The sequence below is a fragment of the Marmota monax genome, unplaced genomic scaffold (assembly GCF_021218885.2).
Source record: "Marmota monax isolate L192 unplaced genomic scaffold, Marmota_monax_Labrador192_F-V1.1 WCK01_AAM20220418_F8-fsc00086, whole genome shotgun sequence".
NCBI lineage: Eukaryota > Metazoa > Chordata > Mammalia > Rodentia > Sciuridae > Marmota > Marmota monax.
In genome coordinates, this window is record NW_026693086.1 from 5,943,936 (window position 1) to 6,083,719 (window position 139,784).

The window sequence follows — 139,784 nt, forward strand, 5'->3', positions numbered from 1 at the left end:
TGGGAATGTGACCAATCAGGTCAGACCTTTAGAGAGGACACTTCTGTTGGGTGGCGGAGACAGTTGGGGGCCGTCTTCTCTTCCTCATGGTAGCCTTTTCGGGAGGATGATACCAGCGCAGAGGCAGTTTGCAGAGCCAAGCCGTCAGGACAGGTAATCCAGATGTTCACTGCAGGAGCGTCTCCGTCTTGGCCCTGGAAGAATTCCGGAGCAGAATAAGGAAGGGCACAGAATGGGCCCAAGTTTGGGATCAGCCATGACCCTGCGTTCCAACCCCGAATCTGCTCCTTGCATATCATGTGCAGCATCCAGCAGAATGTTCCCAAGGTTGAGGTCTGATGGACGGTGCCCTTCTGGTGGCAGTGGTACACAGCAGCTGTCACTTGTGTGAACTACCTTTGTCACACTACCTTTGTCACATTTTTAACTACTATAGATTCATATACTTTAGCGTTAAGAGAAGAAACTCTTGTTTTAAAAAAATAAAGAAGAAAAAAATTAAAACATAAGGAAAAATAAGAGAAAAAGTGTGAGTGAGATAAATTCTTTGTCCTTCACATCTCTTTATTTGGGAGGAGGGGATACTGGGATTGAACTCAGGGGCATGCGACCACTGAGCTCCATCCCCAGCCCTATTTTGCATTTTATTTAGAGACAGGGTTCACTGAGTTGCTTAGTGCCTCGCCACCCTTGCTGAGGCTGACTTTGAACTGTGATCCTCCTGCCTCAGCCTTCCCAGTAGCTGGGATGACAGGCCTGTGATTTGTGTGTGTGTGTGTGTGTGTATGTGTGTGTGTGTTTGTGTGTGGTACAGGGGCTCAAACCTAAGGTCTTGTGCATGGGTGGCAAGCACTGTATCAACTAAGCTATATCTCCAACCCACAACACATTCTTAAAGCTATAAAGATCCGTCTTTACAATCCGAGAGGAAGCTTCTGGAAGAATTAAAAGCAGAGCCCCTTAGAAGTGGTTATCTCAGGGGGATGGGAGTGGATGGGGATTTTTTTTTTTAACTCTCTTCATTTTATATGCTGGTAAGTAAATTAACTAACGGGGGAGTGAATTAAACATGTCAGAAAATTTATGATGAACTTTTTTGGGGAATTCTGCTTTAATTCTTATACTCAGAGCATCACCAGATCGTTGACTCATAGATTGTGTAAACAGTTCTTCCAAATGTTCTGTGTTTTCCCCAACAGACTTTTCATCCAATGGAATTAATTAGTCAGGAATAAAATGTGTAAGACTTGATTTGGCCCTTGAAATCTTACATCCAATTTAGGTAATTACTATACCAACAATATAAAAATATATTAACTGTAATCCTTCATCTAAAAAAACTGCAAAGTCTCAGTGAGTTCCCCTTTTGGGCTCATAACAGATTGAAAAACAAAGCAGATTGTACAAAAATTCAAATTAAGTATTGTTTTGGTTTTTAGTGAGATTTACCAGGACTTTATTGCTTATTATTTTTTAAAGCGGGAAGCATGTTTTGTATTCAGCTTTAAAGAAAGGAATATTTTGGATGAGTGTGGTGGAACAGGCCTATAATCCCAGGAACTTGGGAAGCTGAGTCAGGAGGATCACAACTTGAGGCCAGCCTTAGCAGTTTAGCCAGGCCTAAGCAACTTAGCAAGACCCTGTCTCAAAATTTAAAAATAAATAAATAAATAAGGGCTGGGGATATAGCTCAGCTGGTAGACTGCTTGCCTTGCATGCACAAGGCCCTGGGTTCAATCCCCAGCGCCAATAAATAAATAAAAAGGGCTGGGAATGTAGCTTAGTGATCCCTGGGTTCAATCCCCAGTACCAAAAATAAATAGAAAGAAATAAAAGAAAAGAAAGGAAGGAAGGAAGAAAGAACGAACCTTTCTTTTTAAAACTATATCAGTTACTTAGATTCTTGGTAATAAATTTAGAACACCAATTTGTGAGGATAATTCCATTTTTAAAAATATTTATTTTTTAGCTGTAGTTGGATAAAATACCTTTATTTTATTTATTTATTTTTATATGGTGCTGAGGATCAAAACCAGGGCATCACACATGCTAGGTGAGTTCTCTACCGCTGAGCCACAACCCACCCTGATAATTCCATTTTTTAGAGGAAAACGGATCACATGTAGCCCTGGAGCTAAGGAATAACTGGTCAACCTCTGTAATCTTGTGTTTCTCTTTTTTCACATCCAAGATCTCACCTTCCTGGTGTCTGGGCTTCTGCAGCTTCTGCTTCTTGAATTAAGCATCAGAGATGGTTGGGGATTTTCCCATTGCGGATATCAGCTTTTGTGGAGACGGTGATAACAGATTTGTGGTGTGCTCTATGCGAGGAACTCAATTGAGGGACAGAGGTCCGGTCACAAGTAGCAAGCCACTGCTCAAGTGCTTCTGGAAAACTGCTCTCTTCCTCTGTGGCACTCACTGAGGATGAACGAGATGGTGCCGGAGCGATGCTCACACTGAAGGATTTATGCCCAGGCTCCATGACTTTTATTGCCCATCTTTGGTAGGATAGTACCTGGGCATTTTGTGAAGTTTAACCACCCTGGTACCATGGTTTTTGTCACCACCGATTGGTTTTGTGACAGAAGAACCTCCTTCTTTCAATGTTCCATTTAGCAGCTGAGTACTGTATCTTGTATTTCTACCAATTCCTTTAATCAGGACAGGTTTTGGGCTGCACTGGGTCTCCATTTCTTGGGCGCCTTAACCTTAGGATTTCCCTTTTAAACTGTGCCAATGGCATCGGGCTTCTTGGTTCCAGGTTTCTTCTCTTTAGTGTCCGGCTTCTCAGCTTTTTCACCTGTTATTTTGCAAGATGGGAAAAAGAACTGAGTCCCCTGCTTGCTTTTTTCCTTTGGTTAAAAAGTGTCCAAATGGGGTTCCGGGTGTGACTCAGTGGTATGTTCAAAGCTTCCTTCCTAAGCATTGCAAACACCAAAGCAAAAGAGCATCCAAACTGGGCACAGTGGTGCACACCTGTAATCCCAGTGGCTTGGGAGGCTGAGACAGAAGGATCGCAAGTTCAAAGCCAGCCTCAGCAAAAGTGAGGCACTAAGCACTCAGTAAGACCCTGTCTCTAAATAAAATACAAAATAGGGCTGGGGATGTGGCTCAGTGGTTGAGTGTCTCTGAGTTCAATCCCTAGTACCAAACACACACACAAACACACACACACACACACAAACACACACACACCTAGGAGAACACAATTTGCAGGACAGCTCTTTATTGGTTCTGTGTGAGGCTCCTGACTTAGGTGAAGAACTGAAAGAGGAAAGAGATGAAAGAGGTTACCAGGAAGTCACCAAACTAAAGATATGTATGATCTCTTTGCCTCGCTAATTTTCCAGATGTGCTGTGCTGTATTCTAGTCATCAGAAGAGCAATAATTATCTAAAATAAGGAAAGTTCACATATACTGGGGAGAAATCAATAATAGAAGAAGTTATTCATTGCCTGTGGTCAAATGTTTGAGTGTGTGTGTGTGTGTGTGTGTGTTACTGAGGATTGAATCCACAGGTGCTTCACTGCTGAGCCACAATCCCAGTTCTTTTATTTATTTTTCTGAGACAGGGTCTTGCTAAGTTGCCAGTGCTAGCCTGGAAATTCTGATCCTGTCTCAGCCACCTGAATTATGGGGATTACAGGCATGTGCCACTGTGCCCTGTCTGGGGTCAGATTTTCTTAGGTATTTATAGTTTTGTTTCACAATCTTGAGCTACTTAGGGCTTCAGAGAGCTGGCCTTAAATGTTACTGAGTAACTGCCCAAATGATCTATGACTCAGGAAGTCATTGGAACAAAGTATAGAGATGCTGAAACATTTATGGAATTTTACCTACTCTATTGTCTTGGAAGGCTAGCAACAAAGTAATGTATGAGTCCCCAGAATAAAACCACAGTGGAATGTTTTTAATCCAAAATTGAATTATTTTAAGATACAGCTTGGTTTGCTAAGAATGTCTGATTCCACCCTTCATTGGCTGTGGCACACAAAATCTCAAGCCCACTGAGGCAGTCCACTGACAACCTGCTTTGACCTCTTTGACCCTGTAGATTGGGTGGCCTAGCTTTGGGTGTCCATAGCATCAGTTGGTAGTTGGAGAGGGGTGGAAGGAGGAATGGGTAGATGGAAGCATATGGGGTGCTTAGTATATATGGGTAGTCAGGAGGGTAGATGGAACAGCATTTGGTGGATGGGGTGGGTGGTCAGGCAGGTGGGTAGGTGAGAAAGAGGATGGATAGAAGCTGAGTGGGTGGATAGGGGAATCGGATAAGCAATAGATTAATGGAGGGGGTGGGTGTTGATGGGCTGGTGAACTTGAAGTTCACAGGGCTTTGAAAAGTAACTGAGGTGCCTTGGGCAGTCTGATGAGGATCTGATGAAGAAATTCAGCTAGAAAAGTGGATGAAAAACTCCCATTTCAGCTTTCAAGTTGTTCCTCAGCTTTCTTCTTGAACAGATGCTCTACTTGGTATTCATTGCCATCTTGGCTATTGTCTTCCGAATCCAGTGTCAAAAATCAGAGAAGGGAAGGTGGTGTGGTTGCAGTGCCCTCTGGTGGTTACTTGAGGATTTGGCGTTCTATATCTTTTCCTTAAGGATTCTTCATTGTCTGTTCTTCCCCACCTCCACCCCAACCAAACACAAGAATATAATCTCCCTGAGGTCAGATAATTTTATTTTCTTTTACTAATAGTTTCATATTCACCATCTGGAAAAGTTCCTGGCACATAATAGGTGTTCAAGAAACACTTATTAATGATAGATTTTAAATTCTGCCCCATCCACTTTATTGATGGGTGACCTTGAGCAGCTCTCTTAACTTTATAAAGCTTTGATTTCCTTGTCAGTAAAATGAAGATGCTAACACCACCCCCCACAAGCATTAACCAAGGGAAGGGGACATGTACTGGGTCAGGACACTCAGTCATTTCTTGTTTTCTTCCCATCCCCCAGTCCGCACTGGTGCATCATATACTGATGGCAGTATATGATTTTCATTTAGCAAATTGATCTGATGGGCACATTTGCCAAATTAGCTTTACATCTGGGCATGGGGCAACTTGGGGAAATGATCCAGGATTAGTCTGAGACTGGCCAGGCAAAGAGGAAGTGTAGCCAGCTAGACAGGAAGATCCCAAGGAGGTGTGAGATTCCTTTTCTGCCACCCATCCCTCCCTCCCCACCCCCACAGCCACACCCCATCGTTCCTCCATCCTGAACCCAAAGGGCTCCCTCTGTCCCTGAGGCTTTGCTTTGCAGATTCTCCATCTCCTGCCTGCTTTCCTTTCTCTCCAACCCCATGGGCATGACCTGCATTCAAGTCCTCTTGGACAGCCTCCTCCTGACTCTCTGCCTCCACTCTGCCCCCTCAAATGCACCTTCCTGCAGTGGACTGGATCTAAACTACAAATAGGCTTATCTCATTTTCCAGCTTGAATCTGATTGTTCTTGGGACACAGTCCAAATCCTCTGACCTACCACTTTGTGGTCTGGAGCCAGCTCATCTCCTCGCCATCTCATCTTTCTTGATTCCAGTTTCAAATCTTACACCACACAATGCAAGCTATTTCTACCTCTGGGCCTTTGCCCATGCAGTCTCTTCTGCCTGGAAATCCATCCCTCTGCAAGAAAGGGTGTGTGCTGCTTTTGTTCACCCAAAATCCATTTCCTTTTCCTCTGGTAATGGATTCCTGCCCGCCACCCCTCCATCCCCATTCCCCCCTCTAGGTCTCAATTTGGAGATTCCTGTAAGGGCCAATAAAGCGAGGTCCTAAGCAACTCAGCAGAAACCCTGTCTTTAAATAAAATATTAAAAAGGGCTAGGGATGTGGCTCAGTGGTTGGACCCCTGGGTTTAATCCTTGGTACCCCCCCCCAAAAAAAAGTGACCTTAAGATTCAACCTGGCAGATTTCTTTTTTCATTGCAGTGCTGTGGGTGTGACATATCCTCCACAGCTTATCCTCCAGCCACACCCACACCCACACCTCCCTCCTGGCCACAGCCCACTGTCTTCATTTCATCCCAGTTTCACCCATTTAGTTTATCCATTTTGGTCCTGGAGGTGTTTTAGTTTGGGACTCCTGGTTCACACTCTGCTGCTCTCCGGCTGATTCTCCCCTGAATCCTACGTGTTTTGCCTTCCAGTTCCCAGATCACCGCTGAGCCCGAATCTCCTGCTCTGCTGCCCAGGAGTGCCCCTGTTCTAAAGGGGTTCAGTTCTCTCCCTTCAAGCATGAGGAGCAGGGAAAGCCATCTTGCTGATGTATCCTTGCTTCTCTTGAAGGAAAGAGAGGAGGACCCAGGGTGGAAGTGGGAATTAGCGTAGGTACATCGCCCACCTGGCACTTCTGAGCTAAGACCTATGGGAATAACCCTTTTGGCTCAGCGCTTCACCCAAGGCAACATTTAGGTTAGTCCAGCATCTCCATAAATGAATCTGTCTGCCTCGTGCTTTCTAGGTAAATTCTAGGATTGAGAGGAGTGTGATGGCAGCCATGGAGGTGAGCAGGACCTGGCGGTGTGTGCTTGGGAGCTGGCCTGTGTCCTCTGCTTAGATCCCCAGGTCCTGATGTAGTGAGGAAGAAAGCTTAACATTTGGACATGGACCCTCTGCCTGCCTCATCCTCACTCCCTCACTGACCTTTGCTCTGGCCCCAGCAGCTGTGTCCACCATCTTCCCCACCAAGTGTTAGCCCCATAGGGCCAGATCCTAAAAGGCCTTTACCCAAATGGGAGTCTTTCGTTTTGGGAAGGATGCATAATGAGGTGTTGGAGACCCTAGAAGTGAGGAGGGGACAGGTTCTCACTGCCACCAGAGAGCTTCCAGGGAGGTGAGGGGCAAAAATTCCTAATAACTGGTACCAACACAGGCATCGGATGGAATGTTACAACTGAATAGCAGACCCCATGCCACATAATCTTCATATAGAAAAATTATTGATTATAAAACATCTTTTTCTCAAAAGAACACTATCAGTTAAACTATGAGCAACACTTTCTTATTGCTTACAGTTTCTATTTTGTACATATGGAAAGAGCTATTTTAAGTCAGGCAAGATGGCCCGTGACTATAGTGTCAGCTACTAGGGCAGCTAAGGCAGGAGGAGCACTTGAACCCAGGAGTTTGTGTCTAGCCTGGGCAACAGAGTGAGAGAAACCCTGTCTCTAAAAGAAGAAAGTAAAAAAGAAAGCTATCTTGGGCTATTTCAATATGGATTTTCTTTTCCCAGTGCTGGGATCAAACCCAAGAGCTTATGCATGCCAGTCAAGTGCTCTAACATTGCAAGCCCCTTCAATATAGATTTTGTCGGGGGAGTGTACTAGGGATTGAACCCCGGGACACTCTTCCACAGAGTCACATTTCCTATTTATTTAAATTTTGAGACAGGGTCTTGCTAAGTAGCCAGTCCATTCGACACTGGATTTATATTGGGTATCTGTGAGCTTCATGCATAGGCCACAGTGGTTGCATGATGACAGGGGTCTTGCTATAAAACACTGTGGACCATCACTGATTAAAGGGGCACCCTGACGTCTTAGAAGGTAGCATGTGAAAAACAAATGTGCATCTTGGAATAGATGAACTATGGTGGTCTCTAATACTTACTCTAATACTTGCTATGTGATAAGTATCAAACCCATAAGCTTAGGTGTTTATTAGGCTCATTCTACAGATTAGGAAATTGAGGTGAAGTCAGTCCCTGGCAGGTCACAGAAGCAGTAAATGGCAGAGCTGGAGCCAAATCCAGCCTAATGCTGAGTGTATCCTGTTGGCCACTGAACCTAAAGATGTGTAACATAAAGGGTCCCAGCAGGTCATGTTGACACTGCTGTGGTGGTATCCTCTTTGGCTTTAGGAACGGCGGGAATGGGGCACTGGAGTGGCCCCTTCAGCAAACAACTTGAGGGAGAAGTCAAGGGCCGGGGCAGCCTGGGTCAGCATCCCCAAAGAGATGACATCAATGTGGGGCCCACAGAACTGAGAGATGTTGCTCAGTGTGACACCCCCACTGGCTTCCACAGCTACTCTTGGGAACTGGGCCTTCAGTGCCTGGGCTATAGGATGCAGCTCCTGAAAGACACAAGGAAAGGGGAAGTGAGAGGCCCCAAAAGCCCCCTCCCAGGAATCAGAGGCCACCTCACCTCAGGCTTGAAGTTGTCCAGCAGAACCAGGTCGGCCCCAGCCTCGGCTGCACGCACAGCCTCCTGCAGGCTGCTGCACTCCACCTCCACCTTCAGAGCGAAGTCGACTGCCTGCCGGGCGCTCCTGACTGCCTGCCAGGCGGAGGAGAGATGGGGGGAGGATGGGTGGCCTGGCACCAGGCACTAGGGCCCCAGGGAGAAGGCACTGGCATTCAAAACGGCCCAGGTGGATAACGAACCTGGGATTCATGAGGAAACCGATCGGGGAGGTTCTATGAGGTTAAACCACATAAAAGGACCCTGGTTGGGGGTGAAAAAATGGACCTGAGTTCAGCTTGACTCAATATTCAAATTAAAAGGACCGACACTGAGGGTGGCCCTGTGCCACAGCTTGTGAAATAGGCCCAGAGTTCAAGCGATCCACCCAAGGTCCACCGCCTGCCATTGACAGTGCCATTGACAGGCAAGTCTGACTGCCACCTGAGCAGATGGGACAGCTGGGGGTGGAGGAGTTGTTTCCCTGACCCCCGGCCACCAGGCAGTGGTGGGGGCGAGGGTCAGATCGGAACGCGGCAGGGACTCAACAGACACGCACCTTCTCCACACCACCGGCGGCCACCACGTGGTTGTCCTTCACCATCACCATCCCTCCCAGGTCGTAGCGGTGCGACGCAGCCCCGCCCACCAGCAGCCCGTACTTCTCCACCAGCCGGAAGCCTGGCGTGGTCTTCCTGGTGCCCGCCACGTGCCCTGTCCAGCCAGTGCCCCTGGCGATCTTCACAGCCGTGGCGGCGGCGCTGGCAATGCCACTGCAGCGGGCCAGCATGTTAAGGGCCACCCGCTCCCCCAGGAGCAGGCGGTGGGCGGGGCCCCGCACCTCCGCCACCTGGACCACGGGTACCAGCTGCGATCCCTCGGGGAGGAGCCAAGTGACTTGGCAGTTGAGTTGGGCAAAGATGGCATCGAAGAAAGGCCGCCCAGCCAGGACCCCGGGGGATTTGGCCCACAGAGCTGCCTGCGACGGGGCGGCCCCAGTGATCAAGGCGGCGAAGTTGAGGCCTGGGCAGTCTTCCCGGAGCCAGCTGTCTGCCAGGGCTGCCAGGGTGGTTGGGGGCAGCAGCAGAGATAAGCCTGGGAGGGAAAAAGAGAGACAGCTGTGGCGTTGGACTACCTCCCTTGTAGCCAAGGGTGACAGTCAAAATAGTTAACAACTTATCAAATAGGACACTAGCACTCAGGGTGAAGACCAGGATCTCAGGGAAGGGACTGTCACTCAGGGTGGGACTGGTGCGTTTGTACAAGGTTGCCAAATGGAGCAAATAAAAACACATCTAGTTAAACTTCTGATATGCATTAAAGATTTTTTAAAGAGCACATGTGCTCCTTCCTGTCATGACTGAGCTTCCCTTTTTTAAACTTTATTTACTTATTATAGATTTAAAAGGGGAGGGCATGAGATCAACACTCTTAACAAATTTCTTTACTCCTTTCTTTCTTTCTTTTTCGTTTTCTTTTTTGTTTGTTTGTTTGTTTGTTTGTACTGGGGATTGAACCCGGGGCACTTAATCACTGAGCTACACTCCCAGCCCCTTTTCATTTATTTTTTAATTTTTGAAACAGCGTCTCACTACATTGTTGAGGCTAGTCTCAAACTTGCGACGCTCCTGCTTTAGCCTCCTGAGTTGCCACCGTGCCAGGCTCTTTTAACAAATATTTTAGTATTCAATGCCGTCTTGTTAACTGCAAATACACTGTTATATAGTGGATCACTAGAATTTTTTCATTTTGCAAAACTGAAACTCTACTCATCGTATAACAATTCCCCAGTCTGCTAGCAAACTATCCCCCTTCCAGTTTCTGGCAACCACCACTCTACTTTGTCTTTATTATTTTGACTATTTTATTTTAAATTATTTTTTAGTTTTAGGTGGACACAATATCTTTATTTTATTTTTATGTGGTGCTGAGAATCGAACCCAGTGCCTCACGCATGCTAGGAGAGCATGCTACCACTTGAGCCACATCCCCAGCCCAATTTTTTGACTATTTTAGATACTGGATTCTTCCTCCTCCTCCTCCTCCCCCTCCCCTCCCCTCCCCCTCCTCCTCCTCCTCCTCTGTTTTTTGTTTTGTTTTGTTGAGTACTGGGGATTGAACTCAGGGCACTTGACCATTGAGCCACATCCCCAGCCCTATTTTGTATTTTATTTAGAAACAGGGTCTCACTGTGCTTAGCACCTCGCTGTCGCTGAGGCTGGCTTTGAACCTGCCATCTCCTGTCTCAGCCTCCTAAGCCACTGGGATTACAGGCCACACTCAGCTAGATACTGAATTTCTTAGTATACATCCTTGATGACATTTAGAACATATTAAACATTACCTATGGTTTATCTGAAATCCAAATTTAACAGAGTGCTCTGTATTTTATCTGGCAAGCCTAGTGCTGGGTCAACAGCTAATTGCCAACTAGAAGAGGAGCATTTCAATATTTTAGCAACACATACAACCATCCTGTAGGCACCACCTGAAGGTCACCCTGCCTCCATTCTGGTCTGCTTTGCCCAGATTAGTTATTTATAAACTAAGCCCTCCAGCAAAATGGGACCTTGTGTCCCTTTCATCCTAGTACCTCTATAGTAGCAAGCGCTTTAAAGCTGGAAATTCGGAATTTTACTGACGCAAAGGACCACAGGGAAAGGTAAATGGGTGAGGGCACCTTTAAATTGGCCACAGGATCAGAACCAGCCCCTTTGTGGTCATGGCTGGCTGTCCCACCGCATTTGGACATCTCTCTTAAGGCTGAAGCTTCAACAAACTGTGATCTCTCTAGAGATGGAGGCCGCACAAGGAGAGAACTCAGCAAAACTGATTTGAACCCCTGTTCTGAGGGACATCACTTCAAGGACGTGGGCAGAGTCTATAATGTCCTTAACTGCCTGAACCCAGGGGCTATTCTTTCAGGACTGTTGACCTGCGTGACTGCAGAGGCAGAACCCAGACGCAGTACAACATCGCCATCTATCGGCCAGAAAAAGAGCTGCAGCCTCTTGGGCATTTGCCACCTTTGCCATTGGCTTCCCGGGGTCTAGGAAACAATTAGCTTGTGCTTTCACACACGCACGCACTTTGGCTTGCTCTACTCTCAGAAGCAGGCGCTCTCTTGTTTGTCTTTTTCCTAAAGCCAAGCACTCAATCTCCACCCACTCATCGCACCTCTCCTGCACCCGACCCTCCTCCACACTCACATCTGAGCTGTGAGCTGCCTGTGCCTAGGCTGGGTGCTGAGAGCAAACCCCTTGACCCCGTGTACACCCTTCACCATCCCTCGAGGAGAAGGCCTGGGAACAAACGGCAGCCATGCAGAGACCAGCCCACCCCACTTTATTCAAACTAGTGAAACCAAGCATTGAGGATGTTTGGGTGCTTAGCTGGGTTCTGCAACTAACAAAGGAAGGATGTTTTGCGGTCATTGCAGAGAATTTGTAATATGTAACACATAGAGAAAGGATAGTCTTTTCTTTTCTTTTTAAGTTGTTGATGAACCTTTATTTTATTTGTTTATTTATATGTAGTGCTGAGAATCGAACCCAGAGCCTCACACATGCTAGGCAAGTGCTCTACCATTGAGCCACAACCCCAGTCCTGAGAAAGGGCATTCTTGTTCACTACCAGGAGTTTGATGATCAACTGACAGCTCAATAAGAGGGCCTTGGGGCAGCTAGGCCCATCTCTTGCCTGTCTGTTGTATAACATGTGGCTAATGAGTGGCAGGATTAGCCAAAAGAAATAATGATCATTATTTTGAGAATTGCTGAAACTGAAAAACACCTCATGACTAAGTAATCAGGTAGGGTGTGCATCATCCAGGCCTCCTGCTGCAGGAAGGCGCCCACCAGTCTGGGGAACACCCAAAGGCCACCTATATAAAAACCATCTTGGATCAGCTTCCTGGCAAAAAGGGCTCCCCTTTTCTCTTACTGAGCTGGCTTGCCAAATAGTCACCTTCAGAGACACAACACCTGGCCTCTCAATTTAATTGGCTGATCATGGGAGAGGCAGCCAGACAGTAATTCTGGCAACACAAGATGCATTGATTTTTTTTAAGCAAATTTGAATCCTTTATTTAATAGCCAAGGAGCTCAGTATCAGATAAACAAACTGTTGCATCTATACTATGGAATTCAACTCTGCAATAAAAAAGTAACCAACTACTGATATGCACAACAATAGGAAGTTTTTGTTTCAAATATATAATTATTTTAAGCACAAAAAGCAAGATTCAAAAGGGGATGTAGCTCATTGGTGGCACACATGGGCAAGACCCTGGGTTCAATTCCCAGTATATTTAAAAAAAAAAAAAGGCCACTGACTATATAACTCCATTCATATGATGCCCTAGAAAAGCAAAACTATAGCAACAGAACAAACAAATAAACAAATGGGTGGTTGCCGGGGCGTAGGAGGGATTGGCCACAAAGGGGCAGCACCCAAGGGCTGTTTGAGGATAGAACTGTCTTATCTCTTTATCTGTGGTGGTGGCTACGCATCAGATGCATTTGTACCCAGAAAAGATGAATTTTACTATTTGTAATTATACTTCATAAAAGTCATCTTTAAAATGAAACAATATAAAAAGAACATATGAACGGATCACTCAGAGTCTCTCTTTCCAAACCAACTCAGGCTCTCCTGAACTCTTCAATGAGGAGGCCCTCACTTTTGAACTTCTGTGTTTGTTCTGTATTGTCCAATTTTAGCAAGAATCCTGCTAAGAAAGTTTAGCCAGAATTCCCCCACCCTCCTGATCACTCTCAACATCTGATTCAGTTCTTCTGATCTAATTCCTCATCCTGTGTTCAGCAGTTTTTATTTTGAGACAGGGTCTCATCCAGTTGCTTAGGTTCTTGCTAAGTTGCTGAGACTGGCCTCTAACTTGTGATTCTCCTGCCTCAGCCTCCTGAGGAGCTGGGATTACAGTCCGGTAATTCCATTTTTCATTCATTCATTTTTTTCCTTTTAAATATTGGGCATCGAACCCAGGGCAGCTCTACCACTGAGCTTACCACTAGCCCTTTTGTTTGTTTATTTATTTTTGGAGACAGCATCTTGCTAACTCGCCCAGGTTGGCCTCCGACTTATGATCCTCCTGCCTCAGCCTCCTGAATAGCTTGGAGGACAGGTGTGCTCCACCTCACCTTGTTCGTTCATTCTTTTGACCCATCCTTTTTGAGCACCTGCTCTCCGCCAGGTACTAATTGCTGGGCCACAATGGTGACAGACTGGGCAGCTCTTTCAGGGGTGTCTATGCCTGTAAGTGCCTTTGTTACCATCACCCCAATACACCCCCTCCACCTCTCGCTCCTCGGTGGGGGCTTCTCTTAGACATCTTTTATTCAGTGGGCCTCACAGAGCCCTGCACTCAGCTCCCTGTCCTCTCGCCACTGCCATGCTCTGTCACTGTCTTCTCCCTACAGCGGCCTCTGCCTGCTGTTGAGTTTTCTACTGTATTCTAAGTGCCCTGCATGCTGAACTGTACAAATCTGCTGCTTTTTATAGGTTAAAAGAAAAGGTTCAATATTGCCCATTTTGTGTTAATGTTTATTTTTTAGCTGTAGTTGGACACAATATCTTTATTTTTTATTTATTTATTTTTATGTGGTGCTGAGGATCGAACCCAGGGCCTCGCACATGCTAGGCAAGTGCTCTACCACTGAGTCACAACCCCAGCCCTGTGCTGATAGTTTAACAGTAAGTACTCAGTGATACTTATCGACTCAGAGGGGCCACATGTAAAACGACTCAGAACTCAGACTCCAGGACCACACCACCTGGGTTTGAAAGTATTCACTTTTAGCTGTGGCCAGTGACTCAGCCTTTTGGGGGCCTTAGATTCCTCATCTGTAACAGGGACAATAATAATAATGGCCTGATTATGTTATTATTGGGGAAGAGATAAAGGGCTGTTTTATGGATTGCTTAATCCCCAGGCACTATCTCTGAGCCAAGTCTCTGGACCTGGGGTTAGAAAATAGCAAGAGTTAACATTTACAAAGCCCAGGGGCATCGTCTGGCACATAGTAGGTGTGTTTGCAAAATAAATGACTGAAGCATTTCCCAAGTGTGGTGGGGGCACTGGAAGATGAGGTGACTAATTGTCCCTGAGAAGGAATGAGTCATGTTTGCCAGACAGAGGTGTAGAGTGGAGGCAAGACATTGGAGGCTGAAAAAAGAGGTGTTTGGGGCTCAAAGGCAAACAGCAGAGGTAGGGAGAGGGATGAGCAGAGAGTGCACAGGAGAAATGGCGGAGGCGAGGCCTGAGTACAACAGCACTGGCCTATTTAGCTGAGAACTTGGACAAAATCCCAAGCCAGCCGGAGGAGGGGACAGCAGAAGGCAGTAACTGAACAGAAATCCTGTGGTGAGTGGGCACCGTGATTCTTATATGCTGTCTCATCTGAAACTCCCCACCAGGGATTATTCCCATTTTACAAGTACAGAAACCACACCTCAAAGTTCCCGTAGGGTGCCTGGGCAATACAGTCTCTCAGCAGCCCAGCTGGGGAAAGGACCAAGTTTGATTCTGCAGATAATAAGGTTGAGATGCCTGCAAGGGACGTGTATGGCCTTTTCCAGACAGTGGGTAAGAGGATGGGTCTGGACTTCCAAAGAGATGGGGGGTAAGGAATAGAGTTGGGAGCCACCAGTAGCACATGGGTACCATGACTGAGTGTCAGCGGAGGAGATCCCCCAGGACAGGAAGAAGAAGAGGGCTCTGGGGAAGATCAGTAAGACAAAGACAGAGAGGTGTGGCTCTCGCTTTGAGGGGCAGTGCTCGGAGAGAATGTCCAGATGTCTGGGAGGAGAGGGTTCAAGAAGTGGAGTGGGCCCACTTGAGAAAAAAAGACTGAAAATGGGCCACTGGACTTGGCAAGTGGGAGGTTGTGGCCAGAGCAGTTTCAGTGCACAGTGATGAGGCAGAAGCCACATCACCATGGTCAAGAAGTATGTGGGAGGTGAGAAATTAGACAGTGGGTATAAACCACTCCTTTCAGAAGATATAAATAAAGGCCCTCAAATGAATCATTGGAAATCTTTTCAAACTTTCAGATGCTCAGGCCCACTCCAGACCAACTCAATAAGAAGGAGGAGGGTCCCACGCATCGAGGTTCTGGAAGAGTCACCCCCACCCCTCTGTGACTATCAAGCATGAGGGTTAAGAAGCCATGCTGGGGCTGGGGTTTGATAAAGCACATGATTAGCATGCAAGAAGCCCTGTGTTCAACACCCAGCACCCAAGGGGAGAAAAAAAGAACCAAAAAAACAGTGTTCATCTCAGACCACAACATATTTCTGTATGTCCATTGATTTGAAATGCCGGAAAAAGCAAATCAATAGAGACAGGCAGCAAATTAGTGGTTGCCAGGGGCTGAGAATGAATTAAAGAGGAAATGGGGGAAGGGAAGAATAGAAGTTCATTGGATTAGTCAAAGGGGAATGAAGGGGAGGGAGGGGGATGGGACTACAAAAGACAGTGGAATGAATCGGCCGTAACTTTCCTAATACACCACAGTGTAACCCCACATCAGGTACAACCACAAAAATGGGAAGTTATACTCTGACTATGTTTGATATATCAAAATACTATCACATATAACTAAAAAGAACAAATAAAAATATCTTTCAAAAAAAGAGGAATTAGGGTTGTGAGGATATCCTATGGGGATTACTGCATATTAAAATCATTGATTTGCCAGGTGCAGTGGTCCACGCCTGTAATCCGAGCAGCTCAGGAGGCTGAGGTAGGAGGATTGCCAGTTCAAAGCCAGCCTCACCAAAAAAGCGAGGCCCTAAGCAACTCAGTGAGACCCTGTCTCTAAATAAAATACAAAATAGGGCAAGGGATGGGGCTCAGTGGGTTGAGTGCCCCTGAGTTCAATCCCCAAACCCCCCCCCAAAAAAAATCATGGATTTTTACTTTTTCCCCCCACTGCAATACTAGAGATTGAACCCAAGAGAGCTCTACTACTAATTCACATCCCCAGACCTTTTTATTTTATTTTGAGACAGAGCCTCACTAAGTTTCCCAAGCTGGACTTGAACTTGTGATCCTGTCTCAGCTTCCTGGATTACAAACTGTGCTTCTGCACCCAGCCATTGACTGTACACTTAACCGACAGGAACCAATGTTCTGATGCAAGGCATAAACCATTTTGCAGCCCTTAGTGAAGCCAATTGATCCAAATGTGCAACATTGAAGGCCAATATCAAGAATCCAGGAAGCCAGACACTGGGCACCTTCTGATGGAAGAACACACCACCTCTCCCTGTTGGCAATCTCTTGCCAAAACAGCTGGACAGAGTCAGATCAGGCTTCTAGATGCAACCACCCATTTATTAAACAAACAAAAACAAAGGATAGGGAACATGTTAAACTATACTATGGGACTACTACCAGCAAAATTGAGACCACAGCCGGGCACAGTGGCACACGCCTATAAACCCAGCAGCTCAGGAGACTGAGGCAGAAGGATTGTGAGTTCAAAGTTAGCCTCAGCAGCTTGGTGAGGTCCTAAGCAACTCAGAGAGACCTTGTCTCAAAATTTTAAAAAATAATAATAAAATAAAAAGGGCTGGGGATGTGGCTCAGTGGTTAAGCTCCTGGGTTTGCTCCAGTACCAAAAATAAAATAAATTCAGACCACATGTAACTTTACCACAAAATAGACTAATTTCTTCCACAGATAATTGCAAGGAAAACAAAAGATTAAGAGACTCTTAAAACACATACTAACCAATTACAATTTGTACATCTTGGATTCTATTGGGGTTTTTGTTGTTGTTATTGTTGTGGGTTTTTGTTTTCTTTTTCTTTTTTTTTTTTTTTTGGTACTGGGAATTGAACCCAGGAGCACTTTGCCACTGAGATATATCCCAGCCCTTTTAAATTTTATTTTGAGACAGGGAGACAGGGTCTTGATAAATTGCTTAGGGCCTTGATAAATTGCCAAGGCTTGTCTCCAATTTGCAATCCTCCTGCCTTGGCCTCTTCATTGCTGGGATTAGAGGCCTGCAAGAATGTACCCTGCATTTTGGGGATTTTATTTTTTTAGTTGAGGCTTCATCACCTGGGCCTGATGAACTAACTAGTCACTCAATCTCCAGCCCCTCGTCCCTTTCCAGAGCTCAGGCGTGGGAAAGTTAGTGGGTAAATATCACTGACAGTTCCCAGCTTCTAACCATGGCTTGATCTTTCTGGTGATCAGCCCCATCCCATAGCTGCCTCATTAGAGCTGAAATTGTCCCTGTCACCCAGGAAATTTCAAGGGACCAGCAGTTCTGTGTCAGGGAACAAGGTCAAAAACCAAAAATTAGATCCAAAGATTCTTCTGGAAGCCCCATTGCTCAGGAAATTGCAAAAAGATTCTTTTTTGAAGTTTAGAACACCCCAGGCGCTTCCACCTTCAGGGGCTTCCCTCTTGGACGGGTCTCCCAGCAGTTGTTCTGATTGCCTAATGTAGTTCTAGGTGCTCTGTGTCAGGTTCTAGGGATGAAGACCAAAATATATGTTTCTTATTCCAAATCATAATATCAGAATGGGGTGCTGGTTCTGCACCTCAGCTGCACAATGGAATCATGTGGGAAGTTTTACCAAAATGTTGATCCTTGGGCCCCTGAGTCCCACCCCTAGAAGTTCTAGTATAATTGGTCTAGCATGTGGTGACCTATATCCGATTTGTAGGAGAGCCGGCAGCGTCTGAGTACAGGAGAGAGGAAGAACTGCCACACATTGGTGCCTACTGTATGTCAGGCACTTTTCATATCTTATCACAGATCCTGATGTTGGATCGAAAAAAAAAAAAGAAGAAGATAGAAAGGAGACAGGTGCATGCCTGTAATCCCGGCCACTTGGGAGGCTGAGACCAGAGGATCACAAGTTGAAGGCCAGCTTCATTGACTTAGCAAGACCCTGTCTCGAAATAAAATTTCAAAAAATGGCTAGGGATATAGCTCAGTGGTAAAGTGCCCCTGAGTTAAATCCCTAGTCCCAAAGAAAAAGAAAGAAAGGAGACATAAAGGAAGGACAAGGAAATAAAATTGTAAGTCAGAAGTTCCACATACTTCTCCAGGCCTGCAACCTCCTAAACCAGTCTTCTCTCCCAGGCCCAACACTCCCAAATTCCTGGGAAATCTGTAAACCTACCATGTACTCTGTTAATTAACCCAACAAAAATGAATTAAGCAAAGAGAGATACAGCTGGGTGCGGTGGCACACACCTGTAATCCCAGCGAGCAGTTCAGGAGGCGGAGGCAGGAGGATCGCAAATTCAGAGCCAGCCTCAGCAATTTAGTGAGGTATTAAGCAACTCAGTGAGGCCCTGGCTCTAAGAAAATACGAAATAGGGCTGGGGATGTGGCTCAATGGTTGAGTGCACCTGAGTTCAATCCCCAGTATCAAAAACAAAACAAAACAAAAAAACAGTAAGAAATTTATAATTTAGGGAACTATCCAGTATAGATATTGATCAGATAATGAAGACCCTGTCAGCCTAAGTGTTAGGGAACAGACAGGTAAGGACAGTAGGAACACGAGGTTAAGAGAATAGTTATATAAAATGTGCCCACTGTGCTGACCCCTACATGCTTTCTTTTCCAAGACGCAATTTATCTGCAGCCTTGCTTGGACTATGTGGACAGGATTTTATACCCCTTAGCAAACTACCCATTCACTGCAGAAGAAATGCAGGCCCAAAATAATGTTGATAAGAGGAACCCAAGTTACCCTGAAGGAGGAGACTTTTGTGACCAGATCCTGAAACTCTGGGAAATAAGGATAGTTCCTCCTAACCATAAAATCTATAAGCATGTATGGTTGAGAATCCAATTAGATTCAGTCAGCATGGGCCAAGGTGACCAGAGTTACCATGACAGTAGGGATTTGAAAGTCTAAAGTCACCCTGCATCAAAAGTCAAGAGATGGACTGGGCAAGACTCTATGGAAACTTCTCTGGAATTCCCAATAAAACTGGATGCAACTTAGTGAGACCCTGTCTCTAAATAAAATATAAAATAGGGATGGGGATGTGGCTCAGTAGCAAGTGCCCCTGAGTTCAATCCCTGGAACGCCCTCCCCCCCAAAAAAAAAATTGGAGCACAGGAGAGGCACGTTGTCCCTTTCCTCTCAGAGAGAACCTACTCTCTCCCTTAACAGTGTCCCTTTTTCCCCTTTCCTATCTCTACTAATAAACTGATGCCTGCTACTGAGTGACATGTCTGAAATCTTTCTGATTTGACAGCAAGATCAGGGTGTGAAGAGGAGTCTTCACATTGCCTCAGTTTCTTGGAAGGCCCCCAGCTCTGTAACATAAGGATCCTAAGAATGACCAGACCACCAGAAACCATCCTGCAATCACCAGACTGATACCATTCCCTTGGTGAGGGGTGGGTATAAGAAGTATACCCACCCCTCACCAAGTTTCCTTTTAAAGAAGAGCCAGAGGCTGGGGATATGCCTCAGTGGTAGAGTGCTTGCCTGGCTTGTGCAAAGCTCCGGGTTTTGCCAGAGACTCAGGAGGCTGAGGCTGCAGGATTGCAAATTAGAGGCCAGCCTGGGCAGTATAATGAGACCCTGTTTTGAAATTTTTAAAAATTAAAAAGGGCTGGAGATGTAGTTCAGTGCCTCTGGGTACCTGAATAAATAAATAGCTGGGAACCCCCAAAATGCATCTCTCACTTTGAGATGGCCCACATTATCCCAAATGTATATTCCTTGCTTTCCCAAATAAATCTCTGTGTCTCTACCCACACATGCTGAAATTCTTTTCATCATGTGTGTCAAAGGATCCCAATGGGCCTGAGTTTGAGTCCTCTCTCACCCTCCACCACCTGCCCCCCCCACCCCCCACCCCCCCACCCCCCACCCCCGCCGCCCATCCCTGAGAATTCCTAGGGACCCTTTTCCCCAGAAAGTCTCTTCTCCCATACAAGCCTATCTCAGTCTTTCAAGGCAGGGAGCATTCATATTCATACATGGGAATTAAAGACTCATAAATGTAAGGGGGAAATTACCCAAAAGATCAGAGCTAGAAAAATATTAAAACTAGAATTTAATAAACATGGACAGGCCTTCCCCTCTCCACAGCAGGCCACTTTTAGAAAACCCTAGCAGCTGTCCCCTGCAGGGGTTCCCTCTGGCCCACTTATCAGAGATCAGTTGTTTTGATTGCATAATCTAGAGGCACAAAGTTCCACTTGTGAAAAGTAAATAAACACATCTGGTTTTCTTTGGGTCCAACAAAAGGGACTCCTGTGGGTTGCTTTGAATATCCGGGCTCGCTAATTAGCAGCTGTCCCTGAAAGGCACATACTTCAGAAAGAAGCTGCTTGTAGGTGGAAGACAGGCATAGAAAGCTCTAGAGAGGCTTCCTCCAGGGAAGATAGTTGTGCCAGCCCAGTCCTGATTTCTGGCCTTGTAGTTATTGCATGTAAAAGTTCTTCAAGATGCCAGGGCTTCAGAGGTCATCCTTTTATCCTGAGGGATGTAACCTGGATCTCTCAAGGGAATTCTTGCTTTTTTGTGTTTTATTTATTGGTTGCTATTGGGGACTGCACCCAGGGGCCCTTTACCACCGAGTTATACCTCCAGTCTTTAAGTTTTTTTTTTTTAATTTTGAGACAGGATCTCACTAAATAGTGAGTCTAAGTTGCCAAGGTTGGCCTCAAACTTGTGACCGATCCTCCTCCTGCCTCAGGTTTCGGAGACCCTGGGATCATAAACATACGCTACCACTCCAGGTGGAGGTGACAATTTATTAAGTGGTTGTCTGGACAGCAATAAAATAAGTATCTCTCTCTCTGAAGTTTTCCATAGCTTGATATTGTCCACATTCTTCTCTTTATGAACAATGTAAACTGGTCCAAATAACTGAATAGATGAGGATTTTCCCCACCTCTGGCCCTTTAGCCATTGGATTGTGCTGGATCATTGACTGATTTATTGTGTTTCTATGATGTGCCTAACCATAGTTCCCTGCTGGAGGGACAAGGGATGATGTTGGAATCCAACTTCCCATTCCTCCATCTTTCATTCAATCACTTTTACTGGAAATGCAGGAGCCAGTCAAGGCCTAAAGAGAACCAGATGTTCCAGATGTGCCTTTGTCTTGAGGCCTGGCGAAGCTTCCCAGAATGCACACAAAATAAATAGGGCAAGTTTTGCTCTGTGCTTTCAACAAACAGTGGTGTTAGATGAGGTTGCCAAAGTAAAAAGTATTCTGTAGTTAAAACCAAGTTATGGTGAGGTTCTATGAGCCAAACCCAGAGCCCCAGGGTTCTCTGTCCCGGGTGTACCAGGAACAGTCCAGATGGGGGGGGTCAGAAACACCTGGGCCGGAACCATGACTCAACCAACTACTCCCTGGGTGATCTCAGGCAAGTCCTTTGCTCTCTGAGAGTTTTATGGGGATATTATGGGGCTTCCTGCTGTAAGGACAGACTGGTGCAGTTCACAGCAAGTGGCTGAACCAAGTGCCTGTTTTGAAACCCAGGTGTCTGACTCAAAGCTTTGTTCTCATCTATTTATCTGTTGATTTATTCAACAAAACACCAGGTGGAGACAGAGGCTAGGAGGCCTGTGTTTTCTTCTGCAGCACAACAGCCTTCTGAAGAATGTTCTTTCCTTTTTTTCTTGTCTCCCTAGTTAGAAAAATGACTTCCAAATAAAGCCTGGCGTGATCCTCAATCACCCTTATTAAGATGTGGAAGCAAAAAAGAGTCTGGGATAGGTTAGCTCTAGAACCAATTGGAATTTGATGGAGAGGGAGGCTCAGAGCAGAGAATAGAGGCCACAGGCCACTAGGGAGGCCGAGTCTCAGGCACAGAGGGAGAATCAAGAGAGAAGGTGACCTCAGAGGGAGCCAGACTGAGCTGGCCTTGCATGAGAGGCCAGAGTAAGGGTTCTACTCTCGAGGCAACAGGAAATCACTATGGAATTTTGATCAGAAGTCACAGGATCAAAGGACCTAGGAATTAGACCAGAGACTCTGCACCTAACGGAAGAAAAAGTAGGCCCAAATCTTCATCATGTTGGCTTAGAATCTGACTCCGTTAATAAAACTCCTAAAGTACAAGAAATAAAATCAAGAATCAATAAATGGGATGGATTCAAACTAAAAAGCTTCTTGGCAAAAGAGACAATGAGGTGAAGACAGAGCCTACAGAATGGGAACAAATTTTTGCCACACGCCCATCAGATAGAGCACTAATATCCAGGTTATATAAAGAACTCAAAAAACTCAAAAAAAAAAAATGAATAACCCAATCAATAAATGGGCTGAGGAAATGAGCAGACGCTTCACAGACGATATACAATCAATCAACAAATTTATGAAAAATCGTTCAACATCTCTAGCAATTAGAGAAATACCAATCAAAACCACTTGAAGAGGGCTGGGGATGTGGCTCAAGCGGTAGCGCGCTCGCCTGGCATGCGTGCGGCCCGGGTTCTATCCTCAGCACCACATACCAAACAAAGATGTTGTGTCCGCCGAAAACTAAAAAATAAATATTAAAAAAAAAAAAAACACTTGAAGATTTCATCTCACTGAAGCCAGAATTAGACAGTCAGTATAGATAGGTAAATTGAGTCAGGTAAGGAGCCAATTTTGACTGAGTCTGGGGAGTTGGAGATTGTCCCCTGAGGGACTGAAATGTGAATACCTTCAAAGCCCTTCCTCCACCCTTGTCAAGATCCTGCCCCTGCTCCAACCTGTTGCCAAGGTAACCCTTAGCATACCAGCTATGGCCCCTTCTCCCTCCCGGGAGAAGTCCATGTTACCTCTTTCTAAATAAACCCTGCTTTATATGCTTGCCTCGGCTTGCTTCTCTAATGTTCAAACTTCAGCATTTGAGGGAGCAGAACTCACCACTGGTTACCGGCGGTATCATCACTCCAGGCAGAACGTCAATTATCAAGGATTCAAGCAACAGTGAGAGCCAGAGAGGATGAGGGAAAAAGGAACACTGACACATTGCTAATGGGACTGCTAAATGGTGCAACCACTTTGGAAAGCAGTATGGAGATTCCTTAGAAAACTTTGAATGGAACCACCATTTGACCCACTCCTCGGTCTATACCCAAATAACTTAAAATCAGCATACTACAGTGATGCAGCCACCTCAATGCCTGTAACAGCTCAATTCACAATAGCTAAACTGTGGAAGCAACCTAGATGCCCTTCAATAGATGAATGGATAAAAAACTGTGGTATATGTATACAATGGAATATTACTCAGCCTTAAAGAAGAATGAAATCATGGCATTTGCAGGTAAATGGATGGAGCTGGAGTATCATGCTAAGCAAAGTAAGCCAATCCCAAAAAACCAAAGGCCAAATGTTTTCTGTGATAAGTGGATGCTGATCCATAACAGGGGATTGGGGGCAAGGGAAGAAAGAAGGAACTTTGGGTAGAGCAGGGGGGAGGAAGGGGCGATGAGCGGGTATGAGGGTGTAAAGATGGTGGAACGAGATGGACATTATTACCCCTCTGTATGGGTAGGATTGCACCAATGATGTGACTCTACATCATGTACAACCAGATAAATGAAAAGTTGTACTCCATTTGTGTAAAAAAAAAATAAAGTTAATTTAAAAAAAAAAGTCACAGTATCAAAAATGAACTTTAAACATTTAAATTGTGTCTTGGTTGGGGGGACTGTTGGGCCTGGACAAGAAGTAATGAACTGTGATGGAAGGGTGTCCCTGTCTGGGCCGCCTGGATGCTCCCACGGGCCCTGCCATGCTCACAGCTTGGCCCAGCCTGACCACTCAGCCTTGGCCTTGGCCTTGGCCTACCCCTGCCCAGCGGCATCTGGACTAGCCCCTTTCTTTCCTCCACATTCCCAGCCTGTGTCTTTCCACCTTGACTTCTCCGCTCCCTCCTGGCTTAATTCACGTGGGTCAGTGACCAGAGACACAGGAGGAAGACTGGCAGCAGAGAAGACTTTGAGATGAACGTGTCCGGAGATGTCCGGGTGGAAAGGGACAATCTGGGATTCCAAATGAAACTGGAACCTGAGGCGAGATCAGAGGGGAAAGACAGAGACAAGGAGCTACACGTCCAGCCCGCGACCACCAGGTGGTTTCTGTGAGTCAGGTTGTTATTCCTAATCCTATGGAAAGGCAGGATTTTCACCGTGAGGGAACGGTGCACAGTGAGGCTAAGCATCTTGTCTGAGATCACACAGCAAGCAGGTGGCAGGGGTGACACTTGAATGCAAGTTTCTAACTCTAAGGTCATTTCTAAGCTGTGTGGTGGGAGGCTGCAGAGGTGGGTGTATTGTGGATGAGCATCCTTGAGGGTTTTTTTGTTTTGTTTTGTTGCTGGGGATTAAACCCAGAGGCACTTAACCATAGAGTCACATCCCTAGCCCGTTTTACTTTTTTATTTTGAGACAGGGTCTCACTAAGTTGCTTAGGGCCTCACTAAGTTGCTGAGGCTGGCTTTGAACTAGCGATCCTCCTGCCTCAGTCTCCTGAGTCGCTGGGATTACAGATGTGCCCCATCATACCCTGCCCATGCTTGACTTTTTGAGGTTTTCACTACTCTTTAGACTTTGGGTCTGATGAACATTGTAGACTCCCTCTCAGAAAAAAAAAAAATGCATTACTATGTGCACACAAAGGCATGTAATTTCCCATATGTATTTTAGGGTTCTTGAACTCCCCCAAAGCCTATCCATATTTCCTTAGTAAAGAACCCCAGCCCCAAAGGAATCAGGTGAAGATACCTTGAGGAGATCCCACAGCAAAGCCAGAGGGGTGAGGGTGGGGGTCCCTAGGAGCCCTGGATGGGGGAGGGTGGCTGGAGGCTGGGGATGGAGCCCCCAGGGAGACAAAGTGAAAACACAGGGAGATTAAGGGAGGACCTTCTGTGCCTAGGCCCTGGGAGGGCACTTGCCAGATGGCCTGTCCTCTGTCCTCCTGTCAACCTCATGGGCAGGAAACTGTTACTGTCATTTTACAGATGCAAGGAAATGAGTCTCTGAGAAATCAGTGACCTGCCCAATGTCCCACAGCCTGGGCCTGGTGGAGACTGGACTCACACAGGAGCCCTGTGGCTGCAGAGCCTGGCCCTTGTCACTCTGTATACAGGTTCACTCCCATGCAGGGACTCACAGACCCCAGGTCCCTTCCCCCACCGAGCCGCAGACAGGACTTTGCCTCGGTTCCTCCTGAGCCGCCAGCGAGTGGCTATGGAGGGGCAGAGTCCAGAGTGGCTCCCCTTCCCACTACCAGTCCCTGTCTGCCCCCAGGAGACCGGCTTCCTTCAGGGGGCTCCTGCTCTCTAGGACTCCAGGGCCCTGTCTTCTCTGGAGCTCCTTGGGGACCCAACAGGGAAGGAGAAAGTGAGACGAGGCCTCTGGGTTCCCTGAGGTTGAAGGGAGGTGAAGGGCAGAGAGTGGATGGGGAGGCCAGAGAGGGGGAGGGATGGAGAGAAGTTGGGAAGAGAGAGGGGACAGCCAGCAGCGGGGAGAGGGGTGCGGAGACACTGGGGAGAGATGTCCCTTCACCTTCAGTGTCCATGGTGACTTGGAGCGGCCGGGCTAGAGTGTCCACTGCTCAGATCCGGTGTTCCCAGAGGCCCAGGGTGGGGGTGGGGCTGCCAGAGGGAGGGAGGGAGGGAGGGAGGGGCCAGGCTCTGGCGGGTCAGCCCTTCCCAGGGAGGCCTCCCTCCCTGCCTCCAGCCCTCCTCCAAGACCAGAGGCCCTGTTCTCGCCCTGCATCCTACTTGGCCCTACTCCCAACCCCCTGCAGGGCTGGAGGCTGTGAAAGCAGGAATATGGCTCCTGGAGAGGGCCAGAAAGCCTTTTTTATTTATTTATAGTTGTAGTTGGACACAATGCCTTTATTTATTTATCTTTATGTGGTGCTGAGGATTGAACGCAGGACCTCACATGTGCTGGGCAAGCGCCCTACCACTGAGCTACAACCCCAGGCCCCTGGGGAGCCTTTTGGATGGCTTACTGGGAAAACCATGGTTCCATTCCTAATTCCGTTCTCTTTTATCTCCAATGCTTTTTTCTGTGTGTCAGTTTTCTTAGCTATAAAATGAAATAATAGCCGGGCATGGTGGTGCACACCTGTCATCCCAGCGGACTGGGAGGCTGAGTCAAGAGGATCTTTGAGTTCAAAGCCAGCCTCAGCAATGGTGAGGCCCTAAGCAACTCAGTGAGACCCTGTCTCTAAATAAAATACAAAAAAATAGGGCTGGGGATGGGGCTCAGTGGTTGAGTGTCCCTGAGTTCAATTCCTGGTAACCATCCCCCCCTCCAAAAAAAAAGAATAATAATAATGGCTACTGAGCATCAAGTCAAAATAACTGCAGGTGACAGAGTAATGTCTCCTTCCTTTTCCTTCCCCCTTCCTGGGTGATGGCTTGAATTCCAACCTTCCCCACCCCCCAAACTTAACCCACCCCCCAACTTAACCCCCAAATACATACATTTAAGGTATTTGGAGGTGGGGCCCTTGGGAGGTAATTAGACTTAGATGAGGTCATAAGGAACAGGAACAGGGCCCCAAGATGGCATTAGTGGTTTTATAAGAAGGAGAAGAAAAAGAGCCCTGCTTTCTTTTTCTCTTTTTTTTTATACTAGGGATTAAATCGAGGGGTGCTTAACCACTGAACCACATCCCCAGCACTTTTTTAAAAAATATATTTTATTTTAAGACAGGCTCTCTCTGAGTTGCTTAGGGCCTCACTAAATTGCTGAGGCTGGCTGCGATCCTCCTGCCTCAGCCTCTGGAGCAGCAGGGATCACAGGCATGATCCTGTACACGGCTGAGAGCCCTGCGCTTTTTTGCTGTTTGATGTCCTTTACCATGTGACAATGGACTAGGAGGCCCTCAGCAGATGCAGGCAGCTTGATAAGGGACTTCCTTGTCTACAAAATTTTGAGCAATACATTTCTTTTCTTTGTAAATCACCCAGTCTATGCTGGGCTCAGTGGTACACATTTGTAATCCCAGAGATTTGGGAAGCTGAGGTAGGAGGATTGTAAATTCAAGGTCAGCCTCAGCAATTTAGCAAAACTCTGTTTCAAAATAAAGGGTTGGGGATGTAGCTCACTGGAGCACCCTTGGTGGTAAATAAATAAATAAACAGTAAATTACTCAATCTTTGGTATTCTGTCATATCAACAGAAAATTACCTAAGACACCAAGCCATAGTAAAGGCACAGGGGTAACGGTGGTCCCTTCACTTTCTGAACATAACCCTTATTGCTCTAAGGTTTATTTATTTTAAATTTTTTTTCTCCCTTCTCCCCTCTTCCCCTCCTAACAAGATTAGGGAAACAGTGTTATCTTTTCTTCCCCTAGTTAATTGCCCTTGAACACACCCACTATTGGAAGGAGATATCTGCTGATAATCTGGAAAGCGGATATCTCCCAAATTAAGGGTGCCCTGGGACCCCCTACCAGAGCACACCTGGAATGCAACCCTTGAAGAGTTTCTTTAACAAGCCCCCTGTCCATTCTGATTGTTAGAGTCACAACCTTTGGGACAGGAATCCTGGGTTTCTCCTTTGCTAACAAAGCAATAAACCTTCTTTTCCCCTTTTCTCAAAACCATGTCCTCGTTATTAAATTGGTATTGATCCTCATTGGGCACATGGACCAAGCTTTCAGTTACAAAGGCTAATCAGAGCCAGGCTTCTGAGTTAGAAAACTGGGAAACTGTCGATAACCTGTACTGTCTGGGTGCAGTGGCGCAGGCCTGTAATCCCAGCAACTTGGGATCCTGAGGCAGCAGGATGGCAAGTTCAAAGCCGGCCTCAGCAATTTCGTGAAGCCCTGTCTTAAAAGGGCTGGGGATGTTAAGCACCTCTTGGTTCAACTCCAGTACCCATAAACAAACACAGATACAGAAAAACCTGTACTTGGACTTCAGGCAAGTTCCTGTCCAAGAACTTCCAATGTTTCTGTTCTTCAGCAGAAACTGTTCTTGCTGAAGTTGCTCTCAGAGCTGGGTACAGTGGCACATGCCTGTGATCCCAGTGGCTTGGGAGGCTGAGGCAGGAGGATCATGAGTTCAAAGCCAGCCTCAGCAACTTAGTGAGGCCTTAAGCAACTGAGTGAAACCCTGTCTCTGAACAAAATATAAAACGGGTTAGGGAGGTGGCTCAGTGGTTAAGCGCTCCTGGGTTCAATCCCAGGAACCAAATAAATAATAAAATCCCTCACAGGAACCAGTGGTTGCCAAATCCTCTGGCACTTTCCCAGCCCTTTCTCATGTCTCCTCTGGGTCTAGGATGAGGCCAGGAGGCATCTAGAGTGTGAAATTTAAGGAGGCCTCATCCTCATGTTCACTTTTCACCTTAAGCATCTCACTCAAGATCCGGGCCTGCTTCTGAAAGAAGCAGTACCCTTCTCCAACTATTCTTATCCTCCAGCCCCGCAACCAACACCATCCTCTCCTGGTGTGTCTGTCTGTCTGTCTGTCTCTCTTTTCCAGTGCTGGAACTGAACCCAAGACCTTGCCACTGAGCTACATTCCCCAGCCCCAGTTTATCTTTTTTATTTTTTTTTAATATTTATTTTTTAGCTGTAGTTGGACACAATGCCTTTATTTTCTTTATTTTTATGTGGTGCTGAGGATCGAACCCAGGGCCTCGCACGTGCTAGTCAAGCGCTCTACCGCTGACTCACAACCCCAGCCCCAGTTTATCTTTTAATGTTTCTTTTTGGTCTCCTGCAGGCCCTTGTTCCTATATCCAGCTCTCAAATCTTGGTGTTCCCTCACCGTGGTAGAGACTGGTTCTCCTTTCCTCCCGTGCACTCAGCTAAACTACACTCACTAGCCTTCTGTGCACGGAGGCAGCCATGAGGCTGAATTCTGTCCAGTGGAGTGTGGGCAATGTGGCTTCCAGACGTGGTCCATGAGCCTTCACACTTCCTCCTCTCTGTCTCTTCTCATCAGCTAATTGAAAGCAGAGCTACAAAAGTGGAAGGAGATGGGCTGGGGTTGTGGCTTAGCAGTACAGTGCTCGCCTGGCATGTGCAAGGTCCTGGGTTTGATCCTTGGCACCACGTATAAATAAATAAATAGATAAAATAAAGGTATTGTGTCCAACGACAATTAAAAGATAAATATTAAAAAAAAATGGAAGGAGATTGGATCTCTGTATGACCTTTTTGGAAGGTCACCTTCAAATGCCAGGAATGAGACATTCATTACATAAGCAAAGAGAAAATTTCTCTTGAATTAGACCCCTGAGTCTTGGGGGTTGTTTGTTATAGCAGTTAGCCTTCCCTATTACACTAAGCTCCCTCCTCATGTGAATAGTCAATACTAAAATTTATGCATTTATCTACCAGTATCATCAAAATTGTTATTCATAGCTGGGCAGGGTGGTGCACACCTGAAATCCCAGTGGCTAAGGAGGCTGAAGCAGAAGGATTACAAGTTCCAAACCAGCCTCAGCATCTAGCAAGGCTCTAAGCAACTCAGCAAGATCCTGTCTCTAAATAAAATATAAAAAGGGCTGGAGATGTGGCTCAATGGTTAAGCACCCCTGGGTTTAATCCCCGGTATTAATAAAATAAATGTTATTTATGCTAGGCATGGTGGCTCGTGCCTTCAGTCCCAGCTACTTGGGAGGCTGAGACAGGAGAATTACTTGAGCCCAGGAGTTCAAGGCCAGTCTGGGCAGCATAGCAAGACCACTCAAAAAAAAAAACTTTTTTTGCTATTTATAATCATATGACCTTTAAATTCATATCTTCAGTCCTCTATTCCTAACTATCTCCAAATCAAATGGTTCCTCCTAATAGTTCTAAAAATTACGTTGTGTGTTTCCCCACAAACCACTCAATTCCCTGATTTTCATCCACCATTCTTTAACTTCCCCAAACAGAAACCTTGAATCCTAACCTTATTCTTCTCCCACCATTTCAACAGCCAATTCATTCTAAAATCTTTTTTTGAGGGTAGCGGGGTACCAGGAATTGAACTCAGGGGCACTCCACCACTGAATCACACCCCAGCCCTATTTTGTATTTTATTTAGAGAAAGGGTTTCACTGAGTTGCTTAGGGCCTTGCTTTTTAATGAGACTGCCTTTGAACTGGCGATCCTCCTGCCTCAGCCTCCTGAGATGCCGGGATTACAGGTGTGCATCTTATTCTCTGAATAAATCAATTTTAAAGCTGATCTCTTCTTCCATCTTAGACTGTGTCTAAGTTGTGGTAGAATAATGTTATCTTGTGGGGCCTCCTGGAGGACATGGTGAATTCCAAAAGACAGATCTGTTCTTGTTTCAAAAAAGTAGTTTTTTGTCATTCAATAATTCATTCATGCATGCACGCAGTAACCATAGCAGCTACTGAGTGTCAGACACTGGACTCTGGAGCCACAAAGATGACACGTAGCCTTGGAGGGGCTCACACCTTTGCATGCTTATGGCCCTGTTGTTCATGATGTCACAGGAGTAGAGACTGTAGGAGTAGAGACTGAACAGAGGGCAGGGGCGGGGGCCCGCTTCACAGAGGCAGTGACATTTGAGCTGAATCTTGATGGTTGAGGAAGAGTTGGTGACAAGTGGAGCTTGAGGGTGTTGTGGGGACAGCTGGGGGTGGGCTGGCTTCAAGAAGAGCGGGTGTGAATGCAAGGGCAAGCAGGTGGCTGTCTTCACAGCCAACAGTTGGCTCTGCTTGAACTGGGATCTCGGCCAAGTGCAGCCAGGCTGTCCTGACGCCTCAGGGGGCTGAGGGACACAGGCACACACTGCGGCAAGTAGCAATCTCCAAAATACTCAGGGTTTCCACTGTCTGGTGGCCCCTCCCAAATCTCCCCCAAACCCACTGGGAAGTTCCTCAACCCAAGCAACACTTTAGAGTTGAACATTTTCTTCTTTCCTTTGTTTCTGCTTTGAGCAGATTCCTCTCTTGGCTCGTTGACAGTCCTCGTGTGATCTGCCTCCTGGCACCACAGTTCAAGCTTGGCAGCCCAGGACTGAGGTCTGTTTCTCACTCCCTCAGCCCTGGGGCTGAGTTGGCAGGAGTCACTGTGCCCCAGGGAGTGCCTGGTTCCTTCCCTGTCTTTGCCCAGAGCAATTGGACACATACCACGTTTCTGGTCAGAGTCAGAAATGGACATGCAAGGAAAAGTGGTGTAAATATACATTTTCAGCAATGAAATGTCCTTAGCACAGTGTATGGAGTCTCTTTTCCTGTCTGCCTGTCTGCAAAAGTGAACTGCATTGACAGATCTCTCAAGACCTTCCCCATCCAAATCCTTCCTTCTTCATCTGGCATTTTTCCTTTAAATGGTAAAGTCTCATTTATAACCATGATTTTATTTCATTTTTTTTTGTGTGTGTAGCACTGGGGATTGAACCCAGGGGTGCTGTACCACTGGGCTACATCCTTAGCCCTTTATTACAGGGTCTAGTTACTGAGATTGACCTTGAATATTTTTTTTTTGAGAGAGAGAGAGAGAGAATTTTTTAATATTTATTTTTTAGTTTTCGGCGGACACAACATCTTTGTTTGTATGTGGTGCTGAGGATCGAACCTGGGCCGCACGCATGCCAGGCGAGCGCGCTATCGCTTGAGCCACATCCCCAGCCCTTGACCTTGAATTTATAGTGCTCCTACCTCGTCTCTGAATGGCTGGGATTACAAGTGTGTGACACTTTGCCCAGATATAACCATGATCTTTATGTGTACTCTTGAGAGTAAAATAGAAACATACATTTCAAAATATAAGATGAAGTATAATATACTGTAAGTGATGATGTGTTTGTGTGTTTATGTAAGAGAGAGGAAAATTTTGTTATTTAGGAACCTAGAGGGGCTGGGGTGATGGCTCAGTGGTAGAGCGCTCGCCTCGCACGTGCAAGGTCCTGGGTTCGATTCTCAGCACTACATAAAAATAAATAAATAAAATAAAGTTATTGTGTACAACTACAAAAAAATATTTTTTTAAAAAGAAGCACCTGCATAATTAACTTTTGTAAAAGAGGAAAAATTACTAGTTTGATCTCTGAACAAAATAAATATTTTCAATATTTTAAACTATAAACGCTCTTCTCACTCCTCGAAAGAGCACAGGACTTATTCAGGGAGGAACAGGAGTTTGATGAAGCTGGAGAATCTATAATGTTTGGGCAAAAGGCTAGTCAGGCAGGGTGGGCACAGGAGGGGCAGGGCTATCTTAAGAGGGAGGGCTTGTGGATGCAGGAATGATACCTGGACAGCAGCGCCTTTGAGAAGGGTCCTGGTTGATTTGTTATCTTGGCTGTTGTCACTAGTGCTTCAGTAGACATGGGAGTGTAGGTGTCTCTTTGAAATACTTATTTCCTTTGGGAATATACCTAATTATGAAGTTGCTGGGCATATTGTAGATCTATTTTTAACTTTCTGACGAACCTCCATACTGTTTTCCATATGGCTGTACTAACTTACATTCCCACCAACAAGTGTATGAGAGTTCCCTTTTCTCCTCATCCTCCTTAGCATTTATTTTTTGTCTTTCTTGATAGTAGCTATTTTATTTATTTTTGTGGTATGGGGCCTTGTGCATGCTAGGCAAGCACTCTACCATGGAACTACATCTCCAGCCCTTTTTAAATTTTTACTTTGAGATGAGGGTTCATTAATTTGTCAAGACCAGCCTTGAACTTGTGATCCTCTTGCTTGAGCCTCCCGAGTAGCTGGGATTATGGGCATGTGCCACAGAATGAGGCAATAGCCTTGTTAACTGGAGCGAGATGATATCTCTTGGTGGTTTTGATTTGCATTTCCCCTGGTGATTAGTGGTATGAATATTTTTTCATATACCTGTTGAGAAATGTCTATTCAGGTATTTTGCCCATTTTTAAAAACATTTTTTTAGTTGTCGATGGACTTTTATTTTATTTATATGTGGTGCTGAGAATCAAACTCAGGGCCTCACACATGCTAGGCAAGCACTCCACCACTGAACCACAACCCCAGCCCATTTTGCCCGTTTTTTAGTTGGATTATTTGTTTTTGGAGCTGTTGGAATTCCGATTGCCCATCAGTGAAAGAATGGATAAATAAAATGTGGCACATGTACACCATGGAGTACTTACCACTCAGTATTTGGAATAGCATTACTGTAAATGAAATTCTGTCATTGAGGATAACATGAAAGGCATATGTGATGTGAAATACATCACACACAGAAAGATAAATACTGCATGATCTAAAAAATCTAAAAAAGCCAATCTCATAAAAAGTAGAGATTAGAATAATGGTTATAGAGGCTCAGGAGTGGTCAGGAAGCAGGGTGTGAGGTCAATGAGTACAAAGTTACAGTTAGGAGGAATAATTTCTGGTTTCTAGCTGGGAGCCCTGTTCTACACCTGTAATCCCAGCAACTCGGGAGGCTGAGACAGGAAGATCACAAGTTCGAGGCCAGCCTCAGCAACATATCTATCTTGAAATAATAAATGAACAGGACTAGGGTGTAGACCATCCCTGGGTTCAAGCCCCAGTACAAAAAAACAACCCCAAAAGAAATCATAAATCTTCACAAGCTCCCTGTCTCAAAATAAAAAGTAACAATTTTAGGCCCGGCACAGCGGTGCATAACTGTAATCCCAACGGCTCAGGATGCTGAGGCAGGAGGATCTCGAGTTCAAAGTCAGCCTCAGCAATAGCAAGGCACTAAGCAATTCAATGAGATCCTGTCTTTAAATAAAATACAAAAAAAGGGCTGGGGTTGAGTGCCCCTGAGTTCAATACCCAGTAACCCTCCCCCCAAAAAAAGTAAAAGGACTGGGGATAGAGTTCAGTGTTAAAACACTCCTGGGTTCTGGTGTTCTGTTGCACAGTAGGGCGACTACAGTTATTAATATTATTTTTTTGTATTTCAAAATAAGATTTTAAGATATGATATGATATGATATGATAGATACCAGAAAGATATGATAAATGTTCAAGTTGATGGATATGCTAATAACCCTGATTTGATTATTATACATTGTATATGTATATTGAAACATCGCATTGTACCTCATAAATCTGAATAGTTACTGTGTGTCAATTAAAACTATAATAAAACTTAAAAAAAAAAAGAATTAGAAGGGTCTCTGGGCCTTCACAAGCACGGGATGGAAGGAATTAGGATCGGGCAAAGAAGTCTAGACAGGACCCAGTGATGGGTGATGGGGCCTGGAGAGAGGGAAGAAAGAGACCCAAGTGACAGTGGAAGAAGGGTCAGCTTGACTTGGCACCTGGGGAGCAAAAACAGAAGAGATGGTTTGAGGATGTTGCCTAGGCGTGTTGCCTGGGCAACCAGAGAAACAGTGGTACCCATCCCTTGCTGAGGCCCAGAAAGAGGCAGGCGCACACTGCTCTGCTGACTTTGGTGACTCTCTCGCCCTGTCTTTCTGTGTCTGGCCTATCCACCCTCCGCTCCTCCGTGCAGGACACCAACCTGCCCTTCCGGCCTCATCCCCAGCTCTCCTCAAACCAGACGCATCCCCCATGTCGCCCCGTGGAACATCTTTTCTGTCAACATTTTTTCTAAATGTCAAAATCTCAGATGTTTATTGTACAAAATTTGGAAAATACAGAGAGGTATAAACAAAATCAAAATCACACTCATCACTTTATAGACAAGCACAGCAAACATTTGGCAAGATTCCTTTTTCTTTTTTTCTATAAGTATACATATGTCTTTTGAATTTTTATTTATAGTGTTGCAACATCCAAATCATGACAGTTTTTTGGTTCTGCTTTTGTTTTGCCATAGAAATGTGCTCTGCCTTTGGCAACACTCAGTGCCATTAAATAGTGTGTGTGTGTGTGTGTATATATGTGCATATATATATAGTTTAGTTGTAGGTGGACACAATACCTTTATTTTATTTATTTATTTTTATGTGGTGCTGAGGATCGAACCCAGGGCATCACATGTGCAAGGCAAGTACTCTACCGCTGAGCCACAACCCCAGCATGCCCAGCCCTTTTTAAGTGCTGTACCACTGAGCTACAACCCCAGCCCCATATAGCTTTTAAAAACATGGTTTCTAGTGACTATCACAATTATCATGAACTTATAACTATTTTCATAATTGACACATTTGAACCTACCACCACATTTTTATATTTTATTATTTCTCTCAGTCTTTTTTTATTTATCCTCTAGAAAACTGAAAGGCAGCTGGGTACCATGGTGCACACCTGTAATCCCAGTGACTCAGGAGGCTGAGGTAGGAGGATTACAAATTAGAGGCCAGCCTCAGCAACTTAGTGAGATCTGCCTCAAAAGAAAATGGGCTGGGGATGTAGCTCTGTGGTAAAGCACCCCTGGGTTCAATCCTCATTATATAAAAAAAAATTGAAATGCCTCTATGTTTTTGCCTAACATATTTATTGTGCTCTTGCTATCTCCTCTGCCAAAAAACTGTCCTTCCTTTTTCCAGCCTCGCAAATCCTTCCTATCCTTCATAATCTCTGAGGGGTCACCTCTTTCATTCATTCACTGAGGACCTGCTACCTGCCAAGCACAGTAGCCACTAGGAATGTGACAAAGACCCTGGGACAGACTCTCTCTGCAGCCTCCCAACCTTCCCTCAGGAGTGAGCGAGCCATGTGTCATTTTTTCCTTTAATGCGCTCATGAAATGAGCAACTTGCTTGTGTTTGTGCCTCTATTTTAATCCTCAGAACACCTTGAGATTTTCTAGACTGTGAAATTACTGTCGGGTGCTTTCCCACTCTGCCCCTGCTCTCTTCAGGATTTGCCAAGGACCTGAAAACCACAGCTCAGAAGATGACTGTATCTTTCCAATGAGAGGGAGGTGGAGCTGATGACCTCTCCATCTGGTGACAGTGTCTTCTAAATCTGAAATTGGGGCGCTTGGTTTGACAAATCTAAGATAGCAGTTGCTGTACCCCTAAGGGGCTTTGGCAACTCCCTTCTGCCATTCTGGGGCTGCAGTTAGTCCAAACAGCAACCTTGTATAAAATAGGAAAAAGTGCCCAGTGTGTCCCCTGGGTGCCCAGTCTGGCTGCCAAAGAACACATTTCCATGCCAGCTTAGCCCTTCCCCATGGGCCAGGACTAGAAGCAATGGCCCAGCTTAAACAATAGCTAGATGCTGCCACCACTCTTCATTCCCTCTGCCCTCCGACTCCCTCATCCATAGGCCCTCCCCTCCCCTCCCCTCTGGGCCACATGGCGTTCACACTCACATGGCTCCCACATCTCTTTTTTTTAATAGGTCAGTCTGTCTGCTTTCAAACAACTGCACTCTGACTCAACAACTTCCTCTTTGCAAATTTCCTCTTGGCTTTGGGGAAACAGCACAACCACCTTTGGCCCCTTTGGGCTGGGGTGGGGCGGCTCTCAGGGGCAGCACAGCTGTGAGTTTTGTCCCCTCCTGTCTACCCCAGACCCACAGGGGAAGTCCCTGGCACTCCCCTCCCTGGGCATCCCCTCTCCTTATTTGACTCACTCTCACTGATTCCCCTGGGAGAAGGGAAGAAGCTGAGCCCTGGAAGAGGACACGGGGACAGCAAATTAAACAGGCAACAGCAGGGACCAGTCCCCTCACTTCCAGGCAGACTCCTCTCCACAGCCTCTGCGTGTGTGCGTGTGTGTGTGTGTGTGTGTGTGTGTGTTGGAAATGGTGGCCGAGCTGAAGGAACGGACTTGGTGACACATATGGTCCTTTTATCAAGTTGGCAAAATTGGCATTTTTTTTGGGGGGGGGCTACAGAGAGAATCGGATTTTCTGCTGGGTGTACCCCGTCTGAACCAAGACAAGAGCACATATATTCTGAGCAGTCCCTGGGTCCCCCACCCTGGGTTTGGCATCTCCTTAGTCTCTGCCCACTTTCTGTCCCATCCCTCCTACTGCACTTTCTATCACCCTCCGTAAACACCGTGGAATCCTCACCTCTGGCACAAATGGCACCTTGAGTGGACCCCGGCAGTTGTGGGGCCTCTGAGAACTATACGAGGCCAGAAAGTCTTTTCATCTTTGTCCGTGGAAGACGAAATAATGAAGTCACTGGCCGCTTCAGTCCATAAGTCGGGGACAGGGTCATGGCTTGGGCTATGGGCCAGCCCAGAGTCCAGTGCTCTGGGAAATGTCACAGAGGACACAGCTGGATAGCCCTGTCCAGTCCCGGCTCCTGGCTGGTCCAGAGTGAATGCAGGTCCCTGGGCTGGCCCAGTAGGACTGTCCTACCTGAGGGACTTGGGTCATCTACAAAGTTGAATCCTAAGGAATTTGGGGGATTGTCATTTCCTTCTCCAATGTCCTCAAGAGAGATCCTTTGAGAAATCAAGTGAAGGTTGGCATCATGGAGACTCAGCAGCTGGTTCCAAGAACAAAAAGTAATGGGGAAGCGGTGGGGAAAGCGGTGGTCAATGAGAAGGCTGAGTCTTTCCGTTCACAAACATTCTATTCTGCAGGTGCGCCCCGGCCCAGGTGACAGATGTGGCACTGGGTAACAATGCTGGCGGGAGGCTCAGGGTTGAGAAGGTAGGTGCAATTCTGAGTCAAGACGCTGGGCAAGAACCCAGAGGGTGCTGAGTGAGTGTGCTGGGTGAGGAAGGGGTTGGAAGCGATGCTAAGGGAGGAGGTGATGGCAGATGGCAGGGATCCTCAGAATTGCATTATTTAAAAACTTGAACGTGCAACCCTATCCCCCACTTCTGGCCCATTGGAAGTGGGGGCTTCCACCGCCTCATCCTCACTGCCCACCAGTGGCTCCTCTTCCCCCTTTGTGTTGGAACCTGACCCAGACTTTAGTTCCTCCAGCACCAAGGAGCCCTGGCGAGACTTCCGTCTGCTGAAGAAAGTGGTGAGCAAGGGCCGCTGGCCAGACACCTCCGTCTCAAGGACCCTAGAGTCTTTGTTGCCCCCAGCACCTCCCCCTGGAGTGGTTGTGGCCTCCTCATCAGGGACCCTGGCTGGCCCAGCCCAGGCATCCACCACTCCATTGCGCTTTCCACCTGTGTTCAGCATCAGGACCCCGGTTCGCCTCTTCTGTCGCCGGCGCCACAGCAGGAGCAGGGCCAGGAGGACTATGACCACCAGCAGGGCCACAAGCACAGGTACCAGCAGCATGCCATTCGACCCTGATTTTTGCGGGGAGCTAGTGCTTATGCTTATAGAGGACTGGGAGGTAGTAGATGCAGAGGTTTTTATGCTAGACACTGGGGGTCCTTTGGTCACAGTGGAGGTCCCCAGAGAGCTGGTTGTCATGGTGACAGAGTGTCCGTTGGTTTCATTGGAAGGTTCCAGAGAGATAGTTGCCATGGTGACAGGGAGTCCACTGGTCTCATTGGAGGGTTCCAGAGAACTGCTTGTCATGGTGACAGGGGGTCCACTGGTCTCATTGGAAGGTTCCAGAGAGATAGTTGCCATGGTGACAGGGAGTCCACTGGTCTCACTGGAGGGTTCCAGAGAGCTGCTTGTCATGGTGACAAGGGGTCCACTGGTCTCATTGGAAGGTTCCAGAGAGCTAGTTGCTATGGTGACAGGGGGTCTGCTGGTTTCCTTGGAGGTTTCCAGAGAGCTAGTTGCCTTAGTAACAAAGGGTACACTGGTCTTGTTGGAGGTCTCCAGAGAACTAGTTGTCATGACGACAGGGAGCTTATTAGTCACATTGGAGGTGTCCAGAGAGTCAAATGTCGTGTTTTCACTTGTCACAGTGAGGTTTCCCGAAGACTTCACTGCTTCAGTGACAGAAGGGTCACTAGTTGCATTAGAGGTTTGGGGGAGTGCTGATGACTTCTCAGTGGACACTTCCTGGGATGTTGTTGGCTCAGGTACAGGGGGCCCAGTGCTGGCGCCAGTGAAAGTCTGAGGGTGGGTCACGTCACTGGTTGTAAAGGTAGTTGAGGAGGGTGGGTTTGAGACCAGGCTTCCAGTGCTACTGGCCTCCTTAGGGTCACTTGTTATTGGCATGGCGGAGTTATCTGATTTGAAGTTCCCGGTTTCAAAGGTACCTGCGACTGAAGAAGCAGAGGATCTTCCTGTGTTATGCGTCATGTTCACCAGAGACTCTTGGCTCACCACCTGGACCCAGAAGCCCCCAAAGAGAAGGAGAAGCAGCGCCATTTCCAGAGCGACAGGCATGCACAGGAGTTGAGACCTGCGGGTGGGGAAGTTGGAAAAACAGAACACTCAGGGGCTAGGGGAAGGACCTAGCCAAGCCCTCCCCTCTGCCCACTTCCCTGCCAACTGCCTGCCCAACTTGTGGTTTAACGACTTTTCCACCCTCACTTTTACTATTATCAAAAATAACAAGGGAATGTGCTGGCAGCTCCCCTATCACCCCCACCATATGCACCCCGCACCCCAAGCCTTGGCAACTGAGACTCCAGCAGTGACCATGCCCTCCAGGCCTCTCCTTATTCTGTGTAGCCCAATGGCTCCAGATTCTCTCTTCCCATCACCTGTCAGGATCTTTTTAAGCCATATGCACACTGCCAGGTCTTCTGAGGCCTCTGCCTACCCCAGGTCACACACTCTTACCAGTTCAATTTGATAAGGTGCAGGGCTGGCGCCAGCCACTCCAACTCCTCCTAAGGTTCAGGCAGGACTGGGGCAGACTGGGCCCCAAGGGGAAAGGAAGTGGGCTCTGGCTCCACCCACCCCACCCCTGCATCCTGCCCCACCCGCTCCTGCTCCCATCACCACTGGGTACTGGAGGACTTGGGGGCTCAGCAGAGGGAGGAGAGGGTGTGGGTTTTCTGGAATGGGAATTTGGGTCTTAATTGGGGTACAGGATGGCAAAGGGTGAGAGCTGGCATAAGAAGGTGCATCTAGGGGGTGCAGAGGAGGAGATGGGAGGGGAGGGTGGTTTCCTTTACAGCTGTGGTCCCCCAAGCTGTTAGGTCAGGACCCAGGGTGGTGCATTTCCTGTCCCCAAGAGCTCCCAGGAAGTAGCAGGGTCAGGGGAAGCCCCAGACTCTGACTGGGGGCCCTGAAAGCCTTTGCAGGCTGATAAATTCTTGACCACACCAGAAGGAATTAAGGGTCACCACAACAGCCCCCATTAGGACATGCTTAACTAAACCAAGGCCATTACAAAACATTTCGTACACCATGATCTTATTTTTGTATGCTACTAGTAAAGATGTGGGGATCTATATGGAAAATGGTCTGGAAATATATCTACTGAGGGGTTAGCCCAATTGTACTTGGCTGGGTGAGAGTAGGGATTCTCTCCTCCAGCCCACCCAAGGTGCTGGGGATGGAATCCAAGGCCTCGAACATGCTGTGCAGGGGCTTTACCACTGAGCTACACCCCCAGCCCCAAGTAAAGAACTCTGTAAATTTTTTTTTTCCTTTGGACAGTTTGTTTCCTGACTTTCCTCTAATTGAGAAGCTTAAACTTTTTGGTATGTGTCGTTTTGGGGTTTTGCCTTTAAAAACTGATTTTTATATTGTAAAAGCAACACTTGTGCATAATAAATTAGAACAGGTCCCTAGCAGAGTCAGGGAGTATACCCTAGTTACAAGCTGATGAGTTAATCTGACCCAAAGACATGAGACTCTTGGGTCAGAGACTTAGGAATTCATTACTCACAGAATAGCAAGAAAAATGAGCTTTAGGTTTATATCGATGCCGGGAGTCCCCGGGGGGGAGGTGACACAGAAGGGTCCATTTTGTGTGTGTATGTGGGGGGGGGGTGGCGGGGGGATTGAATCCAGGGCTTTGTGCATGCTAGGCAAGCACTCTACCAACTGAGCTATTTCCCCAGCCCAGAAGGGTCCACATTTCCACTGTGTACACAGTAGGCCGACATGGCAGCCAAGGAACCCTGACCTTGAGACAGGGTATTGCCTCTTTTATAGCCCGTGGTAAGCCAACCTACTGCATGTCTTGAAGGGAGACACAGCTTCATCCCTGAGTTGCCCACTACAAACACAATGCTGAAAACGACTTGGGTATGGAATGATCAGGGCTTGCATCTTTGGCATACCAATAAGAATGTGCAGGGATGCTTAGGGGCTGTGGCTGATGGCTTTTCCTACCAGTCAGCAGAGTATCAAATGAAAAGTTTCACACCCACCCCCAGATAAATACTTCTTACAGTGTGTTTACACAAGCATATATTTGTGTATTTTGTTATCTACTGTTCTGAACTTTTTTTGGTTTTGTTATTGAAAAATATTTTGGCAATTTATATATCTCCCATACATACATTTTTAAAAAATGTTTTACAGTGCTAGGGTGTCGAGTTCCTTGTGACTAAGACACTCAGGGTCACTCCAGGGGAACTGGGCTGGCACAAAATAACCACACAAGAGACAGAGATACCTTTTCCTTTGGAATCCTGTGATGGGTCCTCTGACCTTAAGCGTCGAGAGAGAGAGAGAGAGAGAGAGAGAGAGAGAGAGAGAGAGAGAGAGAGAGAGAGCATGTGCTGAACACTTTTATTGGGGAGAAGCCATTCAAATGAGGCAAGGGGTCAAGTTTCAGGGGCTGAGTCTATCTTCCAGATGTCTGCTGTCAGCAGGTTGAATGACATCTTGGAAGGCCACACCCAAAGGCAGAGCAAGAGAAAGGGACACACAAAGTGTTTCCATGGAACATTCTATCCAAAACAGGGCAATGGGGTAATATCACAAAGGAATAGGTGAGCGTAGCTCAATCCATGGGGCAACAGGCCTGTGTCTGAAGATGCGTACTCAAACTTCCAGGACCAGTCAATGTCCAGGTCACTACGAGATGTAGTGACAGTCAAAGCCTCTCTGGCTCAGAGAAGGAGAATGCAAATCATTCAGACTGGCTCCCCACACTAGGGATGGAACCCAGGGCCTCATACAAGCTAGGCAAGTTCTCTACCACTGAGCTATAGTCCCAGCCATATGCATTATTTCAAAAAATACCAATCTATCTATTTATGTTTGCAGTTCCAGGGATTGAACCCAAGTACCATTTTACTACATCCACAGTCCTTTTTCTTATTTCTTTTGAGACAGGGTTTTCTTAAGTAGCCTAGGCAGGCCTTGAATTTGAGACCCTCCTGCCTCATCCTCCCAAGTCACTGGGATTCTTGCTTCCAAATGCATTACATTTGATAGAAAGCACCTCAATTTAAGTATTCCTTATTGATGAACATTTAGATTGTTTTCAATATTTCATCATTATTAACAATACTACAGCTGGGCGCGGTGACACACGCCCTGTAATCCCAGCACCTTGGGAGGCTGAGGTCAGCCTCAGCAACTTAACAAGGCCTTAAGCAACTCAGTGAGACCCTCAGTGAACCACTTAGGATGTGACTCAGTGGTTTACCACCCCTGAAATCAATTGCTGGTAGAAAAAAAAAAACCTGCAATAAATGTTTTTGTTTATTTTTGTGGGATGATCATGTATTAAAACAAAGATTGGGGAAGAAGAGAGACATTGGGAAAGGCAGAGAGGGAAGAAGGAAGGAAAGCAGAAGAAACTTTCCCACTGTTAGACATTTACATTGTTTTGACCATTTGCTATTGCAAATAGAAAAGCAAGAATAGGCCAGGCACAGTGATTCACGCCTGTAATCCCAGCAGCTCAGGAGGCTGAGACAGGAGGATTGCGAGTTCAAAGCCAGCCTCAGTAATATCGAGGCACTAAGCAACTCAGTGAGACCCTGTCTCTAAATAAAATACAAAATAGGTCTGGGGGTGTGGCTCAGTGGTTGAGTGCCCTTGAGTTTAATCTCCATTACCTGCCCCACCACCCTCCAAAAGTCAAGAATACTTAGCTGCAAAACTAGGTGTGGTGGCACATGCCTGCAATACCAGCAGTTCAGGAAGTTGAGGAAAGAGAATCACAAGTTCGAGGCCAGCCTCAACAAACTTGTCTCAAAAAAAAAAATCATAAATAAATAAATGGCTGCAAAGTAATTAGAGGTGAAAAATATTTTAACTGTAGAAAAAGATTTAAAAAAATGATGCAAGACTGCACAAAGACTCTCATCCTTTAAAATAAAACCCACTGAGGCAAAAATCATGTTTGACATGGCCAAAAATAAGAGACCCTAAGGTGGAGGGAGAGATTAAAAACAGGAACTAGGGGTGACCTCAAGGTACCAGAGGAGAGTGAAACTGAGAAAACTGCTGGCAGCAGTGGGGACTGGCACTTGTACCTGGCACTTGCCAGGTACAGTGCCAAAGATTCTCCCTGCCTGATTCCAATTTTTCCTCGCAGCGTGAGGAAGCAGAGGCACTGAGAGGTTGACTAGCTGCCCGAGGAGCTTAGGTGAGCTGGGCTCAGAGCCCTGCATGGTCTATGCACATAGCATTTACTTCTGAAATCACCCTGTGACATCCATGCCGTTAACCCCATTTTACAGGTGAAGAAATTGAGAAACAGGTCTGAAAAACAAAATGATTAAGAGATTTGCAACTCCTTCAACCAGCAAGTGCTAGAGATGAGATTTCAGAGCCAGGCTATTTAAAGGCCAAAGACCAAGGGTAAGGATTGTCATCTGATGTTGCTTATGTATGAATAATCCAATAGAGGCTAGGTAAAAGAAAAAGAAAAAAGGGGCTAGATACAGTCTTAAGGTGTGTCTAGGAAGATTTCAGAGAAGCAATATATTTGAGCTGGATCTTTAAAAAACTAAAGGAAGCCAGAGGCCAGGCCCAGGGATGCACGCCTATAATCCCAGCCGGTCTGGAGGCTGAGATAGAACAGCCAGTTCAAAGCCAGCCTCAACAAAAGCAAAGTGCTAAGCAGGTCAGGGAGACCCTGTCTCTACATAAAACACAAAAAGGGTTGGGGATGTGGCTCAGTGGTCAAGTGCCCCTAAGTTCAATCCCTGGTACCTTCCCACCAAAAAAAAAAAAAAAAGCTAAAGGAAGTAGGGACCCTTCTCCTTCTCTTATGCACACATCCATCCAATCTATCTATAAATGCAGTCATTTCTACCTTCAAAATGAACCCAGCATCTGATAGCCAGATCTTGGCTTCCAAATACACTGTCCCTGTAGGAACCAGGGCTTCTCCAAAAATGACTGATTTCAGGGCTGGAGTAGTCAAAGCATGAGACAAGCCTGGAAAATCTTCTTGTCTCAAATAAGTGCTCAAAGAATAATAAAGACATGTCCAAAGGACAAGGAACCAGCTTGAAGGAGTTACCAAAGCCAAAGCAGGGATACTTTGAGCATCAAAAGAAATAATGGGGGCTGGGGTTGCGGCTCAGTGGTAGAGTGCTTGCCTAGCAAGTGTGAGGCCCTGGGTTCGATTCTCAGCACCGCCTATACATAAATGAAAAAAAAAAAAAAGTCCATCAACATCTAAAACAATATTTAAAAAATAAAAAAGAAAGAAAGAATGGCAAGGCAGGCATGGTGGCGCACATCTGTAATCCCAGAGACTTAGAAAGCTGAGGTAGGAGGATGGCGAATTTGTGGCCAGCCTCAGCAACTTATCGAGGACCTAAGCAGCTTAGCAAGAAATAAGTGCATTAAAGAAGAAAAAAAATTAAAAGGGCTAGATATGGGCTGGGGTTGTAGCTCCATGGTACAGCACTTGCCTAGCATATGTGAGACACCAGATTTGATCCTCAGCACCACATAAAAATAAATAAAATAAAGGTATTATGTCCATTTACAACTAAAAGTGTTTTTTGTTTTTTTTTTAAGGGCTGGGGGTGAAACTCAGTGGTAGAGCATCCCTGGATTCAATCCCCAACGCTGGGGAAAAAAAAAAAAGTTAAAAGGATTATAGAGTTAAAAACTGACCAATTACAACCACCATAATAATAATTGGTTCAGGTAAAATGGATATTAAAATCACTAGATAAAATTGGAGCTGTGTGTGTGTGTGTGTGTGTGTGTGTAGAATATTTATACAGTCTTAAAGTATCTCCCCACGGATTTTACATATATATATATAAATTTCAAAGGGAAAATAGTAACTTTAGAGTAGAGAAATCTAACCGACAACTTTTTTTTTCCCCCAGTGTCAGGAATAAAGGCCTCAGCATCCCACAAGCTATGCAAGAGCTATAACTAAGTCACACCCCAGCCCAAGAGACCTGTCTTAAATAAAGTTACCAGTAAGAGGATACAAATCAACCTTACAGGCCTGATATGATTCAGTGAAAAGAACACAACATCTCCAACAAAAAAATGCACAACCTGAATTTAACCACAAAATGCCGCAGTCTGGCTGGGCACAAATGCCGCAGTCTGGCTGGGCACACAATCACGAGCCACCACACAGCTTGTAGATTCAAACAGCAACTCTTTATTCCCGAACTCACACCAGCCGTCTACAATCACGTTCTGGGGAAATCCACGTTCTCTTCCCAAATCCACCTTCTCTCCCAAATTCACCTCCACTGGGCTTCTATCTCCAAAATATACTGTCTGAATCCCGTGAGAACTCAAGGGGAACTCAGGCAGCAGGATACGCCCTATTCCCAGCAGGAATAATCTTAAACCTTAAACCTGGAACCTAAACTGGGAACGCCCTAAACAAGATTATCTTAAAACCGGGAACACCCTAATCTGCCTTGGTCCTTGAGCAAGGTCACGTACATTCAATGTCACTGCAACATGGGGTACGCTGGCAAGGAAATTGTCATACCTACTTGGCTAATGGCTCCCAGCAACAAAATACTAAGCAAGTTGGGCACAGAGGTGCAGGGTTGTAATCCCAGCCACTTGGGAGGCTGAGACCGGAGGATTATAAATTCAAGGCCAGCCTCAGCAACTTAGTGAGGAGACCCTGTCTTTAAAAAAATAAAAATAAAAAACAAGAGCTGGAGATGTAGCTTAGTGGTAGAGAGCTCCTGGTTCAATCTACCACATGAAAGAAAGGAAGAAAGAAAGAGGAAAGGGTGTCGTTAGAGACACTGTCAGGATAATTAGAAAAATTAGAATGTAGATTGTAGGTAACAGTGTTGAATTAATATTAGCCTTCCTGGATTTGATCAGTCAATTATGGTTGTGAAAGAGAATATCTCTGTTCTTAGGAAATACATGTTGGAAGTATGTAGGAGGGAACAGTCACAGTGCTGGCTGACTTCCTCTTCAATGGTTCCACACAAAAAATAATAGCAGTAAAAATAATAATATAGGAAGCCAGGTATATTTGCCTATAATCCCAGCTACTCAGGGGACAGGAGGATTGCAAAGTCAAGGCCAACCTGGGCAATTTAGCAAGACCCAATCTCAAAATAAAATTTAAAACAAGAGCTAGGGATGTAGCTCAGTGGTAGAGTGTTTGCCTGGGGTGTGGGAGGCCCTGCGTCCAATTCCTGGTATGGCAAACTGAATAAGTAAAATAGTGATAATGCAAGAGATAAAAATATAGCATATGTGGTCAAGTGTTCACAGGTAGTAAAGCCACATGAAGGGTCGATGGGTGTGTCCCATTATTCTTGCAACTGTTCTGTAAATTCGCATTTTTCCAAAACAGACAACATATTAAGAAATATAAACTGGGCATGGTGGCACACATTTGTATTCCCAGCTTCGTGGTAGGCTAAGGCAGGAAGACCGCAAATTTCAGTTCAGCTTGGAGAATTTTTGAGACCCTGCCTCAAAATTTAAAAAGGTCTGGGAGAATGTTTTCTCTAATATAAGGAGACTGACTCATAGCGGGGTAGGGAGGGGGAACATGGGAGGAAAAGATGAATTCTAGATAGGGCAAAGGGGCTGGAGGGAAAGGGAGGGGTCAGGGGATTAGCAAGGATGGTGGAATGTGATGGACATCGTTATCCAAAGTACATGTATGAAGACACGAATTGGGTGTCAACCTATTTTATATACAAACAGAGATATGAAAAATGGTGGTAGATATGTGTAATAAGAATTGCAATGCATTCTGCTGTCGTGTATTTAAAAAAAATAAAATCAATTAAAAAATAAAAATAAAAAGGGCTGGGGATGTAATTCTCAGTGGTAGGGCTCTCCCATGTTCAGTTTCTAGTAGAAGAAGGAGAAGGAGAAGGAGAAGGAGAAGGAGAAGAGAAGAAGAAGAAAAACTAGAATCTGACCACCTTAACTCTCTTGCCCTTTTTACCTTTTTTTGTTTTGTTTTATGGTATTGGGAATTGAACCCAGGATGCTCTGCCACTGAGCTACACCCCTGGCCCTTTTTATTTTGTTTGTCTTTTTTGGGTACCAGGGATTGAACCCAGGGGTACTTAATCACTGAGCCCTTTTAATTTTTTATTTTGAGACAGGCCCTCACTAAGTTGCTGAGGCTGGCTTTGAACTTGGGATCCTCCTGCCTCAGCCTGCGGAGCTGCTGGGATGACAGGCAGGTGCCATCATACCTGGGCCTCCTTGGCTCCAAGCTGTTATCATCCCTCCTGTGGATCTGCGGCATTAACTCCGGTCTGGTCCCCTCTGTGTGTGACTCATTCTCCTTCAGCTTGCCACGGAGCAGCCAGAGGAAACGGAATTGAACATCTGATTTCATTCTTCCTCAGACACAGTTCCCACTCCACTCAGGGTAAAAACAGAAGTGGGCCACAGCTGATCCATCTCGCCCTCCTTCTCTGCCCACATTGCCTCTGCTTCTGCCACCCAAGCCTCCATCGGTTCATGGAGAATCACGGATGCCCAGAAAGCTCTTCTCTCAGTCTGGTTTTCTTTTCTCAAATATCACCTCTCAGGATGGCTTTGCCTGGCCGTCCTATGTACAAGTCACACTCCTCCCTCTGGCCTGCACCCCCATCTCATTCCTCTTTCTGCCCATAGTCCCTCTCACCTTCTAATATACCCTATTACTTACTTTTAAATTTCATTTCTGTTAGGTCCTTAGGCCAAAGTAACTCCATTTTGAAAATCAGCACCTGCTCACCCAGGCATGACCTTCCCGTGAGGCCCACCCCCAAAGAGTCCCCAATTAGAGAAACCACAACAAAAGACGTCAAGTAACAATCACAGGACCAGACGGGTTATTTTTTAACGACTCCATTGTACTTGACTATATGGTTTAGAAGTTTTTTCCAGCAGGCCGCTGCACCTGGCAGGAGGGCAGCCTGCCAGATATTCTCTGTCAATACCCGTTGGCTTGACTCAGAGATGTGTCTCCCATGGATATTGGCACCAGCTACCCTAGCAGTTTCTGTCTTTCTCCCCTCTCTGAAATGGAAGCCCCATGGCCTGGGGCTACATGTGTCTGCTCACACTGCGCCACCAGAGAAAGTGCTTGGTAAACAGTAGGTGCTCCATCGTGTTTATTAACTGAAGAGTTCTCAGGCCTGAGACAAAAAAGAGGACAGGAGGCTGAAGACCGATGTGGGTGAAGGCAAGAAGGCCACGGAGAGGTTGAGGCTGGGGTGGAGGCTGTAGCGTGCTAGGTGGCCCCAACTGGCCACCAGTCTGCAGGAGGTCAACAGAGGCCATCAGTGGTTATCTTCTACTGAGATAATGACTCTGCCCTCTCCAGTCTCCTAGTTGCCCAGCAGGGTTTTTTTTTTTGGGGGGGGGGGCAGGGGCAGGTAGGTGGGTACCAGGAATTGAACTCAAGGGGACTTGACCACCAAGCCACATCCCCAGCCTTTTTTTTTTTTTTTTTTTTTGCATTTTATTTCGAAACAGGGTCTCACTGAGTTGCTTAGTGTCTTGAGGTTGCTGAGGCCGGCTTTGAACTCGAGATCCTCCAGTCTCAGCCTCCTGAGCCGCTGGGATTACAGGTGAGCACCACTGCACCCTGCACTCTGCAGGCTTTTGAGGGGCCCTTTCCTAGCCAGATCCCAAGGCAGACAGGAGCTGGCTGAAACCCAGGGATAGAGAAGCCACAGAAGAGAAGTGGGACTCTGAGCTTGACTCCTGGTTACAGCATCTGTGTGGTCACACATTTAATCTGTCCACCTGTTTCTCTGTCTGTAAAATAGGGCCAATGAATATTATTTTTCAAAGTTCTTGGAGGATTAGACAATGTGTGGGGCCCTCAGTAATAGTCTAACAAGAACTAGCTGATGTTTGCAAGAGGGGGCATTGTGACCCAGCACCATGGCTCACGCCTGGAATCCCAGCAACTTGGGAGGCTGAGGCAGGAGGATTGAAAGTTTGAGACTAGACTGAGAAATTTAGTAAGACCCTGTCTCAAAATAAAATATAAAAAAGGCTGAGATGGGTCTAAGTGATAGAGGGACCCCTGGGGTCAATTCTCAGTACTGGGGGGGAAAAAAGAGAGATAAAGAGAGAGAGAATTACAAAAGTCTCTCAGGAGTTGACAACTTCCACTAAGCCCCTGCACTTAGGAGACATAACCAAACTCTAGCAAAGCTTCTATCATGACAAGGTCCCATCCTCAGGATGACCCCCTACCTTCATTAATAAACCTGCCTGAGAAAGCTCAGTGCTGACACATACCTTGCCAACACTCCTGAAGGTAGGCCCCTGTCGCCTTCTTAGAACATTTGTGACAACAGACTTACAACTGTACTGTAAATACAGTTGGCCTCTTTATCAGAAGGTCTCACCTCAGTGGCATTAACCAACTGTGGATCAAAAATATTCTGGAAAAAAAATTACGTCTCTACTAAAAAGGCTTTATTGTCATTTTTCCATAAACAATACAGTTTTTGTTGTTGTTGTTTTTGGTACCAGAAATTGAACCTAGGGGTGCTTAACACTGGGGAACACCCCCAGCCCTTTTATTCTTTTTACTTCTAGACATGGTCTTACTAAATTGCTGAGGCCGGCCTTGAACTTGGAGATCCTCCGGCCTCAGCTTCCTGAGTCTCTGGGATTACAAGCATGCACTGCTAGGAACAGATGGGACAAGGCACCGAAGGTAGCAGGAAACAGTTTTATTTGGCTGCAGCCAGGTTCAGAGGGCACAGCTTTTGCTGTATCAATTAATCCTCTGAACCCCGAGTTCAAGTAGTTTCAGAATTTTATACCCAGCATGTAAGGGGAGGGGCTCAGAAGTTCACAGTCTGCAGAAGTTCACATAAAAGCAGCTTTTTTTTTTTTTCTACTGTTTTGGGCAGGTTAACCCTTCAAGGACAACACCTGAGAAGGGGAGAGCTTCTTCTCCCCTTTCTTTCCTCCTCCTGCCAGCTGTTACCATGAGCCCAATTGGTAAATTCTCTTATCTTAGAAATGTAGACATCTCTGTGAAGCCCAGCTCAAGGCCAGAGGCCTTGTTTATGCATTTCTACAAACTACTATACTGGATAAATGTTTGTGAAAAACTAATAAGGGGGTGTTCTTCCAGGCTAGCAGCCAAGTAAAATAGGGCAACACGAAAATAGGAAGTTTATCCATATTGAACTCTTTTGTAAAGACTCTTTTGCTGACAGTCCTAAAATCAGCCATGGTGAAGATTTCCGAAGAAGCCTAGTTAAGATTTTTTTGTGGAGGAGGGGGTGCTACTACACTGGGCCTGGTTTAACAACTATGTAAATAGTATTGTTTTGTGTTATTATAAGTCATCCAGAGATGGTTTAAAGTATGAGGGAAGATGTGGGTATGTTACATGCAAATTTACACCATCTCGGGAGGCTGAGGCAGGGGGATTGTGAGTTCAGAGCAGAAACTGAGTGAGACCCTGTCTCTAAATAAAATGTCAAAAAGGGCTGAGGATGTAGCTCAGTGGTTAAGGACTCAGAGGTAGAGCTCTTGCCTAACATGCGTAAGGCACTGAGTTCAATCCTCAGCACACATAAGAATAAATAAAGCTATTGTGTACACCTACAACTAAAAAGTAAATGTTTAAAGAAAAAATTAGAATGGAGTTCAGTTCTTTCCACTCCTGTCAGTAGTTATTGAATAAAATCTGTTTCCAAGCTTCACCTAATGTCTGGCTGTATTTCCTTTTGACACTTTAATTCCCATTCCCATCCTCCAGGACCATGGGATTTGGGGTTGTTCCTGGCCTGGGACTCGTTATTCCCACCCACAATCCTCTCAGGAACAGCACGGGAAAGTCAGGCAGTCCCTGTCCTCTGGGGAATTTCTGGCTAGTCATGAAGCGAAGTTTATGTACAAATTTCTTCATTGAAAAGCCTGATTTCTTGGGGCTGGGGTTGTAGCTCAGTGGTAGAGCACTTGCCTAGCACGTGCGAAACCCTGGGTTTGATCCTCAGCACCACATAAAAATAAATAAATAAATAAATAAATGTGTCAACTATGACTAAAAAAATATTTTTTTAAAAAAGCATGACTTCTTGATTTTTACCCAAGTAAGTCACATAATAAGTACAGAAGGGTTTGTCATAAATGTAAATAGTCCTTCCCCTCCCAAATCATGGTCCTAGAAAGGAAATATTTTTAGTACTTTTTTTTCTTTTTGGTCCCAGGGGATTGAACCCAGGGGCACTGTACCACTGAAGCCACCCATTTTTATATATTTTTTCTGTATTTTGAAACAAATATCTCACTAAGTCACTTAGGGCCTCCCTAAGTGGCTGAGGCTGGTTTTTGAACTTGCGATCCTCCTGCCTCAGACTCCTGAGCCACTGAGACTACAGGCATGTGCTATGATGCCCAGCTCATTTTAAATACTTGTAACTTTTTCTCATTTTGATTCAACCCACCTCCCAAGGTCAGTAAAGTTCCTATTTTCAGTCCCTTCAGTAATGCCACTAAAGTTACTTTTGTAACTTTTTTGGGGGGTGGGGTGCCAGGGATTGAACTCAGGGGCACTCCACTACTATTTTGTATTTTATTTAGAGACAGGGTCTCACTGAGTTGCTTAGAGCCTCGCCATTGCTGAGGCTGATTTGAACTCATAATCCTCCTGCCTCAGCCTCCCGAGACTCTGGGATTATAGGCATGAGCCACTGTCTTATTTTTGAAACTGTATCCACATTCTTTTGCAGTGCTTTGTGCCTCTTAGTGAAGCACTATACATGGAGCCACACCCCTAGACTGCTTTTGTAATTTTAAATAATTCTTCTCTATGGTCAGTTTGGGTATGCGTTAACGGACCCAGAGGAGCACAGTGGCTCAGGGAGAAGACTCTGGGACCAGTCTTGCTGGGTACCAGACTGATTATTATCCTGTGCCACAAATGGAACCTTTCAGTGTCTCAGTTTGCTCTATGTAAGAAAGGGATAAGGATAATAATCCCTGCCTGGCACTGTCAGTGGGGACATTAAAAAGTTAGGACATAGTGTGTGGAACCAGTGTCCCTATGTGACCTGTAAATGTTGGCTGTAAAGAGGGGGAAGGCTGGGGTTGTGGCTCAAGTGATAGAGCGCTCGCCTATCAGCACCACATAAAAATAATATAGATATTGTGTCCACCTAAAATTAAAAAATAAATATTAAGAAAATAAAGAATATCAGTCCCTTTGTGACACAAAGATAGTGGCTTCCCTCCTGTATCTCTCTTCTGCCCAACTTCTGTTATCTGTACATTCACCTTTCAAATGTTAAGTGGAGATAATAGTGGATTTTCTTGTTCACCTCTTCTAGAGGTGCACAGCTGGCCCCATGAGGCTATTTTAATTAAAATTAATTAAGATTAAATGAGATTTAGAATTCAAGGAACTAGAAAAGCAAAAACAAGCCAAACCTAAAATTAGAAGGAAAGAATTAACAAAGCAGAAATAAAATTGAAACTAAAAAAATTACAAAAGATGAATAAAACAAAAATTGTTTTTTGAAAAGATAAATAAGATTTTTTTAAAATGTAGCTAGATTAAGAAAAAAAAAAGAGAAAGAAAACCCAAATAAATAAAAGCAATTATGAAAAAGGAGACATTACAACTGGTAGAAAGAAATACAAAGGGGAGACTATTATGAAAAACTACATGCCAACAAATTGAAAAACCTAAAAGAAATGGATAAATTTCTGGATGCAGATAACCTATGAAGAAACCGTGAAGAAATAGAAAATCTGAACAGAACAATAATGGGAACGGGATTAAACTGATAATAAAAAAAAGTCTTCCAACAAAGAAAAGTCCAGGATCAGATGGCTTCCCTGTTGAATTGCACCAAACTTTTGAAGAACTAATGCCAATTCTTCTCAAACTGTTCCAAACAATTGAAGAAGAGAGGCTGGCACAGTGACACTGCCTGTAAACTCAGTGTCTTGGGAGGCTGAGGCAGGAGGATTGTGAGTTCAAAGCCAGCCTCAGCAACTTAGTGAGGTCCTAAGCAATTTAGTGAGACCCTGCCTCTAACTACAATAAGGAAGGGCTGTGGCTGTGACTCAGTGGTAGAGCACTTGCCTAGCATGTGTGAGGCACTGGGTTTGATTCCCAGCACCACATATAGATAAATAAATAAACAAATAAATAAAGGTCCATCAATAACTAATTAAAAATTTTTTTTAAAAAAAGGTAGGGGAGGGAGGGGGCTGGGCTGGGGCTGGGGCTCAGTGATAGAGTGCTCCTCTAGCACATTCTGGGCCTTGGATTTGATCCTCAGCACCACATAAAAATAATAAGTAAAATAAAGATATTTTAAGAAGGGGCGGGTGTGCTGAGGATGTGGCTCAGTGGTTAAGTACCCCTGGGTTCAACCCTGGTACAAAAAAAAAAAAGAGGGAGGGGGAGGACTGGGGTTGTGGCTCAGCGGTATGTGCAAGGCTCTTGGTTTGATCCTCAGCACCATATAAAAACAGATAAATAGGGCTGGAGTTGTGGCTCAGTGGTAGTGCACTTGCCAAGCATGCGTGAGGCACTGAGTTCGATTCTCAGCACCACATACAAATAAATAAAATAAAGGTCCATCAACAAATAAAAAATATTTTTAAAAAATAAATAAATAAAAAATAAAATAAAGGTATTGTATCCAAATACAACATATATATCGTGTGTGTGTGTGTGTGTGTGTGTGTGTGAGAAGAGGGGATCCTTCCAAACTCATGCTGTGCGGTCATCATTACCCTGATATCAAAGCAAAGACACAACAAAAATAGAAAACTAGGGCAATATCCCTGATGAACACAGATATAAAACTTTTCAACAAAATACTAACAAGCTGAATACAACAGCGTATCAGAAGGATTATACACCATGATCAAATGGGATTTATCCCAGGGATACAAGGATGTTTCAGCATGAGCAAATTAACACACGATGCATCACATCCAGAATGAAGGACAAAACCCATACGGCCAGGTGGGGGTTGGGGCTCAGTGGTGGAGCACTTGCCTGGCATGTGTGAGGCACTGGATTTGATTCTCAGCATCATATTAAAAATAAACAAATAAATAAAATAAAGGAATAAAAATGCAATAACATTATTAAAAATAACTATACAACTATCTCAATAGATACAGATAGAACATTTCATGAAATGTAACACCATTCGTGATTTTAAAAAAACCTCAATGAATTAGATATCAAAGGAACATATCTCAACATAATAAAGGGCAGACATGACAAACATATTGACAACATACTAAGCAGGGAAAGGTTGAAAGCTTCTCCTCTAGGATCCGCAACAAGATGAGGATGCCCACCTACACCTCTTTATAAAGTAAAATATAAAAAAGGGCTGGGGATGTGGCTCAGTGGTTAAGCACCCTTGGATTCAATCCCCAGAACCACAAACAAACAAACAAAAAATCCACTTGATACTCTCCAGGCTTTTCCATATTGCTGCAAATGACAGAATTTCATTCTTTTTTCTGACTGAATATAATCCATGTAGGAATGTGTATTTATGTGTGTCTGTGTGTATACATATTAAATTGCCTTTATCTGTTCATCCAATGACAAACACTTAGGTTGATTCTATTCTTGCCTATTGTGAATAATGCTGCAATAAATATGGAAGTATAACTATCACTTGAACATAATTATTTCCTTTCCGTTGGATTTATACCCACTGGCCTGATTATATGTATATATGTATGTATATATATATATATATATGTAATTATAGCTTCTTTTTTTTTTAAAGAGAGAGAGAGAATTTTAGTATTTATTTTTTAATTTTCGGCGGACACAACATCTTTGTATGTGGTGCTGAGGATAGAACCTGGGCCGCACGCATGCCAGGCAAGCGCACTACAGCTTGAGCCACATCCCCAGCCCCTAATTATAGCTTCTTGAGGAATCACCATACTGTTTTCCTTAATGGCTGAACTAATTTACATTCCCACCAACAGTGTATGAGAATTCACTTTCTCATCCTCTCCAGTATTTTTTAATATTCTTTTTGTCTTTTTGATAATAACCATTTTAACTGAAATATATTTATATGTCTTTTAGGTAATGTCCATTTATATCGTTTGTCCACTTTTTATTGTCATTTTATTGTATGTTTTAGTACTAAAGATTGAACCCAGGGGCACTTAAGCAATGAGTCACATTGAGACAGAATCTCACTAAGTTGCTTAGGGTCTCGATTGCTCAGGCTGGCTTTGAACTTGTGCTTCTCCTGTTTAAGCCTCCTGAGCAGCTGGGATTACAGGTGTGCACCACCGCACCTGGTCTTGCCCATTTTTCAAATCAGATTGCTTTTTTTTGCTGTTAAATTGAGTTCCTTATATATTCTGGATATCAATTCCTTGCCAGATGTACAGTTTGTAAATACGTTCTCCCATTCCATCAGCTGTTTTTGCTCTCTGTTTATTGTTTCCTTTGCCATTCAGAAGATTTTAGATTGATATAATCCCATTGTCTATTTTTGCTTTCATTGTCTGTGTTCTTGAAGTATTTTTTTAAATATTTTTTTAGTTGTCAATTGACCTTTATTTTATTTATATGCAGTGCTGAGAATTAAATGAACCCAGTGCCTCACACATGCGAGGCAAGCACTCTACCACTGAGCCACAACCCTAGCCAATTTTTGAAGTCTTATCCAAGATTTTTTTTTTTTTTTTAAAAAGAGAGAGTGAGAGAGAAGGAAAGAGAGAGAGAGAATTTTTAACATTTATTTTATAGTTCTCAGCGGACACAACATCTTTGTTTGTATGTGGTGCTGAGGATCGAACCCGGGCCCCACGCATGCCAGGCGAGCGCGCTACTACTGCTTGAGCCACATCCCCAGCTGCCGCAGTCTGGCTGGGCACAATCAGGAGCCACTTGTCAAAAGAAACTAACTTTATTTTTAGAACCACACAGGCCAAACGAAACAGCCTCTCAGGAAAAACCCTCAGAGCCTCAACTGCCACCACCGGCTTTCCACAAGCCTCTCTCTCCCACACAAGCTTCTCTCCACCTCCCACAACCCTCCTGCTCTTGAGGCCGATTGGCTGGGTCACGTGGGTGGAGCCAAAAAAGTCCCCCAATGAGCAGCTCCGTGGTCTGAAAGGGCAGGGAAACAGTCCAATGAGCATCACCACAGAGGAGCCAATCAGCTAGATGTTGCTGGGGCCGCTGTGAGCCAATCATCAGCCGGCAGCTGGAAGTTTGCTGGCCCCTGGAAGTTTGCTGGGGCCCCTTCGGCTGTGGCTCTCAACACCCAGCCCTATCCAAGATTTTTTAAACCAAAAAAATGTCCTGAAGACTTTCCCCTATATTTTATTTCATTAGTTTTATAGTTTCATGTCTTGTATTTATGTATTTTTAATTTTTTAGTTTTAGGTGGACACAAAGTGTTTATTTTTTTTTAAATGTGGTGCTGAGAATGGAACCCAGTGCCTCACACATACTAGGCGAGCGCTCTACCACTTGAGCCACATCCCCAGCCCTCAGGTCTTGTATTTAAATCTTCAATCCATTTTAAGTTGACTTTTTGTGTGTGTGTTGGGGGTGGGGGTACCAGGGATTGAACTCAGGGACACTCAACCACTGAGCCACATCCCCAGCCCTTTTTTTTGTATTTTATTTAGAGACACGGTCTCACTGAGTTGCTTAGTGCCTCGCTTTTGCTGAAGCTGGCTTTGAACTTACAATCCTCCTGCCTCAGATTCCCAAGTCTCTGGGATTATAGGCCTGCGCCATCGCACCTAGCTGATTATTGAATTTTGATGTTGATTTTGTATCTTGACACTTTACTGAATTCATTTATGGATTTTCATAATTTTTTGGTGGAGTCCTTAGGTTTTTCTATATATGTCATGTCATCTGCCAAACAGGGACAATTTTACCTCCTCTTTTTCAAGTTGGAGGCCCTTTATTTCTTTCTCTTGCCTAGTTGCTCTGGCTAGGACACCCAGCACTCTACCACTGAACTGCAGCCCCAGCCCCTTCACTTGCTCTTAATTGTCTTAAAAATCACTAATTTTGGCAATCACACAGCTGGGCAATACCTATTAGTCTCCCCCTAGCTTTACTGTAGATCACACCTCTGACATGTGGATTATGATAACGGTTGTCTAGGTTACTCCTCAAGCACCCAAGGCCACTTTTGCTGAATACCCTGACTTCACTTGGGCCTACAGATGTCCTATGGGTGACAGTGGAATGACAATGCTTGGCATCTCTGTCTTCATGTTGTGTATATCTCCTTATTCCCTAAATCTCTGGGTCAGATTCAACTCAGCTGTGTAGACATGTTGATCATTTGATAAATGCTCTGTCCAAAGCTATAATAGAGGGTTAACTTGACCTAGACCTGCCTAGTCTTCCTATGACAGAGCAAGGGCCCACTGCAGAGCTGAGGCCACCACGGTGGTCTTTGGTTACTGCTTCTTATGATTATACCAGAAAGATTTCAGACATTGTCACTCAGAGTAGCAGGCATGAGTTTATTAGAAGGGACACTCAAGGGAGAGAGTGGGTCCTCTCATAGAGGAGGATGGTGCACCCCTCCTGCCATCCAGTTTTACTGGGGATCTCAGGGAAGTTTCCAGGCAGTCTCACCTAGCTCTACTTCTTGAATTTTGACTGACAGCAGGACTGCATCAGACTTCCAAGCCCCCACAGCACATGGTCTTACCCCATGGGGGGGAGACACACTAAGGATTCAAGGCAACTCTGGGCACTTTGGCCCATGCTGGCCAGTTCTGATGAAAACCTGCTCTTACAGATTTTATGGTTAGGGAGCTTGCTTCTAATTATTTTATCTCCCTGAATTTTGGAAACTGTTCTGTGTAAAATTCACAAAGTTGTCCCTCTGGTAATTCATGTTCTTACTAGCAGGGTGGAGCCCTTGGGGCTGGCATTTCTCCTGCACATAACAGGTTTTCTCATGAAAAATGCAACAAATCCTATTGGCTTAAGTCAGGCAGGGCTGCAGGTAAGTTGCTTTTTAAAAGAAAGCATGTGGGGTCAGCGGAGTGGGCCCAGTTTAAGGAATTATCTTCTTAACCTCATGTTCCCACTGCTCACGTTTGTCTGTTACCTATCACTGTCCAATCTTCAAGGTCAAAGATGCCTACCTGCCGCCATGACCAAAAGGATCTCCACCTACTCCCAGAAAAGAGATGAATATTTCTCTCCCTTGTTAGCCTGTCCCATTCCCTTATTACCCCTTTCCTGACATGTCATCCCTCAACCTCATGGAGTCAAACAGCTGATTTGCAAGCAAAGCTCTTGCTTCTCTATTATTTTTATTTATTTATTTATTTATTTGTGTGTGTGTGTGTATGTGTGTGTGGTTGTAGAAGGACAGAATGTTTTTATTTTATTTATTTTTATGTGGTGCTAAGAATCAAACCCAGTGCCTCACACATGCCAGGTAAGTGCTCTACCACTGAGTTACAGCCCCAGCGTCTCTTGTCTCTATTCCTTGGCCACTGAATAAAGTATTTTTTTCTCCCAACATTTCTCTCTTCAACATTGGTTTGTTTGTGGGATGAGCCTCGAAACTACGGCTTGGTGGGGCTGGGGATGTGGCTCAAGCGGTAGCGCGCTCGCCTGGCATGCGTGGGCCCGGGTTCGATCATCAGCACCACATACAAACAAAGATGATGTGTCTGCCGAAAACTAAAAAATAAATATTAAAAAAATTCTCTCTCTCTCTCTCTAAAAAAAAAATAGTTAAAAAGAAAAAAAAAACTACGGCTTGGTAACAGAAAACCTTTTTTCTTTCCTTCTAAGGATTATGTGAATATTGCTCAATACACAGTCAAAACTTTGCTATGGTTCCTACTGATCCTTTGGGATACACCTTTTCATTTTTCTTACTTTCTGATCACTTTTCCCAATTCTGTGCTCCAGGGTGGCCCACCCCTCCCCACCCCTCCCTGTTGCTGCACAGTTTCATCTTGAGATCAGCAGTTCTTTCTCTCCTGGATGGATCTTCTGTCTCCTGTACCCCACAACTTTCTATTTCAGGGCTTACCCCATTCATTTTTCTGGAGCACATCCTCAAGTCACTTCCTAAGAAAGTGATCTTCCTAAGAAGTAGGTACACTTTTCAAGTAAATATGTCTTTATTTCATTCTCACACTTAAGATGGAATTCTAAGCTAAATAACCATTTCCCTTAGAATCTAGAAGGCATTGGCTTACTTTCTTCTAGAATCTCAATACATAATTTTGCCAGTGAAAAATCTGATGTCAATCAGTTTTTCTTTTAAAAAAATAAAAGCAAAAAAGAAAAATGTACAAGTTCAAACTTCATTTAGTCTTTTTTTAATTTTTATTTTTTGGTACTAGTTGATACTAGGAATGGAACCCAGGACCTCATGCATTCTAAGCAAGTGTTCCACAACTTAGCTACACCCCAGTTCTCCAATTAGCCTTTTATTGGTTTACTTGGAAGTATGAAAAAAGAAAGAAAGAAAGAAATTTAAAGAAAGAAAGAAGAGCTACAACTAGGAACAGTGACCTCTTTTCCCAGCAGTCATAATGATTAAGGACACATCCTACAACCCAGAGAACCAGCCCCAGGATGATGACAATATTGTGGGTGGCTGAGCAAGGGGACAGAGAGCACAAAATAATCGAGGCATCACAAAAGCTGATCAATGGGCCTTGAATCCCACTGGTCCCCTTCTGTGGGCTTCCTAGAAGTTGGGTTTTTAGCTCTTAGTAGCCAAAAGTTTTATAAGTATGCAAAAAATAAAAAAATAATCCTGGAGGAAACAGTTTATATAAAGAAAAGAAAAATTTGATATTCCTAAAGAAATTTGAGAAGATACTGCTTCCTTAAAAACAGCATTTCTTTTTTTTCTTAATTTTTTAAGGTGGAGATGGATACAATATCTTTATTTTATTTATTTATTTTTATGTGGTGCTGAGGATCGAACCCAGTGCCTCAACACATGCAAGACGAGTGTGCTACCACTATAACCCCAGCCCCAAAACACAGGGTTCTATGACAAAGAAATAGAGCCCCAGACTGAATTCTTAGAAATTAAAACAATAATACTCAATTACCAAAAGCATTGGCACAAATATGTCAAGGAACTATTCTGGAAAAGAGAGGCCCCCAAAAGTGGGGGTGGGAGACAAAAATATTACAGACAATATATGAAACTGTGTTACTTCAGGTGAACACAGGCTACTGTAACATGATGCACTGAAGTGGTGGTCTGTAGATTACTTTGTTCTGTGTATTAGGGGTTGGGGTGCCAGGGATTGAACCTGTGAGAAATAGAAAATCTGGTGGTCCATTTTCAAAATATAATATTCACCTTAATTGGATACAATTGTAGTCATTTTAATTGTAGCCCTTCTCTTTTGCTGGCCCTAATTCTAAAATTAGCCAATTGCATAGATTGTTATGCCCACCGCATAGGTTAGAGACTGACTATGCACCAGACTGCCCGCCCTGATGCACTTGCCAGGCAGCTAGCCCTTCTCAAAAAAGTAACGGTTTGCCTTACCCACCCACTTTCAAGCGTGTTTGATGTCTTGCAGCACCTGGTTATTTCTAACAAACCCAAGGCCACTTTACCACTGAGCTACATCCCCAGCAAAGAAACCCTGCAACATGAAAGGAAAGCACCAAAGTAAACCAACCAAGCCCTTTTAAAAGTTTTTATTTTGTGAGAGGGTCTCAATAAGTTGCTGAGGCTGGCCTTGAACTCGAAATCCTCCTGCCTCAGCCTTATAAGCTATTGGGATTGCAGTATCACAGAGTCAGCTGATTACTTCTTCTTCTTTTTTTTTTCTTTTGGTGTGTGTGTGTATGTGTGTGTGTGTGTGTGTGTGTGTGTGTGTGTGTTGCTGGGGATTGAACCCAGGGCCTTGTGCATGTGAAGTAAGCACTCTACCAGCTGAACCATATCCTTAGCCCCTGATTACTTCTCTTTAATGGAACATGCCCAGGTTGAGTATGGTGGCTAGCAAGGTAGCTCTGTTTGTCACATTATTCAGGGACCCTGGTCCCTTCGTAGTCACTGCTCTGCATCTACTAGGGCCTTGCTGTCATGCACATGTTTGGATATAAGGGAAAAGTTAAGTACAGAGGTGGCCCGATCTTTTAAGGCCTAAGCCTGGAAGTCACATAGATGATTTCCATCACATGGTATTGGGGAAAACCGCTACCTGACCACAGCTCCCTGCAAGGGATGCTGGGAAATGTAGTTCAGCCATGTCCTCAAAGAGAGAAAAGATATTTGGAATTTGGTGAACACTGAGTAGTTCTCACCACAGAGACCCAAAATCCAACCCATAAGATTGCCAGGAAGAGAGAATTGAAAAGGGGAAGAGGAGACTAATCACAGAAATATCACAAGACAACCTCAATCTGCTGAAATCAAGCATCCTCCAGCTGAAAAGCCCAGCAGATGCCTGCCCAAGGAACCCATGTACATCCAAACCCCAAAAATGTAATTCATAACTTACATCTAAGGAACAGGAAGCAGCTGGTGATGAAATTAACCTGAATGAAAGAGGATGAGAGAAGCCTAAGGAAGGGCCCATAGAATGACAGGCTCCACATTTAGCTGGGCGCTTCCTGGGACTAACCCCCAAAGGGGAAATTCCTATGAGTTCTCATAGTTAAAAAAAAAAAAAAAAGAAGAAGAAGAAACAGAAGTTTCTCAGAGGAGGCCACTGTGTTTCTGGTATTTCATTTTCAAGTGGGGACATACCTCGTGCCCGCTGATGTCACTGTGATGAGGGCTGAGGAGCATCAGCCCAGAGTAAGGACATGCGTGGTGCATCGGACAGACTCGATAGGAGGCTGTCCTCACTCATTAACAGGGAGCCCCCAGGTACGTACCTGGGTTTCAGTTTTCCTCACTTTTAAAGAGGGAATAGGGAATCTACCTCATAGCAGATCCCACATGACTTTAGGTCATCATAAAGACTTTTACTCTGAGTTAATAAGGAGCAAAGATTTTTTTCTTTCTTTCTTTTTGTACCACAGATTGAACTCAAGGCCGCTAAACCATTGAGCCCTCTTTTTATATTTTATTTTGAGACAAGTTCTCCCTAAATTGCTTATTAGGACCTCGCAAAGTTGCCGAGGCTGGCTTTGAACTTGCGCTCCTCCTGCCTCAGCCTCCCAAGTGGCTGGGATTACAGGTATGCACATCACACCCAGAAAGAATTTGACTTGGTAAAAGATCTTTCCAGTGAGAACAGAATATGGGATCAAGGGGCAAAAGTAAGGAGATCAGGAAAGAAGCTACTGCCACCATCCAGGTGAATGACGATCAGGTCTGGACTCAGCTGATGGGAGATGTGGAGGGAAGAGGTCAGATGCTGAATATCTTTTGAAAGTAGAACCCACAGGGTGTCTTAACAGGTTAGATATGGGGGGTGTGAGAGAGAGGACAGAGAACACCACCATAGTTTTTGGCCAGACCACCAGCTGCAGAACAGAATTGCTCTTTTCTGATATGGGAAAACCGCGGGAAGAGAGGTTTGTAGAAGATAAAAAGAGTTCATTTAGGGACACATTAAGTTTGATACGCCTGTTAGACACCCAAGGGGAGGTTCCCAGTAATTTAGAATAATTTAATAAAAGAAGTCTAGAATGAAGGGCAAAATTTGGGGGATACAAACATTTGGGAGGTATATAAAGCCATGATTCTTAGTCTGGATGAGCTCACCTTGAGAGTGAGTGAGTCAAGAGAAGAGAATCAATGCTGATATGGGTGATGGTACTATTCTATTTACAGAAAGGGCAACAGCAGCTCGGAGAAGTTAAGTGTCTTGCCCAAGGCCTCACAGCTGGTAAGGAGTAGAATCAGGATTCAAAACTAAGTCCTAGTTCAGACCATTTTTGTACTCTATTTAAGTAATCTCTGTAGGCTTCTTTGGTCTAATGGGACCCATAGGTTATAATTAAGAATATTTAGAAGACTTAATAGTGTTCATAAAATCCAGAAACCCAAGGTAGTGTCTTGGCTGGGTTTTTGAGAAGAGTTGGGGATCAGTTCTGCACAGGTGGTGGAATATGGGTTTCCTCTGCGTGTAACGAGTTGGCTGCCAAACACAGGAAGTGATTTTAGACCATGCTGGAAAGAGAGAGCGAGAGCCCGTGTTTGCTTTATTTATATGGGGGAAGCATCAAAGATTTTTCCATGGTAAAACCTTTTGCCAAATAAGTGAGTCAAGAGATGAGTCATTGTGATGAGGGCTGAGGAGCATCAGTTCCCAGGAGGTGGGTTGTCTAGTTCCCAGTGGGTAATGCCCAGCTCCTGAGCAGCTGTCCCACTAGTAGAGCTGGGACAGAGATCTCACTCCTTGTGCAGTCTACACACGGGAATGCCGGCATCATTCCCAAGGGAGACCTAACTCACCTATGGCTCAGTACCAAGTAAAAGACCACTCAAGTAGCTTAACGGGTGGCATCCCGCAATCAGTAGTCCAAGATTCTTTCTATTTATTTTTTATTTTTGTAGTGATGGGGAGGGAACCCAGGGCCTCACACATGCTAAGCAAGTGCTCTATCACTAAGTTGCACCCCCAGCCTCAGTCCAAGATTCTGTTTTTTTTAATTAATCAATTTATTTATTTATTCTAATCAGTTATACATGACAGCAGAATGCTCTTCAATTCATTGTATACAAATGGAGCAGAATTTTTTCACTTTTCCGGTTGCATCCAAAATAGGATCACATCATTCGTGCAGTCATATATGTCCCTAGGCAATGATGACCATCTCATTCCACCATCTTTCCTACCCCCATGTCCCCTCCCTGTTCAAGATTCTTTTTAAAAAAATATTTTTTAGTTGTCAATGGACCTTTATTTTATTTATTTATATGTAGCGCTGAGAATTGACCCAGGGCCTCACACATGCTAGGCAAGTACTCTACCACTGAGCCACAACCCCAGCCCTCAAGATTCTTTTTTTTTTTTAATTTTTTTTTTCAAAGAGAGAGAGAGAGAGAGAAAATTTTTTTAATATTTATTTTTCAGTTATGGGCGGACACAGCATCTTTGTTTGTATGTGGTGCTGAGGATCGAACCCGGGCCGCACACATGCCAGGCGAGCGCGCCACCACTTGAGCCACATCCCCAGCCCCCCTCAAGATTCTTGATACATGATAGATACTAGTTGTTGTCATGGATACGGAGAGTTGGAGGACCCAGTCACATTGATCTCAGGCAGTAGAGACACGATTTTGGATCAGCCGGGGCTCCTGCACGTAGATGGAGTGCTTGGCATTACACCTTGGCAGGCTTTCCTCCAGTCTGGAAAAATGTCAAGATAGGTGTCACTGCTTGTCCTTGTCCCAGCTCTAAGTTGAAGGTAACGGTGCTGCCCTCTCTGGGACTATTATAAAATGTCAGTGAAATTGCTCAGCTTGTGACGAGGCCTGTTAGGGAGTTTAATTTTTCTCTTCTCCTATTTCAGCCTTTAAGAACTCAGCAAATATCCCTCTAAAACAATATGAGCTCCAGAGCTGTCCCCCGACCCTGCCCCATGTATCTGTTCCGTTCGATGGGTTGAACCTAGGTTGTGATCTCAGACAATGTTGCACTGTGGGTTTGTCATCTGGGCTAGTTGTCACCCACCCCTTTGCTCCCCAGATCTATTCTCTGCCCTGGAGGCTCCCCTCACCCTCTGGCTTCTACTTGGGTTCACTGAAGAGAGGACTGTCTGGAGATCAGGGAAGAAAGGAGAGTTGGGACATTCTTTCCCATTGCCAGTGGCCTCATTCCTGACCATGTCTGCAAAATCGTGAGATCCCTCCTCAGGAACACAATTTCCTCCCCTTACCACTTCAGTCCTAGAGGTAGTAACAACTCCCCATAGTCACCAGCCCCTTGTGCTACAGAGTTTCTTGTCGGTTCTCTTATCCATGCTCATATTTCTACAAGGAGTCCCTATATGAATCCTCTAAGAACGGCACTTACCAACATTAAACCACTAGACACTTGTGAATATTTATACTTAAGTTAATTAATATTAAATGCAATTTAAAATGCAGTTCCTGGGTTGCACTAGCCACGTTTTAACTGTGTTCCCTGTCCAAAGTGGCTAGTGGCTGCCATTTTGAATGACACAGATGTAGAAATGTCCATCACCCCAGAAATTTCTATTGGACAGCACCGCTCTAGAACCATCCGAATTGGATTCTGTTTCCTGCTGGGACTGACTGTACATGCCCCATGTCCATCAGAACCAAAGCACTTCTGTCTGGTTGACTTATTTGGGAGTCTAATTTAAACCACCAAATCTCAAGTATTCTAACAAGTACTCAAGACATAATGTCCAATGCTTATATCATGCTGATGGAAATGTGAAATGGTATAACAACTTTAGAAAACAGACTGGCAATTCCTCAAATGCTAAAAACACCGAGTTTCCATGTGACCCAGAAATTCCACTCCAAAGTTTATATTATTCTAGAGAACTGAAGGCCTGAAGATGTATTTCAGTGTCAGAGTTCTTTCCTATCATATACAAGGTCCTGGGTTCATTCCCTAGCATTGCAAGTGAACAAATGAAGATTGAAAACGTTCAGAGGAGCAAAAATTTGTACCCAAGTATTCATGTGACATTATTTATAATTGCCAACAAGAAGAAATAGCTTCAAGTGTCCATCAGCTGATGAATGGGTATGTTTCGAGCCGACCATGGGCTGTGTGTGCGAACTATTGTGTACAGTAGCCAAATGTCAGGCCTGGCACTGCGAACTCCCTGATGCAGGTGAGCCTTCCCCTCTAGCTCTGCCTGAGATCCCACACAGCACCTGAGATGGGTGTGACTTGCCAAGATGTCAATCAGTCTGCTGACTAGAGACATTATGAAGCAAGACTTCACCCTTGAAAACTTATCCTCTCTGATGTTCCCACTATAAAATAAAGGAAGCACAGGCTCACTTTCTCTCTTTCCAGCGAGGAAGCTGACCCTTAAGATCAAAGATCTGTCCTGCCCTCGATTTTAAAAAAAAATTACGTCTGTGTGTTATGTGATTTTTCTTCCCCGTCTTCTTAGCTTAATGTTGCAGCCAGCCTGTTTAAACCCAGTTAGGCTCATCTGCGCAGGTTGCGGGCAAAAGAATAAACAAAATATGCATCTGTGCAGTGGGTATTAATTAGTCCACTGATACATGCTATAGCATGGATAAAGTTCCACAGTTATTTTGCTAAGTTAAAGGAACAAATCACAAAGGAGCACCTATTGTATGATTACATTTAGAGGAAATGTCTGGAAAGGGCAAATCCATAGAAATAGAAATTGGTTGTTGCCAGGGACTAGGGAGTTAGGGAAGAAATGATATGAGGGAGTCTGGGTTTTTCTTTGTTGTTTGTTTGGTTGGTTGGTTGGTTTGGGTTTTTTTTTTTTGGTACCAAGGATTGAACTCAGGAGCACTCGACAACTGAGCCACATCTCCAGCCCTATTTTGTATTTTCTTTAGAGACAGGGTCTCACTGAGTAACTAAGCACCTTGTTGTTGCTGAGGCTGTCTTTGAACTGGCGATCCTCCTGTCTCAGCCTCCTGAGTGGCTGGGATTACAGGCATGTACCACGGAGCCAGGCAGGGGAATTTGGCTTTTATGTAATAAAAATGGTCTAAAATTGGCCTGGAGTGTGGCTCAGTGGTGGCTTGCTTGCCTAGCATGCATGGGGCACTGGGTTCGATTCTCAGCACCACATACAAACAAACAAACAAATAAATAAATAAAGGTCCATCAACAACTAAAAAAATATTTTTTAAAAAAAATGGTCTAAAATAGATCATGGTAATGATTGTACAATTTTGTAAAAATCATCAAATTGTACATCTTACATATGTAAATTGTATGACATGGAAATTATAGACAAGAAAGTTGTTATAAAAAAGTCACAGCTGGAGCCAGGCACGATGTTGCATGCCTGTAATTCCAGCAGCTTAGGAGGCTGAGGCAGAAGGATCCCCAGTTCAAAGCCAGTTTCAGCAGAAGTGAGGTGCTAGGCAACTCAGTGAGATCCTGTCTCGAAAGAAAATACAGAATAGGGCTGGAGATGTGGCTCAGTGATTGACTGCCCCTGCCTGAGTTAATCCCCAGAAATCCCCCCCTAAAAAAAAAAAGAAAAAAAGAAAAGGCCTTGCTGGGAATGCTGGGTATGGTGGCGCACACCTGTAATCCTGGAGACTTGGGAGGCAGAGGCAGGAGGATCACAAGTTCAAGGCCAGTCTCAGCAAATTAGCAAGATCCTGACTCAAAATAAAAATTAAAAAGACTGGGGATGTAGCTCAGTGTTAAAGCACCCCCTGAGTGTTTAATCCCCAACACAAGAAAAGAAGAAGAAGAAGAGGAGGAGGAGGAGGAGGAGGAGGAGGAGGAGGAGGGAGGAGGAAAGAAAGAGAGAGAGAGAGAGAGAGAGATGACTGGGGGTACATAATTCAGTGGTAGAGAGTGTGCTTTGCATGCACAAGACCCTGGTTTTGGTTTGGTTTGGTTTTTGGTTTGATTAGTACCAGGAATTGAACTCAGGGGTGCTTAACCACTGAGCTTCATCCCCAGCACTTTTTATTTTTTATTTTGAGAGATTGGGCCTCACCAAGTTGCAGAGGCTGGCAAGACCCTGAGTTTGCTCTCCAGCACCACCCACACAAAAAGACATAATGTCTAAAATTGATGAATTTTAAAAAACGGTATGTTATTAGAAACATGCAATCAAAAATCAAATGCCAGTAGAAACAGCTAAAAAAAAAAAAAAGTTTAGAGAAGTTCTCTACAGAAGTGAGACATGGAGGGCTGAGGGTGTGGCTTGGTGTCCTAGCACTTGCCTAGCAAGTGTGAGGCCCTGGGTTCAATCCGTGCACCATTTAACAAAACAAAAATACAAAACACAGAAGTGAGTCTTGAGGAGGAAACTGGAAATGTTCCTATCTCAATTTTAAACCATGTCATTTGAATAGAAACATTAAAAATAAAAATGACTTTTAAAAGGTATTTACTGCTAAAAACAAAACAAAACCCAAGTTCAAAAACAACTCTTCTAGCTGGGCACAGTGACACATACCTGTAATCCCAGCCACCCAGAGGCTGAGGCAGGAGGGTTGCAAGTTCAAGGCCAGCCTTGGTAATTGGGCAAGCTCTTGTCTCAAAATAAATATAAAGAACTGAGGGTGTAGGTCAGTGATAGAGAATTTGTCTAGTGTGTGTGAGGCTCTGGGTTCTATTCCCAGGAGGAAAGGAAGGAAGGATGGGAGGAAGGATGGAAGGAGGGAATTTCTGGGGATTAAACTCAGGCAGGGGCACTCGACCTCTGAACCACATCCCCAGCCCTATTTTGTATTTTCTTTCGAGACAGTATCTCACTGAGTTATCTAGCTCCTCACTTTTGCTGAAGCTGGCTTTGAACTGGGGATCCTTCTGCCTCAGTAGTGTTGGGGCTGGAGACTGGGATAAGGAAGAACAAGTGGAAAACAGGCTGGATTCAGTGCTCCTAGTATTTGGAACAGAGAGAAGTGTGTTGAGGCCTCTTCTACTTCAATTCTCAATTTGTCATGGTTCCTTGGGCTGATATCTATCAGTTGAAACTGTGCAGTTCCAAGCAGGCCTGGCCTCTGTTCCAGGGCACCCTCTCAAAGCCATCTACCACCCTGGAGTCCCTTTCTAAGTGCCCCCCACCCCGCTTTTTAATGTTTTTTTAGTTGTACATGGACACAATACCTTTATTTTATTTTTATGTGGTGCTGAGGATCGAACCCAGGGCCTCGTGCATGTGATGCAAGTGCTCAACCACTGAGCTATAACCCCAGCCCCTCTAAGCCCTTTATAACAAATATTTACTAAGCATCTACTATGTACCAGGCTTGATACTCAGTGCTGTGGATATATATCCTTTACATGGTTCCAAGCCCTCGTAAAGCTCAATAGGCCACAAAGAGGAAGCATAAGGGCCTCTGGTGCCAGGTAATGGAGCCCCTATACAAATCTGGGGTCAAGATCTGGGGTCCTAAAGGAAAGATGCCTATGCCTGCTCTTGAAAAAAATGAGTAGTGGAGGTCCCCCAGGCAGAGAGAAGAGGGAAGAACTGTAGTGAAGCCCTGGAGAAAACAAAGAGTCTGTGAGAAGGAAGCTTCTAGAAGGAGTTCAGTGTGACTGAAGCACAGGGCACTGGGTAGTCATGGAAAAAGGAAGCACAGGCTTGCAGGACCTTGTTAGGGAAGGATGGCAAAGCTGCCAAGCTCTCACCATGCTAGAACCTGCAAAGTCGAGCGTCTTGGTGACATCCGCACAGGAGTTAGGTTCACCTGGTACACACTAGTACAGCGGTTCCAGCTGTTAAAATGCTGAAGTAGTTCTGTACCTCTCAGTAAATATTTGCTGGCCCAAGCAATTTCAGGTGCTCCCTACCCTAGTCACTCCCTCAGGAAATCCCCAGAAGGCCCCACACTCCAGAGAGAAGAAGAGGACACTGAATAAAAGTACTGTCCCCCTTATCATGGGGACAAAAACATACAAAACACATACACTCAGCCTAGTGTCTAAGTGCACATTACTAGTGCTTAATAAATGTTATTATAGTCACCAAGGCAGCTTCATACACAATCAGATCAAGACGCCATTCCCCAGAATACAAACCTCCAACGGACTCCAGGTTGATGTCAAATGTCCCTCCTCCATGGGGATCCCAGATTAGTTGGTGGCAGGAGGATCCCAGGGAGCCCATGATTGACATTGAATGCTAGGCTCTCTCGACTTTCCTTGTCCCCAAAACCTGTCTCTAGTCCACACTGCGCAAGTACTAATGAACACAGAGAATGGAGCCCCCTGCTGACCTCTCTGGAGAACTTCAGGAACATCTGTGAAAAACCAGAAGCTCCTCCAAACCCCTTCTAAATTGGGCTATGTTGCCACACAGCATGGTATAATCAAAAAACCTAACCAGGGACTGGGGATATAGATCAGTTGGTAGAGTGCTTGCCTTGCATGCACAAGGCCCTGGGTTTGATCCCTAGCACCACAAAAAACAAACAACAACAACAAAAAAAAAAAAAAAAAAAAAAAAAAACCTGAGCAAGGTGGCACACACCTGTAATCCCAGCAACTCAGGAGGCTGAAGCAGGAGGATCCTAAGTTGGAGGCCAGTCTGGGCAATTCAGCAAGACTGTCTCAAACAAAAAGAAAAAAGTCTGGGGATGTAGTTCAGTGGTAAAGTGCCCCTAGGTTCAATCCTCAGTACCAAACAAACAAACAAAAACCTAACTGGGGATTCCAATATTATACTCCAATATTAATTTAATATTAATTCCAATATTATATTATTCCAATATAATATATGTTATGTTCTTATAACTTCAGAATATAGTTATAGGGGCCAGATATAGCTACTTAGTTAAACAAGAAAAAGCCATACCAAGTCTAGGCCTTTCAGACACTGGACACCCACCTCCTCAGGGCAGTGAACCCTGAGAGAAGAGGAAATGGAGTGAACTCAACTGCCCAGCTGAGTGCCTAGAGAGCATTCCTAGGCTGCTGTAGCACTGGGAGAGGGACCAACCGAGTCCATTATTCTCCCTGAGTTGAAAAGACAGAAGTCAGAGGCGGCTGAATTCACAGAGCAGAGTAATGATTAATGAGAGAGAGAAAGAACTGCACACACCTCCAGGATGTCATCTGAGCTACGTACTTATTATGGTTTTTTTACCAAACAAAACCTAAGTAAACCCTCTAGCTTCACTTGCTCGTAATTGACTTAAAAAGCACTGATTTTGGAGGTCACACAGCTGGGTAATACATTATTAGTCCCCCACGAGCTTTACTGTAGATCACACCTCTGATGTGTGGGTTATGATGATAATGGTTGCCTAGGTTACCCTCCAGGACCCAAGGCCACTTCTGCACAAAACACTGCCTCTTGGCTCCTGCCTACAGATGTCCTATGGGTGACTGCAAGAAGATGAAAATGTGTGGCAGCTCTGTCTTCTTGTTGTGTCTGTCTCCTCTGTTGCCTTAGCCTTTGGGTCAGATTCGACTCAGTGGTGCACGTAGACAAGTTGATCCTTTGAGAAATGCTCTGTTCAAAGCTATTTTTTTTTAAGAGAGAGAGAGAATTTTTTTAATATTTAATTTTTAGTTCTCAGTGGACACAACATCTTTGTTTGTATGTGGTGCTGAGGATCAAACCCGGGCCGCACACATGCCAGGCAAGCGCGCTACCGCTTGAGCCACATCCCCAGCCCCTGTTCAAAGCTATTAATAGAGGGTTGACTTGACCTAGACCTGCCTAGTCCTCTGAAGGTGAAGATGCCTGCCTAACAGCAGACCATGAAAGGAATGAAAAGAGGGGCTTCTGATTTCCTGGAAGATCTCTGCCTATTCCCCAAAAAACATGAATATTCATGTCCTTTGTTAGCCTGTCCCTCTGTTACCCCTCAACTCCCTGGAGTTGAGAAGCTGATTGGTGAACAAAACCCTCTCTCCTCCATTCTTTGGCCACCAAATAAAGACTTTCTTCCTCCCAAGACACGTTGCTCTGACACTGGTTTTTCCACAGGATGAGCCTCTGAACCTGGGTTCACTACAGTTTGGATCTGGACTGTCCCCCAAAGGCTCATGTGTTGGAGTCTTGGTTCCTAATGTGACAATCCTCTGAAGTGAGGCTTTGAGGAAGTGATTGGATCCTGAGTGCTCCGATCTCATCAGTGGTTTAATTTATTGATGGATTCATAATCTTTTGTTGTTGTTGGTAGTGATACTAGGGATTAAACCTAAGGGTACTTGGGGCTGGGGTTGTGGCTCAGTGGTAGAGCACTTGCCTCGCATGTGTGAGGCACTGGATTAGATCCTCAGCACCACATAAAATGAATAAATAAAATAAAGTGTTGTTTCCATCTACAACTAAAACAAAAACAAAAGAAACGTAAGGGTGCTCTACCACTGAGCTACATTCCTAACACTTTTATTTTTTTATTTCAAGACAAGTTCTCACTAAGTTGCTGAGGCTGCCCTGGAACTTGCAATCCTCCTGCCTCAGACTCCCAAGTCACTGGGTTTATAGGCATGCACTACCTGGATTCATAATTCGATAGCATCATTGAGAGGTCATGAAAATTTTAGGAAGGGGGGCCTAGTTGGAGTAAGTAGGTCACTAGGGATGTATCTTTGAAGGCTATATCATGTCCCTGCCCTGGTCCCTTCAATACATGTTCTCACCCCACCACCACCTCTCTGCTTCCCAGATGCAATGAAGTGAGCTGCTTTACTCCAACACACCCTTCTATCATGTCAGCCTCACCAGAGGCCCATAAATGTTCAGACCGTGGACTGAAACCTCAGAAATGGTGAGCCAAAATAAACCTTTCTTTCTTTCAGTTGATTATTTCAGCTATATTGTCTCCGTGACAGAAAACTAACACAAGGGTCAAAAAAACCCTAGACTAGAGACAAATCTCATCCTGCCTAACAAAGTTTAAAAGCAAACCCTGGAAGGATCAAACTGGTTCCAAGACATGAAGAGTTCCCAACACCTCAGCCAAGTAACCTAACTGCTTCCCAGAACAAAGCTCACAATATTTAAAAGTGACAACTTTCATTTATGATTGAGTGAGGAGATCTACAAATCCTGTCCCCAAAAGCAACTACAGTCATGTGTATCACTGTCGCAAGGGGCAAAAAAATTGCGACAGATGCAGTTGAGGGGGAGAAATAAAGAATGTCCACATGCTTCTGCTCTTTTCAAAGCTTTATTCACTCAAATCACTCAATACAATTTCACCCTATAGGTTCTTAATCAAGAAAACGACAATCCTTAATGCTAGGAACTGCAATAGACATAATCAATTCACAGCAAACAATTCTAGATTAATTCTAAGCACTGCAAATACACTTAATCATGACAGGCTAATGACAAACATTCCCTCTGCATGCTAAGTTCAAAAGTCTCAAGCCTTAGGCTTTAAGTCCAGCAGATGCACACTCACTCAGACCACAGTGACCAGGTCCGGAACCAAGGCAGGCTTTTCCTGGCATGGAGTGGACGACCAGTTGAGGAGGGGGTCATAGGGAGAAGTTGAGGCTCTCACCAGGGTCCAGATGAGGCGGTAGAGTTTGAGAGCAGTGAGGATCACACAGAGGATCAGGAAACCATGACAAGTGATGGGATGTCAGTCCAGGCTCTCCAGCTCAAGCGCATCCTTGCTTCGGCTGGCTGAATTGGTTCATCAGCTCTATTATTTATACTAAATTTGGGGGCTTTTGACCCCCCCTTTCAATCCTTATCAGCTACCACCAGATTTCTCCATGACATCAGTTTACTCTGGGGTCAGAAACATCTGTTCTGTTGGTCTCCATCCTGATCTTCTCGCCTTTCCCTCTTATCAGGCGAGGATAGCCTGCCAGAGGTTTCACTCTGTTTATCAGGGTGAGGGGAAGTGACTTGTTTATGTCTGAGGCCTTACTGGAGGGCTCCATTAGGTGTTCCTAGTGAGACTGCAGGTTTCAAACTGGAGTTTTTAAAATGGAATTGCTTAGGCTCAGGCCTAAGGCCATCCTCACAATCATAATCAACAACAAACTGAATACACAACAGTGGTCTCATAAGATTATAATAGAGTTGAAAAATTCATATCGCTAGCCAGGTGTGGTGGTGCATGCCTGTAATCCCAACGATGCGGGAGGCTGAAGCAGGAGGATTACAAGTTCAAGGCCAGCCTCAGCAATTTAGTGAGGCTCTAAGCAACTTAGGTAGACCCTGTCTTAAAATTAAAAAATTAAAAGGGCTGGGTATGTAGCTTAGTGATAACGTGCCTCTAGGTAAATCCCCAGTGCCAAAAAAAAAAAATCTTATCACCTACCATTTTTACTGTACCTTTTCTATATTTAGATATATTTATATACACAAGTACTTACCGTTATGTTACAATTGCCTCCAGAGTTAAGTATTCAGTACAGTAACATGCTGGATAAGGTTGTAGACTGGGAGCACTCAGCAGGCATATAACAGGTTACACCATCTGGGTTTATGTAAGTACACTCAATAACCTTCACATGACAATGAAATCACCTAATGATGCATTTCTCAGAATGTACCTCTGTTGTTAAGCAACACATGCTATGGAAAGTTAGACTAGGATTGTAGCTCAGTGGTAGAGCACTTCCCTAGTATGTGCAAGGCACTGGGTTTGGTCCCCAGCACTGCAAAAAATAAATAAATAAATAAAGCTGGACAGCCAGGTATAGTAGCACACGCCTATAAACCCAGCAACTTGGGAGACTGAGGTAGGAGGATTGTAAGTTCTAGGCCTTTGGGGGGAAGATGGCCAGCATCTCATTGGAAGATTCTTCTGCCCAGAGGAATCCAAGCCACCCTAAATAGCCACTCTAAATCTTAATATCTCAAATAATTAAGCCACCCTAAATCTTTTTTTTTTTAAGAGAGAGAGAAGAGAGAGAGAGAGAATTTTTTTATATTTATTTTTCAGTTTTCGGTGGACACAACATCTTTATTTTATGTGTTGCTGAGGATTGAACCCAGCGCCCCATGCATGCCAGGTGAGCGAGTTACCGCTTGAGCCACATCCCCAGCCCCACCCTAAATCTTAATATCTCAAATAGTTAACAAATAATAAAACACAAACACTCAGAAATATATTTACAAAAGCAAAGCCCCTAATAGATCTAGTCCACATGGGTTCTTGAATTAGACAAAGACAAAATGGCTCCAGTGGTTTATTTAAGGGGGTACATCAAAGGTAGGGGTAAGGTTTCAATGGCAGAGTGTTGCTTTGTGATATCTTGCAGTCAGCAGGTTGATTGACATCTTGGCAGGCCACACCCATCTCAGATGCTGCATGGGATCTTAGGCAGAGCTTGAGGGGGAAGTTCACCTGCATCAGGCAGTCAATCCCTGTGAGGGTGCCACGGGGAGTTCCCAGTGCCAGACTTCTGCCTCAGAAGGCTACAAGGTGACAAAGTCCACACACAGCCCACAGAAGGCTCGTGACACAGGCCAGCCTCAGCAATTTAGTGAGGCCCTAAGCAACTTAGCAAGACTCTGTCTCAAAATAAAAAGGGGTAGGAATGTGGCTCTGTGGTTGGATGTCACTGGGTTTAATCCCCATTACCAAAAATAAAAAAATAAGCTAGACAAAATAGATAAAACCGTTTCATTGCTATGAATTGGACCAAAGGCATAAAACCATCTGAGAAGACTACATGCTTGATCTCTACTCAACTCTAAATAAAAGCAGAGGGAGTCTGGGTGTTTCCCCTGGGCTCACTCCCTCTCTGCCTTTCCTGCTATAGTAGGTGCAGCGCTGACCTTGAGGATCAGCAGATTCACTGCTGAAGGTGGGGGACTCATTTGATCTGGAAATGTGGATAACACCCATGTCCAGTGATGTCAGTGGAAATGATGAACTCGGGGACGAGAGTGAGGTGAGCCAGTGGGTTTGCTCAGTCAACTTGATGTGTTTGCGGTTGAGGCAAACACCTTCCTGGGCAAGTCTGTGTATTTTTGCAGCAGAGAACAGAGAAAGCCCAGCTACCACATGGGGCTGACTGACCCTGAGACTGCCTACACAGAAAAGACCCTCAAGGGCCCAGCAGAAGTTCAGTTCAGACAGACTTGAAAATAGCCTGAACTAATCAGGTGTGTGGTGCACACTTGTAATCCCAGCAACTGGGGAGGAGGCTGAGGCAGGAGAATCACCGGTTCAAGGCCAGCCTTAACAACTTAACAAGGCCCTAAGCATCTTAGAGAGGCCCTGTCTGAAAATTAAAAAATAAAAATGGCTGGGATGTAGCTCAGTGGTAAAGTGCCCTTAGGTTCAATCCCTGATACCAAACAAACAAAACACACACACATACCAAAAAAAAAAAAAACAGTCTGAACTTTGTGCTCTCCTACCCACATGTAGATCGGTTGGCAGAGGACAGAATTCTCATTGACTCAGGATGTCAGTAAATGGATGACAATCATGCTACATCAACACGGGGTGTTCCTATAAATAGAAACTTAAAAAATTAAGTTTCTATTAAGTTTCTTTCTATTTTTTATCTTGAGACAGCCTCACTAAGCTCCCAAGGTTCTCTCTAAGTTGTTGAGGCTGGCCTTGAATTTATGATCCTCCTGCCTCAGCCTCCCAAGACAGCAGGATTGGTAGCGTGGGGAATGTTGCAGCAATGCCAACACATCTGGAAACCAAAACCACGGGTGCTATGGCTGCTCTGATCCTGGGAATACTAATGTGGTTAACCGGAAGCATGTCAATCCAAACTAAAAACATATGTTGTTACAATGTACGGGAAATTTCCCAGAATGAGATTAAGAATATGACCAAAAAATGTCCTGAGATTTGTTTTAAGACTAACATTACCAAGAATATAAGTAAACACAAATACATAGTCCCAGACCAGGATTTCTGGGAAAAGCTTAGATTACAAGAACTTTTTGCTCTCCAGTTGACATTTTCTACTAGTTGTCCTGATCCAAAAGTGCAATCTGTGCATAAACCTAATTACAGGAAAAAAAATTGTTGTGTGAACAGTGCAAGGCCCACCATTTATAGCTTATTTACTTAAAGGAAGACTATAGTACCCTCCTAGGGGCAGAGAAGCTAATAAGAATACACTCCCTGGGGCTGGGATTGTGGCTCAGCGGTAGAGTGGTCACCTAGCACTAGCGGGACCCAGATTCGATTCTCAGCACCACATAAAAATAAAGGAATTGTGTTGTATCCATCTACACCCAAAAATAAATAAGTAAATATTTAAAAAAATACACTCCCCTCACTGACAGACCCTTTCTTGCCATTTTTGGGATGTATGATGAAAATGGAAGAAGGCATGTAGTTAATGGAAATGGAAAATGGACTGACGTGCAGAATCTGCCCTTTAGTCAGAAGTTACAAAGGTTCAAAAATTGGTGTACCTTGACCAAGGAACAAAGAAACTCTTTAGCAGTTTAAAAGGTTAACCATGGTTTATAAAAGATCAAAAGGAAAAGCAAAAATACAAGCGTGATCTATGTTCCATGTAAAAGTAGAATGCATGCTAGCGGTTGTGGAACTCCCAAGGAAAATATGCAAATCAGGAAAATCAGGCCACAAGGCCACATGTTAACCATCTGAAAAAGTGTATTTAAGAATAAAAGGCTCCACAGGGAGCAGCAGATCTTGCTGCTTGAAGTTGCAACCACTTTCCTTGCGGACACCACTCTTCCTTCAGGACTCCCTGAATCTTGCTGGGGCAGGACCCCGGCATAGGATCACTACAGGTATGCACCACTCACAACTGGCTACCCCATCTCAAAATAAATAAATAGATAATTTTTAAAAATAAAATTAAGTCCTGACACAGTGGCACATGCCTGTAATCCTGTGACCTGGGAAGCTGAAGGAGGAGAACTGCAAGTTTGAGGCCAGCTTGGCAGTTTAGTAAAATTAAAAACAAACAAACAGGACTGGGGAATGTAGCCCAGTGGCAGAGCACCCCTGAGTTCAATTCCTACCAAAAAAAAAAAAGAGGAGCAGAGACTCTAGTGATCACCAATGGGAAGGCAGATTTAAAAAACGAAGAACAAAGGGGCTGGGACTGTGTCTCAGCAACAGAGCGCTCGCCTAGCACAGGCAGGACCCGGGTTCGAACCTCAGCGCCACATAAAAATAAAGGCATTGTGTTGTGTCCATCTACACCTAAAAAAAAAAAAAAGAAAGAAAGAAGAAAGACAACAACCACCCAAGGGGAAGGGGGGTAATCATAAGTATCACATTTACCAAAGGCTTTCAAGCAATTATTTAAAATACGTTCACAGAACTAAAATCAATTGTGTTTAAAGACTCAAAGTCCGGGAATGTAGTTCAGTGGGAAAACACTTGCCTCGCATGAGAGGCCATGAGTTTAATCCCCCGTATTGGGGGTGGGGGGAGTCAAAGGAGGAGGGACGGGGGTATATCTCAGTGGTAGATGAGATATACTTAACATGTATGAGGTCCTGGGTTGAATCCCTAGACCAACCTCAAACAGAAGGAGGAGGAAGAAGGGGAATGGGGAAGGAGAAGGAAAAGAAAGAGAAGAACGAAGGAGAAAGAGGAAGAGGAGGAGGCATAATAATGAAATTGAGATTCATACTATATGGGGTGGACCTTGAAAATATATTATGTTACGCCAGGCATGGTCTCAGGAACTCAGTAGGCTGAGGCAAGAAGATCAAATTCAAGACCAGCCTGAACAACTTTGCAAGACCCCGTATCAAAATTTAAAATAAAAAGAACTAGGGATGTGGCTCAGTAGTTAAGCAACCCCTGAGTTTGATCCCTAATACCAAAAAGAAAAAAAAAAAGAAAGAAAGAAAATATTATGTTAAGTGAAATAAGCCAAATACAAAAAGGACAATATTGTTTGATTCCAGTTACATGAGGTATCTAGAATAGGAAAATTCATTGACACAGAAAAAATGGGGGTTACCATGAGCTGAAGGGAGGAAAAAAATAGGTAGAGTTTCTGGTTATAATAAAAAAAATTCTGAAAATGATAGTGTTACTGGGTGAACAACATTATGATTTTACTCAATGCCACATAAATGAACACTGAAAGATGGCTTTAAATGGTTTAAAAAAAAAAGGTGGGGTGAGGTGGGGGACTTGGGCAGAGAGGGATCCCAAAGCTGGAAAGTACAATAATTGCAGTAAAAAAAAAAAAAATCACTAGAGGGGCCTAACAACAGAATTGAGGTGAAAGAAGAAAAAAAATCAGCGAACTTAAAGATGAATCAGTAGAAAATAGAAAACAATCTAATCTGAAGAACAGACACAGAAAAGGCAAAGAAAAATGAAGAGATGCCAGTCATGGTGATGCCTGCCTGTAATCCCAGTGAGTCAGGAGAGTGAGGCAGGAGGATCAAAAGTTTGCAAGCTTGAGGCTTAACAATTTACCTAGTCTGTTTCAAAAAAAAAAAAAAAAAAAGGTCTTGGGATGTAATATAGTAATATAGCACCTCTATATTCAATTCCCAGTATCAAAAGAAGGAGAGGAAAGAGATCCCATCAGCTTAGGAAGCTGAAACAGGAGGATCGCAAGTTCAAAGCCAACCTCAGCAAAAGAGAGGTGCTAATCAATTCAGTTAGAGTCTGTCTCTAAATAAAATATAAAATAGGGCTGGGGATGTGGCTCACTGGTTGAGTGACCTTGAGTTCAATTCCCAGTACATTAAGAGAGAGAGAGAAGAAGAAGGAGGAGGAGGAGGAGGAGGAAGTGGTGGTGAAAGAGGAGGGAGGTGGAGGAAAAAAAGAAATTGGTGGAACACAAACATAATAGGAGTCCCAATAGGGAAGGAAAGATAGAAAAGACAAGAAAAAAAAAAGATGACAACATAATAGCAAAAAACTTCCCAAATTTGTTCACATAAACCCACTTTTGGGCTGGGGTTGTGAGCAATAGAATGCTCACCTAGCACATGCGAGGCCCTGGGTTCGATCCTCAGCACCACATAAAAATAAATAAACAAAATAAAGGTATTGTGTACAACTGAAAAATAAACATTAAAAAAATAAACCCACTTTCAAATATTTGGAAGTAGAAAGAAAGAATGCACTCTCAGGATTTCTCATCATTATTTTGCGAAAGACCTTGATAAAGTCGATTGGATTCCTTTCAGTTCTACTAAACTTGGACAAAATAAATGGAAATAATCAAGGGAAAAAAAATCCTATGAAGCTGGGCATAGTAGTAGCACATCCCTGTAATCCCAGCAACTCAGGAGGCTGGGATAGGAGGATCACAAGTTCAAGGCCAACCTCAGTAATTTAGTGAGACCCTTTCTCAAAATAAAAAATAAAAAGAGCTTGGGATGTAGATCAATTGTAGCATACGTCTGTGTTAAATCCCTAATATAGGAGAAAAACAAAACAAAACAAGAACAAAAAAAAAATATATTTCTATAAAGAAAACTCCAGGTACAAATATCTCAACTGGTAAATTCTACCAAACATTTAGGAAGGAAATATTATCAATTTTAATTAAGTTCAAAATTATCCAATGAAATCTCAGTAGAAAAATTTAAAATATTGACAAGTGGATTCTAAAATTTACATGAAAATGCCAAGATCATACAATAACCAAAACAAAATTTTTTCAGTACTATAGATTAAACCCAGGGCTTTGCATATGCTAGGCAAGTGCTCTACTGCTAAGCTACTACTTTTTTTTTTGGCACCATGGATTGAATCCAGGGACATTTAACCATTCAGTCCCCTTTTATCTTTTTATTTTGAGATAGGGTCTCTGTAATTTGCTTAGGGCCTTGCTAAATTGCTGATGCTGGCTTTGAACTTGCAGTCCTCCTACCTCAGCCTCCTGAACCACTGAGAATACAGGCATGTGCCACCATGCCTGACCCAAGACAACTTTTTTTTTTTTTTTACAAGGAATTGAACTCAGGGGCACTCCACCACTGAGGCACATCTCCAGCTCTATCTTATATTTTATTTAGAGACAGGGTCTCACTGAGTTGCTTAGCAGCCTCACAGTGCTAAGGCTGGCTTTGAACTTGTGATCCTCCTGCCTCACCCTCCTGAGCCATATGGATTACAGGCATACACCACCTGGCCCAGCACAAGACAAATTATATATATATATATATATATATATATATATATATATATATATATATATATACACACACTAGGGATTAACCCAGGGGCACTTTACCACCATGGAGCTACATCTACAGGATCTAAATTGCTTAGACCCTGACTGAGTTGCTGAGGCTGGCCTTGAACCTGTGATCCTCCTACCTCAGCCTCCTGAGTCACTGGAATTACAGGGCCACCACCTCTGGCCAAAGACAAATTTTAAAAAGAAGAAAAAAGCCAGGTGCAGTGGTGCACGCCTGTAATCCCAGCAGTTCGGGAGGCTGAGGCAGGAGAATTGTGAGTTCAAAGCCAGCCTCAACAAAAGCAAGGTGCTAAGCAACTCAGTGAGACCCTGTCTCTAAATAAAATATAAAATAGGTCTGGGGATGTGCCTCAGTGGTGGAGTGCCCCTGAGTTCAATCCTTGAAATGCCCCCACAAAAAAAAAAAAAAAAAAGAAAGAAAAGAAGAAGAAAGTTGGAGAATGCCTATTACCTGATATCAAGACTCATTATAAAGCTATAATTACCATAATAGTATGGTTTTAGAGATAAATGTACAAACCACTGGAACAGAATAAATAATCCAGAAATAATTGAGGACATATATGGTCAATTTATGTTCACCAATTCATTTGGGAAAAATAATCTTAACAAATGGCACTGGAACAATTGTATAGCCATATGAAAAAAAAAAGTGATTCATATGCAAAAGTTCACTGAAATATATTGCTATAGACCAAGGGCCCACGGTGGGCCTTGAGCAGCCATGGTGGTCCTCTGCTACTGGTTCTTGCAAATATACCAGAAAGATTTCAGACATGTCACTCAGAGTAGCAGACATGAGTTTATTAGAAAGGATAGAAAAAATGTGGGTAGGAAGAGTGTGGGTCCTCTCAAGAGAGGAGAGGTATTTTGTGCCCCTCATGCCCTCCAGTTTTATTGGGGGCTTCTTGGAAATTTCCAAAGAATCATCCCAGGTCTGCCTCTTGAATTTTGACTGACAGCAGGATTATATAAGACTTCCAAGATCCCACTGGGCATGAAAAAAATTCAAGGCAATTCTGGGTCATTTTGGCCATGCTGCCTTATTTTAATTGGAACTTGCACTTACAGATTTCATAGTTAGGGGGCTTTGCTCCTAATTATCAAATTTGGAATTATCAATTTTTTCAAAACTGTATCCTTATTATTGGATTGGCATCAGGGAAAAGGACTGAGATTTCAGCAACAGTACTGGAATTGAACCCAGGAGTTCTTTACACCAAGATATATTCCTATATTATTTTATTTTGAGACAGGATCTTGCTAAGTTGCTGAGCATCTCTGACCTGGAACTTGAGATAATTCTTTCTTAGGCTCTTGAGTCACTGGGATTACAGGCATGTGCCACTATGCCTGGCAAAGACAGTAACTTAACAAAGTTTAAGATGGGCTTTGACATGACATTGATTTGTGAGTGATCACTTAATGCTTTAGAAACACTAGCAGAGTTGTCAAAAATGAATTTATTTTCAAGAAGAAGAAAAAAGAAGGTTTATTGCTTTTCTAGCAAAGGAGAAACACAAGGGACTCCTGTCCCAAAGGCTGTGTTTCTTTCCATCAGCAGAAACAGGGGGCTTTTAAAGAGGTGACTCAAAGACTATATTCCACATGTTCTCTGTTGGAGTTGTAATTCTCTTGCTAATTTGAGAGAGAGTCATTTCTGTGATCTTCTGGTACCATCCCCAAAGTCTGGATTACTTCATTCCTATGGTGGGTATGTACTCAAGGAGAGAAAAATCTGCCAATGATGCAGAAGAAAGGCAATCCTGTTTCCTCTGAGATTAGTGAGGGGGAGAGATTAGGAGAGAACAGGGAGACAGGAAGAGAAAGAAACCTGTCCATTTTAAAAATAAGTTGCAGTGTAGGGCTGGGGATATAGCTCAGTTGGTAGAGTGCTTGCCTCGAATGTACAAGGCCCTGGGTTTAATCCCCAGCACCACACAAATAATAATGATAATAATAAGTTGCAGTGGCAGAGCTGCAAGGGCTATATTCAAAGTATAAAGTAGACCACTTTTACATTATCCCACTGTCTATTTCTACATTCCATTTCTATGGAAAAATGGGTGACAATATCTCCAAACTGCTTCTGCTGAAAGGGGGCGAAGTTGGGGGAAGTACACAAAAGTTCTTGTTCTCTATCAGGTGGGTATGGACAGTTAAGGGCATTCAGCATCAGAGCAGTCCAGAGATGCACAGTGGTAGATGGCAGGTGACTGGACAAGGCATACAGAGGGCAGGGATCATGCAAATGGCCAAGGTGTCATGACTTTACTGCATTCAGTTTCCTTTTTCTCAAAGTAGACCAAGATGTTTCACAGGAAAGCAGGGAGGTGAAACTCCAAACCTTGGTACTTGTGTTCTGACAAAAGAAGATTTAAAGTCAAGACACCAAAAGTCATGCAAGAGGCAGGGTGCCTGTAATCTCAGTGGAGGCTGGGGCAGGAGGATATCGGGTTCAAAGCCAGCCTCAGAAGAAGGAAGGGGCTAAGCAACTCAGTGAGACCCTGTCTCTAAATAAAAGACAAAATAGGGCTGGGGATGTGGCTCAGTGGTCAAGTACCCCTAAGTTCAATCAATCCCTGGTACCCCCCTCCCCAAAATAAAAGTCATGCAAGAGAACTTTATTAGAAGTAAAAGTGAGGTGAAAATAAAGTAAAAGAAGAGAGAGACTTAAACAAAATCACTCTCGAGAGAGAATGGGTTATCTCCAAGCAGAGAACGATTAAGAATACAATGCTGTCTCCAATTTTATCACTGTTTGATGTTTACCAGGAGAACTGAGGACCACCTTCTGTATCTTCCTTCACATTGGATGATGAGGGCTTTTTTTTTTTGTTTTTTAATATTTATTCTTTTTTTTTTAATATTTATTTTTTAGTTTTTGGCGGACACAACGTCTTTGTTTGTATGTGGTGCTGAGGATCGAACCCGGGCCGCACGCTTGCCAGGGGAGCGTGCTACCACTTGAGCCACATCCCCAGCCCATTATATTTATTCTTTAGTTGGACCCAATATCTTTATTTTATTTATTTTTATGTGGTGCTGAGGATCGAACCCAGGGCCTCACACATGCTAGGTGGGCGCTCTGCCGCTGAGCCACAATCGCAGCCTGGGTGGTGGAGTTCTTTATCTTAGTTGGTCCTCTCTGAAACTGTCATGGTGGACATCCTATTTAGAGGGGCTTCATCTACAAGTCAATTCCATGTTAACGTAGACACTGGGGTCAATAGCTGGTCAGAAATTACCTTAGTGTGCTTGTGCTATTCCCTCCCAGACAATTGGAGACACTTATAGCCATAATTCCTAGCTTTATGTCAACATCAATGGACCCTATCAAGAGTTAGTTCTATTAATCCTTTTCTCTTGACATATGTCCTGATTAGCTCCTTCTGCTTTTGTTTATTTTCTACAAATTAACTACCACACTTTGCTTTCTTATTTACTTTAGAAGTGTTTTAAAGAAGATCCTATAGTAATTTAAAGAACACTTGAGAACTTGCCTGCATTTCACTGCTCATTGCTAGCTACTACCTAACAGATGGAACAATCCAGGTAGTTCAGGGAAAGAAAACGGGAGTTCCCTGAAACAAAAGGGACTTCAGCAGCTGCTGGGACAGTCCCTTGGTTCCTCTCTTTACACAAAGGAATAGCTCCTCTGATTCGACCTAAGGCACTTTCACCCATCTCCTGACTTTTTGGCAATCAGCTCTCAAAAATTCACCTTACACCCTCTCAGCATGGAAGTGGGGTTCCTTGGAAAGCCAGGCTTGCCCAAGCAAGCTGGAGTGGGGGCTGCTCTTGGGTCCCATCTGGGGCACCAAATTTGTTGTGGAAAGCTTGGTCCTTGTCCCCAGTGCCAATTCAGTAATAAGGACATGGTTTTGAGAAAAAGGTTTATTGCTTTTGCTTAGCAAAAGAGAAACACAGGGTACTTCTGTCAGCAACTCAGGAGGCTGAGGCAGGAGGATCATGGATTCAAAGCCAGCCTTAGCAATTTAGTGAGGCCTTTAGCAACTCAGTGAGACCCTATCTCTAAATCAAATATTTAAAAAGGGCTGGGGATGTGGCTCAGTGGTTAAGTGCCCCTGGGTTCAATCCATGGTACCAAAAACAAATTTGTGATCCTCCTGCCTCAGCCTCCCTAGTTGCTGGGATTACTGGGATTACAGATATGCATGCTATGTCCCAGGCTTGAAAGACTTACTTAAAAAAAAAAAGAAGAAGAAGAAAAGAAAGAAAGAAAGAAAAGCTTTGACTGAAATAAAATATTTACAAAACAAATGGCTCCAGAGGTGGGCGTTTAGCTCAGAGGAAGAGCGCTTGCCCAGTAAGCTCAAGGCCCTGAGTTCAGTCCTCCACCCTGGGACTCATACATGGAATAAAGGGTCTCTCACAATTCAGTAAGAAAATTACTCCCCCCACACACTTTTTTAAAATATCTTTTTTAGTTGTAGTTGGACACAATACCTTTCTTTATTTTATGTGGTGCTGAGGATCAAACCCAGAGCTTCCCATGTGCTAGGCAAGCACTCTACCACTGAGCCACAACCCCAGCCCCTCCCCACCATTTTTTCCATCGCTGGTGATCAAGCCTAGGACTTCACATATGCTAGACAAGCACTCTACCACTGAGTTACATCCCAACCCTCCAATTTTAAAACAGGCAAAAAAAAAAAATGAACTGACACTTCACCAAAAATTCTGACTTTGGAGTCACACAGATCTGGCCACTCCACTGGGAAGGGGTGGTGGATGTGTGGAAGGCATTAAGAACCTGGCAATAAAACAAAAAATCCCAGAGGCCCTCCTTTTTGGTCTGGCTCAAAAGGAAACTCCCCAACACATAGGAACAGGGGAGAATTGGCTCATTTCCTTATTCAGTCATCAGCACTAAATTCGTCCCAGGCTACTGGTGGAGACAGACAGGGAGAAGATACTTTAGGTGTTGGGTCACACATCTGTATTACAGGAAAAATGGGAGATGCAATCATCAAGCTGGGAAGTAGGGAGCAGGAATCCCAGAAAAGGGGACTAAGCCACTGTGGGTAGTTAATTGGTCTTTCCCAAATAATCAGAAGAGAGAAAGAGATCTCTGGCCAGACCTGGAGAACTGAAATCTTCCACCCATTCAGGACTAGGATGGAGCTGGCGTGTGATGGTAGAGGAAGAAGGAAAGCAATGGCGGATGGGACCGAAGGGCAGGCTTGGGCAAGGTTCTGGAAGAGCTTCCCAGTCACCTTCCGTTTTTTCGTTTTTCTTTTCTCCTTTTCAGTACTAGGAATTGAACCCAGGGTTTCTTTCACACTTGCTAGGCAAGAGCTCAGCTACACCCTCAGCCCAGCTTATAGCTTTTAGACCTCAGCTTCAGAGCAGTAGGGAGTCATTAAAATTAATGTTTTAAGTGAAAAGCAAGGGAAACCACCTGTGACCCTCTTCTCAAAACCCAGATCTAGGGCTGGGGATGTGGCTCAAGCAGTAGCGCGCTCGCCTGGCATGCGTGCGGCCCGGGTTCGACCCTTAGCACCACATACAAACAAAGATGTTGTGTCTGCTGAAAACTAAAAAATAAATATTAAAAAATTCTCTCTTTAAAAAAAAAAACAAAAAACCCAGATCTAATAAGAGAAAATATGACAAGCTGAAATTGTAGCAATAATCTACAAAATACCTAACTAGTACTCCTTAAAACTCTCAAGGTCAGCAAAAACAAGTCAAGTCTAAGAAAATGTTTCTTATAGGAGGCTGAGGCGACATAACAATTAAATGTAATGTGGTAATCTAGAAGGAATCCTAGAACAGAAAACAATAGAGAAAATCTAGTACTAGTGAAATAAAGTGTGAAGTTTAGTTAACAGTAATTTGCCATACCATGGACAATTATTTAACAATAAAAAAGGATGGAATACTTTACATGCAACACCACAGATGAGCTCTGAAAACATTGTGCTAACTGGACACAAAAGACCACATACTGTCTGAGTCCATTTATCTGCAATGCCCAGAATAAGCCAATCTAGAGACAGGAAGTAGATAGTGGTTGGAGGGTGCTAGAGGGTGAAGAGGGGAATAATGGGGAGGGACTACTGATGGGGCAGATTTCTTTTATGGTACAAAATATAAAGTTCTAAATTTAGATTGTGGTGATGGTTGCAAAACCCTGTGAATAGACAAAAAGTCACTGAAGTGTGTGCTTTAAATGGGTAAATTCAACCTGGTTTGACAGCACACCTACAGATCTGGCTACTAGGAAGGCCAAGGCAGATGAATTTTAAGTCCCAGTGCACTTAGTGAAACCCTGTCTCAAAAATAGTAATATTGGGCTGGGAATAGATCATTTCTGTAGCATGTGTGAGGTTCTGGTCTTGAAGCCCAACAAGAACTCTCACAAAATAATGTTGGGTTTGTCTTAAGCAAACAATAATAATAATAATAATAATAATTATTATTATTATTATTATTATTATTATTGGTACCAGGGTTTGAACCCTGGGGTGCTTAACCACTGAGCCACATCTTCAGCCATTTTACATTTTATTTTGAGAAAGGGCCTTGCTAAATTACTGAGGTTGGCTTTGAATTCATGATCATCCCATCTCAGCCTCCTGACGCTGGGATTACAGGTGTGTGCCAATGTGCGTGGCTCACAAAAAGATGTTAATAAGAAAAACTGAGTGAACTCTGGACTACTGTTGTAAATTTTCTGTAAATCGAGAAACTATTCTAAAATATAAAAAGCTTACTCAATAAATAGGAAGGCATCAAATTAAAAAGCTGTAAAGGAAACAGGAATGTAAAGAGAGAACCATAGAATGGGAGAAAATCTTTACTAGCTACTCTGCTGACAGAGGATTAATATCTAGAATATATAAAGAATTCAAAAAAGTTTACACCTGGGCTGGGGTTGTGGTTCAGTGATAGAGCACTCCCCTAGCACATTTGAGGCACTGGGTTCGATTATCAGCACCAATAAAAAATAAATAAAATTAAGCTGCAGGGATGGGAAGGACAGTAGAATGAGATGGATATTATAACCCTATATAAATGTACAATTACACTACTGGAGTGACTCTGAACCATGTACAGCCAGAGGAATGAGAAGTTGTGCTCCATTTGTGTCCAATATGGCAAAAGGTATTCTGCTGTCATGTATAACTAATTAGAATAAAAATAAATTAATAAATAAAATTAAGGAAAACACAAAAAACTTTACACCAAAATCAAATAATCCAATTAATCAATGGGAGAATGAATTAAACATTTTCCCTAATTCCCTAGTTGTTTTCTGTTCCAGGATTTCTTCTAGATTACCATAATACTCTTCTTCTCAAAAAAAGAAATACAAATGGCTAACAAATATATGAAAAAATGTTCAATATCACAAGCAATTACAGAAATGCAAATCAAAACTACACTGAGATTTCATCTCACACTAGTCATAATGGCAGTCATCAAGAATACAAATAAAAGCTGGAGAGGATGTGGAGAAAAGGAACACTTTTACACTGCTGGTGAGATTGTAAATTAATTAGTACAACCACTATAGAAGACAGTATGGAGGTTCCTCAAAAGACTAGATGTAGAACCACCGTATGACCCAGGTATACCACATCTTGGTATTTGTTATGATGAATTAAAGTCAACATACTACAGTAATATATGCATACCCATGTTTATAGCAGCACAATTCACAACAGCCAAACAATGGAAGCAGCCTAGATGACCATCAATGTATGAACAGATAAAGAAAATTGTTTTCCCTCATATGCAGAAACTAAAAAAAAAAAGGAAAAGGTGAGGGAACATTTTATAAAAGTCAAAGGGAGATCAGTTACAGAGAGGGACCAAGAGGTTGGAGGGAGGGAAGGAGAATGTAAGGGATAGTGGTCAAATTATATTGTTATAGGGTGTGCATGTATGAATATGTAACAACAAATGCAATTATTATGTACAACCAAATGCACCAAACAAAAAATGGTAGCTAGGCATGACGGCATGTGCCTGTAGTCCCAGCTACTCAGGAGGCTGAGGTAAGAAGATCCTTTGAGCCAGAGTTCAAGATCAGCCTGGGCAACAAAGAGGGCCCCTTCTTAAAAACAAAACCCAAAACTTATTCAAATAAAATTATAGTCACATTGGATGCAGTGACACACACCTGTAATCTCAGGAGGCTGAGGCAGGAGGATCAAGAATTCAAAGCCAGCCTCAGCAACTTAGCAAGATCCTAAGCAACTCGGCAAAACCTTGTCTCTAAATTAAATATTTTTTTAAAAGGCTGGGGATGTGGCTCAGTGGTTAAGCACCCCTGGGTTCAATCCCAGGTACCAAAGTAAAAATAAATAAATAAAATTATAGCCATTAACTAGCTATATACCTTTAATTAATTACACACATACTCACACAAACATTTTTGTTTAAAGCAAAGGGGTGCTCAGTGTGCACCTTGGGTTACAAGGCCCACATGGCAAGAAGCTTTTCCAATCCTAGATGCTAACAGAGTTGTATGGGGCCACAGGGAAAACTCAGTAACTATTAGATGGCTTCCCAGGAGAGGCATGCAGCCGGGTGGGTGTATGTTCATTTCCTATTGGGGCTGTATCAACTGACCACAAACTCAGAGGCTTAAAACAACACCAATTTATTCTTACAGTTCTAGAGGTCAGAAGTCCAGAGTGGTTTTCACAGGGCTAATGTCATGTCAGGGGGCTGCATTTCTTGGTGGAAGTTCTAAAGAAAGTTTTCTGCCTTTCCCAGCTTCTCCATGCCACCTGCATCCCTTGACAAATGGCCCTTTCTTCCATCTCTGCAGCCAGTGGCATGAAATCCTCCCCTCTCTCTTGCTGACCCTCATGACTTCGCTCTTTTACTCATAAATTCCACTGTGATTACATTGGGCTCACCTCAATAATTCAGGGTAATCTCTCTTCTCCAAATTAACTTTATCACATGTCCAAGTCCCTTTGCCATGTAAGGTAACATTCACAGGTTCTGGAGTTCAGGACACAGTTAACTTTGGGGGCCATTATTCTGCCCAATTCACATCAGTGAGGTGGATTCAGGAGGCTATAAGGGGAAGGTGAAGTCAATTTTGGATAGCTGGAGTCTGAGGCGCCCATAGACATCCAGAGAGAATTACCCTTAGCTTCCACATATTCATCAAATACTGACTAGGCACCTCTTAGGAGCCTAGTATTCTTAGGAGAATACTATTTCTTACAGTTTAAGAGACCTGCTTTTCACTTCTGAAAATTTTTTAAATCAATTACCTTTTAATCAATGACACAACTGTAACTGGCATCTTTTCTTTCTTATTGACACTCAAAATATCCTACTGCCAATGGTTTCTTGGAGCCAAGGAAATTCTGATCTCAGCTGACACTGGAGGAGGCCTTATAGTACAAGTTGGAGTGCTTGAGAGACTATTAAGTGGGCTGTGGCTCAGTGGCAGAGCATGTGCCTAGTAATGTGGCCCTGAGTTCAATGCCCCAGCTTCATGGGCAGAGGCAAGCCAGTATCCCCATCCAGTCTGGCCCCTATCTTTTCTAACTCTTAGCCAGGTTCTTGCTACCCTGGGGCTCCTTTTTATCCTGTGCTCTGGTGCTCAGATCCCTTGCAATTAACAGACTCCATCAGAGTGACACAATGCTCAGCTCTGCTGCCCCATCAGGGTGGAGGAACTGGCCTCTCTCCAAGTATGCCTCAGTCAAGGAGTCAGGCCTGGTGGTTGTCAGCTGAATGAAAACTTCTAAAAGACCAATCACCTAGGCTACAGGCCATCTCAATCAGTATCTTGGAGGAGAAGTGTTTTACAACTCCCCAATAAATTCCAATGGGCAGCCAAGGTGGAAAAATGGAAAATCAATCTAAAGTTCTTTCAAGTGAGGTGAGGTATAAGGCAGCACTGGTGGGGGTGAGGTCATTATATCCAGGCAGTAGAGTGATACCTGTCTCCTCCCACCAGCCCAGTTATCTGTTTTCTCTAAGTACTAGTCCCGGGCAAGACATATGTGGGAGCCCAGGAAATGTAAGCTGTAGAGTCTCAAAGGCCAAGCAGAAAAGGCTTTGTGCCAAGAAAGGTCTGGGAAAGAAGCCCATTGGGTCTAGGCCAGCTTTCTGATTCACTGTATGACTTCCAGTAAGCTGTTGCCCCTCTCTGTGACTTTATAAAGCATGACTGGCCCAGGTGGACCTGAAAGGCCCTATAAGTGTCACACAGTACACAGTTCACACTTCACCCAAGTGCAGTGAGAACTGCTACAAAAGATAGAGGAATCAGATTAGGAAAGGTATTGGTGCTTACCTCTGGGACTCTAGATGATCCTGACCTACCCATCCCACTTCTGTCTGACATCTAAGGAGATCAAGTGGGAAGACAGTGTGTAAGACTTCCTGCTCACCTTCAATAGGGTTCCAAAGTCTTCCAGATATTCCCACCCCTCCAGGCCTAAAATCTCTGCTTCTGGGGCTTTATAACCTGGGAGATATAAGGACAGAGAATCTGAGGTCCTGAAAGTCAAAGACCTAAGAACAGCAGAACAGGACTCCCCAGAAAAGACAGGAGAATAGAGTGTGAGAGATTCTTACATGGTGAGCAGAGTCTGGGTAGGCCACAGGACACCTGAGAGGTACCAGTTCTGCCACTGAGGGTGGTAAACAAAGGTGAGATGGTCTAAGATATCAGAAACTTCCAAGGAGGAACTTCACGGAAGGAAACACTCAAGGACTGAAGTAAGGCCAAAGAGGCTATGGAAAAGGCCCCTGGCTTTTGGCCATTAGCACAGCCAAGGCCCTAATGCACACTCAACACTTTTATTGGGAAAGGGAAACTGAAAAGCAGCCTTCAATATCCTCACTGCTTGAGGCAGCTGGGCCACCTCCACCAAGTCCAGGAAAGAAGGGACCACCAAATTGGCCCTCAGCAGGCTCAGGTGTAGAGGTCAAAGTCAATGCGTTTGGAGTTATAGAACTGACCACCAGGGGGGTCCAGCTTCCGACAATAAACACCATCCGGGAAGTAGCCTTCATTCACCCAGGTCTGCAGGAAGAGAGGACAGAACTGGAGAATGTTGATAGGAGTCAGGGAAGGGAGGGACAAGGCAGAAGGAGGTAGGAGGGGCTTACCTGCATCTGGGCACTAGTAAAAGGCCCATATAGCTCGGCATCTCCTGTGTTCTCCCACTTATATTCCCACATCACATCCACCAGACCGTCTCCTGGTGATTCTGCTTCTAAAATAACAGGCAAAGCCATTTGGGCCTCAAGTGCCCTGCCTCCTGCCCACAACACCCCTCCTCTGCCCTTCAAGCTCACCTCCTTTCTGGGTAGGGGTCGGGGTCTCGAGCTCTCCCTCTGTTACTTCCTCAGCAAACATGTCCAGGGAGGGTATAGGTGTGGGGTCATGGGGTCCCTGAGTCCGGCACCCCAACCCCTTTAGCCGCATAGCCAATCGCTCCCTTGTTTCCTGGTATACACCAAGGTTGCCTCGGGCCACCATCTGGTCAGCCAACCCAGAGAGCCGGTCTAGGCGCTGGGGGGAACTGGGCCTCCCAGGCCCCTTGCTGCCCCCTTTGCCTCCTCCTCGGGCCCCCAGACGCCTGAGTGCCCCAGCCACTGTCTCTCTTGGCAAGAGTAGCTCCAAAAGTCCCTCCAGGAGGGCTTGGGCACTCATTGGTGTTTGTCCCAGGCCATCCTCCTCCTCTGAGTCTGAGGCCTGGCGCTGATCAGGTGGCCGCTCCCTGATTTTCACCTGTAATAGAAATTATTACCCACCAACTGCCACTGGGGGCCCAGGCCCAGACTTGCCACCCCCAGGCCTCAGCCATGCCAGCCCCTAGGCCACACCCAGTCAATGTTGTCCAGCCAGCTGTCACGGATCTGAGCATCCCGGTTCAAGAAGTAGTTGCCATCAGCATCAAAATGGCCTTCCTCCATCTCTTCCTGAAGGTTGAAAGGTGTGATCCGCACACCTCCTTCACTGGGGAGTGTGGCTGCTTCCTGACCTGGACCATAGATACAATTGCTCTATGCTATGTGTGTAAAAGACAGGAGCGCCCTTTGCTCCACACTCCAAAAGCCCCTACTTGTCCCTCCAACACAGTCAATTCTTGATATAGCTCACCTTCTACATCCTCGGACGCCAGAATGTCATATTTGCTGGATCCCTCTTCATCATCATCTTCCTCATCACTGTCCAAGGAGTGTTTGCCTTTGAAGCGGCTCCCAGGACCCCCTGCCCCAGCCACAGGGTCCACTAGCTGTAAGCAAGAATCAGCAAGTTAGAAATGCAGATTACTGGCTAATTACCCATATACTCCAGGATATGGTTCCAAGCTGAATATTTTCCAAACCTATTCCTCAAGAATGTGGAAAAACTTTTTTATTTTTTTTTGACATGTCTCACTCCCCAGTTCTTTCTCTTCAGGCTTTTAGTTCCTCTTTTCCCTTCATACCTCCCCAGAACACAAGAGTCTGGTCACCTCACCTTCTTCTTGGGAACACTGATTTCATCCTCCTCATCCTCATCGCCCACGCCCTGGAAGGTCACTTTCCTCTTTGGCATGACTGGGCAGAAGGACCTTTCTCCAGCTGAGCCAAAGGAAAGGATATGAAAGTAAGGGAACTGGGGGGGGGGGGGCTCACCGCGAGTGGCCCCCCGGCGCAAAAAAACAATTTTCAACGGCATATGCCAAGTCCCGTTTGGGAGGGGAGCGAGTACAGAATCAAGAGTTGAAAGGGAGCTGGCAGCCAGGGCGTCCCTTTGAAATTTGGTTTGGCTTCTGAAAGAGTTAGTGAGGCAGAAACAGAAGGACAGAAGCTCTAAGTATGCCCCTGTGGACTCCGTGGGGTCCCCCATGCTGGATGAAAGGAGCCAGGCTCCCCACGTCATCATCCCCATATCAGTCTAGCGCGACCGGGCTCGACTGTCTGGTGACACCCGGTCCCCACACCCGCAGCGTCCACAGAGCCCGGGCGGGCCCAGGACCTGACGCCCTAGTAGCCCCGTTCCTCCTCTCGTTGAACTCCTAATTCCACGCGGCGACTCCCCCACCAAAAACTAGTAGGCCAGCAGAGCCATAGGGATTCAGGCAGTCTCACCCGTTCGCGCTCACCTGGGAATCCAGGAGAAAAAGGGAAAAAAAGGAAAGATGCTTTGGCCAGGGATACATCCGGGGTATCGGCCTCTATCACCCGGAAGAGGACTGCGGAAGGCGCCAGAGGAGGCCGGAAGTGGCTTCACTCCAGTCAGTGGATTAACTGCAAGAGCGGGCGGAAGTGCTCGGTGAGCGAGGGAAGACACCCTCGCTGTCTTCCCCGCCAGAAGTGACGTAATCCGCGTGGCTGTAAAGACCAGAACAGTGGATATAAGAACGCCTAAACCGCGACCCGGCACGAGGGACGACCGGAAGAGACTTTGGTTCCCTCATGCAACAGGAGAGGCTCTGGAGAGAACGTAGAGCGCATTCTACTTACAGGGGCGCCTAGGGTCTGGATGGAGGGACAAGAGTCCGAGCAGGGACAGTGAGTTCCTGCTCAAGTTTAAATTTTTGCAGGCACAGTTCGAGTCGCCCTTCCCCCAGGACTCTGCGCCCCTCACCATTTCATTAGACACTCTGGCTTCCCACTCCTAATGTCCAGCTGTCAGTCTTCTCATAGTCTGAAAGCCGCGGCCTTGCTTTTGTCCCAGCGGAAGCCTTGCTCACCTAATGGCCCACCTGCGGGGCTTTAATGACCTTTGGGGTACTTTATGAACCTAGCTCCCTCTAGGACCCAGGGGAAGTCTTTTGCCCCACCCCTATTCCTTGGGCCAGTTCCTGGTTTCTTAGGTGAGAGAGCCATCATAGGAGAGGTGGCATTGGCACCGGTGCCCCGTCCCTGGACAGAAGTCCCCGTTGCTCTCCTCTCAGGTAGGCCTAGAAAAGGACAACAGTTGCTAACAGCAAGCCTGTAATTCCAGCGACACTGGAGGCTGAGGCAGGATTACAAGTTGAAGACCAGCCTGGGCAAATTAGCGAGACCTTGTCTCAAAAAAAAAAAAAAAAAAAAAGTGGGGATGTAGCTCCATGATAGAGTGCCTTGGGTTAAATTCCCAGTAACTACAGCTGCAGGAAGAAGCTCATCCCACCCCTTAGCTAACAAGGCCCGGTCACATCTGCCCAGGTGATTGGAATCTGGCCCCAAGAAGAGGTGGGAGGGATCTTGTCAGGACTACACCTGTTGCTATTGAGGACGGAGCCTCAATCTCCCTAGATTGTCCAGGCAGAGCCTTCTGCAACTAGAAAGCAGCATGAGGCTCCTTCCAGGCAAACCAGGTGGACCACTCCTCTCTCCCCAGGGTTTTCTCCGTATTGGATCACCATGAAACTACACCGAAAATCTGTGCTCAGTTTCTTCCATGAGTTCAGAACACAGGCACCAGACCAGGAGGGCATCTTGCTAAAGAAAGGAGCCCGAAACACCAGCTACCAGCGCCGCTGGTTTATCCTCCGGGGAAACCTCCTTTTCTACCTGGAACACCAGGCAGACCACACACCACTGGGCCTCATCCTGTTGGAGAACTGCCAAGTGGAGCCATGCCTTAAGGCCACTGAACCCTATGCCTTTACCATACTCACCCCAGGGATACAGAGTGCATGTGGGCGGGCCTACAAGCTAGCAGCAGAAAACCAGGAAGAGCTGGAGGCTTGGCTCTGTGCCCTGGCTGGGGTGAGCTGGAGGCGACTGGATGGGCTGCTATCCCTGCTGGAAGCCCAGTATCGGGAGCTGTGCCAGGCAGCTGGCCAAAAACCCAACTCACCCCTAAAGAACTGTGACTTTGTAGCTACTCTCAGTGCCCCCTCCTGCTTCCAGGAATTGCACGAGCGCTTTGGGAAGGAGATACGGATGCTGAAGGCAGTGCATAGAGGGCTCCAGGCCAGTGACAAAGGAGGCAGTAGAGCCCAAGCAAATCTGGAGCAGGAGCTTAACCAGTGTTTGTTGATCAGTGACTGAATGATGGACCAAAGGTCAGCAGACTGCTTCAGTAGAGACCCAGGTCCTGGCTCTCTCCTTCCTCCCTAATTCTTATCCCCCAAACCCCTTCATCAAATAACAAGGCGGGACACAGGCCCAGGTACAACAGCAGGTTCTTTTTCCGGTTCCTCAAAGCGTCGCACGGGATGGGAGATGAGACAGAGAGAATGTAAACATTGGATTCCACCCCTTGGAGCTCAAGGGAAGACCCCTTACTCAAGAGCTTGAGGGTTGGAAGGGAACAAGATGAAGGAGGGGGATCCTGGTAAGACAAAGCAGAGGCCTGAGAATATAAAGCAAGGTGGGTAAGGGAGGAGAGCAGGATGAGCGTGGGAGGGGAAGTGGGGGACATTTCCTATTTCAGTGCATGTCCCCTTAAATAAATTGGAGTGCAGGAGAACTGAAAGACAAAAGACAGAGCGAGCACCCCCATCCTGGGCCAACCCGGTCCTCTGTACATAATTACAACACAGAGATGTTCAGAAGTAGAATGAGGAGAGTCTTGGCCCCCAGAAAGGAAGTGGGGGAGACAGGCAAGGCCAAAGAAGGGAAAAGGAACCCAGCTCCACCTCATGAGTAAAGGGAGCCACTGGAGTGTAAGAATCTGCAGACTGCCAACTGCTATTGCCAAGAATCACCCTGTGGTGACTAGAGGCCAATCAGGACAGCACCTGGGAGGGGACCTCAGAGGGAACTGGCAGGAGTGACAGAGACCCCAGCTGGGTCTAACTGGAGGCAAGAGTCTCCAGACTTGGTCACAGCTGCCCCATGCACTGTGGCTGTCCTGGCTGTGTAGAGATCAGCAGCTGGCAAGGAGATGGGAAGTCAAGCCACTTTCCTCATAAAGAGGGACACCTGCTGTGGGGCTTGGGGAGCACCCCAGGCCAGGCCTTCTCTTGGCTGAGGGGAAAAGAGAGGGGCCATGCAGTCCAGCCCCAGGCAGAGGTCAGAAGTAAGCATCCTGCCGGGCTTCAGCTGCTGAGGACCTGTCCCCACCATCCTGGGGTGCTGGGGGCCCATCTGCCTTTCGACGCAGTGAAATCTTCCGGCCTTGGCCCTTCTTCTCTTGCTTCTGCCTTTCCTTCTCCTGTTTCTGTTGCTCCTTCTCCTGTTTCTGCCTCTCCTTCTCCTGCTTCTGCTGTTCTTTCTCCTGCTCTTTTTCCCACTTCTGCCGCTCCTTCTCCTGCTTCTCCCGCTCTTTCTCCTGTCTCTGCCGCTCCTTCTCACGCTCTTTCTCCTGTTTCTGCCGCTCCTTCTCCTGCCGCCTGGTTTCCTTGCTGGGACCCAGAGGGGTGCTGTTGCCAGTAGGTGAGGGAAGGGATGGATGCAGTCCCTCGGCAGTGACAACTGGCCCTGGGGCAGGCCCAGCACTGGCCCTGCGGGCAGGAGGGGGTGGGGAGGGGGCCCCTCCAGCTGCCCGGGAGCCTCGGCTCTTGAGGCCGGGGAGACTGAGTAGGCTGGAGGAGGGGCCTAAGGGTGGCTGTTGCCGCCTTCGCTCTTCATGGATGGCCCGGGAGCCATGTAGTCTCCGTGAAGGCCGATATTGTAGCTCTCCCCGGGTTTCCCTCCACTTCTTCAGCTGGGCTGCATTTTCTCGCTCAATTAGTGCTTCTGTCACTGGGAGGTTGGTTACCTAAACAAAGAGGAAATGGGTACCATAATGAAGATCATGGGAATGTGCTCAAGCAGGTAGGGGTGTGCTGAGGCTCAATTCCTACCTCGTGTACCAAGAAGTCCTCTTGCATGCACTGTTGGGGCAGGTTGCGCAGTTGCTCCATGGTTTCATACATGCCTTGGCAAGAACGCAGCTTCTCCACTGAGCCTAGTGTGTGTCGCAGCAAGACCAGGGCCACCCGGAAGATGATCTTAACACCTGCAAGATCAGAGAGAAGAACATGGGGGGACCAGGCCTGGGATCTCAGCCTGTCTCAATTATGAGGGACTTACAGACCCTATCTCTGTCTACTGTCAACCTTATAGATGAGGAAATTGAGGTTCCAAGAAGGGAAATGAGTTGCAATAGGTATTATATTCCTGGGAGGGAGAGCAGGCTCTAGGTTGGTAACTTAACCAAGACCAGGCCTGTTTTTCCAGGCTGGGGCAACAAGTTCCTTTTGTCCACGGTCTGCCAGAAATGTAACAGGACCATCTGGTAGCCACCATGCAAACCCCAGTTCCCTCATAAGCTTGGATGGCCATGGAAGTACCTTCACAGAAAAACATGTCCCAGACGCGAAGCACTGAAGCCCAAGGCAGGGTGCGGGCAAAGATGCACATGAACCATTCTGTCATGTAGAGCACGGGGTCAATGCGCTGTCGCCGTAGGTGCCGATGTGCCAGTGGGGAAGCCCGGCGCAAGAGTGCAAAAAAGATTTCTCCATCCAGCTGAATGGCCTCCTAGAGGTGGGAAGAGCCATGAGAAGAAGTCCAGCCTGCTATGGCACCCTTGAAGTAGAATCAACCCTGACAGGGGATCCTTACCTCAGTGTTAAGAGGCCCAGAGGAAGGGGATAAAAGGGCCAGGGTATGGAAGGGCAAGGAGCTCCCTGCAGCCTTAAGGAAAAGTGACAGCCCTGATGCACCCAGCCTCCAGAAACTCACCAGCCCTGCACTGTAGTAACCAGGAAGATACTTGTCACAGATCTGCACCAGGCACCAAAATGCTTGCTGAGAAGGGCAAAAATAAGGAGGGAGGAGTGGGGCCTAAGAGGCATGGAGTAGGCAGCTCCCCCATCACCTCTATAGGCCAAGATCCTCCCACCACCCAACCAGGACCACTGTGCTGACCTCAGCAGGCATGTGCATGAGCAGCACTGCAGCCACTGGGGCCTGGGCCTGGCAGTAGCCCTCGTCAGGCCGGTAGATGGTGTAGGCCTTCAGAATTCGGTACAGGTCCTGTTGCCTGTGGGGATTGCAGAGGATGGCAGCTGTAGGAGTTGGAAGCTCTGTCCAAAACCAAACCTACTCCCAACAATCCCAGCCCAGACCTCTCCTACATCCAGTTCCAGATGAACCTTATAGCTTTACCACCACATTCCTCTATCCACCTTCCAGCTTAAACCAAAGCTTCAGCCCACAATCAACATTCCAGGCACCAGCCTTCCACCCTCAGCTGCACACCCTACATGTTCTCTACTGATTCCCCAGCACAGGCTGTGTTCTCTCCATCTGCCACCAACCAATTTTCAAGGTCATTTTCTCCAGGAAGCATTCAACATCCACAGAATCAGCCTTCCTCTAGCACTATCTGAATGTTGTTTTTATCACCCCAGAACAGGAGCTCTCTTGAAGCAAGGCCTGCCTTATCCCATCACACTGGATGTCATCAACTCTCCTCTGCACACCCAGTAGGTCCTGGTTCTTGGTGCAGGCTTGGAAGCTAAGTGTGCCTCAGAACTTTCTCTTGTTTCTGCATCAAAAAATAATATCTCTATCCTATACCTGCTCCACTTCCTTACAGATGTCCCTTTGTATCTGGGAATTCCATCCCCTCACTGCTACATCAGAAAAGAGTCTTCCTTGTTCCCTATGGCTAAGTCACCAAGTCCGAGCAATGCTACATCCTGAATTCCATTCATGTCTGTTTTCTCTCTCTCCCTCCACCTCCACAGCCACTTCCAGCCTAGGCCTCCATCTCTTGCCCAGAAAAACGTAACAACCTCCCAGATCCTCTCACTGCCTCCAGTCTCACACATAGACCTAACACTGCCTATAATATCTTTGTCCCAAATCCAGTCATTCATGTATAACATTTGTCTTATCTGCATAGCACTCCTACTATTTAATATTTTTTCTCTACTTTGCAAAAGCAACCATGAAATGACAAGTTTGATATGGATATTTTACCTAATACATATTAAAATAAACACAGAACTTCCACAAGCGCCCACTCTATACCCACCCACCTGCCTGCTTCTGTGTCCCTGCCTTCTCCCCTGTTGCTATGGGTAAATTGTCTGTGATCCTGGCCAAGCACAGCCTTTCCAGTTGGGTTCTGGATCCCACCCCCATTCGCCTACACAAGCCATCAATCCAGCAACACTGCCATCTCTCCTGCATCATCAATTTTTCTCTCACTACTGAACCATTCCCATTGACATACCAACATGCTATTATTTCTTCTTGTTTAAAAACTGTCCCTTGACCACACTGTCCCTCCTAATAGCACACTATTTTTTTTTTCCTTACCTAGTCAGCAAGACAGACTGTCTTCAATTCCCACCTCCAATCCTCTCTGCAGGCTTTTACCCACTGCTGCATGAAAAACTGCTTCTATCAAGTCACTAATGACCTATATAGTATTAATGACCTGGATAGGTCAATTTTTAGGCTTGACTTACTTGACCCCTTGACAGCATTCCCACAGCAGATCCTTGAAACCCTTCTTCACTTTGCTTCCAGGAATCACACTTTCCCAGGTTTCTTCCTGCCTCTCTAGCTTCATGTTCCGGTCTCCTTTACTGCTTCTTTCTCATCTTTCCATTTTCAAAAACACTGGAGCTTCTGAGCTCAATTCTTGGACCATTTCCTTTTGCATCTACACTTGCAGCCTTGGTGACCTCATCCAATCCCATGGGTAAGAGCCAGTCCCTCTCCATAAGATAATACTCTCAATTTCCAATTTATCTCCAGTTTAAACTTCTCCTCTGAGGCCGGGCATGGTGGCCCACACCTGTAATCCCAGCAGCTTGGGAGGCTGAGGCAGGAGAATTGCAAGTTCAAAGCCAGCCTCAGCAATTTAGCAAGGCCCTAAGCAACTCAACAAGACCCTTTCTCTAAATTAAATATAAAAAAGGGCATTGGTTAAGCACCCCAGTACCAATAAATAAATAAACTTCTCCCCTGAAATCCAGACTTGTATAGACTATAGATCCAATTTAAAACTCCATCTGGGTGTCCAATGAGTATTTTAAAATTAACATTCCAAAACTGAGCTCCTAATATGCCCCCAAACCTATGTTTCCTCCAGTTTTCCCCATCCATGCTAGTCAATAGCAGCTTCATTCTTGGAGTCTCTCAGGCCAAAAACCAAGTGAGTACCCTTAACTCCTCTCTCACACATCACATTTAATCATTAACAAATCCTTTTGATTCTACCTTCAAAATAGATCCAGAATCCAACTACTTGTCCTCTTTACTTTCATTGCTACCATCGTATCTATCATCATCCCTCCTGAATTATAGAAATGGCCTCCTGGATGGTCTGGTTTTGCCCTTGTCTCTGTATGGTCTGTTCTCAACACAGCAACCAGAATGATCCTCTTAAAACATTTAAGTCAGATGTGATCACTTTTGTAACCCCATCTCCACTCACATTCTCTATTCTCCTTTCTTGCTTTAAATTCCTCTTTAATACCACCACTTCACATATAGTACACTTTCCTTCTTTTTCTGATATAGTGCCCGTTCCCACTAGAACAAATATACCCCATGAGGACCAGAGTTTTTGCCTTTTTGTTCACCTCCATCATTTATGATTAGAACAGTGCAATAAGTATTGTTTGCTTGTTTTAACTCAATAGATATTGTTAAAAGATGACTTATAGCCAGGTATGGTGGCACATGCCTGTAACCCCAGCAACTCGGGAAGCTGTGGCAGGAGGATCACAAGTTCAAGGCCTGCCTCAGCAATTTAACGAGACCCTGTCTCAAAAAGGACTGGGGATACAGCTCAGTTGTTAAGCACCCCTGGGTTCTAACCTCAAAGAGAAAAAAAAAGATGTACTTATTGATAAAAAAAAGTTCATCTGAGAATCTCTTGCATACTACTAGGGAGCAGCATACATATCATCTTGAGGAAGATTAGCCCACAGAACAAAAATCCAAGTGCTCTGGCCTAATACTAAGAACTTGGCTGTTGATGATCTGGCTGTAAACTTCTTTTTCAGCCTCAGTTCTACCCAATCCCACTGCCCAGACACAACTGACACAACCCCCCAAGCAGGAAACCCCCACCTCACATTTCCCATCTATCCTTCAAAACCAAGCTCAATGCAACTTCTTCAATGTGCCCTTGATGTGCACACACACACAAATACACAACAACATCAGACTTGAGTCTCCCTCCTGGAGGAGAGACTTCCTTTAACGTGACCTGACACCCAAAACATTAAAGATGACTCTTCTATAAGTCCTGGAGGGCAAGAACTGCTTTCAATCCAGTCTTATATCTACCTGGATCCTTCAACGAATATTTGTTGACTGATCCACATAGTCAGGCCACCTTACCCATGCCCCCCTCGAGCAGCAAACATCTCATGGAAAGGGAACTGGCGGTGCAGGTCTTTCTCAATCACATCCAGCCACTTGGGGTCCCCAGGGGCCCGTTCCAGCTCCTGTAGTGGGACAGCAGGGATTATCAGGATCTGGAGGAGCTGACACACCTTGCATAGCCACATGTCCCCATACCCTGGAGCTTCACGCACCTCAAATTTGCCCGGGTTCTGCTCCAGGAGTTCCTTGCTATTAGACAGGTATTGCCAGGCCTTGGCTCTGAGGGAGGAGGGGATCCCCTTCCGGCAGCGCAGTTTGACCTAAGGCACAGTGGCAGCCAGGGGGATAGCTTCAGAGGCTGGCACAGCCTCTGAGGTTTCCCCAGCAGTCCCTCAGACTCCCTGAGACAGTCCTCCAAATGTCAGATTTTACTCCACTGGACCTGGCCTGACCTTCTACTTAAGGCCTGACCTTCTACTTAAAGTTCTTCTTACCCCAAGGGCCCACGTACTACCTATCCCCAATGTGGTCCAGAGGGCATATATTATCAGTTTCCTGAGTTTCCAAGGAACACATGCCCTCCCCAACCCTTATATGTTACCCAGCCCACCACACAACCCTCTCAAACCTTCTGGAAACGCCGTGACAGCCACTTATCCCAGTTATTGAACATCTCCAGCCATTTGAGCTCCCGCTGCCGAGCCACATCCACAGGAATGGAGCTCTCTCTGCAGGATGGGGTAGGGGAGCATGGAAGGGGTCAGTAACAATAGTACAAAACCTGAGCTACTGAGAGCATTGAGCTGGTCACCTTACTAAGCTCAAATGATAAAATGGACTTCTTGTGAGCTACTAAAATCAGAATGTTTGGTCATTTGGCCATCCAAGGCCCTAGTCATACTAATAGGGATTGCTTCCCTATAGGATCTCTATACAGAGGTCATGTTCAAAGCCTACCCATTTTTGGCAGATCAAAATTTGAGGAACAAGTATAGAATATTTAAGTCACATTTTGCATAGGTTTACCACTTATTCATTGTGTGACCTTGGGCAAGTCACTTAATTTTTATAAGCCTCAATTTCCTCATTTATAAGGTAGAGAGAATAACAGTATCTACCTGAAGGAGTTTGTTGAAAGGTTATATGAAATAACACACAGCGAGAATCTAAATAATAGCAATTATTATCTATCAAATAAAAACACAAGATATGTACTTCTTTGTCTCCTTAGGAGCAACTGCCTGAATTTCATTCTTTCAGACTCTTGAGATCCCTTGGACCACCTGGGATTTCCTCTACCACCACCTCCCTGAAATCTCCCCAGGTTCCCAAATAAAATCCTCATTGCCTTGTATGCTCACCATTGTCAGAGTTTCTTACTAAAGTGCCCATCTGTCTTGAAACAGTTACTTGTAGCAGCCAGTACCAGAAGATACAAGAAAGAGCTCCAGTCTTAGAAAACAGACAGGCCTAAGCTCAAAACTTAGAAGCTGGGGAGTCTTGGCAATGATAACCTGTTTAACCTGAGTCTCTTCCTCAGCTATAAAAAGGGATGCTACCAGCTACAAAGTTATGAGGAGACTATTGAGAAAATTTATATAAAGTATACTGTTAAAGGGTCTCATTATAGTTTCTTTTGTTCCAGAAGTTCCTAAACAGGGACATCTCTCATTAATCTCTATCGTAAGTCAGTTCCAAACTCTACTAAGAGCTGGGAAGAGGAGGATACCTTTCTTCCCACAGAACATCACACCTTAAGGGGAGATATGGAAATGAAATAACAAAGATGCACACAAGAGGCATGTAATTGCAGTAGGAGCAGTGGATATCAGGGAAGGCTTCCTGCAGGAGAGGACATCTGAAGTAAATCATGATTGAATGGAAATGAGCAGGCAATGAAGGCTAGCAGATAGGACAGCCTGAAAACAAATGACAAGAAGTTCAGCAGGTCCACAGCACAAAGTGCCTGAGGAGGAGTGGTGGGAAATCAGAACAGAAAGGCTAGAGTGGCTGAACAATAAGGGGCCTATGTGTAGGCTGAAGAGCTTAGATTTTACCCTGTAGATGACAGGGAGCCATGAAAAACTTGAAGAGCTTTCAAGATAATGTGTGCCACAGCTAGCCTTGCCCCTCAAGAGAAAGATTTCTCTAGCATGAAAGAAGAGACTTTGGAAAGACAAAATTACAAAGCAGAGAAAGAGCAACTAGCACAGTGCCTAGCACACAAAAAGAACTCTCTAAAATTTAATTCAACCCAAATTCCTTAGGACAGCCTGGAAAGAACCATTGGTCACACAGATCTACATTATTTGAGGGAGAGAATTTACTCACTGCTTTGTTTCTTCCTCTATAAGCTGAGTACAAACATGAACCCATATGTGTTGGAAAGCACCAAAGTCAAACTTCAGTTACCTTCCCCTCATTGGACAAAGAATGTTGGTGCTTAATCAAAAGTTTCCTGATTTTTGTTAGCTTATAAATCCTGTTTGCAATACCCTCCAAAAAGCCTTCCCCCACCCCCAACCCACAGTCATGACTAAATCCAATTCATTCTTCATGATTCAGACCATTTTCAGCTGAATTCCCAGACAAGGTAAGAGGCACCTTCCCCAGGTGCTTACAAAACCATATGATGAGCTCTAGGCTAAACCTGATTATATTGAAACCAACTGTTTAAGTTTTCATCTCTACCTCCAGATCAACTCTTTGAAAGGATTACTTTATCCTTAATATGCAGCACAGGGCCTTGCACCTGTGTGCTCAGGCAACACTGTAGGTGAACTGACCAGCAGGTTAAGGGGACACAGGAATAATGGGACAGGATACAGAGAGAGAAGGAAGAAGACAGAAGCCATCACACCCCCACCTCAGGAGTGACTCAGGCCCCTGGAAGGAACTAGGAAAGAGTAAGGCGGGCTGGGGAGATGAGGAAATGGGGAAGAGGCCTTCCCCACCCCCTTTCCTTCAGTGAAAACAAGACAGACTGTCCTGTTTCCCAGAGGGGCCCTGCCTTTAAGGTCTCCCCTCCATCCAGACTTCCCCACCTCACTATGCAGGAGACAATGCCTGCATCCCTCCAGACTCTGCCCATAAGTGACCAAAGGTCAATACCAAAACCCCTGCCCAAGTAACTTTCCATAATATATAGTATGTAGCTGGAGTTTCAAATCAAGGAGCTGGGATGAGTTTAGGTATCATTTCATTCAACCCTTCTGAGGAGGAAACTGAGGCACAGAAACCGGGACACCACTAGCTCAAGGACACACAATGCACCAAAGCAAGGTCTAGGCTTAAACTCAGCTGTCCTGACCCCTGGGTCCAAAACTCGAATATGCCAGTGTCACAGAAATCCCAGGATGCTCTAGGTGACACAGCTCCCTTTAACCACCCCCTGGATCCTCAGAGGAGGCTGGGCAGCCAGAGCCAGGCCAAGGTGTATCATTTCCCCTCCCCCAACCTGTTTCCCCAGGTAGTCCCACAGGGTGCCCACCGAGTACTCACAGGCTGCCCGAGTACTGGCTGCCCCCAAGGAAGCCATACTTGTCCGTCTTGCGCAGGGCCAGCCCATTTATCTCCGAATCTGAGCCCAGGGAGCTCACATCATCTGCCAAGGACTCCAAGGTTCCAGACATTAGGCTCACAGAGTCCAAGTAGCTCAGAGTGTCCGGGGCCTGCCCTCGAGGCCCAGAGATGCCAGGTCCCAGGCTGGACGTGGAGCCCAGATCTTGAGAGTTTTCAGCAGGCTCCGGAGCTGGGGTCACTGTCACGACCGCTACCGGAGCTTCACACGTCCCCGGAGGGCCTGTACCAGGCCCTGAGGGGTCCTCAGGAGCCTGTCCTGCTGATGCTGATGTTGCTGTTGCACCTCCATGTCCACTTGTCACCTGTCCTGCTGCACCCCGTGCAGTCACTCCTGAGGCCACTGTGGTTCCTGGCTTAGGGGCAAGCGGAGGTTTGGCGGTCAGGGCCCCAGGTGCCGTTCTGGAAGGGGTCCTGGTGGGGGTCCCAGTGGAAGTTCCTGGTCCTGGAGCTGGTGAGGTTCGAGCCTCCTCCGTCTTCGGAGAGTCTGCCCCTGAGGCCAAAACCACGGACGTCTCGGCTCCTGCTACTGCAGCCGGCATGGGGAGCTCTGAGTCGGGGGGGACCTGCGTCTTCGGGGCTTCAGGTGAGGCCTCCAAAGTAAGCACCCCCACCGTGCTGCCTGCGACCTCTGGAGCCAAGATCGGGGCCGGCCCCGGGACCCAGGCGGGCCGCGCCTCCCCGGGGGCCACCAGGGTGACAGGGGCCGAAGTGGCCGTAGTCACTGGCGGTCCCGAAGCCACCACCACGACGGGCCCGGCCCGGGAACTCCGGGGCGGTGGCGATGGGGCCGCGGGGGCACCATGACGGCGCGGCGGGGCCACCAGGGGCGCCGGGCCCGTCTCCATAGCCGCGGGCCGCCCCTCACATCCCCCCCGCCGGGGAGGCCGCAGAAGGCGCCGCCCCTCAGGCCGCCGGAGCCGCCCGTAGGGAAAGGGGAGAGGGCGAAGGGCGCGGCTCGGCGAGCGCCGGAGGCGGGGCGGCGCGCGAGAAGCAGCCGGGAGAGCGAAGGCGGGGCAGGGGTCTGGGGGCGCCCAGCGCCGGGGTCTTGCTTGTGCTCTCTCACCCCCTAGCGCGCTCTCGCCACCGCCCCCTCCCTCCCGCTAGGGGCGAGCTGCAGACGCCGCGCTTGCGCACACGATGCAGAACCGGCGGAGCAGCTAGCGTCTCTGCTTTCCACGCCTGCGCGCGGGTCGGCCCATGGCGCCCCTTTTTTCTCCCGCCTCTTCAGAGGACTTGGACGAATAATAGGAGAGAAGGATCTGGGTTCCTGCCAATCGATGGAGGAGTGGGTGGAGTTGGAGGCGGGGAGGGGGTGGGTATCCTGGAAAGAGGAAACGGAGAAGGCAGAGGGCTGTAAGACCAATCAGAGGGTGAGTAAGGGAAATAGGAGGGACTAATGAAGTAACCAATAGAAAAGCGGGAACCTGAACCTCCTGGCCAATAAACATGGGTGAAGAATGAACGACCACGGAAGGGCGGGGAAGGAGGCAGGGCTGTGAGGTATGAAGAGGGGCCTGACAGCGTTCTGGCTAATAGGAATGATCAAAAAGGAGCCAATGAAAAGAGGAGTAAGCGGTCAAATTGACAGTGACATCTATTTGGGCGGTGACAGACAGCATCCACAGTCAATAGAAAGAGCTGAGAAATTCTTTAGGTCTCCCAAAATGGTCAGGAAGGGATGAGAGTTGAGGGAAGGCGGGCCAAGCTTGCGATTTATTCGCCTCCTCAGCCAATAATTGTTTTCTTCCACTTTGGCAACAGTGAAGAAAGATAGATAGCTGTCTCAGCCAATGGTAGCATTGAAGGGGCAGGGATGTTTCCCAGCAGGCGGTACCAGCCTAGTGACAGTCGGTGACAACCGGAGACAAGCGCCAGAGGGGGGTAACAGTTGGTGACAGCGCAGAGAAGGGGCGGGGGGGGGTATGAGGTGGCTCTTAACAAATAAGAGTGCCACGCTGCCCTTCCTGTGTCCTTTCTGGGACCCCATTCTTCATTGAGCTCTTGAGTTCTCCTCTCTGGTGGTCTCTGGGGCTCTGAGCCCTACCATGGATCCAATGTCCTGATCTAGTACTCTCCACCTCGCTATCTCTAATTCGACTATTCGGAGTTCCCAAATTTTCAAGAGGCCCATCTCTCTACACCTTCCATTTCCTGTAGGAATCCCAAGCTCTAACTCCCTCTCTTCAGCTCCAATCTGTCTGAGCTCTTCCCCAGGCCCCAATTCCTCAGATCTCATCCCTCTGGGTACTCCCCCAAATCTATGAATCCCCAGTATCATAATCTCCCCCTTATGTATACCCATTCTTTGAGGAATCCAGGATTCCAGTCCTACCCAATCCCTCTCCCTCATTGTCTCATCTGTGTTCTTCGTTTTCTGCTAAGAACCCCAATCTCATAAGCTTCTCTAAGTTGCCCTTAGACCACAAACATGAAGACCTAATCTTATGTTCTCCAACCTGCCAACTTCTACATACCCACCTCTCTCTGACCACCATTCTCCTGAGCCCCAGAGTTAGATGGCCTCAATATCCATACAGCATCTAATATCCTGAATTGCAGTCAGACCTAGCTCCCAATTTCCCAGTTCTTGTTTTCTGAGGCTCCTTACTCCTAACTCAGACCCAGATCCTGTGAACACCCTTTTAGTGTCTGATCTCCTTTTTTTTTTTTTTTTTTTTTTTTTTTTTTTTTTTTTTTGTGATGCTGGGGATTGAACCCAGGGCTTTGTGCATGCTAGGCAAGCAAGCATTCTACCAACTGAGCTATATCCCCAGCCCTCTGATCTCCTTCTTAACCTCCCAGGCTTGACTCAAGCTTCCTGAGTACTCCCCCCACCCCCACCAATCCCCTTTTTGGATTCCTCCTCACCTCTCAGAATCTACTAATAAGTGGGCTCCTCCCTGGCCAGAACCCCCATGGTAACCATATAAGGTAAGTCAGCTGCCATCTGAAGCAGGGGAGGGAACAGTTCAGGAAGCCAAGGGCAGCTGCTAAGTTTAGGGTGGCTCCTTCTCCCTTCTTAGAGACAACAGGTGGTAGGCCCCGGTGCCCAGAAAAGAAAATGTCTTAGAGGCATTGGCATGGGGCTGGAGGAGTGGGGGAAGGGCAGAGGCACCTTCCTCAGGACATCAGGTCCTAAAGAAGGAGGAAGAGTATGAGATGGGTATCCTTCCAAACCTGGGGCTTCCTCTACCACTATTTCCCCAGACATCCATCCAGTGCATGGTGGGAACTGGGCACTGAGGCCTAGAGGTCTGGGAAAGGTCAGTCAGCCAAGGAGGTTCTTGCCTAGAACAAAGAAAGAAGCCACTGGCCATTCCAGTTGCCTAGGAGGAAGTGAAAGTGGTAGGCAGCTTCCCTCTTGGTTTCTTTGACTCCCCTCCTCTGAGGACCAGCCTCTACACAGGTACCCAGAAAAATGATCTAGAGTCATACTAGACCACATCCTTCTGCTTCAAATCTTTCCATGCTCTCCAGGCTCTCCATTCTTACCTGGCATTGAAGGTCCTCCAGTGCCTGGTCACCAACTCCTTGCATCCTCTGCTATAGACTCATAACAACTGTGGCAACCTGAACATCTGATCTTTCACTGTCCAGGCCTTTGCCTATGGCATGTCTCCTGTCTAGCCTGCCTACCCTTCTACTTTCACCTGACTTGCTTCCTCTGGCCTTGAGTAAGCCATTCCTATACTCTTAAGACAGGGTGCTATGCCCTCTACTTCTGGGCTCCTTACCAGATGAGATGTTATTCCTTGCATTTATTCCTATAGCTAGACTACAAATTCCACCAAGGCAGAGCCTAGTTGTTAATTTTAATGCAACATCCGTGGGATAGGAATTATGTTTCTTTCCATTTTATAGAGAGGAAACCAAGGCCCAGGGGGTTGACACACAGAGCCGGAGACCACAGAAAATCTTTCACAAAATTTCCCCTCTTTTATTGATTGATTGATTTGTTTATTTGGTACTAAGGATTAAGCCGGGGGGTGCTATACAACTGAGTTATAATCACCGGCCCCTTTTATTTTTTCTTCTGAGACAGGGTCTTGCTAAGTAGTCCAAGCTGGCCTCAAGCTAGCAATCTTTCTACCTCAGCCTCCTGAGTATCTGGGACTACAGGTGTGTGCCAGCATGCGCAGCCTCCCCTCTTCACAAAAGGTTGTGAGAGAGCTTCCTGAGATTCCTGTTTCCACAGATGGCTCTCTCCCAACTTTAAGCTCTGCCATCACCCACATACACACACACACTTGACTATGAATCTCACGATATGGGGTGAAGCAACAAGCATACCCCCAAAGCCCAGCACACTATTTGGAACATTGCAGATACTCAATACATGCTTACTGGTTTTAGATATGAGTCTACCCCATCCAAGGGCAGAGGGGTACAGGGGTACTCATTTCTCTCCCAGAACTGAGCCTTAGCTTGGGCCCACTCTGAACTCTGGCACATTCCAGGCCCCTTCTGGGAGAAAGATCATCCCTTCCTGCCCAGGTCCTAAGGAGACCTGCATCCCAAGACCCACTCCCTCCTCCCTCTGTGTGCTCCAGCTGCTGCTGGCCCTCCAAGAAAGGAGAGTCTCTGAGCCGGGCTATTTTGGTATCTGGGGTGGGCACCCGCAGGGCTAAGGTTACCCTGGTATGCTAAGGGCTCCCTGGGGCAGGACTATATAACCCCAGAGGGACTACGCCAGGCTGACTCTCTGCTTCTTTCCAGCTGGAGCCACTGCCTTGCCCCCAGGAGACCTAAGACATGGTGAGTGAGAATCCCCAACCCCTGGCCAGATCCATTAGACTCAGGGCAGCCTCACCCTTTGGAAAACAGTAGCAATTTTCCAATCCAACAAAAGATTAAAAAAAAAAAAAAAAGACTCCTCACTTCCTTGGTATCACTATTGAAAAACAGGTAAAGTGATGGCCTAAAGGATCCAACCAATGCTAATCTGCCCAGATATTCCACTCTTAGGTTTCCGGGCCCTTTCTTTTCTTTTCTTTTCTTTTTTAAAGAGAGAGAGAGAGAGAGAGAGAATTTTTTTAATATTTATTTTTTAGTTATAGGCGGACACAACATCCTTGTTTTGTATGTGGTGCTGAGGATCGAACCCGGGCCGCACACATGCCAGGCGAGCACGCTACCACTTGAGCCACATCCCCAGCCCCTCCGGGCCCTTTCAAAGCCAGCTCCATCACCTCCTGTACTCCATCTTCCTAAAGTTCTGGGACCAGCCAGATGAGGATTCTCACTCCCATTTTATAAATGAGAAAGTAGAGGTTCAGACAAAGAAAATGAGTGGATCAGGGCCAAACAGCAAACCAGGAATTGAAGGATGCAGGCTGGGGGTAGTCTGAAGTGAGAAAGCTTTTACCTATTGGGTAGGATGGAAGTATGGGGACCCAGGAGCTGCAGATGGAAATTCAGGGGATACAACTAAACCAAGTCCCTCAGCCAAGAAGTCCCAAGGGAGGGAAAAGTTACTTTAGAAGAAGGGATTCAAGGATCTCTGAATCTAGCTGGGCATGGTGACATAAACCTGTAGTCTCAGCTACTTGGTAGGCTGAGGCAAGATTCCTTGAGCACGGAGTTTGAAATCAGCCTGGGTAACATACTCCTGTGTTATACATGCTTATTGGGTAATATACTCCATCTCAAATAGCCAAACAAAACAATAACAGTGAACACTGAGTCTAATCCATTGCCTGCCAGAGAGGTCTAGGGACTGGCCAATGGACCTCCTTGTCCAAACTTCACCCCTCAGGCACCTAAGAAGGCCAAGAGAAGGGCAGCAGCAGAGGGGAGCTCCAATGTCTTCTCCATGTTTGACCAGACTCAGATCCAGGAGTTCAAGGAGGTGAGTGGGGAAGGCTGGAAGCTGAAAGCTGACCAAAGGCACCCCTGCCATCACCCACAACCCCCTCCCTGGAATGTGCACCTGTTAGGGGGAGGGAAAAGGTTTAGAATTCCTTCTTCCCCTCCCTGCTTGGGGTGGGAGAGAACAGCTGGCAGGAGGCCAGAATCTGATATGTCTGGGGTGGGGATGCTGAAGCCAGGCCATGGGGGAACTCATCTCTCCCCACCCTGCCCTCCACAGGCCTTCACTGTAATTGACCAGAACCGAGATGGCATTATTGACAAAGAGGATCTTCGGGACACTTTTGCAGCCATGGGTGAGTCCCACAGATACTCAAGATGGTGGGTGGGGGAGGAGAAATTTTCAATGACCTTGGGTTCCAACCCTATCAACTCCATCTTGGGCCTCAATCTATGTTGTAAAAAATGGGTGGGATGGCCTAAATTTATGGGAATGTACAGCCCTTGCCCCAGGACCCAACTTCTACCCCTGATTCCCTGAACCCCCTTTAGGCCGCCTCAATGTGAAGAATGAGGAGTTAGATGCCATGATGAAGGAAGCCAGTGGGCCCATCAACTTCACTGTCTTCCTGACCATGTTCGGGGAGAAGCTCAAAGGTCAGTGAGTGTCCTGGGTCCACGGCCCCAGCTGCCCCTTCCCAGACCTCTAGGGACCCTCCAGGCTCATGTTCCCCCTGACCCCTCAGGTGCCGATCCTGAGGATGTGATCACTGGAGCCTTCAAGGTCCTGGACCCTGAGGGGAAGGGCACCATCAAGAAGCAGTTGTAAGTAGCCCCTTCCAGTTGCTCCCATCCAGAAAGCCAGGCACTGGCGGAGTAAGGGAAAAATAGGACTGGGCAATAGGATTACATTTCACAGCAAATAGTGGGGAAGGACAAAAGCAATCGAGGAGGCCAGAGTGTTCTGGAAACCAGTGAAAACGAGGATAAAGTGAGAGGGAGTGGACAGGAATCAGGGACCCAATCTTAACTCCTCCTGTCACCTTTCAGCCTGGAGGAGCTGCTTACCACCCAGTGCGACCGCTTCACTCCGGAGGAAGTGAGTTGGGGAGTGGTTGGGAGAGGCTACGGGACGGGGGAAGGGAGCACTGGGACCAGTTCGAGATGCCCGTGCGTTCTCCCGCAGATCAAGAATATGTGGGCAGCCTTCCCCCCTGACGTGGGCGGCAACGTAGACTACAAGAACATCTGCTACGTCATCACGCACGGTGACGCCAAGGACCAGGAGTAGAGGATGTTCTTAGGCTTCTGGTGGCCTAGGCTTCCAGCCAGTCCGTCCCACACCCCGATTCCCAATAAAATTCAACTGGTCTTTGTTTCTTATGGGCGGCGCTTTGTTTCTTATGGGAGGCGCCTTGTGAGAGGGACTCAGGTAGGAGGCTGGGCGGAGACACTACCCAGCAGGAAGGGAGTATCCAACAAATGAATGAATGGGTTGGAGTCCGCGGGGGAAGGCTCCACCCCTTAGACCGGTTCCCGCCAGTGAGAAGACTTGCGTGGCGCCCGGGAAGCTAAGTTTTTATTGAAGATATAGTTTGAAGGGGAGCGACACCCCAAGGTGGGGAGAGGCTGGCAGGAGCTGGGCTGGAGGCCCCTCCTGGAAGTGAGCCCAGGGCGAAGTGGGGGGCGGAGCTACAAACTCCGGGACGGGCTGAACCTTTAGCCGCGAGAACCTACACAAAGCAAGTGCAAGAGTGGGCGTGGGCCACTCGCTGAGGCTCCGGAATTAGAGGCTGGGCAGTCTAGGGCGCCGGGATTGGACAAGAAACGGACCGAAGGCGGAGCCGAAGTAAGGCCGGGCCGGGAGGAAGCCTCAGAGAGCGTCCGACTGCTCGCCCTGAACCTGGCTCTGCTGCATCTGGGCCTGCATCTTCTCCAGCATCTCTTGCATGCGGCGCAGCTGTGTGGGGCAAGATTATTGGCAGTGAAACCCGGAGACGCCAGAGAGGGACCTTGAAGAGGATCTGGGGCTTTGGGTGGAGGGGAAGCGAGGTGCTTACTCACCTCTTCGTCCTTCTCGCGGATCAACTTCTCCGTCTCGGCCAGAGGCAGCATGGGCAGCGGGATCTCTGTGGCGCTCTGGCGGGAAAGTTTACTAGCGGGTAGAGGGAAGGGAGACAGGAATCAGGGACGGGATCTGAAATTGTAGGTTAAGGCCGGAGGAATTTGAGTCTAGGAGGCGGGGCCGTGTCTGGGAGGTTAGAGTCGGAGGCCAAGTGGGTGGAGAAAGAGAGCTGGGGGGTGGGGTGGGGTGGGGCCATGGATAGGGAGGCAGGGTCAAGAGTGGGAACTGTGCAGTCTCGAACGCTGCCCCAGGAGTGGAGATTTGGAAGCATCAAAATCGTTGGTCCTGGTTCTCACCTGCGGCTGGTTCGATCACGAGCCCCAGGCCGGGCTAGGCTCTGTAGGCAGCGGGCCCGGTAGCCCTCGTAGAGCAGATCGTGTGTCACCTCTTTCAAGTCCTGCAGGTGTGTCTGCACCAACATCCGTCTCAGGTTCAGGAAGTCGCAGTGCTGTGGGTTCTCCACTGGGGGGCGGATCGGTGAGCGTCAGGGAGTTTCCGGTCCAAACCCACCCTCAGTCACCCGGGAGTCCTGCTGCTGATCTAGCCAAGGATCCTCAGTTTGCAGCCCAAGTATCCCTCTTTTGACTCTTAGGAGTTCCCAGGACTTAGAACCCGCCCCAACTTTACATATTGGGTGCAGCTTCTGCTTGCTGCTGGCCTCAGAACTTGTGTTTGGCCTTACCCTCCACGGTCCCCCAGGAGTAGCGGCGTCCCCTCACTGGTCGGGTCCCACCGTCTCTCACCACCTCGCATGAACCGACGACTGCGAAAGGGATGCTTCCCTAGAGGGCAGGGGTCAGGAGTCACCGTGGGCTGCTTGTGGGCAAAAACCTCAGCCTCCATTTCCACACCTAACCTCTGCTCTGCCCTTTCCTCCTCTTCCTCTCATACCTTCATCTCAGCATCCTGTCTCTTGAAGTCTTCATCCTCATCAGAGTCACATTCTGGGAACTGGTAAATATTGATCTCCTCCTCCTTCAATTGGTCCCGTATCTCAGAGGAGAAAGATGCAGAGAGAGTGAGATCCACAGGCCATGAATGACAGACATTGCATGGCCAGACACAGTGAGATACAGAGACATCTGGTAGTCAGAGAGACAGAAAGATGGGAATGACAGAGATGGTGAGAGACAGACATACAAGATAACGTAAAAACAAAATCAAGTCACAGTGATGATAAATAGGATTCTAAGAGCAGACATAAACAGACCATGAAAGACCTGAGAGAAACAATAGTTTAAGACTCTGAAGAGCTTAGGGTAGGAGATCATCAGCATCACAAGGCCAGAGGGATGTCAGGGGTCATCATGTCCATGCCTTTGCTCTTAGGCCTTTGCTAAGTATCTAGCCCTGGGGCTGTATATCTAGCCTGTCACCATCCAGGGATTGAACCCAGGGGCACTTCACCTTGTCAAGGTTATGGGGATGAGAAGTAGTTCCTTTGGCTTTGGAGTCGAGATCTTCCTGCTTCAGCCTTCAGTGTGACACCAAGCCCTGTTTCAGACTGGCTTGTGTGTGTGTGTGTGTGGTGTTGGAGATTAAACCCAGGGCCTGGTGCATGCAAGGCAAGCACTCTACCAACCGAGCTATATCCCCACCCCCTCAGGCTGTTTTAAACTTCTAAAGACATGGCTACTTCTGGCAGCTTGCTGCCCACCTTTCCCGAAAACTCCCACAGTGTTCCAAAAAGACTACCCTAAGATCAAAGAAGTCAAAGCTAAGATCGGTCATGACTTTTGGCTTCACTTGGGGCCAAGGACACCACGCACACCTTCTGCTTGAGGGCCTGGGTTTCCTTGGGCATCAGGGCATCTGCTTTGCCAATGACTGGAATGATGTTGACTTTCTCGTGCACCGCCCGGAGGAAGGCCACATCTAGGGGCCGGAGCCTGCACCCAAAAATTAATCAGGGCCCAGTCCCAGGGGACAAAGCCTCCCTCGTACACTCCCCAAGGCCCCCAACCCTTAGGATCCCCCTTCAGACCCCCGGCCGAAGGGTGAGATGAAGTAGAGACAGCAGTGGACCCGGGAATCCTGGATGTTCTTCCGGTTCAAGCCACTCTCGTCCCTGAGATACTGCTCAAATTGCTCCTCAATGAAGCGCACCACAGGCAGCCAGCTGGGGTAAGGAGAGAGGACATGTGTCAAAGATAAGAAGCCACACAGGCAAGGAGACAAGGCTGGCCAAGGTTATGGGGATGAGAAGTAGTTCCTTTGGCTCCATCCATATATCAAGGGAAACTGGTGGGGGTGTTGATGTGAAGTTAAGAAGCATACTTTGGGCCAGATGGCTTCCAGAAACAGGTGCCTCATTTTGAGTCAGGGAACCAGGTCAGACCAGCCCTGCAACTGTCCCCTGGGCCTCCACACAGTAGCTGCTTTGAGAGGCTCAGTCCCTGTCACTTTCCCTCCTCCTCACCAGTCTGAGCAGTCCACAGAATCCCCAAAGCCAGGTGTGTCCACCAAGGTCAGCTTCACCTTGACACCCCCCTCTTCAATCTCCACACCCCTGCGCTCAATGGTCAATGTTTGTGTCAAACGAGCTGTGGGGGCAAGGAGAGGACAGAGGATAGCATAGGGCTCAAAGCAAGACTAATTTCCTTTCCCAGTGTTACAGTTGCCCCATCCCCTTTTCAAGGGAGAAAACAGTCTCAGAAAAGCAGTGGGCACTGAGTGAACTTGAAGGAAGAATGTAACCTAGGGAAGGGGGTCAAGGGCACTGCCTGGAGATGGCAGCAGGATCTTACCGCTAGCCTCTGGCACTTGCCGATCCTCATAGAGGTTGGTGAGGAACAGGCTGTTGATAAGGGTGGATTTCCCCAGACCTGACTCCCCTGTGGACAGGACAGGCCAACTGATTAGATGAGGGGACAGCCAGGGTCTTCTGAAGACACCTCCACCCCAAGTCTCTCTCTAGAGCCTCCAGACCTGCCACCATGAGTGTGAAGTCAAACCCCTTCTTGACGGACTTGCGGTGCAGCTGGTTGGGGAGCGCAGCAAAACCCACATACTCCTTGTCCTGTTGGGGGTGGGGGGGTGATATAAGACTCCTGAGAGTGGCAGGCAGGACCTCAGTATCACCTGAACCCAAAGACTTGGAAAAGTCAGCCTATTATGGGTCTACCCGGGTCTGGGGACTGTGTGGGGGTAGGGGGTTAGGCTGGGGATGCCTAGCTTCCTGGGCACAAGGACTCACCATGGCTCCGCTAGCTGTCTCTGCACCTGCTATCACTCCCCACTTCCTCTGGTAGGGCAGGAAGTTGAATGCAGCAAACAAGGGGGCGGGCAGTTGTAGGAAGCTGAGATGCTCAAACCAGCCCAGACCAGAGAGGTGGTAAAGCCAAATCCAGGAATACCTGGACCCGCAGCTTCAACTCCTCCATTCTCTACATGCCTTTATTCCAAGCCCCTTTGTCACCAGGGTGCCAGGTGAGGTATAGGCTGAGAGGAAGGAAGCAGGCTGCTCTCTTTAGCAGGTGTTAACAAAGTCTTGCACAAGATAACAAAAATGTTCCTAGGGTTTCTGATGGACCAAAACCCATAATGGGATTAGAAGTAGAAGGGGCTATCAGACAATGATGCACACCTGTAATCCCAGCGACTCAAAGGCTGAGGCAGAAGGGTAGGTAGCAAGTTCAAGGCCAATCTTGCAATTTAGCAAGACCCTCAGCAACTTAGTGAGACCCTGTCTCAAAAACAAAAAATAGGGCTATGGTTGTAGCTCAGTGGTAGAGTGATTGCCTAGCATGTATGAGGCACTGGGTTCGATCCTCAGCACCACATAAAAATAAATAAAGAAATTGTGTTCATCTACAACTAAAAATATTTTTGTGTGTGGTGCTGGGATACAACTAAAAATATTTTAAAATATAAAATAAGGGCTTGGGCTGGGGATGTGGCTCAAGCGGTAGCGCGCTCGCCTGGCATGCGTGCGGCCTGGGTTCGATCCTCAGCACCACATACAAACAAAGATGTTGTGTCTGCCGAGAATTAAAAAATAAATATAAAAAAATAAAAAATAAAAAAATAAAATAAGGGCTTGGGAAGAGCACTTGCCTAGCATGCTTGAAGCCCTGTGTTTGATCCCCAAGACCACCAAAATAAATAAATTATATATATATATATATATATATATATATATATATATATATATATATATATTATACACATATATATGTAAATTTTAAGATAAAAATTCCTGGGAATATAGATCAATGGTAAAGCACCCCCACATTTAATACCCAATGAAAAAGGGGGAAAAATTACAAAGGGGCCCCAGCACCATAAAACAAACAATATTGAAAGTAAGGGGCCATCAGTTTTTTGGTTCATGTATTAGACTTTTTCTCCTCCTGCAAAGCTGGAGATTGAACCCAGGACCTCACACACTAGGCAAGTACTCTTCCACTGAGCTAGAACCCATGGACTTTTTGATGTTTTTGGTGCTGTGGATCAGTGCTAAACATTGAGTTCTACCTCATTCCCCTAATAGATTTTCTTCTTAGTTGTTGATGTACCTTTTATTTAATATATTTATTTATATGTGGTGCTGAGAATCAAACCCAGTGCCTCACACATGCTAGGCAAGTACTGTACCACTGAGCTACAACCCCAGCCCCCTTAATGACATTCTTAAGGACTGGAGCTGTGGCTCAGCAGTAGCACAGTTGCCTGGCATGTGTGAGGCACTGGGTTCGATTCTCAGCACCACATATAAATAAATAAATAAAATAAAGGTCTATCAATAACTTTTTTTATTGATTGTTCAAAACATTACAAAGCTCTTGACATATCATATTTCATACATTTGATTCAAGTGGGTTATGAACTCCCATTTTTACCCCGTATACAGATTGCAGAATCACATCAGTTACATATCCACGTTTTTACATATTGCCATACTAGTGACTGTTGTATTCTGCTATCTTTCCTATCCTCTACTATCCCCACTCCTCTCCCCTCCCATCTTCTCTCTCTACCCCATCTACTGTAATTCATTTCTCTCCTATCAATAACTTAAAATATTTTTTAAAAAATCTTAAAAAACACTCCAGGTCTTTGAACATCACTGTCAGAACTTATTTCAGAATTTTGGCCAAAGAACCCCTTGATCAAACCCTTCAGAGACTCCCCAGTGACCTCAGAATCAAATTGGAGCTCTGGCCTGGCAGACAGTTTCTGCCACCAGTCCTCATCACTCCATCTCAGTGGCCCAAACATACTGGCCCTGCCCACATTTTCTGTACCAGGAAAACACCTCTTCCTCTTTCAAGGGGCTCTGCCTCCTGTACAAAATCTGCCCCAGCTACTCCAGACAGAGTCCTTCCCCTCCTTTAGACTCCCCAGCACCTTTCAGAGGCCCCTAAAAACCCACATGTAAAGGCTGGGGCTGTAGCTCAGTGGCAGAGTGTTTGCCTAGCATGTGTGAGGCACTGGGTTCTATCCTTAGCACCACATTATAAAATAAGATAAAGGCATGCTGTCCATCTACAACTATTTTTTAAAATTTTTTTTAAAAAAACCACCTGTGCTTACCTGTCTCTGCTCCCAACTGAGCTCTCTGAGGGCAGAGATCATGTCCTCCCAATTTCTGTATTCCCCAGTGTCTTTATTTTTTTTAAACATTTTTTTTTAATTTTAATATTTATTTTTTAGTTATCGGCGGACACAACATCTTTGTTTGTATGTGGTGCTGAGGATCGAACCCGGGCCGCACGCATGCCAGGTGAGCGCACTACTGCTTGAGCCACATCCCCAGCCCTCCCCAGTGTCTTTAAAAAGATACTGATGAATGATATACTAGATGCATGGATTCTTGAAAGAATGAATAAATGAAGGTCGTCAGAGGCAAAGGCTGGGAGACTGCAGGACGTAAAAGGCACCTCACCTGGAAGTCAGAAAGAACTCTCCAAACCCCAATGCCTAATATTTACTTGCTGTACAAACTTGAGCAAGTTACTTAACCTCTCTTAACTCCAATTTCCTTGTGTAAAATGAATTACACATATTTAAGTTTTGCTATCAGAATGCCTGTGGGTGCTGGGGGTGTTGGGAGAGGTGGCACATGCCTGTAATCCCAGTAGCTTGGGAAACTGAGGCAGGAGGATCAGGATCTTTAGTTCAAAGCCACCCTAAGCAAAAGTGAGGTGCTAAGCAACTCAGTGAGACCTTATCTCTAAGTAAAATACAAAATAGTGCTGGGGATGTGGCTCAGTGGTTGAATGCCTCTGAGTTCAATCCCTGGTACCAAAAAAAAAAAAAAGATTCACCCAGATCGTCATGTATATATCTTTTTTATCTCTCTTTTTTTAATGGTCCTGAAGCTCAGACTCAGAGTTCCACATGCTAGGCAAGCACTGAACCACATCCCCTGCTGCCATGTGTTTACTTTATCCTTACTTAAAGTTCATTTCTAACACTGTCTCCCTTATGTAACCATAGAAAAGTTGCTTCTCAGTCTGGGGATGTACTCTTGTAGAATGCTTGCCTAGCATTGCTAGGTCCTAGGTTCAATCTCTTGCACTACCAAAAAGAAAAAATTGCCTCTCTGGGTCTTTCTCTCACAGGAACTTCCTTGTAGGTTTTGCAAGGTACATATGACTATAGAGACATGCAGTTATTTAGAATTGTGTGAACTTACTAGCTATGTGACCTTGGATGTCTTACTTTAACTTCTTGGTGACTCAGTTTCTTCATCTGTACAACAGTACCATTAATAATTCTCCCTTAAGCTGGGCTCAGTGGCGCATGTCTGTATTCACAGAAGCTCATTTGGGAAGCTGAGGCAGGAAGATTGTAAGTTCAAGGCTACCCTCACAAATTAGCAAGACCCTGTCTCAAAATATAAAATTAAAAAAGTCTGGCTGGGGGCTGGGTTGTGACTCAGAGGTAGAGCACTCACCTACCATGCTTGAGGCATTGGGTTCGATCCTCAACACCACATAAAAATAAAAAATAAAGATATTGTGTCTACCTATAACTAAAAAAAAAAAGAAAGAAAAAGAAAAAAGAAAGAAAGAAAAAAAAAAAAAGGGTTTGGCTGGAAGCCAGGCTGATGGTGCACTCCTGTAATCTCAGCGGTTCAGGAGGCTGAGACAGGAGAATCGAGAGTTCAAAGCCAGCCTCAGCAATGGTGAGATGCTAAGCAATTCAATGGAACTCTGTCTCTAAATAAAATACAAAATTGGGCTGGGGATGTGGCTCAGTGGTTGAGTACCCCTAAATTCAATCCCTGGTACCAATAAAGAAAAAGGTCTGGCTGGGTGCAGTGGTACATGCCTGTAATTCCTGCAGCTCAGGAGGATGAGGCAGGAGGATTAAGAGTTCAAAGCCAGCCTCAGCAATTTAGGGAGGCCCTGAGAAACTCAGCGAGACACCCTGTCTCTAAAAAAAATACAAAAACGGGCTGGGGATGTTCCTCAGTGGTTAGGTACCCCTGAGTTCAATCCTCGGTACTCCCCTAAAAAGGTCTGGGGATGTATCTCAGTGGTAAAGCACCCTGGGTTCAATCCCCAGTATCTAAATAAGTAAACAAATAATTTCCCTCATGGGACATGACCAAGATTACAGCAAGCCGGATGTTGGTGGTACAGGCCTGTAAACCCAGTGACTTGGGAGACTGAAGCAAGAGAATCCCAAGTTCAAGGCTAGTCTTGGAAACTTAGCAAGACTCTATCAAAAAAAAAAAAAAAAGCCGCTGGGAATGTAGATCAGTGGTAAAATGCTCTAAATTTAATCCCAAGTACTGCAAAAAAAAGAAAAGACAGACTACGGCACGTGGGTTAATACGGGTTAATACACAAAACTCTTAGAATAGTGCTTTGGCATATGAGATGAGCTCATGCAAATGCTAGTTATTATTATTACATGAGCTGAGCAATATGGTAGTTCTGCCAGCTAATATCCAGTGACTGCTCTTGTGGATTAGTTGCCAAGGATCCAGACAGGGTGAATTAAGTCAGCATTTCAGTCCTCTGGGGAGAGAGACAGCCACAAGTAGGTGTGACTCACAGCATTCATGCTAAAAGTGCCAGAAGAGAAACAGTATTTAGATATAAAGGGAAGAGATGATTATATCTTTCCCACTCTACCACAACCCCTCCTCCTCCATTTCTCATCAGACTGAGCAGCCCCAATGTCTTAGTTAAAACTCTGGGAGGCTAGGGATATATTCAGTGGTAGAGCATTTGCCTAGCATCTGGGAGGCCCTGAGTTCCACCCCCCGCACCACAAAACAAAACAAAAAAAAACCCTACATGGGCTGGGGATGTGGCTCAAGTGGTAGTGCGCTCGCCTGGTATGCGTGCGGCCCGGGTTCGATCCTCAGCACCACATACAAACAAAGATGTTGTGTCTGCCGAAAACTAAAAAAAAATAAATAAAAAACCCTACATCACTCTGAATTCCTCTCATTCTCACCCTCCACAAGTATATCCAGTTGATTTCCATCAAAAAATTGGTCTCCTTTTCTCCATACCTTCCAACCCCTGCCCTGGGTTCAGACTCTGATCTTCCCAGAATTTTTTTTTAATTAATTTTTAGTTTTCAGTGGACACAACATCTTTATTTTAATATGGTGCTGAGGATCGAACCCAGAGCCCCGCACACGCCAGGCAAGCGCACTACCACTTGAGCCACATCCCCAGCCCTTCCCAGAATTATTGAACAGCCTTTAAATAGCATGCAAGCCACACATGATGGCACATACCTGTTTAACTCAGGAGGTTGAGGCAGAAGGATTGCAAGTTTGTGGCCAACCTCATCAACTTAGCAAGACCCTGTGTCAAAATAAAAAAGGACTGGGAATATAGCTTGGAAAAGTGCCCAGTACCCAGAAAAAAAAAAAAATAGAAGACCCGTTTTTGCCACTTTGTATGTATGTTCTGTGCTATTTTTCGGTGGCGGGGTGGGGGGATACCAGGGATTGAACACAGGGTTGCTTAAGCACTGAGCCACATAGCACTGAGCACTGAGCCCTTTTTATTTTTTGAGACAGGATCTTGCTAAGTTGCTTAGGGCCTCGCTAAATTGCTGAGGCTGGCTTTGAACTTTTGATCCTCCTGCTTTAGCCTCTTGAGTCACTGGGATTACAGGCATGCACGCCGTCGCACAGCTACTTCACATTCATTTTCTATGTAGCACTGTTCTTTTTGAAATCATTCTATAATTTGATAGACACCAACACAGTCATTATCTACTAAATTTTCCCATGTGATGCTTCTGTATTGTTTTGGGTATGCAGAAATCCATTCTGAATGTATTCATAGCAGACCACAAATTTGGCAGAAACAATACTGGTGAGTGAACAGCAACACCCATGCTTCTTATCCTGCTTTAAACATAATTTTGTGTTTGTCTTTGTGGTATTAGGGATCAAACCTAGGGTCTCATGTGTGGTAGGCAAGTACTCTACCATTGAACTGTACCCCTAGTTCTTATAACTATTTTCAAACAAGTCAGTTTGAAACTTAACTAGCTTCTTCAAGCAAATGCAACTTTAATTCATTAGGAGCTCCTGGGGCTAGGCATGGTGGCACACACTTGAAATCCCAGTGGCTCTGAGGCTGAGGCAGGAGGATCACAATTTCAAAGCCAGCCTCAGCAACTTAGTGAGGTCCTAAGCAACTCAGTGAGATCCTACCTCAAAGTAAAAGAGTTGGGGATGTGATTTTTCCCCCTGGTTCAATCCCTGGTGAAAGAAAGAAAGAGAGAGAGAAATAGAGAAAGAGAGAGAGAGAGAGAAAAGGGAGAGAGAAAGAGGAAAAGAGAGAAAGAGAGAGAGAGAGAAAGAGAGAGAAAAAGAGAGAAAGAACTCATGGAATTTCATCAGCTGGAAGGAATGCCAATACAAACAAATGATTTTTAAACCAAATTTTCCTTCCTTGCCATATTACGTGGCCTATCAATCTACCCATCTGACTTTTCTGCATTGGTATGAATGGAAAAAATGAACGTTATTGGTAACATCTTGAAATTCACTTTTAGAATGCTTGATCCCACCTAATTCCAAATCTGTCATTATGGTTTGGGATTTCAATTGAATTGGCTCACATGATTGTGGTGGCTGAGAAGTCCCACCACAGGCTGTCTGGAGACCCTAGGATTCCATTGGCATGGTTCAGTCTAGGTCCAGAGGCTTCATCTTGGAACCAGAGACCCTGACTCCCAATAGGAGGCTGACCACCTGAACTCTTCTGAGGCTGAACACCTGAAAAATGCCTGAAGTGCTGGTGTTAAGTCCTAGGGTCCAAAGGTCAGCCAGTCTGGACTTCTAGTGTCTAGATAGCAGAAAAAAAACTCTGTCCCAGCTCTGAGAGAGATCACTCACCTTCTGCATTTGTTTCCCTCCAGCCTATGTATGGGATGAGGCCTGCCCATTGAGGGCAGATCTTCCCCACTTAGTCCACTTGGGTTCATACATTCATCTTTGGAAACATCCTCACAGACACATCCAAAATAATGCTTTATTAGGTTTCTAGGTGTTTCTTCTGCCCAACATGATGCAGCTATTCTGCTTATAATATAAAACTGGGTGCAGTGGTGAATGTCTATAGTTCTACCTACCCAGTAGCCAGTAGAATGAGGAGGATAAGCTCCTTGGAGCCAAGTTTGGGACCAGCCTGGAAAACACACTGAAATTTGGTCTCTTAGGAAAAAAAAAACAACACACTAATTCCTTCCCAGAATTCAGTATTTTACTGCTTTTTTTTTAAAATGCAGTCCTAGAGACTGAACCCAGGGGCACTTTATCCTGTTTTTTTTTTTTTTTTTTTGGTGCTGAGGACTGAGCCCATAGCTTTGTGCATGCAATGTAACTGCTCTATCAACTAAGCGTTTATGTATATCTTTTTTTTTTAAATAAAAAATTTGTTTATTTTTAGTTCTCAGCAGACACAAGATCTTTGTTGGTATGTGGTGCTGAGTATCGAACCCGGGCCGCACGCATGCCAGGCAAGCGCGCTACCGCTTGAGCCACATCCCCATCCCACGTTTATGTATATCTTGAAACAGGATCTCAAAATTGTCAGGCTGGCCTCGAATTCGCGATCCTGCTGCTCCAGTCTGCTGGGATTACAGGTGTCTGCCACTAGGTCTGGCTCTTTTTTTAATTGGCATTGCAGTTTTCACGATTTCCACTTTCTTTCATGATTTCAATATCTTGGATTTTAATCTTTTAGGATTGTGATTTTCAGATTTTTATTTTTATTTATTTATTTTTGCATTGATGGGGATGGAATCCAGGGCTTCATGCATGCCAGGCAAACAGTTTACCACTAAGCTACATCCCCAGCCCTGATTTTTAGGATTTTAGACTTTAGGGATTTTGATCTTTTGTGACTTCAACAATCAGAAATATGGGGGTGGTTGTTGTCTTTAGGGATTATGATCAATATAAAGCCTCCATGTTTATCAGACAAAGACCCATGTATTAGAACTTTTCCAGCTCTCCTACACTATCTTGAACAGGTTGGTATAACTGTCACCCTTACAGTTCTCTAACACACACCCCCACCCCCCCTGTCCTGGGGATCCAATCTGATTGCATGCTAAGCAAACTCTCTTTATTTTTAAAGATTTGTGTGCTTGCCCATTTAAACTGATAGTACTCCAAGGACAGATCTGGAATTTGTCAACTGCTTATGCCAATCATCTAGTTGAGCACTAAGGCTCATGTGAAGAATATTAAAAAAAAAAAAACGTGGTTACGCCTCCTCATCATTGGCAAAAGGGCTGAAGACATCTTTCAGTCTCTTTTCCCACAAAAGCAGATCCTGGAAGCATGTTTCCAGGGTCCTGGGTCCCCTAACTAGAACACAGCCCCAGCCAGGGCCCCACCAGGATGGAAAAAGGGTTTATTTCTTCAGCCTCTTTCTGGGCTTAGTTCTGCAGGGTTGTCAGCCTGTCCCCAGTCTTTCTAGCAGCTTCTTTCTTTGTGTCTCTGTCTCTTTGTCCCTGCCTGTTTTCACTGACTGCTGTCCTTTGTTTCTCTGACTCTGGGTCTGATTCCCTCCACGCTGCTTGCTTCTTTTTCTTATGGCTCCTAAGACTGCTTCAATGCCTTTATAGCTATCTCTTATATCTTTCTACATCTCTTGTTTCTGGTGGCAAATCTTTTGCCCCTGTATTTTTAATCAGCCGAGCCCTTTTTGATTCAGGGCTTTTACATTAAGACTGGGTGAGTCTGGTTCAGGGTCTATTTGGGAGCTGCAGGTCTGATTGCATCTGCCCCCTCTCCCTAGCAGCATTTACCAGACGTTCCCCTCTAGTCCCTGCTCCTGCCTCGGTCTCCCCTAGCCCAGCCCCCACCGCGGTCCTCGGCCTCTCGGACCAGCCGGGCTTTGTTTCCCGTGTCTCAGCGCCCCGCCCCGCCCCGTCCGGGGTCTCCGCCGCCCTTTGTCTGCCTTGGTCTCTCCCCCACTCCTTTCCCTGGGTCCGTGTCCGGATTCCTCTTTCTTTGTCTCTCCCGGGCTAGGGTGGCTGGCGCTGCCCGCCAGCCCCCGAGGTCTGCGCCGGTGGCCAGAGAAACAGCGACATTTAGGAAGAGTCTTCAGCCCTTATCACCCAGCTGCAGCCCAGGAGGCACACGGTTAATACCACCGAGTTCGGGCCACTGTCTTCGGCTTAGAGTAGCCCACCCGGCTGCACGCAGCCACCCGCGGGCCACAGAGCTCCCGCCAACACCGGCATCCCTAACTGGCGTGCAGCTCCTCCCAGGTCCTAGAGCGGCTCTATACGCCCCAGCGCTTCCGCTTCCCGTCCCCGCCCCCGGCGGCCGCCCCCGGGACGCCTGGGACCGGGCCCCCTCCCGTGTTGGCGCGGATCCCGCATCTCCGAGCCGCCAGTGGCTCGGGTACCCGCACCTTGCAGAGGAACTTGGGAGGGCACCGGGTGGCTGAGCTGGAGGCGGCTGACGAGGTGAGAGGGACGGCTGCGTGCTGGGAGGAGGAGCAGCAGGTGCAGGGGTGGCCGGTGGCGCCGGCGGGAGTTACCGGGAACCGCGCCCGGTGTCGGGTGCCCGCGCCGGCCGACAGAGGGCAGCGGCAAGGTCCGCGGGCCGCACATGGTTGTGGTGACCACAGGATTATGTGTCTGTCCCCTTGCCCAGGGCGGCGTACTGGCGATGGAACGCGCCGTAGAACCCTGGGGTTCGGATCTCCATGGCCCAGAGGAGAGGGAGCGGTTAAGAAGCGCCCGCACAGGTGAGAGCCGCGGCCGTGCGCTGCACAGACAGGTAATAGCTGGGTGGGGACTCCAGTGCTGGGCTCTGCCCCTCCGAGAAAAATTGGTCGTAAGCTGTGTCTCCAAGGAGAGAGGGGGAGGGGAGCAGAAACCAAAGGAAGGAGCCAGCGTTTCTGAGTACCTACTGTGTGCCAGGCCTTTATGGGCATCTTCTCAAGGACTCCTCCCCTCCCCCACAGTCTTCACCTCTGCCCTTTTCTCTCCAGTGATGCACTCTGCAGGCAAATTGATCCAATTCCAGATCTAATCCTGTCTTTCTACTCAAAAACCTTCCTAGCTCCCCCCTGGCTACTAATTAAAGCCTTATACTTAGCCTAGCATTTAATCCAAATCTTGCATGCTCAAACTAGTCCCAACAACCGTTTCCAGCTTTATCTTCCATTCCTCTCCACTGTTTTCTCTTTGCTGTGAATGCCATTCTCTGTCTCCTTGTTTCTTCTGCTGTGACATCGCACAGCAATTGTAGAAGCCCTATAATTGTTCTGAACCCACAGTTATAATTACTGATACTTTATCTCTCCCACCACCCCTAAGCATCTTGAGAGATGTATGTGAGAAGACACAGGAAGACTGAAGTAATAAATTATAGAATAGGCTAATATAGCAAAGTACAATAGAAAGAGCAAATACCAAGTTTTCCATATAAAGGCAATAAAACGTGGTTGGGTTCAGACAGACCTGAGTTAAAAGCTGGCTTGGCTACTTTCTAACTTAGAACAAATCACTTATATTCTCTGCATTTCCATGATTGTAAAATGGGGATAGTAACCTAATAGTATTACCTTCTAGGATTGTTTGCAAGGATACAGTATTACTTATTTTTATATTTGCATATATAGTTAAATATATTGGCATATATTTAGGACATAGTAAAAGGAAGTCATTACCATTGTTATTGAAAGGCACAGACAATAAGTGCTTCAAAAGTTCAGAGGAGAAAGAGATCCATTGTCAAGGAAGTCTTCCTGGAGAGGTGGTGGGGTGTGTAGCTCAGTGCTGTAGAAGGATTGCTGAAGGCCCTGGGTTTCATTCCCAGCACTCCCCCCTCCCCCCACCACACACCAAAGAGGCTAAGCCAAAAGGTGAGAGCTACAATTCCTTTTTCTTTTCCCAGGTCTAGGGAGTGAGAATGTGGTGATTTCTCAGTCAGATGTGTTTGAACACACCCCACCAGAGGAGGATGACTTGGGGTTCAAGGAAGAAGATTTGGCCTCAGGTCATGAAGTAGGAAATGATTCTCTCAAACCTGAAGGTATCCAGACCTGGGATGATTTATGGGTTCAGAGAGAGGGACTAGGAAAGCCTCAGCCTCGGAATCGAGGCCCCCGGGTCCTGGGAGAACCACGCTGGGGCCAGGCTAGTAGTGATCGAACTGCGGTGTGCGGTGAGTGTGGCAAGAGCTTCCGGCAGATGTCAGATCTGGTAAAACACCAGCGGACTCACACAGGGGAGAAACCTTACAAGTGCGGGGTCTGTGGCAAGGGCTTTGGAGATAGCTCAGCCCGCATTAAACACCAGCGAACTCACAGTGGTGAGAAACCCTATAGGGCCCGGCCACCAGCCCAGGGTCCCCCAAAGATTCCACGGCCTCGGATACCTGCTGGTGAGCGCCCCACTATCTGTGGTGAATGTGGCAAGAGCTTCCGGCAGAGTTCTGACCTGGTGAAACACCAGCGAACACACACTGGTGAGAAGCCCTACAAGTGTGCCATCTGTGGCAAGGGCTTTGGTGACAGTTCTGCCCGCATAAAGCACCAGCGGACACACCGGGGGGAGCAAGCCCCCCGGCCAGTGGTGCCCCGCCGGCAGCCATCTCGAGCAGCCACAACAACTGCACAGGGACCCAAGGCCCAGGACAAGCCATATATTTGCACTGATTGTGGCAAACGGTTTGTGCTAAGTTGCAGCCTCCTGAGCCACCAACGCAGTCACCTGGGGCCCAAACCCTTTGGCTGTGATGTATGCGGAAAGGAGTTTGCCCGGGGCTCCGACCTGGTGAAACACCTGCGGGTGCACACAGGAGAGAAGCCCTACTTGTGCCCTGAATGTGGCAAGGGCTTTGCTGACAGCTCTGCCCGGGTTAAGCACCTCCGCACACACAGTGGTGAGAGACCTCATGCCTGCCCAGAATGTGACCGCACCTTCAGCCTCAGTTCCACACTTCTTCGCCACCGCCTCACTCACATGGAGCCCCAGGACTTCAGCTTTCCAGCTTACCCTGTAGCCCCTTTGATCCCCAGCCCACCTCCACCTCCTCTTGGCACCAGCCCCCCACTGACACCTCGAAGCCCTTCACACCCTGGCGATGGGCCTTTTGGCCTGCCTGGCTTGGAGCCTGAGCCTGGAGGCCCACAGGCTGGGGAGCCACCCCCACCACTGGCTGGTGACAAGCCCCACAAGTGTCCCGAGTGTGGCAAGGGCTTCCGCCGAAGCTCTGACCTGGTGAAACACCATCGAGTACACACTGGGGAGAAACCCTACCTCTGTCCTGAATGTGGCAAGGGTTTTGCTGACAGCTCGGCCAGAGTCAAGCACCTCCGAACCCACCGTGGTGAACGTGCCCGGCCACCACCACCATCTACTCTCCTACGGCCACATAACCCACCTGGCCCAGCACCCACGGCTCCTCGACCTCGAGTCCGGGCCCAGCCCTCTGGACCCAGCCAGCCCCATGTGTGTGGCTTCTGTGGGAAGGAATTCCCCCGGAGCTCAGATCTGGTCAAACATAGGCGCACACATACTGGGGAGAAGCCATACAAGTGTGCAGAGTGTGGCAAGGGTTTTGGTGACAGTTCTGCCCGTATCAAGCACCAGCGAGGGCACCTGGTTCTGAGGCCCTTTGGGATAGGGGATAGTCGGGCAAGGCCTCTCAAAGAGGAACCACCAGTGGGACTAGAATGATAGGGTCCAGGGAAGGTGGAAGCCCAGGAAACCAAAGGGAGGGTTATCTGCTGCTGAAGCAGAGTAGAAAGGGCCTGGGAGGTGGTGGGAGGGAAATAAAGGGGAAGAAATGGGAGAAAGGAATGAATAGATAGAAATTGGAGACCATAACATTGATGCTCAGGAAACTGTCCTGGCTTGGTGTTAGGACCTTGCCAGTATGGGCTACACCCTCAAATTCTAGAACACTGCCTAGCACACAGTAAGCACTCAGTAAATACTAATTTGAAATTTAGAAACTGGCTTTAGCCTGAAAACTCTTTAAAGAACCCCAAATTCCTGCTGCTTGACTGATAAGAACTACTCCTCCCAAACTTGCCATGGGAGACCAAACACCCTGAATCAGTTTGTTTGACCCTATGAGGTGCAGCAAAGGGAAATCTGGAATTTACGGTGTCAGATGAGGCAGGGCATCTTGATCATCATGATGGGGACAGTATTGCTGTGTGGTAGGTAGATCCCACTCCTAACCTTGGGTCACTGGACATGGTCTTAGCCAGGAAGAGCACTCTTGGATAGAGCCCAGATCTATGTCCCTTGAGGACCTGGACCCACCCTGACACCTGGTCACTGGTGAAATAGCAGGAGGAGTGTTCATGGCATCCAGCCTGAATGCCACTTCCAGGTTCTGGTGGCCATCAGCAGAAATCAGCTGATTGGGCAAGGGCAGGACTAGAGAGAGGAGAAGCCCCAGAGTCTAGGGATGCTGCAAGGCCTGACAGCCACATTTTCATGTGTCTCCTTACTAATAAAACTGTTTCTTGTCTGAGGCTTGGACTCTGTAGGGGTGTGTGGTTGTGTATACACGTGTACGTACATGCAGGACAAGGGTTGAAAGAGTATAAATGTGACACCACAGGCAAAACCCTCAAAGGATTTGTAAACTTGTGTAGGTCCCTTGTGCTCTTTGTCCCATTAAATAGGTTATCCTGGCAGGGTCAGCCACTTTCTACCCTTCACAGTGGGTTTTAAAAGGGCCACCAGATTCAGATTCGTCAACAAATGCCAGAGGCCTAAGGTCTAACAGCCCATAGGCAATAGCCTGGAACATGATACTTAAAAGGAAAATTGTGCGACGCTGAGGGAGGGAGGGCAAGATACGGGGAATGGGTGGAAAGTGGCTGTTAGCCTAAGTGTTGCAGACCCATGTAGCCCAGAAAGTCCCAACACAGATGCACGGCCTATGGGGACACTGGGAAACTCCGCTTCCCTGGGGCGGAACAAACACCATCTGGTTGCAAAGTCCAAAGGAAGGGTTAAACAGGTTGCTTTCTAATCCCTTGCAAAGGACGACCGAATTTACCAGCACCCATCGCATCCTCAGGAGCAGGGCTCCGATTCCTGACTGGTTCCAAGGAGAACGCCAATAGGGAGGAAAGAAATAGAGGAACTCCCCTGATTGGCTGGGAACTAAAAACATTACGCCCCTTCATTCTTCTAAGCAACATTTGATTGCTTTGCAAATTCTCCAGTCCGGTTCTCAGCTAATGGTCGAGCGGGAATAGTCCTGGGTAGAAGTTCACGCGAGATTTTAGCCATCCGACACGCTGCCCTAGAAAGCAGTGAAAGCTTACTGTAAGAAAGGCCCTACCGATCCTTCCACCCCTGCCAGGTAGTGCACATGCTGAGTACCCAGAACTTTGCGTCCAGGGCGGGGATTCTAAGCAACTTCCGGCTAAATGTGCACCGGTATCCATTGGCCTGAATGGAGTCTTTCGGAGATTTTGGAAGATCATCCTTGCTGTTTTCCCTGTCTTTTTACTCTATCAGTTCTGCTTCCAAGCTAATTTCAGTGAACTTGGTAAAACTACATCTGGCCAATTTACATCCCCCGCCGCCGCCATGGAAAACATTTGCCCTATCTTCCCATTCCCTCTCTGTGAAGCTTAACACTTGACTGGCATTCACGGCTTAACATTTGTGTGGTTTCAGCTCTATGCCTTTTAAATTTTGTTTCCTTTGTTGGGGGATGTGGCTCAGTGGTAGGCTAGGTGCGGTGGCGGTGCCTGTAGACAGGATGTTCTCTTTTACCTAGGTGTTTGAAGCCAGCCAATGCAACAAAGCAAAACCCCATCTCTCAAAGAAAAAAAAATCAAATAATAATAAGAAAAACAAAACTATGGGAGATGATTTGTTTTATGAAGAATAAAAAGAACGCACGAAGTCCTCAGGGATTCAAGATGAAGTCAAGGGCTGGGGTTGTGGCTCAGTGGTAGAGCAGGTGTCTGGCATGTGTAAGACCCTGGGTTTGATCCTCAGCATCACATTTAAATAAATAAAATAAAGGTCCATTGACAATTAAAAATAATAATAAAAGAATGAAGTCAAGTTCCAAATTCAATTTTCTACTCCCAGTCCTAGGAAGGACCTAGTATCTATAGATTTCACCAAATGCTTTTATGAAGGGTATCCCTGAAACATGATCTGCTCTTCATAAGAGTTTACAATCCCATAAACTCCTTGCCAACTGTCGCATTCCCTCTTTGAAGGCCCTTCACATTTATCCCCTTGGCATTTATCTCAGAGAGGCCTGCACCCAATGCCTGTTCCTCTCAGGGAGTTGTTCACTCATTCCACTACTCTTCTGCCAGAAGACCTATTGTCCTTTTGCCTACTGTCCTTTTTGTGTGTTCACAGATGATTCATAATTATATCAATTTTGTTTTTAACAGTGCTGGGGATCAAACTCAGGGCCTTGCACATGCTAAGCATTTTTATCACAATCTATGTGACTGTGTGTGTGTTTTAGTTACTGGGGACTGAACCTAGGGTCTCACTAGGAAAGAACTCTGTCACTGAGCTACAGCTGCAGCGTTATCACAATCTTCTACTCTATTGAGTATGAGACTCTCAAGAGCAGAAACCACATGTGATTGCAAACAGATAACTGTACATGTTTGCAGAGCAATTGGATGGAGCCCCTCTTCCTTGTGTTAGTAACAGTAGGTGCCTCCTTTCACTTGCTGAGTCTCCTCACTGATTCTCTCTGCCTTTGTTGGAGATGCAGCTATTATCTGATCCCTACTTACTGCATCTTGTCTACATTTACCCTTGCTAGTACACTCAGATCCAGTAACACAAGTCTTCTATTTCTGAGGCATGTAGAGTTCCTTTTCCTTTTCTTTCTTTTGGTGGTGCTGGGGATTGAACCCAGGGCCTTGTGCATGCAAAGCAGGCACTCTACCAACTGAGATATAGCCCCAGCTCCTCCTTTCTCTTTTTTGAGAAAGGTCTTGCTATGTTGCCTATGTTGGCCTTGAACTCCTGTGTTCAATCAATCCTACTGCCTTAGCTTCCTGAGTGGACTATAGGTGCATAACTCAGTACCTGACTTAAACATGCCAACTTTTTGCTTCAAGGCCTCTGCAGTTCTGTCTCAAACATTCCTCCAGATTTTCAAATGGTTAACCTTTCTAATCATTCCAGGTTCATATTATTTCTTCAGAGATGCCACATTAAAGAAACCCTCCAACCATAGCCACTCCCTATTGGATCATCTTGCCCTTATTTTTTCATAAATTATCATATTTATTTGCTTATTTACTTTTTTTTTTCATGGTGGAATCCAGAGCCTTACACCTGCTAGGTGAGTGCTGTATGACTGAGCTACACTCCCTGTCAGGTCTCACTGCCTGAAAACCAACAAATAAAAGGGCTGGGGATGTGGTTCCGTGGTAAAGTGCCTCTGGGTTCAATCCCCAGTACCAAAAGAAAAAAAAAAAGGAAAAAAACACAAAGTAGTTTTGGAGGAATCTCGCATGTGATATTTGGACATTTTCCCTCTTCTCTCAGCTCTGTGGAAGAACTAAAATTTGAGTAGATGTTATTCCAAACTCCAAATTATGCCCCAGGCTTTGCAGATGGATGATCCAGTTGAGTCCTACATCTGCCACGAATTTTCTTGGTATAATTTCATTCCCAAGATAGAGTTTAATGCAATAGAATAACAAGCTTGGACTCTGCTGCTTATGAGATGTGAGACTTTGAGCAAATTACTTAGGGCTGAGTTTTATCATTGGTCAAATGGAGATATTGATCCCCATAGGACTATTGTAAAGAAACAACATTGTAAATACTTACTGCGTGTTATTTCTTTTCTTCCATTCTGAATCTTGGATGCCCCAATTTATTCATAAATTGGGAGAATTAGGTACGTACTGGCTTGTTCAAGAGAAGTGGGAAATTTCTATATGTAATATTCCAACTTTTTCTTTTCTTTTTTACTGCTGGGGATTGAACCTAGTCATGCTATGCAAATACTCTACCACTGAGCTAAGCTCCCTTATCCCACTTTTTTTTTTTTTTTTGGTTATAGGTGGACACAGTATTTTTTTATTATTATTTTTTAGTTTTTGGCAGACACAACATCTTTGTTTGTATATGGTGCTGAGGATTGAACCCAGGCCGCAGGCATGCCAGGCGAGCGCGCTACAGCTTGAGCCACATCCCCAGCCCGACACAGTATCTTTATATTATTTTATGTGATGCTGAGGATAGAACCCAGTGTCTCATGCATGGTAGGCGAGCCCTCTCTGAGCCACAATCTCAGCCTCCATAACCCCAACATGTTAAATGTTGTAAATTAAAATTTGTAAAAGATCTCTCTTCTGTTTTGAAACTAATTTTTGTGTGTGTGTGTGTGTGTGTGTGTGTGAGATACTGGGGTTTGAATCCAAAGATCTTCTACCACTGAGCTACATCCAGAGCCCTTTTTATATTTTGAGACAGTGTCTCACTAAGTTACCCATGCTGGCCTTGAACTTGAGACACTCCTGCCTCAGCCTCAAGAATCTCTGGAGTATAGGCCTGGACCACCACGCTCACAAAACTAATTTTTAAAAGTTGCCAGGTGTGGTAGCATGGCCTATAATCCCAGCTGTTCAGAGGCTGAAATAGGAGGATCATGAATTTAAGACCAGCCTCAGCAATTTTAGGGAGGCTCTAAACAACTTAGTGAGACCCTGTGTCAAAATAAAAAATTAAAAGGGCTGGGGATGTAGCTCAGTGGTAACTTGCCTGCGCGCGTACACACACACACACACACACAAAAAAAAAAAAAAAAAAAAAAGGAGGGAGGGAGGGAGGGAGGAAGGAAGGAAGGAAGGAAGGAAGGAAGAAAAATATCCTGAGAGCTTCTAATTTCTAATTTTCCCTCTGGGCTACCAATTGTCAGGAATGCTATGACACTCCTACCGTATAACTTAGGCAAGGCAATTTACCTCCCAGAACTTCATTTAGCTCATCTGTAAAACGGGCCATGATCCTTACTGTGAAGATCAAAGGAAATCAAGCGTGTAAAAACTCTTAGCATAACTGGAGCATAGTAGACACAGCACTCAATAAATAGCAGCGGTAACTTGCATAGTTGTTGCTTCGGGTAGTATGTATTCAAGAAGTAAGGTATCCCGTAGGCCAGCGGAGATGCGGGGAAAGGAAAAAAGGGCAAAGGAAAGAAAGAGGGAAGAGGTGAGGAGGCAACAGGGTCCGCCCTCCAGGCGGGGTGCCAGCGAGAGGCCCAGGCCGGGGCGGGAGCGCACGTGGCCTATTTCGGGCGGTGCAGACACATTTGGCGTAGAGAAGACTAAGGAGCCAGGCCCGGAGACTAGCCGTGAGGGTAGGTACCGGTGGCGAGGACCCTGAACGCTAGGCTTGGGTGGCTCTTGGTCCTTAACAGTTAGGATTGGAGGGAGGGATCCAGGTCCCAGCTCGCCGCCCTCCCTTGGCGGTTTGAGCCGGATGCCTAGGTTCTCTGGGCTCCTCCCCTGGAGGCGGGGCTCTGAGTTCGGACCAATAAACGACTGTTTCTGGGGCCCCGCCCCCGCCCCGCCCCCGGAGCCGCGGCCTCGCAGAGTGCCCAACCGCCCCGCGCCTAGGCCTGGGGCAGCGCGAGCGCCGAACCTCCCGCTGGTGAGTGCGCACCTCTCCCTAGGGTCTCCGCCCAATCCCGCCTCCAGCCCTTGCCCTAGCGCTCCAGGTCGCCGACCCAGGCTCTGGGGAGTGACTCAGCGCGGGGAGGGTGGCGACTCGCGGGGGCTTGGAGATTCGAACTGCTCTGGGCCTTGAATGCCGGGATGAGTGGGTGTCTCCGGGGTTGGTCACTGGACAGTGCTGGATCGTGGGCTGGGCAGAGGTGAATGGGAGAGGGCCAGACTCGGAGACCAGGGCAGGGCGGGGGAAGCCACGGCTGCACCGCCTTGCCTGGGCCAGGGCCATGTTGGGGGGGCGGGTCCTGAGCCTCTGATCCAGCTCCCTGCCTCAGGACACCAAGATGCCTGGCGAACAGCAGGCAGAGGAGGAGGAGGAGGAAGAGATGCAGGAGGAGATGGTGCTGCTGGTGAAGGGTGAGGAGGAGGAGGGTGAGGAGAAGTATGAGGTGGTGAAACTCAAGATCCCCATGGACAACAAGGAGGTACGTGTCACACATACACACACACACACACACACACACACACACCGTGGGGCCACAGCCCCCAAATCTAGTCCAGGTTCAACCTCCCCAGGCAGCAATCAGGGATCCTGCCCTACTCTCCCTTGACTCTCAAACCCAAAATCTAGGGGTTGGCTATCTGCCATCATATAGATGTCTATCTAGCTCCTTGTGTATGCCAGGCTCCATGCTGGGTACTGGACAGTAAACTCTACCGTAGGATTCCCATAGAACTTGGTGTCTCGTAAGGTTAGACCAACAAGTAACCATGTAGTCACAATCTTGTGTGATGGGTGCAGGCACAGGGGATGATGAAGCCCAAGGTGGGAACTTAATTCAGACTTGGGGTTGGAGGGGGAGTAAGGTTAGGCAACAGAAACGATGGCTAACTCTTCAATTTACTGTGTGCCAGACACAATTCCAAACACCTCCATTTGATGATACAGGTAGTATTTATTCCATTTTACAGGGGAGGCCCAAGACAGTTTGGCAACTTGCCAAGGTCTCAAATTTAGAAAAGGGATGGCTTATCTGAGACCAGTAAGAAGCTGAGGGCTAAAATTGGGTCACTATCCCTAGGCAGAGGGACTGGCTCTATTAGGGAAGTAGCGAAAGGAGCCCGACTCTGAGCAATGAGGGCGGGTAGTTCCATCAAATTGTAGCATGGATAAGAGTAGGTTGGTTGTCAGGCCACAAAGGGAGTCCAAGTTTTATCCTGAGGCTATATGAAGGTTTTTAAGAACAACAGAGTGAACTGAGTTTCCCATTGAAGACACTAGCTGCCATCAGGTATGTTTCCACTTTCCAGAGGTGCACAGTACTCTGGCTACCCCAAGTCTGAGTATCACTGAATCTAGCTGGAGGACTCCTGTACTGCCACTCTCAGGGCCCAGTTATCAGGGAAAGGAAGTTCTGCTGCCCCCTAGTGGGCATGGTGGATCCTAAGGGGAGGGAGACTGGCTCCCTGGGCCTCCAGTTTAAATAACTATCTAGTTCTGTTTTCTTGGGCTTTTCAGGCCCACCATCCTAGCTCAGCCTGCTTCCTCTTGCCCTGTGAATCCCTGATCATCTCCTTTTGCCTGTAAGTTAAGTACAGAGTCCTAAACTTAAGGTGGATTTCCAACTCCATCACTTACCAGTCATGTGACCTTGGACAAGTTTCGTAACTTTTTTATGCCTCAGTTTCCTCATTTGTAAAAGGGAAGCCATAATAGCACTTACTTCTTGGAGTTGTGAGAATTGAATGAATATGTGTATAGAATTAAAACTGTCTGGCACATAATAAACATTATGTAAGTAGTTATTATTATTAATTGGTCTCTTCCCTGAAGTTCAGTACCTTGGGCTCAGTTGTCCTTTGGGAGATTTTCCAATTCATTTTTAATCAAAGGACTTTCTGGGCTGAACCCTGAGGACTGGGGATGAACAGAGCAACCAACATGGAGGCCTAGATGGAGGACTGAAGGCAGACAACCCAGGCAGTGGAGAAGACTTCACAGAGATAATGTTTGATGGGGGCCTTTAGGCTTAGTGGGTGTTTAACAAATGGAGGAGGAGGAAGAGCATTCCAGGAAGAGGAAACTACAAAAGATAAGCCTCAGAGGTGTTGAGACTAAAAAGGTAGGTGGGGCCACAGCATAAAAGGCATTGAAACAAGCCAGGGTAGCCACCTGCGGGTTATGTGTTAGGTTAAGTGATGCCATTGGAAGCCTTAAATCAGGGAAGGGTCATGACTGGATTTCTATTCAGAAGAATGATTGGCTGCTATGGGAACACCAGGCCAGGTAAGGCTAGTGACTTGCTCTAAAGTAGTAGTGGCAGTGAAGGAGAGAAAGGGTATTTGGAAACCCCAACTAGTTTTGGCTGGAGCTGAGGGGTATAGGGAGGGTTTGGTGTGAAAGTCACAAAGGTATGTTGGGCCAGATTGTAAGTGGTATCAGTAGCTCTACCATTTATCAAATTTGCTTCAGCTTCCTTATCTGTAAAATGGGATAATTATATAAGATCTTTGAATGCCAGAGTACACTTATCCCATGAACATTTAGCACTCTGCTCACAAGATAGCTTAGTGGTTTGCTGTGTGACCTCCCAGAGTCTCGTTTTTTTGTATGTTAGTGATTTCAAAAGTGCCTTCCAGGCTGGGTGCAGTGGTGCATACCTGTAATCCCAGTGACTTGGGAGGCTGAGGCAGGAGGATTGTAAGTTCGAGGCCAGCCTCAGCAATTTAGTGAGACCCTGTCTCGGAATAAAATAAAAGGGGCCGGGGTGTAGCTCAGTTGTAAAGTACTCCTGGGTTCAATGTGTAGTACCAAAAAAAAAGCTTTCCAATGCTGTGACTCTTAGCTATCACTCAGACCCATGACCAATCACTGACCAGAACAGACCTTAAAGGGACTAATGTATTTTTTTTTTTAAATCTTTATTTATTTTTATGTGGTGCTGAGGATTGAACCCAGGGCCTTGCTAGGCGAGCACTCTACCACTGAGCCACAACCCCAACCCAAGAGTGTTCGTTCTGCCTATCTAAATCTAATCTGTCTTTAAGGAGTAGAAAAGATTTTCTCAGGCCTCTTTGCACATCCATCGCTGTCTTGCCCTGGCTTGAACCCTGGAGTGGTTTTCTATTTCCCTAGGATGAAGTCTCCGTTTCTAAGGCTGACATTCAAAGCTCCTCACCATGTGATCTCATGTCATTCTGGCTTCTCTAACTCTTCAACACTCTTCCCATGTGCAGCTTTAAACTGACATAACCCTTTCTCACCTATGAGGTCTTACCCATATGATCTCAGCCTATAAAACCCTCTTCATCTTTCTATCTCCTTTCTCCACGAGTAGCTCTTTTCTCTTCCATATCAAATTGCTTAATTTATTTTTCCTTTTTTTGAGATGGGGTCATGTTACATTGCCCAGGCTGGCCTTGGTCACACTTATGATCTTTCTGCCTCTGCCTCCAATAGCTGGGATTAACAGGTGTGTACCACAACACCTGGCAGATTGCTTAATTTTTAACATGCATACAAATCACCTAGGGATCTTGTTAAAACAATTTTTTTTTGTAGTGATGGGGATTGAACCCAGGACCTTTTGCATGCTAAGCAGTTGCTGTAGTACTGAGCTACATCCCATCCTAAAATAAAGATTTTGATTCAGAAAATATAAGTTGGGGCTTGAGCATTTCTAACAAGTTCCCTGTGAGGCTGATGTAACTGGTCTGTGGACCACACTTCCTATAGCAAAGAACTGGAGGATGGGGATTGTTTTATACTTTGTTCCCAAAGAAGAAAGATTCTGAATACTAAAAAGGTCCAGAGGAGGGAGTCAAGCTGTGCAGGTGACCTCAAAAGTTAGTAAGATTAAAACTTAGAGAACAGGTGTTTTGGACAATGACAGACTTCTAGTTCAGACCTTGGTTCTTCAGTTTAATAACTCTATGGCCTTGAGTGGTCAGTTAACTTCTAAATCTTATTTCCTTAATTATTCAAGAGGGCTAAGATACATAACCCAAAGAGTTGTGGGAATTTAAAATGAGAACATGGAGTACTGGGGGTGTAACTCAGTGGTAGATGGTT

General features: G+C 46.0%; 9 protein-coding genes, 2 long non-coding RNA genes and 1 pseudogene across 16 annotated transcripts in view; 4 read left to right on the top strand and 8 right to left on the bottom strand.

Annotated features, from left to right (window-relative positions):
- Positions 1–1,908: 1,908 nt before the first annotated feature.
- On the bottom strand, positions 1,909–6,683 carry LOC124099349 (large ribosomal subunit protein eL6-like; annotated as a pseudogene).
- Positions 6,684–7,650: 967 nt separating this feature from the next.
- Positions 7,651–25,821, bottom strand: Qprt (quinolinate phosphoribosyltransferase). Its single transcript, XM_046454382.1, has 4 exons — positions 25,721–25,821; positions 8,748–9,283; positions 8,153–8,284; positions 7,651–8,081 (listed from the first exon to the last, which is right to left on the bottom strand). The coding sequence occupies exons 1-4, from the start codon at positions 25,731–25,733 to the stop codon at positions 7,863–7,865; spliced, it is 900 nt and encodes a 299-aa protein (XP_046310338.1). The 5' UTR covers positions 25,734–25,821; the 3' UTR covers positions 7,651–7,862.
- Positions 25,822–36,841: 11,020 nt separating this feature from the next.
- Spn (sialophorin) lies at positions 36,842–39,780 on the bottom strand. Its single transcript, XM_046454383.2, has 2 exons — positions 39,677–39,780; positions 36,842–39,293 (listed from the first exon to the last, which is right to left on the bottom strand). The coding sequence occupies exon 2, from the start codon at positions 39,275–39,277 to the stop codon at positions 37,814–37,816; it is 1,464 nt and encodes a 487-aa protein (XP_046310339.1). The 5' UTR covers positions 39,278–39,293; positions 39,677–39,780; the 3' UTR covers positions 36,842–37,813.
- A 24,420-nt stretch (positions 39,781–64,200) lies between these two features.
- On the bottom strand, positions 64,201–70,176 carry LOC124099380 (uncharacterized). Its single transcript, XR_006853936.2, has 2 exons — positions 69,839–70,176; positions 64,201–64,504 (listed from the first exon to the last, which is right to left on the bottom strand). It is a non-coding gene; the product is annotated as an uncharacterized LOC124099380 (long non-coding RNA).
- Positions 70,177–89,494: 19,318 nt separating this feature from the next.
- Positions 89,495–94,144, bottom strand: Cd2bp2 (CD2 cytoplasmic tail binding protein 2). 2 transcript variants are annotated; one of them, XM_046454417.2, is made up of 7 exons: positions 93,982–94,144; positions 93,354–93,457; positions 92,991–93,126; positions 92,714–92,871; positions 92,183–92,618; positions 91,994–92,100; positions 89,495–91,907 (listed from the first exon to the last, which is right to left on the bottom strand). In XM_046454417.2, the coding sequence occupies exons 2-7, from the start codon at positions 93,429–93,431 to the stop codon at positions 91,797–91,799; spliced, it is 1,026 nt and encodes a 341-aa protein (XP_046310373.1). In that variant the 5' UTR covers positions 93,432–93,457; positions 93,982–94,144; the 3' UTR covers positions 89,495–91,796. The 2 variants fall into 2 exon arrangements, with proteins under 2 accessions (XP_046310373.1, XP_046310374.1); XM_046454418.1 differs by having other exon boundaries at positions 93,968–93,991.
- A 76-nt stretch (positions 94,145–94,220) lies between these two features.
- Positions 94,221–95,992, top strand: LOC124099383 (sesquipedalian-1-like). 2 transcript variants are annotated; one of them, XM_046454420.2, is made up of 2 exons: positions 94,221–94,390; positions 95,205–95,992. In XM_046454420.2, exon 2 carries the CDS (start codon positions 95,228–95,230, stop codon positions 95,858–95,860), a length of 633 nt encoding a protein of 210 aa, XP_046310376.1. In that variant the 5' UTR covers positions 94,221–94,390; positions 95,205–95,227; the 3' UTR covers positions 95,861–95,992. The 2 variants fall into 2 exon arrangements, with proteins under 2 accessions (XP_046310376.1, XP_046310375.1); XM_046454419.2 differs by lacking the exon at positions 94,221–94,390 and adding an exon at positions 94,425–94,776.
- Tbc1d10b (TBC1 domain family member 10B) lies at positions 95,978–106,822 on the bottom strand. Its single transcript, XM_046454416.2, has 9 exons — positions 105,596–106,822; positions 102,723–102,822; positions 102,307–102,414; positions 102,110–102,216; positions 98,669–98,783; positions 98,483–98,548; positions 98,089–98,278; positions 97,600–97,754; positions 95,978–97,514 (listed from the first exon to the last, which is right to left on the bottom strand). The coding sequence occupies exons 1-9, from the start codon at positions 106,519–106,521 to the stop codon at positions 96,828–96,830; spliced, it is 2,454 nt and encodes an 817-aa protein (XP_046310372.1). The 5' UTR covers positions 106,522–106,822; the 3' UTR covers positions 95,978–96,827.
- Positions 106,823–107,428: 606 nt separating this feature from the next.
- Myl11 (myosin light chain 11) lies at positions 107,429–112,867 on the top strand. 4 transcript variants are annotated; one of them, XM_046454530.2, is made up of 10 exons: positions 107,429–107,557; positions 108,479–108,607; positions 109,719–109,795; positions 110,393–110,431; positions 111,432–111,524; positions 111,765–111,840; positions 112,037–112,141; positions 112,231–112,309; positions 112,535–112,583; positions 112,671–112,867. In XM_046454530.2, the coding sequence occupies exons 4-10, from the start codon at positions 110,429–110,431 to the stop codon at positions 112,773–112,775; spliced, it is 510 nt and encodes a 169-aa protein (XP_046310486.1). In that variant the 5' UTR covers positions 107,429–107,557; positions 108,479–108,607; positions 109,719–109,795; positions 110,393–110,428; the 3' UTR covers positions 112,776–112,867. The 4 variants fall into 4 exon arrangements, with proteins under 4 accessions (XP_046310486.1, XP_046310484.1, XP_046310487.1 ...); XM_046454528.2 differs by lacking the exon at positions 109,719–109,795; XM_046454529.2 differs by lacking the exon at positions 109,719–109,795 and having other exon boundaries at positions 107,510–107,557; positions 108,552–108,607.
- Positions 112,868–113,041: 174 nt separating this feature from the next.
- Septin1 (septin 1) lies at positions 113,042–118,090 on the bottom strand. Its single transcript, XM_058582688.1, has 12 exons — positions 118,086–118,090; positions 116,806–116,977; positions 116,538–116,628; positions 116,357–116,443; positions 116,029–116,152; positions 115,594–115,728; positions 115,381–115,498; positions 114,501–114,602; positions 114,292–114,391; positions 113,906–114,071; positions 113,549–113,639; positions 113,042–113,444 (listed from the first exon to the last, which is right to left on the bottom strand). Exons 1-12 carry the CDS (start codon positions 118,088–118,090, stop codon positions 113,358–113,360), a joined length of 1,278 nt encoding a protein of 425 aa, XP_058438671.1. The 3' UTR covers positions 113,042–113,357.
- Positions 118,091–121,330: 3,240 nt separating this feature from the next.
- LOC131424553 (uncharacterized) lies at positions 121,331–126,903 on the bottom strand. The gene is made up of 3 exons (XR_009227811.1): positions 126,470–126,903; positions 122,317–122,386; positions 121,331–121,629 (listed from the first exon to the last, which is right to left on the bottom strand). It is a non-coding gene; the product is annotated as an uncharacterized LOC131424553 (long non-coding RNA).
- On the top strand, positions 126,351–130,557 carry Znf48 (zinc finger protein 48). Its single transcript, XM_046454526.2, has 3 exons — positions 126,351–126,524; positions 126,715–126,808; positions 127,963–130,557. Exons 2-3 carry the CDS (start codon positions 126,730–126,732, stop codon positions 129,747–129,749), a joined length of 1,866 nt encoding a protein of 621 aa, XP_046310482.1. The 5' UTR covers positions 126,351–126,524; positions 126,715–126,729; the 3' UTR covers positions 129,750–130,557.
- A 5,050-nt stretch (positions 130,558–135,607) lies between these two features.
- Znf771 (zinc finger protein 771) overlaps positions 135,608–139,784 on the top strand; it is a 10,003-nt gene continuing 5,826 nt past the window's right edge. Inside the window, exons 1-2 of the mRNA XM_046454705.1 lie at positions 135,608–135,695; positions 136,048–136,197. Of these exons, the coding sequence (XP_046310661.1) occupies positions 136,057–136,197 (141 nt within the window). The 5' untranslated portion in view covers positions 135,608–135,695; positions 136,048–136,056. The remainder of the gene's footprint in view (positions 135,696–136,047; positions 136,198–139,784) is intronic.

Bases quoted from the DNA above. Each gene is read 5' to 3' on its own strand.
- Cd2bp2 (XM_046454417.2), bottom strand. From the start codon at position 93,431: ATGCCAAAGAGGAAAGTGACCTTCCAGGGCGTGGGCGATGAGGATGAG. The intron at 92,101-92,182 runs GTGAGCTTGAAG...CTGTTATTTTAG, and splicing joins GACCCCTACCCAGAAAGGAG to AAGCAGAATCACCAGGAGAC. The intron at 91,908-91,993 runs GTAAGCCCCTCC...CTCTTCCTGCAG, and splicing joins TTACTAGTGCCCAGATGCAG to ACCTGGGTGAATGAAGGCTA.
- LOC124099383 (XM_046454419.2), top strand. From the start codon at position 94,617: ATGAACCTAGCTCCCTCTAGGACCCAGGGGAAGTCTTTTGCCCCACCC. The intron at 94,777-95,204 runs GTAGGCCTAGAA...CTCTCTCCCCAG, and splicing joins CCCCGTTGCTCTCCTCTCAG to GGTTTTCTCCGTATTGGATC.
- Qprt (XM_046454382.1), bottom strand. The intron at 8,285-8,747 runs GTGCGTGTCTGT...TCCGCCTGGCAG, and splicing joins CCGCCGGTGGTGTGGAGAAG to GCAGTCAGGAGCGCCCGGCA. The intron at 8,082-8,152 runs GTGAGGTGGCCT...TGTGTCTTTCAG, and splicing joins TGGACAACTTCAAGCCTGAG to GAGCTGCATCCTATAGCCCA.
- Znf48 (XM_046454526.2), top strand. From the start codon at position 126,730: ATGGAACGCGCCGTAGAACCCTGGGGTTCGGATCTCCATGGCCCAGAG. The intron at 126,809-127,962 runs GTGAGAGCCGCG...TTCTTTTCCCAG, and splicing joins GTTAAGAAGCGCCCGCACAG to GTCTAGGGAGTGAGAATGTG.
- Septin1 (XM_058582688.1), bottom strand. The intron at 116,153-116,356 runs GTAAGATCCTGC...TTGCCCCCACAG, and splicing joins GCAAGTGCCAGAGGCTAGCG to CTCGTTTGACACAAACATTG. The intron at 115,729-116,028 runs GTGAGGAGGAGG...TCCTTACCCCAG, and splicing joins TCTGTGGACTGCTCAGACTG to CTGGCTGCCTGTGGTGCGCT.
- Spn (XM_046454383.2), bottom strand. From the start codon at position 39,277: ATGCCTGTCGCTCTGGAAATGGCGCTGCTTCTCCTTCTCTTTGGGGGC.
- Tbc1d10b (XM_046454416.2), bottom strand. From the start codon at position 106,521: ATGGAGACGGGCCCGGCGCCCCTGGTGGCCCCGCCGCGCCGTCATGGT. The intron at 102,217-102,306 runs GTGCGTGAAGCT...GTCCCACTACAG, and splicing joins AGAACCCGGGCAAATTTGAG to GAGCTGGAACGGGCCCCTGG. The intron at 97,755-98,088 runs GTACTTCCATGG...CTGATCTTGCAG, and splicing joins GGACATGTTTTTCTGTGAAG to GTGTTAAGATCATCTTCCGG.
- Myl11 (XM_046454530.2), top strand. The intron at 111,841-112,036 runs GTGAGTCCCACA...AACCCCCTTTAG, and splicing joins GGACACTTTTGCAGCCATGG to GCCGCCTCAATGTGAAGAAT. The intron at 112,584-112,670 runs GTGAGTTGGGGA...GTTCTCCCGCAG, and splicing joins ACCGCTTCACTCCGGAGGAA to ATCAAGAATATGTGGGCAGC.